At 33.6% G+C, this 144,179-nt stretch overlaps 11 protein-coding genes and 2 pseudogenes across 22 annotated transcripts; 6 read left to right on the forward strand and 7 right to left on the reverse strand.

Annotated features, from left to right (window-relative positions):
* Positions 1-521: 521 nt before the first annotated feature.
* LOC123910163 (TMV resistance protein N-like) lies at positions 522-7,662 on the reverse strand. Of its 4 annotated transcripts, XM_045961225.1 has the most exons (6): positions 7,343-7,660; positions 4,945-5,119; positions 3,641-4,751; positions 2,938-3,228; positions 2,026-2,820; positions 958-1,940 (listed from the first exon to the last, which is right to left on the reverse strand). In XM_045961225.1, exons 1-6 carry the CDS (start codon positions 7,377-7,379, stop codon positions 1,371-1,373), a joined length of 2,979 nt encoding a protein of 992 aa, XP_045817181.1. In that variant the 5' UTR covers positions 7,380-7,660; the 3' UTR covers positions 958-1,370. The 4 variants fall into 4 exon arrangements, with proteins under 4 accessions (XP_045817179.1, XP_045817180.1, XP_045817178.1 ...); XM_045961223.1 differs by lacking the exon at positions 7,343-7,660 and having other exon boundaries at positions 522-1,940; positions 4,945-5,966; XM_045961224.1 differs by having other exon boundaries at positions 957-1,940; positions 2,026-3,228; positions 7,343-7,662.
* Positions 7,663-9,538: 1,876 nt separating this feature from the next.
* Positions 9,539-14,981, forward strand: LOC123910167 (disease resistance protein Roq1-like). Its single transcript, XM_045961229.1, has 5 exons — positions 9,539-10,174; positions 10,672-11,788; positions 11,975-12,268; positions 12,354-13,136; positions 13,230-14,981. Exons 1-5 carry the CDS (start codon positions 9,678-9,680, stop codon positions 13,746-13,748), a joined length of 3,210 nt encoding a protein of 1,069 aa, XP_045817185.1. The 5' UTR covers positions 9,539-9,677; the 3' UTR covers positions 13,749-14,981.
* LOC123905112 lies at positions 14,288-17,637 on the forward strand (annotated as a pseudogene).
* Positions 17,638-17,831: 194 nt separating this feature from the next.
* Positions 17,832-41,369, reverse strand: LOC123910170 (probable cyclic nucleotide-gated ion channel 20, chloroplastic). 4 transcript variants are annotated; one of them, XM_045961237.1, is made up of 14 exons: positions 27,026-27,287; positions 26,676-26,720; positions 25,070-25,581; positions 24,555-24,746; positions 24,354-24,452; positions 23,420-23,557; positions 22,245-22,493; positions 21,374-21,613; positions 20,229-20,374; positions 19,675-19,752; positions 19,435-19,564; positions 18,900-19,152; positions 18,636-18,798; positions 17,832-18,130 (listed from the first exon to the last, which is right to left on the reverse strand). In XM_045961237.1, exons 3-14 carry the CDS (start codon positions 25,562-25,564, stop codon positions 18,007-18,009), a joined length of 2,307 nt encoding a protein of 768 aa, XP_045817193.1. In that variant the 5' UTR covers positions 25,565-25,581; positions 26,676-26,720; positions 27,026-27,287; the 3' UTR covers positions 17,832-18,006. The 4 variants fall into 4 exon arrangements, with proteins under 4 accessions (XP_045817193.1, XP_045817194.1, XP_045817195.1 ...); XM_045961238.1 differs by lacking the exons at positions 26,676-26,720; positions 27,026-27,287 and adding exons at positions 25,700-25,708; positions 25,745-25,831; XM_045961239.1 differs by lacking the exons at positions 26,676-26,720; positions 27,026-27,287 and adding an exon at positions 41,236-41,369.
* On the reverse strand, positions 27,930-29,838 carry LOC123905113 (annotated as a pseudogene).
* LOC123910172 (probable cyclic nucleotide-gated ion channel 20, chloroplastic) lies at positions 32,279-41,358 on the reverse strand. 2 transcript variants are annotated; one of them, XM_045961240.1, is made up of 14 exons: positions 41,236-41,353; positions 40,483-40,594; positions 39,494-39,993; positions 38,982-39,173; positions 38,781-38,879; positions 37,660-37,797; positions 36,914-37,162; positions 36,091-36,330; positions 34,959-35,104; positions 34,291-34,368; positions 34,087-34,216; positions 33,545-33,797; positions 33,273-33,435; positions 32,327-32,625 (listed from the first exon to the last, which is right to left on the reverse strand). In XM_045961240.1, the coding sequence occupies exons 3-14, from the start codon at positions 39,986-39,988 to the stop codon at positions 32,529-32,531; spliced, it is 2,280 nt and encodes a 759-aa protein (XP_045817196.1). In that variant the 5' UTR covers positions 39,989-39,993; positions 40,483-40,594; positions 41,236-41,353; the 3' UTR covers positions 32,327-32,528. The 2 variants fall into 2 exon arrangements, with proteins under 2 accessions (XP_045817197.1, XP_045817196.1); XM_045961241.1 differs by lacking the exon at positions 40,483-40,594 and having other exon boundaries at positions 32,279-32,625; positions 41,236-41,358.
* Positions 41,370-42,377: 1,008 nt separating the features above from the next.
* Positions 42,378-67,540, reverse strand: LOC123910169 (probable cyclic nucleotide-gated ion channel 20, chloroplastic). 2 transcript variants are annotated; one of them, XM_045961235.1, is made up of 13 exons: positions 67,263-67,540; positions 65,451-65,983; positions 64,948-65,151; positions 64,732-64,830; positions 47,310-47,447; positions 46,840-47,088; positions 45,972-46,220; positions 44,510-44,655; positions 43,840-43,917; positions 43,636-43,765; positions 43,098-43,350; positions 42,827-42,989; positions 42,378-42,703 (listed from the first exon to the last, which is right to left on the reverse strand). In XM_045961235.1, exons 2-13 carry the CDS (start codon positions 65,964-65,966, stop codon positions 42,607-42,609), a joined length of 2,322 nt encoding a protein of 773 aa, XP_045817191.1. In that variant the 5' UTR covers positions 65,967-65,983; positions 67,263-67,540; the 3' UTR covers positions 42,378-42,606. The 2 variants fall into 2 exon arrangements, with proteins under 2 accessions (XP_045817191.1, XP_045817190.1); XM_045961234.1 differs by lacking the exon at positions 67,263-67,540 and adding an exon at positions 66,102-66,238.
* Positions 65,936-77,453, reverse strand: LOC123910168 (probable cyclic nucleotide-gated ion channel 20, chloroplastic). Of its 4 annotated transcripts, XM_045961231.1 has the most exons (15): positions 77,146-77,452; positions 74,708-75,230; positions 73,907-74,092; positions 73,630-73,728; positions 73,045-73,182; positions 72,266-72,508; positions 71,624-71,884; positions 70,966-71,111; positions 70,524-70,601; positions 70,279-70,408; positions 69,935-70,181; positions 69,308-69,473; positions 68,521-68,638; positions 68,307-68,399; positions 65,936-65,983 (listed from the first exon to the last, which is right to left on the reverse strand). In XM_045961231.1, exons 2-14 carry the CDS (start codon positions 75,206-75,208, stop codon positions 68,352-68,354), a joined length of 2,361 nt encoding a protein of 786 aa, XP_045817187.1. In that variant the 5' UTR covers positions 75,209-75,230; positions 77,146-77,452; the 3' UTR covers positions 65,936-65,983; positions 68,307-68,351. The 4 variants fall into 4 exon arrangements, with proteins under 4 accessions (XP_045817187.1, XP_045817189.1, XP_045817188.1 ...); XM_045961233.1 differs by lacking the exon at positions 65,936-65,983 and having other exon boundaries at positions 68,008-68,399; positions 68,521-68,606; positions 77,146-77,453; XM_045961230.1 differs by lacking the exon at positions 65,936-65,983 and having other exon boundaries at positions 68,011-68,399; positions 77,146-77,451.
* Positions 77,454-88,816: 11,363 nt separating this feature from the next.
* On the forward strand, positions 88,817-92,690 carry LOC123907939 (glutamate decarboxylase-like). Its single transcript, XM_045958418.1, has 6 exons — positions 88,817-89,106; positions 89,195-89,399; positions 90,305-90,505; positions 91,008-91,476; positions 91,699-91,751; positions 92,078-92,690. The coding sequence occupies exons 1-6, from the start codon at positions 89,012-89,014 to the stop codon at positions 92,552-92,554; spliced, it is 1,500 nt and encodes a 499-aa protein (XP_045814374.1). The 5' UTR covers positions 88,817-89,011; the 3' UTR covers positions 92,555-92,690.
* Positions 92,691-93,564: 874 nt separating this feature from the next.
* LOC123910311 (pentatricopeptide repeat-containing protein At1g73400, mitochondrial) lies at positions 93,565-96,945 on the forward strand. Its single transcript, XM_045961409.1, has one exon. The coding sequence runs from the start codon at positions 94,504-94,506 to the stop codon at positions 96,349-96,351; it is 1,848 nt and encodes a 615-aa protein (XP_045817365.1). The 5' UTR covers positions 93,565-94,503; the 3' UTR covers positions 96,352-96,945.
* Positions 96,946-101,097: 4,152 nt separating this feature from the next.
* Positions 101,098-106,322, forward strand: LOC123908291 (DNA polymerase epsilon subunit B). Its single transcript, XM_045958881.1, has 13 exons — positions 101,098-101,445; positions 101,543-101,723; positions 102,911-103,064; positions 103,208-103,339; positions 103,768-103,845; positions 104,162-104,266; positions 104,370-104,450; positions 104,550-104,680; positions 104,870-104,964; positions 105,047-105,146; positions 105,273-105,387; positions 105,481-105,591; positions 105,799-106,322. The coding sequence occupies exons 1-13, from the start codon at positions 101,280-101,282 to the stop codon at positions 105,937-105,939; spliced, it is 1,590 nt and encodes a 529-aa protein (XP_045814837.1). The 5' UTR covers positions 101,098-101,279; the 3' UTR covers positions 105,940-106,322.
* Positions 106,323-107,283: 961 nt separating this feature from the next.
* LOC123908479 (protein-S-isoprenylcysteine O-methyltransferase A-like) lies at positions 107,284-108,528 on the reverse strand. The gene is made up of 2 exons (XM_045959132.1): positions 108,345-108,528; positions 107,284-108,121 (listed from the first exon to the last, which is right to left on the reverse strand). Exon 2 carries the CDS (start codon positions 108,030-108,032, stop codon positions 107,439-107,441), a length of 594 nt encoding a protein of 197 aa, XP_045815088.1. The 5' UTR covers positions 108,033-108,121; positions 108,345-108,528; the 3' UTR covers positions 107,284-107,438.
* An 18,694-nt stretch (positions 108,529-127,222) lies between these two features.
* On the forward strand, positions 127,223-132,048 carry LOC123908496 (transcription factor MYB52). Its single transcript, XM_045959149.1, has 3 exons — positions 127,223-127,743; positions 128,550-128,963; positions 131,617-132,048. The coding sequence occupies exons 1-3, from the start codon at positions 127,629-127,631 to the stop codon at positions 131,793-131,795; spliced, it is 708 nt and encodes a 235-aa protein (XP_045815105.1). The 5' UTR covers positions 127,223-127,628; the 3' UTR covers positions 131,796-132,048.
* Positions 132,049-144,179: the final 12,131 nt, after the last annotated feature.

Raw genomic sequence — 144,179 nt, forward strand, 5'->3', positions numbered from 1 at the left:
GTTTAAATCTCAACTTAGTGCGGAATTGTTTGTTTTGATTTATCGTCTTTGTACAATGTTAGATTTGCCGTCTTTGGAACATTTGGTTTTCATTATTACATAATGTATAACATTTAAAATTTGAAATTGAACTTGAATATTGACTAATAGGGCCGGCTAAGTCTAAAAAGCACTATTTATAGACAAAGACATCAAATAATCACATTAATTATTTTCCCTGATTTATGGATGATTTATGGATCAAATTTCGCTATCCCTATTTTTTTAATACGTAAGAGCATCTAGACATCAAAAAGTGATTAGATTCCAATTTTGTCGGTATTCTAACCAATCCTATGAGATAAGGTTTGTTTTGATGGTGGTTGTGAGATGTAGACACGGTGGAAAAATGAAGTACCATCCGTGGATAAATCCACAGGAAATGATACCTTTCGGCAGAAAAAACCACAGCTAATGCCATTTTTTTCTTCCATAAATTGTATTTTTTTTTCTTGTATTTAACGCCAAATGGCATATAAAAATTTTCTTTTGAGGGTTTTTAACGTTGAAAGAAAAGAATGGAGAAGATGAAGAATGAAAAAGACGAGAAATGAGTATTTTTCAATTTGTTGTTGTTTGGTGTTAATTTACATTCTGATCTTTTTTAAATTCATTTTCAATTGTTTTTTAATATTTTAGTATATAAATAAAAAAATTAATTAAACCAATATTGACATGGAATTTCTTTTTTTAATCAATAATACCACTCAAGTGCCACATCATAAAATTGGTGGCGGATTAAAAAATCATGTTGACTTTTTAAATAGAGGATGATGACAGTCAATTATATGATATTTTTATCCATTATTTCTGATACTTTTTAGTAGTTAATTAGCTTTTGAAGACCAAAATCAAGCAAAATAAGTTACTTGGACAAGAAGCAATAAAAGAAGAAATTAAAAGGAGCAAAAAATGAAGAAATCAAGCAGAATCATCGCACCACGATGAAAGCTATCGCAGCACGATGAACACATGATTAAATTGGATCAAATCTGCATACTTGTTAGGCAAGAAACAACCGTATCGCGCCACGATGCACACATCATATCATGATGGCAATTTTCTAAAGCCATCGTGGCGCGATGGGCTGCGATGGAAAAGTCTGTTTAGCAAAAAAAAAAAAAACTATAAATTAAGTTCTCTTCCTTCACAATTATTCATTCAGAATTTCAAATAAGTAAAAGACCATTGATCGTTTGACCCAGCTTTTCCTTAGCAAGTCTCCCCTTATCTGCATTAAAACTGTTGATCGTTGAATGATCATTCACAATATTATCTGTTCAATGCATTGTTGGATCTGGAAGAAATGAAAACCTCACATGACAACTTTCTCAGGCATTACAATGGGTGGTTTTGTGATCATCACCATCAAGAACATCATCAGCATCATAAAAAACATCATCATCATCATCATCATCATCATCATCATCATCATCATCATCTAATTCTCTTTTTTTGTAAGGATCGGAGAATTGAATATCATCCATGCTACTCTCTTGTTTGAATATGTGCATTTGACTTTTCCTAAAGCGTAATGGATTGATCAAAACATCTGCACGATTCCATTCATTTTTCAAAAATGTTTCATCCAATCCTACCATGTCTTGTAGGTTCAAATTAAGTAGATATGTGTGATCTGATTTTATCCATATATAATCGCCTTTCAATGGATCGTCAAAAGTGCATTCACGGCGATTGATGTATAGTTGGGCAACGGGTAAACAAAATCGACCCAAGCAACTCTTCTGAATTATCGATTCAGTAGTGTATAAGAGAGAAATGGAAGGGAGACTGTTACGAATCCAGAAAGAAAATGACCATCCCCTACTTTGGAGCTCAAACCACTCTGGAATCCTTTTTCCTGGCAAACAAAAGATGGTGCCTCCAACTTCATGCAGTTCCTATTAGTTATCATAAATAATTTGTAAGTTTAGAAAGATAAAGTAGGCTACGAAATATTAAGTTGAATACAAGAACTAACAAAACCTGATTCAATAGCATGCTTGTGCATGAGGAACTCAACGATTCACAATTTAATGCAGACAAGAATTTTAAATTTGGCGGAATCCCTCGAATTTCTTGAAGACGCGTGCAATCATCCAGATTGAGGCTGATTAAAGACTGATGTTCTTTGATGCATTCCGGAAGAATTGTAAAATTACTCAATGACAAGTCTAAGTGTGTCAAATTAGCAAACAACTTGAGAATTATCGGAAGATATTCATCTTTTAGTTTGCATTCATCTAGCCGGAGATACTTTACTTTTGAGGACACCATGGAACTTGGTTTATCACTCTGGTTTGGCAATAAATGATAGCCACAAAGACGAAGCTTATTCAATTTTGGCATCATGAGAATGCTACTTGGTATCCTAATCAATAGTTGATGTGCTTCTGCTACTAGTAGCACTAATTGAATAAGCTTAGTGAGATGTTGAAATGAATCAGGCAATTCTTCAATTAAAGTTTCTCTAAAACAAATTGTTTGTATGCTCTCCATCTTTCCCAATATTTCTGGGAAGTTCTTAAGACTTTTACAAAATGAAAGTTCAAGTTTTTGAAGAGAGGGTAATTGAATTGGTGGAAATCTTCTGAGCTTGCTACAACCTTCAGCATTCAAGATTTTTAGTTTATACAAGAACCCAACAGAATCATGAATTGTAAGTAAATTCTCACACCTTTGAAATGAAAATTCTTCTAAATTTTGGAGACCAGATACATCACTTATTTCTGTTAAACATTTAGAATCGTCTAAATGTAAAACTTTCATACACAAGAACATCTGCAACAACATAAAAGCAAAAAAATAAAAATAAAAATAAAAACAAAAAAAGAAGAAAGAGTAGTCAGAATAAAGAGTTAGGTAAATTATCCAAAATGAGGGAGGTGAAATCATTACCCTTTCCTTCAATGAGTTAGCCAAAGTAAATGATGTGAGGTCACTATTGGGTAACTTGCATATGGAAAGATTCTTCGGACGAAAATCAGATGGTATGTGTTGTGAAGGATACCTAGGCCATTCTAGTGCTCTTAAACAATTAGGAAGCTGTACTTGAGGTTTGGAAACAAAACTACTATTTTTAATAGTAAGAGTTTTTAGGTTTTCCATCTTCTTGAATTCATCTCCTTTCCATTCTTCTATTTTTTCAGGCAATGGAAATTCCAAATGTATCATTTCAACTTGACTTCCCTACAAAAAGAATAAATCAACCAAAACACATATGTATGCTTTACAACTTACACACTTCCTCAAAATGTTTCATGTTTTAAGGTAATAAAAAGTTTAACATCATTGGTAAGAGAAATTATAAGGGGATAAAATTAAAAGAAGACTTCTCTAAAGTGAGCAATTAACTTTAATTACAAAACAAAGAGAGTAATATCAACCTTTGATAACCAATCAATGATTATTATGTGCATATGCATAAGAAATCATAGATGGTTACAATATCAATCCTTGATTTTTTTCACATTATTAACTACTCATTTTAGAGAAGGAAAATCCTTAAAAACATGTCACATAGGCATTAGTAGCACTAATATTCAAAAGAGATAAAGAAATGTTAAATATAAAGAGAAAAACAAAATCCCTGTTGTCTTACTGAATTTTTTTCAAAAGCTTGAAATATATCTTCTCGGAACCACAACCTGCTACGTTTTTCAGGATCTTTTGGTGATTCTGTTCTTACGATTTCTTTACCCACGTCTTCTATCAAGTCATGATGTAATCTCACATAGCCCCGTCGACTAATCTTTACAAGAGATTTTTCAACCAAGACTCCAATATGATATTTCATGCATTGACTGTAATGAGCACAAAGTATATCTTCCACCTCTTTTAATTTATACCCTTTAAAGCAACAAGCAATGTCGAGAAAAACACTCTGCTCATCTTCCTCCAAAGCATCAAAACTCACTTTAAGTATCTTTTGAATCCCTTTATTAGGAATCCTTTCATATCGATCCAACAAAGAATTCCATTCTTCTATATGCTTTCCAAATAAGTTGGAACCTAATATTTCCAACGCCAATGGAAGCCCAGAAGCATAATTTACTGCACGTTTTAAAACATGCTCGTAACTTGAATTAACTTGCTTACCTTTAAAAGTTTTCCACCTAAGCAATTCCAAAGCTTCTTTCTTATTTAACTCACGTATTTCATATGTTACGTCAATACCATGACTTGCTAGCAAGTGTTTGTCTCGAGTGGTAATGATCACTCTACTACCAACACTAAACCAATCAAGCCCACCAACCAAAGCCTGCAGTTGCTTCAATTCGTCAACATCATCGAGAATTAATAAAACCTTTTTTCGCTGTAGCCTTTGCTTTATGGTTGAAATTCCCTCACTGCTATTTCTTAACTTAAATTCAAATCCAACTGTTTGGGAAAGCAAATCATTTTGGAGATGTTCTAAACCATGTTTAGATGAATTTTCTCTCACATTGTGAAGAAAACACACACATTCAAATTGATCAGCTATGAAATTATAAACTGCTTTGGCAAGTGTTGTCTTGCCCATTCCTCCAGGCCCATAGATCCCTACCACCTTGACTTCATCATTAGATCTAACATCTAGAAGTGAATATACTTTTAGGACTTGCCGCTGCAAGCCAACAGGGTAATCAACAACATGTAAAGGAACGCGATTTATCTGGTTGGATATAAATCTGACTATTTGCTGAATAAACTCGTATTCATATCCATTATTCCTGCCCAATTCAATAAGTTTGAGTAAATATATGACAATCATATCAATGTATTGATAATTGTAGTATATTTTTATAATATTATTACTACAATCATATTCTTTATTTTCTTTATTTCCTATTTAATCTTTAAGATGAAATTGTAATCCAGATAAAATTACACACACACACACACACACACGAGTGAAGTGGGTACCTAGGATTGAAATGGTAGCCGGACAAGTTAGCTGCATGGTTAAGAGCCATCTTCCATTTATGCAGCCTCTCCATGTTATTATTTTTGTCCTTTTCGCTGTTATTTTGAAACCTCTCCTCATGCTTAGCCAATGCTTCACCATAACTTCCAGTCTGATGTCGCACGTTAGAAGGTTCTACATCATAAAAAATAGGCAAAACCAAACAACCATTTGCCTTGAAACAATGAAGGATGTGGACAAGTTCATCCAAACAAAATGAAGAAGAAGCATAGTTGATAGAGAAAACAAGAATGAAAATTCTAGACTCTTCGATGGCCTTGACAAGTGATGGTGAGATTTCGTCACCTCCATGAAGCTCTCTATCATCAATGAAGGTGCGGACTCCACCATCACATAGAGCTTTATAAAAATTTCCAGTAAAATTATTGCGAGTGTCGGTGCCCCTAAAACTAAGAAACACATCATAGGTGAATTCATGGGAGAAGGAAAAAGATGGTTGGATCATAGCCATGAGAATAGAAAAGAAATGGAAGAAAGAAGAATATGAAAAGTATGAATGTGGATGAATGTATATAGGGTCTCAAAATATATCAAGAATTGAAACGGATAGAAATGGCACTTAAGAAGATCCGTCGACCAAAGACCATAATGAGTGAAACTTCCTTCCCATTTCCTTTTTACAAAATACAAAAGAAAAGACAACCCAATTTTATTACAAATACTATTAAAAACACATTACTTGATATGTTATAGGCTTAATTGCATATTTGGTCCCTTATATTTTATTTTAGATTTCAAGTTGATCCTCTATGTTTTAAAAGTTTTAATTTGGTCCCTTATGTTACTAATGTCAACTTAAGGTTGTCCTTTTGATTAAACTTTGAGTTAATTTCGTCGAACTTCCTGTTAAATTTTGAGTTGATTTCGTCTTAAAATTTCATGTGACACCTTCCTAAGTTGTCCACGCATGCAAATTAGTTAGCTAAATGGACGATTTAAACCGAAATTTGACTAAAAAGACTATGTTAATATATTATTAGATGCCTATATGCATATAAATTAAAAGTCAAAATAGTCTTTTGAATCACATGAAAAGAAAATGGCTTGCTTTAGTATACTACTAGTATATATATATATATATATATATATATATATATATATATATATATATATATATATATATATATATATATATATATATATATTTGACTAAAATGACTATGTTAATATATTATTAGATGCCTTTTTTTTTTTGGTACATACTACTAGTATGTATTTATATATTCTTTTTAGGGTTTTGCTAACGTACACCCCACTTGTTTTTTAGAAGGTGTGTATTAGCAAGTCATAACTAAAAAGTGGTAACATACACCTTGAGATGCATGTTGCTAAAACACTCCTTCTAAAAAATAAGTGGGTGTACGTTAGCAACTCCTATAAGCATTTGCTAGAATACACCCACTAATTTTTTAGAAGGTGTGTTTTAGCAACTAATAACTAAAAAGTAATTAAATACACCCTAAGGTGTATGTTGCTAATGCACACCTTCATAAAAATGGGTGGGTGTGTTATAGCAAATCCCTTCTTTTTATATGCAAAGTATATATTTATATTTATGAAACCAAACAAAATTCCCCTAATTATTATATTTATTTACATGTTATGATTTTCCACCGTTAATTGAAACCGTGTTTTATTGGAAACATATTGACAAGGACAATTCGTCAAAAAAATATTGACAAGGACAAATCCATTTTTTTTTTTGACAAAAGGGACATATCCATTTGGTAAACTATTCTCATAACCAGGTTCTATAATGGAGAGTGCTTAACAATGATATACCTGTTAGGCAAGAGCTGAACCATCGTGGGGTTTTGTGTTTTGATGTTGTTAAAATTATTTACGATTTAAATAAATGATGTTTTTATTTTTAGAAAAAATTGCATTTTTTTATTAGGAATCCATTTTTATTATTTGCCCTTGACTAGAGCTGTAAAAAGGGCCTTAAGGGGCCGGCCCTTTAAGGGGCGGACCCACTTATTCCTGATTATTAATTTTATTTAAATTTTAAACAATTTTTCTAGTGTCGTGAACTTATTCTCGTTTTCTTCAATCAGCACTGTCCACGATCGGCACCCTAAAAAAACTGTGTTTAAAATTTAAATAAAATTAATAATCAGGAATAAGTGGGTCCGCCCCTTAAAGGGCCGGCCCCTTAAGGCCCTTTTTACAGCTCTACCCTTGACCTCCAAAATCTCGGAACCGGACCAAAGTCTCAAGTTCAACAGGGATGTTAACCTTAGTTTCAATGATTGACTAATCTACATGCTCACTCATACTATGGTGTACATTGCAGCTATGCCCGAAATCCAAAAGTTTTTGAGGATAGTAACATACCTGTCAACGCTACGATTGCCGCAGCTGAAGCTTGCATCCAGAGTTTCCAAACAGCAACATCTTAGAAGCTCCGTGTCAGTGCAGAAAACGAGGTGGAACAAGCTCCGTGTCGGGGATGAACACGGCCGCCGTGTTAGCCACTGCAGATTGGAATCGTGCGGGAGCCGATGATTTTAATGCAGCGGAAGCGACAGACTTACTCATGGCGGTGCATCTGGCTTCTGATTTGGGGCTGAGTGATGTGGTTGCCATTGTTACATCTTTAGACTATGTACGATAGTTTTATTTTTCAGCATGCTCCTTTTTCACTTTAACATAATCTTTTCTCTCTTCCATATAATAATTCAAGATAGTGAAGGGTCAAATAGACCCTGAAATTATAAAACGTGAATCAAATTGACTCATGCTCCATTTACTCCGTGTATTTTGAGTTTTCAAAAGCACAGAACTTTCAACCTCCTTGCAACCAAGTGAACAATAAGGAACAAAAACAACAAAACCATCCTCACTGGAATTATCTTCATCGTTATTATCATTGCTTTCAAAATTATAACCAAGAAGTTCTAACCACTCAATAGACCAATCCGAGTCATCAGATTTAGAACCCGACAAGAATCACTAATCACCAACATCAAACTCTTTATCAATTTATTGTCTCATCCACCATTTCCTCTCTTTTTCGCATCAAAATAAACTGAGTAAACGAAGCAGGAGACAATTTAATTAACGTTTTACTTTTTCAGGAGTATATTTGCCTATTTTCAAATTTCAAAAGGTATTTGACAAATTTTGAAATTTCACAGGATATTTGGCATTTCACTCAATTCAACACACATTTAACTTTTATTTACTACAATAGTTTTGTTTAATAAAATTCAACAACTTATCCTATCACTTTTATTTCACATTCTTATTTTCTTTTTTGTTTTAATTTTTTGATTATATATTAATAACAATTATCGATTTAAATTAAAATAAGTAAGAGTTAAATAATTCTTTTTTTCTAATTTAATAATTTATTTGAATTTATTTTTTTAATTTTTATTCTTAATTAATTTTTTTTTCAATAAAGGCGAAATATATGGATAGTCATTATTAAAACAATTAAAATTACAAAAACTTCCGGTAAAAAAAAAATACAAAAACTTAAAATGCAATACAATACATTAAGTACACATAAAATGAAGGCCACATAACTTAAAATGCAGATTTAATTACGAAATATTTCGAACTTTGTCCATATGTGTTTGACTAGATCTGCTTGCATAAGTGTGGAAGTTGTGTTGTGTTGTTGTGAACCTTGTTGATTTCATAAGTATTTGTAAAATCATTTAGTGTGAATCTTCATTGATATATTTTTTTTTGTTTTCACCATAGCCACCAGACCGTCTAATCTGATTCGAAGGTCGGTTCTGGCAACAAGTGGTTTCAGCCTCCTCCCGATCGCAGTTGCGATGATCGAACCGTGAACTTCCCTACTAAGCCCAGCACCAATCACCACTAGATCAACTAACTATCGATATTTTCATTGCTATTTGACCAAACTAAGGAACCTTGCACACAACGTGTTCGATCTTTTTACCAAACTAGTTTTTTTTTTTCTTTTTTCAATTGCACTTAGTTGAAAACTAGTTTATCAAAGTAATTGATTACTCGATTGATTAATTATACCTCAAAATTAATCAATTGAACACTTTAGCTAAACTTTTCATAAATGAAGTCACAATTTCCGATTATCTCACATTACTCTCTTATCCAATATGTTTGGGATAAACGTTTCGATCTATAATCACTTCCGCATACAAACTCTTTTTCGAAAAACTTTCAAAATTGAAACTACAACTTATTCACCCTACTCTAAGTCGTTGGTCACACGTCTAACAGATATCAAATGATCACCTTTTTAATTTTTTTTTATATTAACCATCTGATTTTCCGAAAAAATGATCTAATAATCTAGAATTCGAATAACTTTTAAATTATTTTATCAGTTCGACAACATGACAATATAGACATTTCTATTATTTTATCGATGCTTTATCGAATAACTAATGGGGAAAAGTAGGTGTAATTTTCCCTGTTTTATAGCAAGAAGTGACACGGAACTTTGGAAGAAGGCTTGAGGAAATTGAAAGGAAGTTATACACTCAATGTGTGTAAGGGTTTAAGTAACCGTGTTTCCATTTTTATATTTTCACTTTCTGACATTTGTTATATTATATATATCATAGATTCATAGTCTTCTCATCCATATTCTTACCACATCCATATTATTTTTCATAATCTTAGGCTAGTACCCAATCTTATTCTTACCTTCATTTTCTTCTATATTCTCATGGATTTTGGATCACCTTCTTCATTCACTTACGATGTTTTCATCAGTTTCAGAGGCACTGATACTCGTTTTGGTTTTACCGGCTATCTCCACAAAGCTCTTTCTGATAAAGGAATCCGCACTTTCATTGATGACAAGAACCTTCAAAGAGGTGACGAAATCACACCATCACTTATCAAAGCCATTGAAGAGTCTATGATATTCATTCCTGTGTTCTCTATCAACTATGCTTCTTCTTCGTTTTGCCTTGACGAACTTGTCCACATCATTCATTGCTTCAAGGAAAAGAAGGGTCGCAAAATTTTGCCTGTTTTCTACAATGTTGATCCTTCTCACGTGCGGCATCAGAATGGAAGTTATGGTGAAGCATTGGCTAAGCATGAAGAGTTGATAAAAAATAACAAGGAAACGTCCATATGTTACACAGAGAGGTTGAAGAATTGGAAAATGGCTCTTTACCAAACTGCTAACTTGGCTGGCCACCATTTCAGTCATGGGTATTCTACTCCTATTTTAACTTATGATAATGTCTTTTAGTAAAAACAACTTGTGATAATGTCTTTTTCTAATTTGACAAAATATATCCTGCAACAAATCGGAAGTGTGTTGTTGACATGTGGCTAACCTCATTTTGTCATGTCAACAACAGATATATGTTTTATTCAATGAACCTAGAAATTTGTTTTTTTAATTATATTCAAAACCGGAGGGAGTACTTGTGTATTTTTGTAATAGAATGTGTTAAAAATGTTACAATGTACGACTTACAGGACCTCTCTACAAAAAACTTAACTGACTAATATTGACAATTAAATAACTTAAAGGATCGTAGGATCGATGTATTGTGCCTTTAATTTTTAAATCTTAAAGAGGAAAGATATGTTTGTTATTTATTTTTCTTTTATGATGAACAATTTAGTTTTATAATAGTATAATTAGCAATAACCGGATGTAATTGTAAATAGTGATGCATTTACTCAAACTTATTGGGCAGGAATGGATATGAATATGAATTCATTGGAAAGATAGTTACAGAGGTGTCAAACAGGATCAATCGTGCTCCTTTACATGTTGCAGATCACCCCGTTGGATTGGAGTCTCGAGTATTAAAAGTGAAGTCACTTCTAGATGTTGACTCATCTAACGATGAAGTCCGCATGATAGGAATCTGTGGGATTGGTGGCATAGGTAAAACAACACTTGCTCGAGCCATTTACAATTTGATTTCTTACCAATTTGAAGTTTCGTGTTTTCTTCACAATGTGAAAGAACATTCAGCTAAACATGGCCTAGAACATGTCCAAGAGGAACTTCTTTCAAAAACAGTTGAATTGAATCATAAGTTAGGAGATGTTTCTGAGGGAATTCCTATCATAAAACAAATGCTACAAGATAAGAATGTTCTATTGATTCTCGATGATGTAGACGAACTGAAGCAGCTGCAGGTTCTGGCTGGAGGGCTTGACTGGTTCGGTCCTGACAGCAAAGTCATCATTACCACTCGAGACAAACAATTGCTAACCAGTCATGGGGTTGAAATAACATATGAAGTAGATGAGTTAAATGTGGATGAAGCTCTTGAATTGTTGACGTGGAAGGCATTTAAAAATAACAATGTTGATTCAAGTTACAAGTACATTTTACGACGTGCAGTAAGTTACGCTTCTGGCCTACCATTAGCTTTAGAAGTAGTGGGTTCCAACTTGTTTGGAATGGATATAGGAGAATGGGAATCTATATTAGATCGGTATGAAAGGATCCCGAATAAAGAGATTCAAAAGATACTTAAAGTAAGCTTTGATTCTTTGGAAAAAGATGAGCAGAGTGTCTTTCTCGACATTGCTTGTTGCTTCAATGGGTATAAGATGACAGAGATCAAAGATATACTTCATGCTCATTACGGTCATAACATCAAATATCACATTAGAGTGTTGGTTAACAAATCTCTTATACAGATTAGTTGGCACGGGCAAAGTTATAGTTGGACAGTACATGACTTGATAGAGCACATGTGTAAAGAAATTGTCCGACTAGAATCTCCTGAAGATCCTGGAGAACGCAGTAGGTTGTGGTCGGAAGAAGATATAGTTCAAGTTTTAGAAGAAAATACGGTAAGAGTGACTTATACATATAGATGGTTTGATTTTATCTCTTAACCTTGATTCAGCTCTTTTGGTTTGTAGGGATAGTACTTTTCTTTACAATTTAGTTACATATATATTTCTCCAAATACCTATGTTGAAATCATAACACACATATATTTTTGTTGATTTGTATATTGTTTTTTGTGTTTCAAGGGAACAAGTAGAATTGAAATTATATGTATGGATGACCTGTCGTTAGATGTTAGAGACGTAAGAGTAGCATGGAAGGGAGATGCTTTCAAGAAGACAAAAAACCTCAAAACTTTGATTATTAAAAGTGGCATCTTTTCCAAAGGTCCTAAACATCTTCCAAATAGTTTGAGATTTCTAGAATGGCACAGATATCCTTCACAGGATATACCATCTGATTTTTGTCCGAAGAAACTTTCTGTATGTAAGCTACCTAGAAGTTTGCTTAAATCATTTGAGTCGCCTTCCTCATTGAAGGTATGAGTAATTGTTCTGTTTGTCTCATCTTTGTATGTCGGTACATCACTTTTAGATTATTCAGTTTTTCTGTTTCTTTTTGCAGAGGTTCATAAATATGAAGGAGTTAAATTTGGACTACTGTGGAAGTCTAAAACGGATACTTGATGTATCTGGTCTTCAAAATTTAGAAATATTCTCAATAAAAAAATGTATAAATTTGATTGAAATCCACCATTCTATTGGTTTCCTGAGTAAACTTCAAATCCTAGTTGCTGAAGGTTGCTGCAAGCTTAGGAGTTTTCCGTCCATGAAGTTAACTTCTCTTTATCAACTGGATCTTTCATCTTGTGCGAGTCTCAAGAGTTTTCCAGAAATATTAGAAGAGATGGAAAATATAGCATCACTTGTATTGGTGGGAACTTCAATAGAAGAGTTGCCATTTTCATTTCACAATCTCACTGGGCTTCATAGTTTACAAATAGAGGCACGCGGAATACTTAAGTTGACTAATAGTATTATCATGATGCCAAAATTGTTGTGGATTACTATTAAGGGAGGTCTATTATTGCCAAACCAGAATGTTAAACTGAATTCTATGATGTCTTCAAATGTGCAAAAACTTCAGCTCATAGAATGCAACTTGTCCGAAGAATCTCTTGCAATGCTTCTCATGTGGTTTACTAATGTGAAATATTTAAATCTGTCGGGGAGTAATGTCACAATTCTTCCAGAATGCATCAAAGAGTCTCACTTTTTAAGGCGGCTATATTTGGATGATTGCAAATGGCTTCGAGAAATTAGAGGCGTTCCACCAAATTTGAAACATTTATCTGCATTACGCTGCAAATCATTGACTTCCTCATGCAGGAGCATGCTACTAAATAAGGTTTTGTTTTTTCTTGGATAAGTATTTGACTTAATATTTCGTAGTATAATTTAGTTTATTTTTGTGAACTTATAAATTATTTATGACTACCAGGAACTACATGAGGCTGGAAAAACGAACTTTCGTATGACAGGAAAAGAAAGTATTCCAGAGTGGCTTGAGCACCGAAGCATAGGACAGTCAATTTCTTTCTGGTTTCGGAACAAGCTCCCTGCTGTTGTTGTCTTCTTTGTCATTAAATCGATGCATAAAAAGCACTCACTCAATGAATTTCTTTCATTAAGACCCAACTTTTTCATCAATGGCTATGAATGTCAATGTGGTCTTAGCCATGGGAGTAATATCGGAGTAGAACTGGAAAATACGTATCTATATGATCTTCAACTGGAGGACATGAGATTCAATTCTATACTACACAATGCACTTAAAAAAAATGAATGGATCCATGTGGAGATTATGTGTGTGTCTTCAAAGATGATATCACTCCTTACAGAATTTGGAATCCATGTATTAAATCAGAAAAGTAGCATGGAGGATATTCAATTCAAAAATCCTTGCAAAAAGAGAAAGTTATTATTGGATGATAATGTCGATGATCATTATTCACAATGATCGTGATGTTATTTGACTATGTTGGTTCAAACTGGTACCTTGGTCTACAAGTGAGTGAAAATGTCACTTGAAGCTTGATTTTCAAAATTTGTGATACTTCTTCTCAATAAAATTTCATACATTGCTTTAAATTCTCACCCTGCATAAAAGTTCCCTGCACTGTACAAAATGAAATGAAAAGGAATAAGAAATATTAAATGATTAATTTGAATGATTCTGATTTTCCTGAATGTAATATGAGAATGTGTTACAACTTACAAGAGTTATGTCAACCTTTAATCAACTTCTCTTCTTTTTTTCAAATTTCAACTTTATCCACTTTTTACAATATGAATGGTCTAGATTACACATTATTCTCTCGATTGTTTTTTACAATTGAGAGAATCCATTCTCTGGAAGTTTCAAAAGTCTTTGGTCAATGGATCCTCTTAGGTGTTGCCAATTTTATCAGTTTCACTTCTTGACTTATTTTGAGAGCCGACGAGAGACTCTCATCCACATTTTTATACTTCTCACACCTTCATTTCTTTTCTATCCTCATGGCTATGTTCCAATCATATTCCTCTTTCTCTTCCTTCTCTTATGGATTCACCTATGACGTGTTCCTAAGTTTCAAAGGCACTGACACTCGCTATGGTTTTACCGGAAATCTCTACAATGCTCTATGTGACCGTGGAGTCCACACATTCATTGACAATAGGGAGCTTCATGGAGGTGATGAAATCACACCAACACTTGTCAAGGCCATCGAAGAGACTATAATTTTCATTCCAATATTCTCTATCAATTATGCTTCTTCTTCATTTTGTTTGGACGAACTTGTTCACATCATTCACTGCTTCAAGGCAAAGGGCTGCTTGGTTTTTCCAGTTTTCTATGACATGGAACCTTCTCACGTGCGACATCAGATTGAGAGTTATGGTGAAGCAATAGCTAAGCATGAACATAGGTTCCAAAATAACCAAGAAAAGTACAACGAAAACATGAAAAGGCTGAATAAATGGAAGATAGCTCTTAACCAAGCAGCTAACTTGTCCGGATACCATTTCAATCCTAGGTACCCGGCTTTACTCCTATTATGCCGGGTAGTAATTTCATCTCAAAGATCAACGAGAAAAGAAATGCTTATTTATTATTGAACAAGTTTTAATTATTTGTATGTAAAAAACGAACAAATATGATTTGTAGTAATAATAACAATATATAATTATCAATACATTGATATTAATGTCATATATTTACTTTTTTTGAACAAGCCAAAAAATGTCATATATTTACTAAAACTTATATTATTGGGCAGAAATGGATATGAATGCGAGTTTATTCGGGAAATAGTCAAATATGTGTCCAACAAGACTAATCATGCTCCTCTGCATGTTGCCGATTACCCGGATGGTCTGCAATCTCGAGTCCTAAAGGTAAACTCACTTCTAGAAATTGGATCTAATGATGAAGTCAAGATGCTAGGGATCTATGGACCTGGAGGAATTGGTAAGACAACACTTGCCAGAGAGGTTTATAATTCCATTGCTGATCAATTTGAATGTGTGTGTTTTCTTCACAATGTGAGAGAAAATTCAGCAAAGCGTGGCTTAGAGCATCTCCAAAAGGAGTTTCTTTCCAAAACTATTGGATTGGACATTAAGTTAGGAGATATTAGTGAGGGAATTCCAATCATAAAATGAGTAAGTCTGTACATACATACATACATACATACATACATACATACATACATACATACATACATACATACATACATACATACATACATACATACATACATACATACATACATACATACATACATACATACATACATACATACATACATACATACATACATACATACATACATACATACATACATACATACATACATACATACATACATACATACATACATACATACATACATACATACATACATACATACATACATACATACATACATACATACATACATACATACATACATACATACATACATACATACATACATACATACATACATACATACATACATACATACATACAAATGTGTTTTGGTTGATTTGTGTTTTTTGTAGGGGACAAGTCAAACTGAAATTATACATTTGGATTTTCCATTACTTGAAGAAATAGTACAATGGAAAGGAGACGAATTCATGAAGATGAAAAATCTCAAAACACTTATTGTTAAAACTAGTTTCTTTTCCAAACCTCAAGTACATCTTCCAAACAGTTTATATAGAGTACTGGAATGGCATAGTTATAGTTTGCATGATATACCATCTGATTTTCTTCCAAAGAATCTTTCCATATGCAAATTACCCAACAGTGGCTTTCTATTATTTAAGTTGGCTAACTCACTGAAGGAAAGGGTAATGATCTCATCTTCCTCATTTTGTATAGAAAAACATTACCTTTTGAGTATGAAAGTTTTACGCTTAGATAGGTCTAAATGTTTAACAGAAATAAGTGACGTATCTGGTCTCCAAAATTTAGAAGAATTTTCATTTGAACGGTGTAAGAATTTACTTAGAATTCATGAATCTGTTGGGTTCTTGAATAAACTTAAAATCTTGAACGCCGAAGGTTGTAGCAAGCTCAGGAGTTTTCCACCAATTAATTTGACCTCTCTTCAACAACTTCGACTTTCATTTTGTTACAGGCTTAAGAATTTTCCGGAAATATTAGGAAAGATGGAAAACATTGGAAGGATTTCTTTGAGTGAAACTTCCATTGAAAATTTGCCCGATTCATTTCAAAATCTCACCAGGCTGGCTTCATTATTTACTACTAGAAGGACATGGAACGTTGCTTAGTTTACCAAGTATGATGCAAAAATTGTCTTGCATTTTTGTTGATGGTTATCATCTATTACCAAACGTCCAAACAAGAATGATAAACCAAATTCCATGGAGTCCTCAAATGTACAATCTATTGTGCTAACAGAATGCAACCTAACAGACGAATCTCTTCCAATAGTTCACAAGTGGTTTGCTAATGTGACTTACTTAGACATAAAGGTGGAATGCATCAAAGAACTTCGCTCGTTAACGAGACTCAATCTGGATGACTGCAAGCGTCTTCAAGAAATTAGAGGGATTTCATAATATTTAAAACGCTTGTCTGCATTAAATTGTGAATCGTTGGGTTCCTCGTGTAGAAAAATGCAACTGAATCAGGTTTTATGTTTTCTTGTATTTAACTTCATGTTTCATAGCACACTATCTTTAAAAACTTACAAGTTATTTATGGTTAATAGGAACTGTTCAAAGTTGGAGGCACCATGTTTTGTTTGCCGGAAACTGCAAGGATTCCAGAGTCGTTTGATCATCGTAGTAGTGGTTCATCAATTTCTTTCTGGTTACGTTGCAAGCTCTCTTTCATTCCTCTCTTTTCTACTACTCAATGGATTGATAACAAGAATGCCAGCAGTGCTATTTACTCACCAATGGCTATAACTATGCTGTTGATGATCCATTTAATCATGCTTATATTATATCCAGAAAGAATGAGATCGATCATATCTTTTGTTAACAAGGGTATGATGGTTGAGGTTACAAATGACAATCACAAAATTAAACTACCGGTTCTATAGCATTGATTCAAGGGCATGAACATTGTGGTCATGTACGTTTTTCAATTCTTTCAGCTCCAATCAAACGATGCATTCATTCGATGATATTGAGAACGTTTATTCAATGATCAACAGTATCAACGCAGATAAGGGTAGGAAGGACTAGAATTAATTTTAATTTACCTATTTGTTTTTGGTCTCTTCTGCATAAATTGAACGGTGGAAATCATGTAGCAGAACTATTTTGATTTTTGGTCATGTGATTGAGAGTAATCCTATATTCTGGATTAGCTGATAATTGTTTCTATCCTCCAAAAATTTATGAAACTCTCATTTTTATGTTCATTTTGCTGGCTGGAAATTAATTTCCGAACAATTTTCGCTGTCTGAACTCTGAAATATAACCTGATGTTTGTTTTTAAGAATTGTAAATATTGTTATATACACCATGTACTAATTCTACGCAGGATTAATACAACAGCTGTTTATAATTCTTAAAATTCAGATTTTCCTTTCATTCCTTAAATCAAAATGTTCGTGGTTTTATTTATCATGATGAATTTAAGGATTTATTTACATATACATTATGTTCATTATATGGTATCTACTTCATAACTCCCTATAAGCATATACCACCACAATTCTATTCCAAGGATTCAATGTAGTGAATCAATTAAACATTAAAGTACAGCTAGCCTATGATTTCGATGTTTGATAATCATTCTGTGTGGTATTAGCTCGACTTAGACGCTTCTTCCTGTATCTCCATCCAACCTGAATTTTGTTTGCTGCAAGTGATCTCCAATATGGAGATTCATACCTAACATAATACAATCATCAAATCATTATGTTAGTTAGAGCCGTTGTTTTGATATTTATGCATAAAAATCACACCCTTGTAATATGTGAATGAATTTGCACGTGTGAATGCCATCCTTTTAATTTTATTCACTTTTTAGTAGGAATATGACCGATCTGGATCCTAGGTGTTGTATCATGTTACATGCAAGTTGTGATTAAACACTGTATTTAATATCAAAATCACTTTTTTTTAATAATCTGTAACAAACGGGCCCCATGTCTCGAACAATATAACAAACTAGCATCTAATCACTACTAATTCTCAAATCATCTGTAACATATCACACAAGCAAATGATTATGATTATGAATGGTCTTTATTGAAAAGGAAGCATGGTGCGAGAGACATAATGAAACAAAATTCTTCATGAAAGATAATGCATTTAATCATAAAAGGGTGAAGATATGCTAGTGCTAGGTATAAACCGAAAAACAACAAGGAAATGAAATGAATGAATAAATGACCTTATGACTCCTTGAACACGAGGGCTCCTCAAGAATCTTGCGAAAAGAGTTGTCACTTCTTCAATGTCTTTAGTGCGGAGTGAAAATGCCTCCACATTGGTTAAGCATCTTACTGTTCTGTCACTGGTCAACCCTTGTCCTTGAAGCTTTACTTTTTTACCTTCTGCAAGAGAAACCACATCGATTAAACATGTTCCTCATTTTTTTATTGCTACTTCTTTGAGGCATGTTATCAGTATATCAAGTATGTATAGATGTATGTACCTTTGCTTTCAGATGACTGTTCCAGATACCATCTTAGAAGTTCTTCACCACACGCATCCCCTTCAGATAACGGAACCGAAATCCCATCTTCTCCGATGCTCTCCAATTTTCCACGCACAATAAACACCATCTTCTGTACAAGACCACCCTGACTCAAAATTCTACTTCCTTTGATGTATGTTGTCTGTATTAGTCGTTCACGAATGGCATCTAAGATAGGCTCATCTTCATCCATCAGGGAAAATATTCGAACCTGTAGACAAAACATTTGGACTTGTTTAATATAATTGGCTTTTGATGTGCCATTGTTTAAGAATCACACGATGAATATGCATAAAGTTCTGTCTTCTAAATTCTTTTCTCGTTCAACTTCTATTGGATTCCAGCAAGTAACAGGTAAACAAATAGGGAAAAGAGAATTTTATTTAAAACATCTTAGATGAGATTTTGAAGTTCATATATGATCTGAACCAGATAAATAAAATCCGTTTAAAAAGAGCAATCACGAACTTTTTCTAATTATTGAAATGCATACCTTTTTAACGAATTTGAAGAGATGACGTCGTATGTCTGTCTGGAGATCTTCTGGCAAATTCTCGAGAACCATTTTCTCAGGAACACCCCTTGTTGCAGCCCAACTATACCGTTCAGCCTGCCGTACTCTCCTGCATGACAGACATAGTATCCATCATTTGTACATTATGCGTGACAGACATAGTATCAATCATTTGGCAGTGTTAATGTGATTCATTAAAAGAGTTAGAACATTTCATACCTTTTGAGATCTTCTGGTAAGCGACGATGGCTCATCCATTGCTCAACATCACGGCCTCTAAGTTGCATTTCTAACCTCCTGTAAACAAGGAAAAAAATAGATCAAGTTTGTTACAACCCCAAGGATCAAACACATCGGAATATTACGAACATATATTCCATTATTATTCAAAATTTGTAGCTTTAGATAAACTGTAACTGGACAACAAGAACAATAAAAATATCCTACTAACGAATTACACCGTATAGTTTAAACTTAAGAGGCATACTGATGTTATGAATTACACCATAGAGTTTGATACAGTTACACTTATAGGATGGCTAGACAATCACCCTTCTACATTGTTTTTAGCTTTTCACATGAAAGTAACTTTAAACATAAGTTAATTTAGAATGAAGCAGATGACATGTGCGTTTGATTTCATGGTAAGGAGAGCCAAAAGTGATTCCAATCAAAATCAATTTTTTTTCATCGAAGAACCAAACAGACACAACAAAGGAGCACCATGCCACCAACATTTAAGGTGCACATAAAGTAAGAGAGAAACATTCTACCTCCGTCCAAGAGCCTGAAGAAAGTTCTGTATGTTTCCAATGAGAAGCGCAAAAAGCAAGAGTCCCAATCCTATGATAGACATTGTAAAGAGGACTTCCCACACAAAATAGCTTGGGATTTGATTACCAGCTAGAGTACTGATTTGCTGCATTAGAAATCACAGAGGTATAATTGGCAAGTTATATCAAACCAAGAGGTCTCGGGTTAAATTACGGTTGGTGAGCTAAGGAATATTGAAAGAGTTTGAAGCACGAGGTCCCGGATTCCGGAAACCAACATAATCACTAGGTTACTATCATTTTTCTATCGAAAAATAAAATCATTCATGTGCCTTTTAGTGTTGGTTCGAGTTAGCCCTTGACATGATATTAGAGCACACTTGATCATGTTGTTCTAAGCTCAGCCCTTGTCTTTCCCATTCTTCTAAGATTAAACGTTAAGATGGTTTATGAATGTGATTTTGTAAAACTACATATGAAAATAAAAAGGAGAAAAACAAAATATTTTTTTTAACACGTTCAAATATTTGGTTAATTATTTTCAATGGATGGTTAACGAATATGTTAAGAAGTTCCACATCGGTTGCGATATGGCCTAACTAAGTGTTTATAAACTAGAGGCAACAAGCCGGTTTTGTAAGGATGAGTTAGGCCCAATACTCAATTCTAAGAGAATATAACAAGGTTTCAAATTATGTTAGATAAACATGATATTCCTTATAACCATCCAAATTATGTTCAAACATACATGATTTTCAAGTTCTCAAATAGACATGATATCTATTAACCACAATCTGTGTTCAAATATATTATATATGTACCTGAAAATCATGGTTAATTATGTTTTTTTGCATGGTTAATGAGTTGTGACACCTTGTTATATTCATTAACCATGTATTTGAATTGCATTAGCCAGCCAAATTGTTTTTGAATTTTGTTGTTCCATTTTTGAGAGAAAAAAACACAGGGTACTTTTAAAAGTTTTCAAATCAAATCACATTGTTTATCTTCATAGCTCCCTTTTATTATGTCGTTTCATTAAGAATAAGCCCTTAATCTTTTTTTTTTAAAGCAAATAAGCCCTTAATCTTCAACGGAGGAATATCATATTAAGCCTGTTTGAAAATGAAAGACCAAATGCATACCTGGAATCCCCAAAAAAGTGCATACACGTATTTGTTGATCAGGTTAGTTTCTATAGTAAGTTGTACAGCTTTTTCATAGATTCCATAAGAAAAAGCATTGGATGAGGAATCCAAACAAGCAATGGCACCCTCATCATTGATCCATTTAGTTGATATACTCTCCGCTTTACAGTCAATCAACTTCATGCATTCAGGTAGAAGAGAATGTTTGCAGGCATCTCTCAAACATTGGTTAACCCTCTGGAAGAAGAAAGTGTTAAAAAGAAAGAAGTTAGTAAATTAAAAGTTACCAAACATTCATTTACTGAATTAAATTCCTGATTCTTAAAGAACATTTGTCTATAAAGTATCCATAGAAACATAATAAATCATATCACTATCATACTTAATTTTGACTATAATTCTTGCAATATATTATCATACTATTATGACCCTGCTGGGATAAACAACTTAATTAATTTTTTTATGCATAAACTATTTCTATAGCAAAAGACAAAATAAATAAAGTCAAATTGTTTTCAAATAAGCGTAAGCTATTTTCCTAAGCTAGCTAGGAGAGCTTATGAAAATAAGTTGAAAACAACTTATAGACATGTCGTAAGTTGTTTCCATTCGCTCTCTCAAACAACTTATATTTATGTCAATAAATAAGCTCAAATGAGTCAATCCAAACAGGGAGCTATGTAACAGTATAAATCAGAAGCACTCAAATGAATCAATTAATATTTCTTCTACATTTCCATTCATCATGTGATGATGCAGGATTCTTTCTTCTTTCCATACAAGTGAGAATTTAAAGCACAGTATGAAATTTTATTGAAGAAATTTTATATTTTCTGAAAGTGAAGCTTCAAATGTCATTTTAACTCACCTGTAGACCAAAGAGGTACCAGCATGAACCAACAACATGGCCAGATAGCATAAAAATGAGAAGATTTATAATGAAATTTGCCCAGGCTGACTCAAATATGAATCCAGTTGGAGACTGGCCAATTAGCAGAGGCAAATATCTGAATAATCTGGGAATGTATTGTATAAGGATCGCTAGACGTAGAAGATTCTTAGCATAATTTGCTCCTGAATACCCCAAGGAACTTGGTAGGATAACCAATATCATTATCTACAAGTATTTCGCAACATATTTTGATGAGTTCATCATAAGCAATAGTCGTTTTCACAAATTAAAATTCCTTTCCTTCCACAGACTATTTATTTGTTAGTTTAAAACACAAAAGGGTGCATTGATAGCAGCTCACGTTGAATTTAAACATAATTAATTTGTTTTGAAACGTAAACGTGATTAAATTGAACAATAAGTTGTGTATATAAAGATAGAAATAAGACAACAAATATTTTTGAAGTTCTTAAGCATAACTCTGCCGCAGGCCCACAGCATAAAAGCTATTATAGATAGAAAAACTAACTTACAACAGAAAACAAGTAGCCTATGCTTTTAGGATAATTGGCTTAACAAGGTCTAAGCATCAGAGACTCTGCTACTAATTGTCAAGAAATAGGTTCTCGATGCTGAATTGTCTGTCTCTGTTGAGAATCCTACATCGGATGAGATATGGCCTACAAATGTGTTTATAAGTGGGAGGCATCCATCACCTTATAAGTTGGTTTTGTAGGGTTGAGTTAGGTTCAACCCAAATTTGAAGACGGTATAAGAACCTCTCCAAGATCCTTTGTGCCACTCAGGGGTCATGCACCAGATGTTCACTCTTGAGCGAGAGGGGTGTGTACCAAGAGTCGCACATAGGATGAGATATGGCCTGAAAATGAGTTTATAAGAGGGGAAGCATTCCTCACCTTACAAGCCGGTTTTGTGCGGTTGAGTAAGGCCCTATCCAAATTCTTTGAGACACAATTAATTTTAATTCCCATATAATATAAGGTGACTCTTGCATTTCTATTATTCAGTTAGAGATTTTTTCAGGTAGAAGTTCATGAGATAAAAAGTATTTATGTGCATGAATCTAAGAGCTTAGAGTTTTGAAAACATTTGGCTTTTAACAACAACATGGAGAGTAGCAAGTAATATACCTGAGGAAGAGGTAATACAACAAATAAGTCAACGCAAAGATAACTCCTAAAGTAATTAAGAGCAATTTTCATGGGATGGTCAACTAAATCTCCAGCACCAACCACCCTTGATTCAGGAGAAATATAAGCCAACCTAAACTGCAAAGAAGCAACTTAGTCGAGTTATTTAATCTTTAAAATATGAAAACACATTAAACTAGACTTAAAACTCATCAACCATGTAAAACATTCAGAACACGTGCACACTTTTCTTCCTATAGGTAAAGAGAGACTAAGGAAAATTATAAGACAAACCATTAGAGACATTTATATTTAAATGTTCTTTCGTTACACTTGGTCTATCATTCTAAGAATAGATGCATTAGTACAAGAAAGATGCTATATGTCGCGACAAATATTGCTCACGAATTCACAAACCCGTTTTTTTTTTTTTCTCATATTTCTTTCTTAAGAAAGTAAAGAAAAATAAAATAGAACCACTACCAGTCACCCGATTCACTTCAATCCAACCTTCATTCAATCGCTGTTACATAAGTAGATGTGATGGTGGGTGATGCTTACTGTGTGACCGAACAAGAACCTAACATATTTCACACTTTGTTTACAGAAACAATGTTGCTAAGACATAGTTTCGAAGGAGGCCACGCTTCTTGCACAAGACTGAGGCAAATTCAGGTCCGTTACAAGCCAAGCGCTCCAGTGCATTTTGCAGAAATCAACTCAGATAGGTGTGCCGCCGGAGACAAGGACGAAAACACTGGGGGTTAACTTAAATGATCGATTCGAGAGAAAAATATGGGAGATAAGAAACAGAAATAAAATGTGCAAGCTGGTACCATGTCATTTGTGATATTGTGGCAATGCTCATTCTCATGACATTCAGCATTTCTCTTAGTACAAATTAAATCAAAAAAGGTGATTACTGAAAAATTACCTGGAGAAGAATGTTCAAGAAATACACAAAATCAGTTATGCTTCGAAGTACAACAAGTATTTTTGCCATATCCCAGTTGATAAGAATACATTTATCACGCTGCAGAAAATGAATGCGGAAAACTGATTTTATTTTTAAGCAAGGAAAAAAGTAAATGATGTGGGAAGATTTTACAATTAAGTAAAAGGAAAAGAATTGTACCTTGTTCACATATATTAAGAAGAAAAATAATGGATCAACAAAAATTGAGAGTATGCAAGATATGGCCAAAAACCGGTTCCAGTGTTGTACAACTTTAGTATGAGGGTTCATAACTCCAGGAATGCATGAAGAGCAGAAAGAAATAAGTTTTCTTCCAAAACCTTTGGCGTCGCCATAAAGAGAATTGTGGAACTGTAAACATTCACAACATGAACAAACCTATTAGTTATGTGAAATAAATAGCAAACAAGAACAAAACGTGTACAACGAAAAAGGTGCATTCATCATTATAATTGGCATTGATAACAAAAAATAAGTAGAGCTATATATAAATAAAAAAATTATTGGCTACTTAAGAAACGCACAAGTACAGTCTAATTCAATCAACTATCTATAAACTATATTTTTAAAAGAAGAGAAAATCATCATTGTAGTAAAGTCAAATTCAAAACACAGAAGTCATTTTTTTCTTAAATTTCCGAAGAAATAATAGTCTATATTAGGAATAAAGATACCTTGGGGTCAAATATAGTGGAAGCTCTTGGTTTTCTTTGCTGAGAAAGCTTGAAGTAAGTAGGGCAAGTAGTGCAATAAGGATCATTACACATTCCAAGTTGTCCAGACCTCAACAAGTGCTCATTTTTTTTGTCGTAGTCATTATCATTCCAACGATGTTCATCTGTGCCATCAAACTTCTCTGTCTTGTTCTCTCCTACTTTGCTTCCTGCCACTACTATACTATTCTGAAAAGGATTTCCAGTTGCAGGAGTTGCATATAAGGGACCACTCATTTGCCCCAACGGAGTTTTCCTCGCAGTACGAAGCGGACCAGTATGTCCGACAAGATTCGGCTGTCTCTCATATGGATCCAGAGAAGCCATAGGAATAGAGATTGAAGCACTCCGTGTCCTTGATATGTTTCTTCGGAATGTAGAATCCTGAGGTTCATCAGATCGTTGTGTACGTGTATCTGACAGCATCGGAATTTCATCTTTATCAAAACGATTCATGTTTCCTTGTGATGATTCTGAAAACGGAAAACGCATCAATATATTTGTCTATGTACCATCTCAGCAATTTTAAAATGAAGCAATCCAGTTCAGCTCAAAACTTAAAAAGGGAAAATATAAATCATAAAACTGTACATAATCAAGTGTTTTGGCTCAAGTGGTTAATGAGGTTTAGTTAAGGACGGATTATTTGGGAGAGCCGGAGTTCGAATCCTGAAATCCGTATTCTTGTCTTGATTACCTCCCTCACGAATTCTGAATTTCATTAGGAACAGGAGGATTAAGACCAAAAAAACATATCAAAAAGTCAAAGGGCTGTATGCTAGTGACAAAGCCAGATGGAACACAATGCATCATAAGAAATATCTTTGTTCTTATATGGCCGGCTGTCAACTCTAAAATGATGTATTTAACTTTACATAGAAAAATTTCTTATGAATTAGATATATAAATGGAACTTTTATCAATATAGAAGTGTAATGAATACCCTTATCTTAGGTTGGAAGAAAACAGAACATATCAACTACACATTCATTGAACTGAACTAACTATACAATAATTGTTCAAAAGCAAGCACCATGCTGTCGAATTCGAACCTGCCTCTACAAAGCATCACTACTTGGTTAAGACTTTAAAGCTAACACTCAACACATAGTACTTCAATCTCAAATATAAACAAATGACAAGTTCAGTAGTCCAAAATATAAGCAAATATTAACTAACTTCACCTTATTTAACAGTGGTATTATTCCTTCCGAAAAAGAAAATCCTAAATAAATTTCATTAATTTTTTTTTCATTAATTTAATTTATTTTTTTTCATAATCGTGTTTATTTGTACAAACTAACCACTACAATTTAGCATGACTAATCTTTGTGAGATAACTTGTTATACACACAAGTGTCGCAATTCAAACCACTTGCAACTTACCTACCGTTTGGTTCTATGGAAAAAAAAGTGGGAGGAAATAAAATTACGCAAAGCAATGCATGAACTTGGACTAAAGTTATTCTAAATTCATGCATTGGTTTGCGTAATTTTCTTTCCTCCCACTTTCTTTCCAATCGTGTGCTTCACTGAATTAAAAATCATTTAATTACATACAACTTACCCAAACGAAATGTACTTACTACTCAGACCAATCGATCCTGTGTCACTGAATTAAAAATCATTTAATTACATTAAGAAAATTAAATGGGAAAAAAACTTATTGCATGATCTAACAAAAAATATTTTTAATTGTCCTCAGTTACATTCTTTTTTTTATTTTTATTTTTTTTTTTTTTTGCAATAAACCAATATAACAGAACAAGACAAAACATTATAAATTTGTGACCTATGAGGAATTGCAATTGGGTAAGGAACAAGTGGAAAACACGAAATGAATAAGAACAAGCAACAATAATAATAAATAAAAGACAAAAGAGAAAGCAAAATTAAGAAAAAGTGAAGAGTAAAAACCTGATTAAAGAGAAGAAACTCAAGGTGAAAACCCCAGAAGCTATTTTGCAGAAATTCAACTTAAAGAATGCATTTTGAGGAGATTAGACTCAAAAAATGGATAAAGAGAATTTGTAGTGTGGAGTTTATCTCTGTGTGTGAGAGTGTTTGTAAAGGTGAAGACTTTGACAGAGTCAATTTGTATGGAAGCTGATGAAGTCGTTGGCGCGTGACTTTCACTGTGAACAAGTGTGCTTTGCTAATTGCTATGAACATTCGTCGGACAGAAACATTTTTAATATCTATTTACAAGAATTAAGAATATATGTTTTTGTTTTTTTGCTAATTGAATATAATTAAGTTTTGTTTGTAAAAAAAATAAAGGGTTAAATACTTTAGGAACCAAAAGTTGCTGAAAATTTTTATAAAGGGTTAAATACTTTGAGATATTTATAGAAAGCAAAAACACATTTAACCGAAAAATAAAATATGTTTTGTAAAAACATATTTAATGGGAGTGAACTTTGGGTAAACTAGGTTAATTTTTATGGGTCCAAAGTGATTTGCAGGATTTAAGAAATTAATAGTTGATTTGAGAAGTTTTTACTTTAATGATGGTTGTTTATAAAGAACCAAAACTTGACCCCGCATGTTTATTGTACTTTTTTATTTGTAATTAGTTTTAATCCAAAATTAGCATTAATTTAATTATTTTAATTAAAATGCATAAAAATATTAAATATTTGTTTGACAAAAAAATATTACTTATTAAAGTGGTAAAAGATGTATTAAAAATGAAACATGCGAGGAAACAATAATAATATCTATAATATTATAGAATTAAAAATGATACAAATGCACAACAATAATACATAAAAAAATTCTTTTTTTTTACGCAAGTAAACTTATGATTTTTCATTCATAATCAAAGTAGCGATACAATTAGGAATATAATTAAACGTAATGCGAGAAGCATGGATAAAGCTACCCTTACTAAAGCATGAGCGCTACCGTTTGCTTGACGCCTAGTAAAAGCAGCTACATAGTTACTATGAATTGAGAGCATGGATTTACAATCATCAATTAATAATTCATACTCTGAATGGTTGTCGTTGGAGCTATTGATGTCGTCCACCATCGTCTTGCAATCCAGTTCAAAAATCACCCTTTTATAGTCAAGCATAGCTATCAACATAATACCTTGTTGTCGCGCCCAAGCCTCTGCCTCTGCTGGTGTCATGACAACGCTGATATGAGCTGACATTGCTGTGATGAATTGACCTTCGTCGTTGTTCACACAAGCTCTCATGCTAGTTTTCTTTTCCGGCGAAAATATGGCAGCATCAATGTTACATTTCACATAGTCTGCTGGCGGTGGGTACCAAGTACCTTCATCAATGTTACCCATAGAGTTAGGTAGAGTACCTTCATTTAACCAATGCTTGCACGCCGTAACAACTTGTTTTCCACATAGAGACCAAAATCTTTTGTAGAAAGTCGGGTTCAAGCCATTAGGACCAGGTACTTTATCTGAGTGCATATGGAAAGTTGCTTCACATAATTCTTCTTCTTCAAACGGGGCTACTAGTATTTTATTATCATTACTTGTAAGACATGTTGAAATAGCTTGCAAAATTAGCTCTGCATTACACTAAGTAGGCGCAAACAAATTGGTAAAGTAATCCGAGCTCAAGATTTTCAAACCTGCATGCGTGTTAACCTTTATCCCGTCCTCTGTTGACAACTTTGTGAGCTTATTTTTATTCTTTCTAGATGTTGCAGCTGCATGGAAAAATTTGGTGTTCATATCTCCATCTCGCATCCAAAAAGTCTTGGCTCTTTGTTTCCATGAAGTATCCTTTTGGATTAGAAGCTTTTATTTAATTTGTCTTTCATTGCCATAATTTCAATGTCAGTTTCAGCATTGTTATGAGTGTGAAGCTCTTCAATTTTCTTTTTGCAACTGTCGATTTCCTCTTTGTATTTTCTTCTGAGTGTTCTTCCCCACTTGTCCAACTCCTTTGTACATATTGTTAACCGGTAAAGAAGAGTGTCGCCTACTCCTCGACCCCAACCTTCTTCAACAATGAGTTTTCAAAGCGAAATTGTCTCTTGCGATACTCAAATATTCACGGTTCAGTTTCTAATAGGATCGGAAAGTGATCAAAAGCTCCAGATATTAAATTACTTAGCATGCAACGGGGGAACATGTTCATCCAAGCATTAGTGACCAGGGCTCTATCAATCCTTTCTTCCACCACGATGTTAGGCCTCATACTTCTAGACCACGTGTACGCATGCCCTTGGAGAGGGATATCTATCAGTTCACAATTTTCAACTGCTTGTCTAAAACCATTCAACAACCATTGCGAGTGTGGTACTCTACCTCTTTTATCATCATTTGAAAAGATATCATTGAAATCTCCCACAATACACCAAGGGAGGGTGGATTGTTGAGATAAAGTGCGTAAATTATCCCAAGACTCTCTTCGTTGCTCCCTATGAGGAATTCCGTAGAATCCTGTCAACCTCCACTCTTGGTTGTGCTCATTTGCTTTAACTGTAATATTAATAAAATTCCGTGAATAATTTTGAATTTCACATATATTATTGTTCTTCCAAAGCATAGCCAATCCTCTGCTTCTTCTTTCTCTATCCACTGCAAAACACGCTTCATATCCCACAATTCGTCTAACTTCCTCAATCGTATTTGCATGACAAAGAGTTTCACTTATGAATATAATGTTCGGTTTGTGATTCCAGATGAGGTCCCTTAGTGATGGAACTTCCCTCGGGTGACCCAATCTCCGGCAGTTCCAGCTCAGAACAATCATTGGTCCTGGTGGGCCTGTGCGCCAGGACCCACCTCTAAAACATGTTGCATGGATAATATGCTGTTATCTTGATAGTCCATCCTGTCAATGTTGACACGTGTACTACTAACTCCACCTCTCATTGTGCGTTTTCTTTTTTTGTCTAGGACTTCATCATCATCCATTATTTCCTCATTAATGTTGTTGAGCTGTGTATTATTGGTTTCACCTATATTGCCAATCCCATTATTGGAAATAATCTCTTCCTGTAAATGATTGATTCTATTATTGCCAAAAATTTCTCTTCGCATTAAAATTGTTGTCGTTTCCGAATTTAATGCTGTCTAGCACCAGCTGGTTGTCGCGGTGGCGACAGTGTCGTTGTGCTTCCGGACTCCTCTCTGACATCATCATACTCATCACGGAGCCACTGACATGTCGAGCTCCCTACACCATTCCTACGATCAACACGCAATTCCGGTCCCCAACGTCGGACCCCATCATCTTCTTCCAAGGTGAATAACTTTTCCCAGTACTGATCGCCACGACCTAATAACCCACATAGATAGAAGAAAATGGCAAGTCTTTCATATTTGAATTTGACCATGATGTTGCCTCTGATCCCATTGTTGATCTTCCTTTCTCATTTCAAAGGTTTTCGTACGTCAATCTTCACACGTATACGCATATAGGACCTCTAAAAGTTTGACTTCTTGGCATCATATTCTACCAACTCGCCAAGGAAACTGCCAAGTCCTTCTCCTACCTTCTTGGTCATCATACAAGCAAGTAAGTCCCGCACTTGCACCCAAAAAGTGGCGTAAAATAGTGGTATTTGGCTTGGGATTGCACCAGTCTCAATTGCACTCAGAATTAGGAGTAACCCATGAAAGGTCCATGGTCCTCCCTGCATCACTCTTTGCATATCAAGTTTGTGAAAAAATTGGAAAACATAGACGCCCTTGTCGATTTCTTTAATTGCTACCTTCCTTCCCGCTTTCCATAATGTTGTCATTTTTGCCTTCATCACATGATTTTTTATTGGCTTATTTGTGAGGAATCTACCAATCCAACACACCGCTGGATTAGCTTGGACTTCTCTTCTCTGGAATCACTGCCAAAAGTTAAAACTTCTTCTTCCTCGTCACTCAAACTTAGATATTCCATGCTTGCCATTGGAAATAACAGATTCAGGACCTCTCACACCAAAGGAGAGTAAGAACAGACAAACCTACTCACAAATGGAGTAACATAATCTCTAACTCTCTCACAAACGGAGAGTACCAAATTGACAAGAAGAAAATCGCTTGTCATGTTGATTGTGATGTTCATTGTCCATTATGTGAAGATGAGGTAGAAGATGATGTACACACTTTCTTCACCTGCGTTTCTGCTCAATCCAGTTGGCAAGCAGCTGGACTGTCATCTGTCTTGGGCTCCGCAGCTTGTCAGCAAGGTAGTGCAGCAGATAGAGTATTTGCCTTGTGTCGGAATGAGGATTACGCTACTATAGGTAGAGTGGTTGCGCTGTTATGGAGTATATGGCATAACCGGAATGATAAAATTTGGAATGATAATTTTAGAAGCCCAAACCAAATTGGCCGGGCTGCGTTTGATCATTGGAACGAGTGGTTTACAGTCCATAAGTTGCGAAGTAACAATGATCATGATGTTCCGTTTGTCAGCACCAATCGGTGGGAAAAACCTCGTATAGGATGGTTAAAGTGCAATGTAGATGCAACATTTTTTGTCGGTGCAGGTAGGACTGCGATGGGTGCCTGTTTTCGTAATAATTCTGGTGAGTTTATGGCTGGAATTACGCAGTGGCAGCAACTAACTTTATCAACGGAAGAGGGTGAAGCATGGGCATTATTGCAAGCTATGAATGAAGCTAGGAGTAGAGGTTTTGAAAACGTCCAATTTGAAAGTGACTCTCAAGTGTTGGTTGATGCTATTCGTACCAAACGGCGCGGGAACTCAGAGTTTCTTTCAATCGTTAATGATATTATTCTTGTTATGTTATCATGTGTGAACTTTGAAGTTAAGTTTATTAGGAGACAAGTGAATTCGGTTGCTCACACTTTAGCTAGGGCGGCCAATTCTTGGATTAGTTTCCATAGATTTGAGATTATTCCTTCATGTATTGAACTTCTGATAATTAATGAAATGCAGTAAGTTTATTTGGTTAAAAAAAAAAAGTGAATAAAATAAAGTACATACCAAAATTCATAACAAATATATTCTTCTATCTAAAACTCTCATTCAATATTATATTTGCATAATATCTCAATTGTACCAGATTTTATTCCACATCATTAGAATCCCTACTTGAGACCTGAATTTTATGGGTTTCGTCCCTAGAATCCATTTATCCCGTCTCAGTATTAATCTTGAAATACACCATGTACTAATTCTACGTAAGGATTAATATAATAGCTATTTATAATTCATAAAGTGCAGATTTTCTTTTATAAAAATAAAAGAATCAGATTTTCTTTTATTCCTCAAATCAAAATGTTCATGGATATATTTATCATGATGAATTTAAGGATTTATTTACATATACAATGAATTCATTATATGATATCTACTTCATAACTCCCTATAAGCAATATACCACCACTATTCTATTCCAAAGATTCAATGTAGTGAATCAATCAAACATTAAAGTACAGCTAGCTAGCCTATGATTTCAATGTTTGATAATCATTTCATGTGGTAGTTGCTCGATTTAGACGCTTCTTCCTGTATCTCCATGCAACCTGAATTCTGTTTGCTGCAAGTGATTTCCAGTATGGTGATTCATACCTAACATAACACAATCATCAAATCAATATGTCAGACAGAGCCATTTTTTTTTATAATGGATATTTATGCATCAAAATAACACCCTTGTAACATGTGTTTGTATGTGCGCGTGTGTGTGAAGGCCATCCTTTTCATTTTATTCCCACCTTTTGGTAGGAAAATGATGGATTTGGATCCTAGGTGTTGTATCATGTTAGAGATAGTTTCTGATTTGTTAGAATTAGTTGAATTTTATTTAAGGTAGTATGAAATTTAGTTGTGATTAGATGCCAGTTTAATTAGTTGTGGTTTAAACAGACCAAGTATTGAATATCAAAATCTCTTTTTTTTTCATAATCCGTAGCAAACAGGTCATATGTCTCTAACAATATAACTAACTAGCATATAATCAAAATTAGTTTGTTGTTAGTACCTTAAAAATTATTTAACTGATTCTAAGAAAACTCAAACTATCTCTGACAACTGACATATCACATATGCAAATGATTATGATTATGAATGGTCTTCATTGAAAATGAAGCACGGAGTCATAGACATAATGAAACAAATTTCATAATGAAAAATAATGCAGTTATTAATCATAAAAGGGTGAAGACATGCTGAAGTATCAACAGAAAGACAACAAGGAAATGGAAGGAATAAAGGACCTTATGACTCCTTGAACACGAGGGCTCCGCAAGAATCTTGCGAAAAGAATTGTGACTTCTTCAATGTCTTTAGTGCGGAGTGAAAATGCCTCTACATTGGTTAAGCATCTTACTGTTCTATCACTAGTCAACCCTTGTCCTTGAAGCTTTACTTTTTTACCTTCTGCAAGAGAAACCACAGATTAAATATGTTGTTTCTCGTTTTTTCTATAAAAGCCACGTTGCTGATTATTGCTACTTCTTTTGAGGCGTGTTATCAGGTATAGTAGTACCTTTGCTTTCAGAAGACTGTTCAAGATACCATCTTAGAAGTTCTTCACCACAAGCATCCCCTTCGGTTAACGGAACCGGAATACCATCTTCTCCGATGCTCTCCAATTTTCCACGCACAATAAACACCATCTTCTGTACAAGACCTCCCTGACTCAAAATTTTACTTCCTTTAATGTATGTCGTCTGAATTAGTCTCTCACGAATGGCGTCTAAGATAGGCTCATCCTCATCCATCAGGGAAAAAATTCGAACCTGTAGAAATGTTAGATCATCATACAAAATTAATTAAATCATCATTATAAATAGCAATCAGACTTGTTTAATATAATTTGCTTTTGACGTGTCTTGTTTTAGTTTCATTATGAATGTGCATAAAGCTTTGTCTTGGAAATTGTTTTCTGATTCAACTTCTATTGGAAAAAAGAATTTTATTTAAAACATTATAGGCGAGATTTTGAAGTTCACATAATATCTGAATCAGATAAATAAAATTCACTTAAAGAGTATATCACGAACTATTTTTAAATGTTTGAATGCATACACTTTTAACAAATTTGAAGAGGTGGCGTCTTATGTCTGTCTGGAGATCTTCTGGCAAATTCTCGAGAACCATTTTCTCAGGAACACCCCTTGTTGCAGCCCAACTATACCGTTCAGCCTGCCGTACTCTCCTGCATGACAGACATAGTATCCATCATTTGGCAATATTGATATGAATCATTAAAAGAGTTAGAACATTTTATACCTTTTAAGATCTTCTGGTAAGCGACGATGGTTCATCCATTGCTCAACATCACGGCCTCTAAGTTGCATTTCTAACCTCCTGTAAGCAAGAAGGAACAAAATATATCAAGTTTGTCGCAACCCTAAGGATCTAACACAACGGAATATTACTAACATATAGTTCCATTTCTTTCAAACAAAAAAAAACATATAGTTCCATTATTATTTAAAATTTGTAGCTTTAGCTACTTTAACCGGCCGACAAGAACAAGAGTAATATGCTACAAAAAATTAGCATGATACAATATTTAGAGGACACTTTTTACTAGCCTTGCATAAGTATCTCATTCCAAAATAACGATAATACGAATTACATAGTAGGTAAGTTCAAACTGAAGAGGCATGCTGATGTTATGAATAAACCTTATAGTTTGATACAATTACACTTATAGCATGGCTAGACAATCATCCTTCTACATTGTTTTTAGCTTTTCAAATGAAAGTAACTTTAAAAATAAGGTAATTTAGAAGGAAGCAAATGACATTTGTGTTTGATTTCATGGTAAGGAGAGCCAAAAGTGATTACAATCGAAATCAATTTTTTTCATTGAAGAACCAAACAGACACAACAAAGGCGCACCACATCACCAACATTTAATGTGCACATAAAGTAAGAGAAAAACATTTTACCTCCGTCCAAGAGACTGAAGAAAGTTTTGTATGTTTCCAATGAGAAGCGCAAAAAGCAAGAGTCCCAATCCTATGATAGACATTGTAAACAGGACTTCCCACACAAAATAGCTTGGGGTTTGATTACCAGCTAGAGTACTGATTTGCTGTATTGGAGATCACAGAGGTAAGTAATATCAAACCAAGAGGTCTCGGGTTAAATTATGGTTGGTAAGCTTAAGGAACATTGAAAGCGTTTGAAGCAGGAGGTCCCGGATTCCGGAAACCAACATAATCACTAACTTACTAACATTTTTCTATTGAAAAATAAAATCATTCATGTGCTCTTTCATGTTGGTTCGAGTTAGCCCTTGAATGATATTAGAGTACATTTGATCATGTTGTTCAAAGCTCAGCCCTTGTCTTTCCGATTCTTCTAAAATTAAATGTTAAGATGGTGTATGAATGTGATTTTGTAAAACTACATATGACAATAAAAAGGAGAAAAACAAAATAGTTTTGTTTATTACCTATTTACTTTTACATAAATGATATTTTGAAACACAACTTTGAAAACAAAAATCAACAGCAATTTGCATAGTTAACACGTTCAAATATTTGGTTAATTATTTTCAATGGATGGTTAACGAATATAACAAGGTTTCAAATTATGTTAGATATACTTGATATTCCTTATAACCATCCAAATTATGTTCAAACATACATGATTTTCAGGTTCTCAAATAGCCATGATATCTATTAACCACAATGTGTTAAAACATATATGTACCTCAAAATCATGGTTAATTATGTTTTTTTGCATGGTTAATGAGTTGCGACACCTTGTCATATTCATTAACCATGTATTTGAATTGCATTAGCCAACCATTTTTGTGACAAAAAAACACAGGTCGTACTTTTAAAACCTAATTTATCTATCATCTATAATTGGTCATGAGACATCCATATTAACTTTTGCACAAGTTTTCAAATCAAATCATATTGTTTATCTTCATAGCTCCCTTTTATTATGTTGTTTCACTAAGAATAAGCCCTTAATCTTTTGTTTTTTTTTGGAAGCAAATAAGCCCTTAATCTTCAACGGAGGAACATCATATTAAGCCTGTTTGAAAATGAAAGGCCAAATGCATACCTGGAATCCCCAAAAAAGTGCATACACGTATTTCTTGATCAGGTTAGTTTCTATAGTAAGGTGTACAGCTTTATCATAGATTCCATAAGCAAAAGCATCGGATGAAGAATTCAAACAAGCACTGGCACCCTCATCATTGATCCATTTAGTTGATATACTCTCCGCTTTACAGTCAATCAACTTCATGCAATCAGGTAGAAGAGAATGTTTGCAGGCATCTCTCAAACATTGGTTAACCCTCTGGAAGAAGAAAGTGTTAAAAAGAAAGAAGTTAGTAAATTAAAAGTTACCAAACATTCATTTACTGAATTCAATTCCTGATTCTTAAAGAACATTTATCTTTAAAGCATCCATAGAAACATAATAACTCATATCACTATCATACTTAATTTTGACTATAATTCTTGCAATATATTATCATACCATGACCCTGCTTGGATAAACAACTTAATTAATTTTTTATATGTAAACTATTTCTATAACAAAGACAAAATAATGTCAAATTGTTTTCAGATAAGCATAAGCTATTTTCATAAACTAGCTAAGAGAGCTTATGAAAATAAGTAGAAAACAACTTATAAACATGTCGTAAGTTGTTTCCATTCGCTCTCCCACACAACTTATATTTATGTCAATATCTAAGCTCAAATAAGTCAATCCAAACAGGGACCTATTATAAATCAAAAGCACTCAAGTGAATCAATTAATATTTCTTTCTTCCTTTTTCATTACAAGTGAGAATTTAAAGCACGGTATGAAATTTTATTGAGGAAGAAATTTTATATTTTCTGAAAGTGAAGCTTCAAAGGTTATTTTAACTCACCTGTAGACCAAAGAGGTACCAGCATGAACCAACAACATGGCCAGATAGCATAAAAATGAGAAGATTTATAATGAAATTTGCCCAAGCTGACTCAAATATGAATCCAGTTGGAGACTGGCCAATTAGCAGAGGCAAATATCTGAATAATCTGGGAATATATTGTATAAGGATCGCTAGACGTAGAAGATTCTTAGCATAATTTGCTCCTGAATTCCCCAAGGAACTTGGTAGGACAACCAATATCATTATCTACAAGTATTTCACAACATATTTTGATGAGTTAGGCTTTATCCAAATTCTGAGACTCAATAAATTTTAATTCCCATATAATATAAGGTGACTCTTGCATTTCTATTATTCAGTGAGAAATTTTTTCAGGTAGAAGTTCATTAGATAAAAAGTATTTATGTGCATGCATCTAAGAGCTTAGGGTTTTGAAAACATTTGGCTTTTAACAACAACATGGAGAGTAGTGTTAGGATATAGAATGAAGGGATATTAAAGTAGTTAAGAGTTGGTATAGAAGTTAGTTAGTTAGTTAGTTAGTTAGTTATCTTAGTTAGTTGGGTTTGTTTGTTAGTTGCCTGTCAGTTAGTTTTCTGTTTTAGGCCAGTTGTCATTGATCTTTGCCCTCTCCTTGTGTACGGAGAGTATCTTCTCTGGTGTATCTTTATCTTTTTCTTATCAATATTGGTACGTTTTTGGAATCCGATTATTGGGCTCCTAACAAGTAGCAAGTAATATACCTGAGGAAGAGGTACTACAACAAATAAGTCAACGCCAAGATAACTCTTAAAGTAATTACGAGCAATTTTCATCGGATGGTCGACTAAATCTCCAGCACCAACCACCCTTGACTCAGGAGAAATATAAGCCAACCTAAACTGCAAAGACGCGACTTAATCGAGTTATTTAATCTTTAAATTATGAAAACACATTAAACTAGACTTAAAACTCATCAACTGTGTATAAGATTCAGAACACGTGCACACTATAAGACAAACCACTAGAGACATTTATATTTAGAGTAGTGTTATTTGTACAACAAATTTTGGGACAACATTTTTTTCCCTTCATCTTTCGGTACAAAAATAATAAAGAGAGGAGGAGAGAGACTAAAAACACAATGAGAGTATGAGAGAGAAACTTGTCTCCAAAGTTGTCCAAAAGTGGTTGTACAAATATCATTTCTCTATATTTAAATTATCTATCATTAAACTTGGTCTATCATTCTATGAATAGATGCATTAGTACAACAAAGGTGCTATATGTCGCGACTAAAATTGCTCACGAATTCACAAACCCCTTTTTTTTTTTCATATTTCTTTCTTAAGAAAGTAAAGAAAAATAAAATAGAACCACTACCAGTCACCCGATTCACTTCACTCCAACCTCCATCCCTTCTCGGAGAAGGCGTCTCCAATCACAGTCATTTTTTTCCCTTCATTCGCACACCATTCAATCCCTGTTAAATAATTTCATAATTTTCAATTTTTCTAATAAGTAGATCTGATGGTGGGTGATGTTTACTGTGTGACCGAACCAGAACCTAACAAATTTCACACTTGATTACAGAAACGATGTTGCTAACACATAGTTTCGAAGGAGGCCACGCGTCTTGCACAAGACCGAAGACAAGGACGGTAATGGACATGAACAGTGAAGTGGTCATGGACGAAAACACTGGGAGTTAACTTAAATGTTCGATTCGAGAGAGAGAAATATGGGAGATAAGAAACAGAAATAAAATGCACAAGTTGGTCTCACGTCGTTTATGATATTGTCGCGATGCTCCTTCTCACGACATTCATTTCAGGGATTCTCTTAGCACAAATTACATCAAAAAAGGTGATTACAGAAAAATTACCTGGAGAAGAATGTTCAAGAAATACACAAAATCAGTTATGCTTCTAAGTACAATAAGTATTTTTGCCATATCCCAGTTGATAAGAATACATTTATCACGCTGCAGAAAATGAATGCGAAAAACTGATTTTATTTTTAAGCAAGGAAAAAAGTAAATGATGTGGGAAGAATTTACAATTAAATAAAAGGAAAAGAATGATACCTTGTTCACATATATTAAGAAGAAAAATAATGGATCAACAAAAATTGAGAGTATGCAAGATATGGCCAAAAACTGGTTCCAATGTTGTACAACTTTAGTATGAGGGTTCATAACTCCAGGAATGCATGAAGAGCAAAAAGATAAAAGTTTTCTTCCAAAACCTTTGGCGTCGCCATAAAGAGAATTGTGGAACTGTAAACATTCACAACATGAACAAACATATTGGTTATGTGAAATAAATAGCAAACACGAATAAAACATGCACAATGAAAAAGGTGCATTCATCATTATGATTGGCATTGATAACAAAAAATAAGTAGAGCTATATATAAATACGAAAATTATTGGTTACTTAAGAAACGCACAAGTACAGTCTAATTCAATCAACTATCTATAAACTATATTTTTAAAAGAGAAAATCATCATCGTAGTAAAGTTAACTTCAAAACACATAAGTCAATTTTTTCTTAAATTTACGAAGAAATAATAGTCTATATTAGGAATAAAGATACCTCGGGGTCAAATATAGTGGAAGATCTTGGTTTTCTTTCCTGAGAAAACTTGAAGTAAGTAGGGCAAGTAGTGCAATAAGGATCATTACACATTCCGAGTTGTCCAGACCTCAACAAGCGCTTGTTTTTTTTGTCGTAGTCATTATCATTCCAACGATGTTCATCTGTGCCATCAAACTTATCTGTCTTGTTCTCTCCTACTTTGCTTCCTGCCACTACTATACTATTCTGAAAAGGATTTCCAGTTGCAGGAGTTGCATATAAGGGACAACTCATTTGCCCCAACAGTGTTTTCCTCGCAGTACGAAGCGGACCAGTATGTCCGACAAGATTCGGCTGTCTCTCATATGGATCCAGAGAATCCATAGGAATAGAGATTGAAGCACTTTGTATCCTCGATATGTTTCTTCGGAATGTAGAATCCTGAGGCTCATCAGATCGTTGTGTACGTGTTTCTGACAGCATCGGACTTTCATCTTTATCAACATGATTCATGTTTCCTTGTGATGATTCAGAAAACAGGAAAAAATCAATATATTTGTCTATGTACCATCTCAGTAATTTTAAAATGAAGCAATCCAATTCAGTTCAAAACTTAAAAAGGGAAAATATAAATCATAAAACTGTACATAATCAAGTGTGTTGGCTCAAGTGGTTAATGAGATCAGTTAAGGATGGATTATTTGGGAGAGCCCGAGTTCGAATCCTGACCGGTACAATCCGTATTCTTGTCTTGATTACCTCCCGCCCGAGTTCCGAATTTCCCCAGGAACCGGAGGATTAAGACCAAAAAAACATATAAAAATGTCTAAGGGCCGTAGGCTAGTCACAAAGCCAGATGACTCAATGCATCATAAGAAATATCTTTGTTCTTATATGGCCACCTGTCAACTCTAAAATGATGTATTTGACTTTACATAGAAAAATATCTTATGAATTAAAAAGATATATAAATGGAACTTTTATCAATATAGAAGTGTAATGAATACCCTTATCTTAGGTTGGAAGAAAACAGAACATATCAACTAGACATTCATTGAACTAAACTAACTATACAATTGTTGAAATGCAAGCACCATGCCGTCAAATTCGAACCTGCCTCTACAACACTACTTGGTTAAGACTTCAAAGCTAACACTCAACACAACTTCAATCTCAAATCTCAAATATAAACAAAGAACAAGTTCAGTAGTCCAAAATATAAGAAAATGATAACTAACTTCACCTTATTTACCATTGATATTATTTCTTCTGAAAAAGAAAAAGAAAATCCTAAATAATTTTCATTAATTTAAATTTTATTTTTTCAGAATCGTGTTTATTTGTACAAAATAACCACTTCAGTTTAGCACCGACTAATCTTCGTCAGATAACTTGTTATACACACAAATGTCACAATTCAAACCTCTTACAACTTACCTAAATGTAAGTGTCCCTTACTACTCAGACCAATCGCGTGTGTCACTGAATTAAAAATCATTTAATTACATTAAGAAAATTAAATGGGAAAAACTAAATTATTGCATGATCTTACAAATAATATTTTTAATTTTCCTCAGTTAGATTTTTTTTTTTAATGTTTTTTTGCAATAAACCAATATAACAGAACAAGGCAAAACATTATAAATTTGTGACCTATGAGGAATTGCAATTGGGTAAGGAACAAGTGGAAAACACAAAAAGAATAAGAACAAGCAACAATAACAATGAATAAAGACAAAAGAGAAAGCTGAGAGTAAAACCTGATTAAAGAGGAAGTTAAGAATGAAAACCCCAAAAGCTATTTTGCAGCATTTCAACTTAAAGAATGCATTTTGAGGAGAATAATGATTATGGTGAGAATTTGTAGTGTTGAGTCTATCTCTGTGTGTGACAGTGTTTGTAAAGGTTAAGACTTTGACGAGTGAATTTGTATGGCGCGTGAATTTCACTGTGAATAGGTGCGCTTTGTTATGACCATGGAGACATTTATTTTCAGTTATACGAATAAGTGCGCGTAACAAGATAAAGAATAAAATGGAAGAAGATTACTTTTTTTCAGTTATGAATAATATGTAATGAAGGTGAATTATTGTGTTGCTTTTCTTGTCCACCCTTATAAATAGCACTCTTATTTCCATGTAAACGCACAAGAAAGATTAGGGAGTCCGTCAATGAATATTCATAGAAGCAGATAGTATGATATACATGTCCACTTCATTAGATAAATATGATATTCGTATTTGCTCCATATTCGTGCTGATATCCACTAAGCAGATTAATTTTTTTTTCTAGTTACCTAAATTTGTTTGTCATGCTCTTAAAGTTTTAACCAACTTGAAGAATTGCCTTCCAAAGCATGGATTTCGTAAGCTTGCTGCTAAAGTTGATCTTTTTCCGGCTATTCTACATAGAAAAATGATTGAAAGGGAAAGTGTTCATGTTACTATAGTTCTGTTCAATGGAAGAATTTACCTCCAAATACGGTAGTTTAAATATTAGATTAGTTTTAGTTAGTTTCTATTTTTCCTATTGTCCTTAGTTAAATCAATGATTTTATTTTCTTATTATCTTTTTTCTTTTTGGTACAAATTTTCTTATTATCTTAGTTAAATTAGTTATTGTTTTCCTATTTTTATGCGATGATTGTTAGACTTTGTTACCAACTTGCCTTTATATAGCCATCTAAGTGAATAGAATAAAGTACATACCAAAATTCATAAAAAATATATTCTTCTATCTAAAACTCTCATTCAACATTATATTCGCATAATATCTTAATTGTACCAGATTCTATTCCAAATCATTAGAATGCCTACTTAAGACCTGGATTTTATGGGTTTCGTCCCTAGAATCCCTAGGTAAGGATTAATATAATAGGTATTTATAATTCATAAAGTGCAGATTTTCTTTTATAAAAATAAAAGAATCAGATTTTCTTTTCATACCTTAAATCAAAATGTTCGTGGATATATTTATTTACATATACAATAAATTCATTATATGGTATCTACTTCATAACTCCCTATAAGCAATATACCACCACTATTCTATTCCAAGGATTCAATGTAGTGAATCAATCAAACATTAAAGTACAGCTAGCTAGCCTATGATTTCAATGTTTGATAATCATTTTATGTGGTAGTTGCTCGATTTAGACGCTTCTTCCTGTATCTCCATGCAACCTGAATTCTGTTTGCTGCAAGTGATTTCCAGTATGGTGATTCATACCTAACATAACACAATCATCAAATCAATATGTCAGACAGAGACTTATTTTTTTAATCATAAAAGGGTGAAGACATGCTGAAGTATCAACAGAAAGAGAACAAGGAAATGGAATGAATAAATGACCTTATGACTCCTTGAACACGAGGGCTCCGCAAGAATCTTGCAAAAAGAGTTGTGACTTCTTCAATGTCTTTAGTGCGGAGTGAAAATGCCTCTACATTGGTTAAGCATCTTACTGTTCTATCACTAGTCAACCCTTGTCCTTGAAGCTTTACTTTTTTACATTCTGCAAGAGAAACCACAGATTAAATACGTTGTTTCTCGTTTTTTTATAAAGGCCACATTGCTGATTATTGCTACTTCTTTTGAGGCGTGTTATCAGGTATAGTAGTACCTTTGCTTTCAGAAGACTGTTCAAGATACCATCTTAGAAGTTCTTCACCACAAGCATCCCCTTCGGTTAACGGAACTGGAATACCATCTTCTCCGATGCTCTCCAATTTTCCACGCACAATAAATACCATCTTCTGTACGAGACCTCCCTGACTCAAAATTTTACTTCCTTTAATGTATGTCGTCTGAATTAGTCTCTCACGAATGGCGTCTAAGATAGGCTCATCCTCATCCATCAGGGAAAAAATTCGAACCTGTAGAAATGTTAGATCATCATACAAAATTAAATCATCATTATAAATAGCAATCAGACTTGTTTAATATAATTTGCTTTTGATGTGTCTTGTTTTAGTTTCATTATGAATGTGCATAAAGCTTTGTCTTGGAAATTGTTTTCTGATTCAATTTCTATTGGAAAAAAGAATTTTATTAAAAACATTATAGGCGAGATTTTGAAGTTCACATAATATCTGAATCAAATAAATAAAATTCACTTAAAGAGTATATCATGAACTATTATTAAATGTTTGAATGCATACACTTTTAACAAATTTGAAGAGGTGGCGTCTTATGTCTGTCTGGAGATCTTCTGGCAAATTATTGAGAACCATTTTCTCAGGAACACCCTTTGTTGCAGCCCAACTATACCGTTCAGCCTGCCGTACTCTCCTGCATGACAGACATAGTATCCATCATTTGGCAGTATTGATGTGATTCATTAAAAGAGTTAGAACATTTTATACCTTTTAAGATCTTCTGGTAAGCGATGATGGCTCATCCATTGCTCAACATCACGGCCTCTAAGTTGCATTTCTAACCTCCTGTATGCAAGAAGGAACAAAATATATCAAGTTTGTTGCAACCCTAAGGATCTAACACAACGGAATATTACTAACATATAGTTCCATTTCTTTCAAACAAAAAAAAAAACATATAGTTCCATTATTATTCAAAATTTGTAGCTTTATCTACTTTAACTGGCCGACATGAACAAGAATAATATCCTACAAAAAATAAGCATGATACAATATTTTGAGGACACTTTTTACTAGCCTTGCATAAGTATCTCATTCCAAAATAACGATAATACGAATTACATAGTAGGTAAGTTCAAACTGAAGAGGCATGCTGATGTTATGAATAAACCATATAGTTTGATACAATTACACTTATAGGATGGCTAGACAATCATCCTTCTACATTGTTTTTAGCTTTTCAAATGAAAGTAACTTTAAACATAAGTTAATTTAGAAGGAAGCAAATGACATTTGTGTTTGATTTCATGGTAAGGAGAGCCTAAAGTGATTACAATCGAAATCAATTTTTTTCATCGAAGAACCAAACAGACACAACAAAGGCGCACCACATCACCAACATTTAATGTGCACATAAAGTAAGAGAAAAACATTTTACCTCCGTCCAAGAGACTGAAGAAAGTTCTGTATGTTTCCAATGAGAAGCGCAAAAAGCAAGAGTCCCAATCCTATGATAGACATTGTAAAGAGGACTTCCCACACAAAATAGCTCGGGGTTTGATTACCAGCTAGAGTACTGATTTGCTGTATTGGAGATCACAGAGCTAAGTAATATCAAACCAAGAGGTCTCGGGTTAAATTATGGTTGGTAAGCTTAAGAACATTGAAAGCGTTTGAAGCAGGAGGTCGGGGATTCCGGAAACCAACATAATCACTAACTTACTAACATTTTTCTATCGAAAAATAAAATCATTCATGTGCTCTTTATTGTTGGTTCAAGTTAGCCCTTGAATGCTATTAGAGTACATTTGATCATGTTGTTCAAAGCTCAGCCCTTGTCTTTCCAATTCTTCTATAATTAAATGTTAAGATGGTGTATGAATGTGATTTTGTAAAACTACATATGAAAATAAAAAGGAGAAAAACCAAATAGTTTTGTTATTTGGTTCATTATTTTCAATGGATGGTTAACGAATATAACAAGGTTTCAAATTATGTTAGATATACTTGATATTTCTTATAATCATCCAAATTATGTTCAAACATACACGATTTTCAGGTTCTCAAATAGCCATGATATCTATTAACCACAATCTGTGATAAAATATATTATATATTAGAGAAACATTTGATCATGTTTTCCAAAGTTCAACCCTTGTCTTCCCCATTTTTCTAATATTAACTGTTAAAATGGTAGAGATGTGATTTTGCAGAACTGCATATGAAAATTAAAAGGACAAAAACAATATAGTTTTGTTACTTTTATATATGCATGTAATTACGTTCAGTGGATGGATAATAAATTTAGGAGGTGTCACAACTCACTGTCGACTAAATGTTATTAACTACTATTTTGAATGTCATTAACCATGATTTTCAGATGTTCAAATATACACGATATCTATTAACCACGATTTTGGTTCAAATATACATCTGAAAATTGTGGTTAATAACATTCAAAAACGTGGTTAATTGTATTATATTGATGCTTAATGAGTTGCAACACCTTGTTATATCCATTAACCATCTACTAAATGTAATTAACCAAGTATTTGAACTGCATTATCTTACCAAACTGTTTGAATTTTGTTGCTCAATTTTGTGTCAAAATAACACATCTTACTTTTAAAACCTTGTTTTTTCTATCGTCAACTATAACTGGTTATGAGACATCCATATAAGTTTTGCACAAGAGTTTTCATGTCAGATTACATTGTTTATCTTCATAGCCCCCTTTTATTGTGTTGTTCCGTTAAAAAGGGGGCTATGAAGATAAACAATGTAATTATGCCGTTTATCTTCAAAGGAGGCACATTATATCAATCCTATTCCAATCTTCACAGTTCAATATTCGAGGAAAAATGTGTAGAAGGAAGAAAATAAAAGAACAAAATGCATACCTGGAATCCCCAAAACAAGGCATACACATATTTGTTAATCACCCTAGTTTCTATAGTAAGTTGTACGGCAGAGCCATAGATTCCATAAGCAAAAACACCAGATGTGGGATTCAAACAATCATTAGCGCGAGTATTGTTTCTCCACTGCGGAGCTGTTTCATTAGGCGCATTAGCATCACAATCAATCAATTCCTTGCATCCCACTAGTTCAGAAAGATGACAGGCATCTCGCAAACATTGGTTAACCCTCTTGAAGAAAAGAGATAAATGGAGAGAAGTTAGTAAAATGAAAGTTACCAAACATTCATTTACTTAATATAAAGTCCTGATTCTTAACGAAGAATTCATCTTTAAAGTATCCATAAAAACATAATAACTCATATTACTATCATGCTTAATTTTGACTATATCTATGACCCTGTTTCGATAAACAACTAAATTAAGTGTTTATGTATAAACTTTTTATATAAAAAATTAAAAATTAAAAATATAAAATCAAACTGTTTTAATATAAGCTATAAACTGTTTTAGAAATCTTGAAGAGCAGATGAAAATAAGTTGACAACAGCTTATAGAAATGTTGTAGGTTATTTCCATTAGCTCTCCCAAACAGCCTCACAGATGTTTATGCCATATGATAAACTCAAATAAATCGGTCCAAACAGGGCTTAAATAACATTATAAATCAGAAGCATTCAAGTGAATCAATTAATATTTCTTCTCTACTTTTTCCTTTCATTATGTGAAGATGCAGGGTTCTTTTTTTCCTTTTTTAATGAAACGTGACAATTTAAAGCAAAGTATGAAATTTATTGAGAAAGAAGTTCACATTTTTTAAAATGAAACATCAAATGTCAATTTAACTCACCTGTAGACCAAAGAGGTACCAACATGAACCAACGACATGGCCAGATAGCATAAAAATGAGAAGATTTATAATGAAATTTGCCCAAGCTGACTCAAATATGAATCCTGTTGGAGACTGGCCAATTAGCAGAGGCAAAAATCTGAATAATCTGGGAATATATTGTACAAGGATCGCTAGACGTAGAATATTCTTCGTATAATTTGCTCCTAATAACCCCAAGGATATTGGTAGGATAAAAAATATCATTATCTGCAAGTATTTCAAAACATATATCATAAACTCGGTCTTTTTCACAGATTAAATCCATTTCCTTCCGTGTCAAATACATGGTGTCAAGCACTTGTTCAATTCTACATACTATTTATTAAGACATCAACACGACACCGAGGTAATGTGCACAGAAGGTACTGAAAATGTAATAATATGTATCGGTGTCGACCAACAACGTGGAGAGATAGGAAGAAATATACCTCAGGAAGAGGTGCTACAACAAACAAGTCAAAGAAAAAATAGCTCTTAATGTAATTAAGAGCAATCTTCTTGGGATGGTCAACTAAATCACCAGCACCAACCACCCTTGAATCGGGAGAAACATATGCCAACCTAAACTGCAAAGAAGCAACTTAGTAGCGTTATTTAATCTTTAAACTTTGAAGACTCAATAAACTAGACTTAAAACTCAACAACCATGTTTAAGGCACATGCACTTTTTTCTTCCTATAAGTAAAGAGAGACTGCAGAAAATTATTATTAATCAGTGGATTCCATGGTTCTAAGATCATATGCATATGAAAGATAGAGAGCATAAAATTGTTGAGTTATCCTATTTATAGACCCAATTGAGCTAACTAACTTTCTAACTCCCTAACCAACTTATTATTAACCTAACTAACTAACACTAACTGAATATTGTATATCTGTAACAGTCCCCCTCAAACTCTCAAGATAGGGAAATTAACCAATCTGAGTTTGAAATACAAGTTGAAAATAAAATTTGTAAAACAACAAAATCAAACAATGTACTAGTAGAGGATTAAACACCTAAACAAATCAAAACACTGACATTGTTGGCACAATGTGATCATAACAGCCCAATAGGAGTCCAGCCCAAACAATTTTAATGCAATAATGGCCTTCAGTTCAAACACCGCTTCTTCTTTCTTCTTTGTTGAAACTTTGTCACAACACACTATGTGGTTCTAATGACAGAGGTGAAGACAAAACTATAGCAGAAATTCACTGTGCCAAAACAAGAGAGAAAGTGACAAATGAAACGAAGCCATACGGCGGAACATGGCGAAGTCTTTCTCTGTCCCAAGGCATCCACCACAATCAAACAATCGAGCGTTACAACAAATTTTGCAAGAAACAAATGACAAAATTGAACTAGCTCTTCAGCCGGGATCAAAATCGATGATGCACTGCTCATGTAGTTCGATAGGCCAAATCTTGTTGTTGGCGGTGCTACTGATCTGTTGTTGCTGTTTTCCGACGTAAAACCAAGAAGCGAAAGGCCTTATGGCGGCAACGCCGTAAACAGATCCATAGCATAATGCATAACGGAACCATACCTGTGATGAGATTATCCGATTCTTGATTTCATTAGAAACGCCGAACTCAGATTTCCGGTCGTTCAAATCCTTGGTTGCTTCAGAAACCACAACTTCAGAATCAAGATTCTTCGATTTCTCGTCGTCTTCCAAAGTGGCAAATGCAGATTCGATGCTGCAACAAGAATACATGCAATTTCCCCAATCTTGATGGTGAATCCATCAATTATTGGCTTGATTGGAGTGATCGAAGCATAATGAACGGTAGTAAGATCTGAAATCCCGGAACTGCCAAAAACAATGTGATTGTAGAAGCTTGAAGATTGAACTTCTGATGCAGATTGAAGCTTGAAGATTGAAGATTGAACTTCAGTACCATAGGACTCCTCTTCTTCATCATCATCTGACTTGAAACTAGAATCGAAAGCGTTATCGATAGGGTATCGCTCTAATACCATATTAGTAATCAGAGGATTCCATGGTTCTAAATCATATGCATATGAAAGATAGAGAGCATAAGACTCTTGAGGTGTCAATGTAATTGATAAAATTGTGAAATTATACAATGAGTTATCCTATTTATAGAGCCAATTGAGCTAGCTAACTTTCTAACTCCCTATTTATAGACCCAATTGAGCAAACTAACTAACACTAACTGAATATTGTATATTTGTAACATGGTCCATTATGGATTAGTACTTAAAATATACTCCCTCCGTTCCAAAATGTAAGACGTTTTGACCATATTACACAAATTAAGAAATTTGATTAATGTTGTATGGAAAAGAGAAATTATGAGTTAGTTTACAAAATTGTCCTTCATTAATGGTATGGGAAAAATAAATTGAAGAATTGAAAAAAGAAAGAGAAATAAATAGTTAAGGGTATGATAGGAAAAAGAGCATTAAATGCTTTATTGGTAATGTAAAGTGACTTATAATTTGGTACAATTATTTTTTTCAAAGTGACTTACATTTTGGAACGGAGGGAGTAGTATTTAAATTTCAACGATGACATACATTGTTGTTTGGGAGTATAAATTAATGGTCATTCTCATTTTTAGAACTGAAATAATGACTTAATAGATACCGGTTTGACTAAAATAACGGAAAATAAAAATGTAACTCGTTTTGAACTGACGTCAATTATGTCATTGTTTTAGCCATAAAGATTAAGAGAATCGATGTCGCCAACCGATTTACATGGAGGAGGCTGCCATTCTGTTTGATATAGAGTTGCATGGGGAAGTTGAAGACATTGTGGTTGGTGGAAGTCCCTTCTTTGTAGATCTTCAATGGAGGTTAGCTTCCTTACCTATTAAGGTTGGAGATCTGCAGTAGAGACTGGGTTTTGTGGCTTAAAGAGCGCAATCTTGGGTGTTACAAGATCATATATTGAGAAATGGTGAGGCATTTCGTATGAACTCTGATTTTGGAAGTGCTTTGAATGGTCTTCATGAAACGATTCCTAGTTTTGACTTGAGCAGTTTTACTAGGAAGGACACCATCCCCCTTAAAGCCCAATATTTTTTTGCGCGTGTTTTGTTTGGTAAAATTGTTCAGGGCATGGAAGTTAAGTTTAATATGACCACAAGATTTAGCAGCACATGCTCAGGATTTTCTTCTTGCTATTTCTATTGATGGATTAGGCCAGCATATGTCACTAGGTGAGTATCGTACTGGTGACCTCGCGTCATTACTTGTCAATTCGAGCTAATTTGAGTGATATTAGAACACTATTGGAAGCTTTTGAGCCCAAAAATGAGGAAAAATACCAGCAAGCTAAGATTACTTGTGAGGCAAGGAATTAGAAGTAAAAAAGGAGTCAAAACTAGTTTTTGCGCATCAGGCTCAGAAAGTGCCGCACCAGGAGTAGAAAGGTGAAAAAGCAAAGTGGCTCTCTGCCATTTGCGCATGATGCGCAGCCATTTGGCGCATGGTGCGCAGGAATGAAAGGATTTGGTGGAAGCTGTTGGAGATGGCGCACGGTGCACAGGTGGATTGCGCATGATGAGCAGGATTGATAGAGGGAGATGATGCTGTGGGATGTTGCGCATGATGCGCAGGAAGTGGCGCACGATGCGCCAATTGGACAAATCAGGAGATGCCACGTCAGCTGGCACATGGAGCGCAGATCTGGGGCGCATGAGGAGCAGATCGAAAATGATTACCTATAAAAAGATTGTTTGTGCGTCTGTGAAAAAGGTCGAAAATGATTACGAATTTTGATCCAAGACTGGTTTTGAAGACTGAAGAGATTCAAGTCTTTGAGCTTTCCAATTGAAGATTCATGATTGAAGATCATGAATTCATCCTCATCCTATGATTCCTCTCCAATTGTAGCCATGTATCACTAAACTCGTTGGAATTGGATCTCTATGATGATCCAATTTCCATAAACATTGTTATGTAGTGAATTTGCAATTTGAATGGATTTGAATGCTTTTTAATCAATTTATACTTGTACTTAATGCTTCATGTATCTTGATCACATATTTGATGATTTGTTAGTTCAATTTGCTATGAGAATAGGAAATTGATTCTTGATCTAGATTAATTGAGCACTTGATAATTCTTAGAGATTTGAAATTGTTTGAGTGTGATTAAAGGATTTGAGTGCTTAAACCTTAATTGATAATGAATTTTACTAAGAGATTAGGAGTTCATAATCAATTGAGAGGATGAAATGCCAAGAGATTGGATTTCATATTTGTCAAATCTATCTTAACAAATGTGCTATATCCATGAGAATTCGATTTCACTACTAAATGCTATGGAAGTTGGGGATTCTATGAGGTCCATTCCACCTTTTACTTGGAAAATCTAAACCAATTCATAAACAATTGTTTTAATCTTGTGACTATGAAAAATTCCCCCAATCATTTACTTTCTTTGTTAATGTTAAGCATTAGATTCGATCGATTTTGTTGAATAACGTCAATCCCTTAGGAACGATATTTTTACTACTTGACGACGCATTGTGCACTTGCAATTTGTCAATCACGTACTATCCTTAAATATCGCCTCATGATTCCTTTATTTCCTATTGATGAGGTTTGCCCTGTTTGCTGTAAGGCATGCCTGGATAACTTTGGGGAGCACGCAGTACATTGTAGAGAGCTTCCAGGTTTCAAATATAGGCACGACTTTGTCCTAGATGTCCTTTTTTATATTTTTAGGCGTGCAGGAATATCTGTGAAGAAATAGGCACCTGTGAACTTTTAGACCGACCCACAGGAAGGATGATCGACTCTCAGACCGGCAGATGTTATGGTGTATGGGCGGGTAACCGGAAAGCATGCATGTGTGGATTTGACTCTGAGACTTTTACTGTGGGACTGACAGTGTCATACCCTAATTTTGTCCTACCCTTTTCATAAATTATTTTTCATCATATTTTCACATATTCTCTCATTTTCTTTTTATATTTAATATTCAAAATCTAAAAAAAATGTTTTTATATAAAAATAAATAAAAACAACACAACAACAGCTTGCTGTTGCTGCTGCGTGCGTCCATCCCCCTTAGCACTTCTTGTTTACTTTTTATTTTTATTATTATTATTATTAAAAAAATGAAACAAGAAGGACAGCACAGTGCACGTTCCCTTTCCTCCATGAACAGTGCTGCGCCTCTCCCTACTCTGCTGTTAGCCTTACTCTCTTTTTCAACTTTTCATCAAAACCATGCTGAATCTTCACCAAATTCACAAGCAAGCATGAAGGACCAATCACTTCATTTCTTCTTTTATCTTTGCAAAACCAAATTTTCAGCCAAAGCACACTTTAATCAACACTCAAAATTATCCAATGGTCATAGGCATTGATCAATTGATCCTATAAATTGATCCAAACGAATCAGAACAAGAGGAGGCGATTTTGGAGGAACAGAGAGAAGAGAAAAACCAAAAAAATCTCATTTTTTCATCACTTTTCCAAAATCCGAAATTGACTCAAACAACTTCCAAACTTCAATCTTCTTCACCCAAAAGCCTCTAAACACTTCCAGTAGCTTGAAACAACAATAAAAACGAAGGAAAACCGTTGAGAGAAGCTTACTCAAACTCCAAAATTGCAAAGAAAAGAGTGAGCTCTAACTCATCTAAGCAAGCTTCAAAACAAGTTAGTTTCTAAACGTTTTTTACTCATGAACCTTCACTGAAGCTTTTCAAACCATTTGTTTTGCTTAATTTGTTCAAATACGAGTTTTCATTTTTTGGGGGATTTAAAGTTTGATTTGTTTTCTTAAAATCCTTGCATCTTTTGTAAATTCTGAGTTTATATTCATGATCAGTGAGGAAAATCGAGTGAAACCGGATTTTATTTCGTAAATTTTGATGAAGTTTTGATTGTGTTGTTGTTGGCCGAGCTTCATGAAGCTCTCCCATGGCCGTTCTGTTTCTGTTCTTCACGAAGAAGAAGGTGAAGGTTAGGGATGGCCACGTGTCATCCCGTGATTGGTTCATTCTTATTTTAAAACACAACTGTTGGATCTATTGTAAGGCCGAGATCTGTTAGAGGATTTTTTTAAATCCAAGCCATTTGATCAAATCAAAGGGCCCAGATCCAGGAAGCCTACCGTGCACCTATTTCCTCGCGCTGCACCATGTTCATTTTTGTTCTGTTTGCCATTTTTTTTGGACGAACTGGGCTGGGCTTTGGTGTTGCAGATTGCTATTGCTTCACCCCCAGACCCAGTTTGCGCCCCCAGTTTGTTTGTTTATTTTTAAGTGCTTATTCACTTAAGTGCTTATTTAAATAAGTGCTTATTCACATAAGGGCTTATTTAAATAAGTACTTTTTCTTTTGAAAATATTTTTTTGAGTTAGTAGATAATTATTTGATTAATGAAAACACTTTTTTTTAAGTAAGTGATTATTTAAGTTGTTTTGTAGAAAAAGTGCTTATTTGAACAGATGTTTATCTAAGCTTTTGAGTCAAGTGTTTGCACTAACAAATAAATGATCTTTTTAGATCACAGATTTTTGTTGGCTTATTGTTATAAGTCATTTTATTTGCTTATTTGCTTTTTAGCTTATAGAAAAAGTACTTATTTGAACAAATGCTTATTTAAGCTTTTGAGTCAAATTTTTGCACTAACATAAGAGACCTTCTTAGGTTATTTGTTTTATTTTGGTTGCTTTATTTTGATGAGAATTTTATTTGATTATTTTTCAAAAACATTTCGTTACTTTAAAAACCCCAAAATTCAACTTTTCTCCTTTGAAATGAATACGATTAAGCAAAGTCGATAAGATTAGCAAAAGCTTCAGTTACTGTATATATTGTCTATACTTTGTTTGCTTGTTTCGTTTCTCTTTTATCTTGCTCGAATTTGAAAGCACTCAATAAAATAGAATGAAAAAGGAAGGGACTGACGTATGACTTTCTCTACCCGAATGGTTCCGAGACCCTGACGTATGACTCGTGTCTTGGACCATTCTCATTCCCAAACCTTAAAACACCTAAAAAAGTATCTCTTAATCTTTTCTTTTGATTTTGTTAAATCAAATTAAAACGACTTAAGATTAAAAGGATGAAAAAGGAAGGGACTGACGAATGACTTTCTCTACCCGGATGGTTCCGAGGCCCTGACGTATGACTCGCGTCTCGGACCATCCTCATTCTCAAACATTTTCACAAAAACTCATAAAATCAACTCAACACACTCAAACCTTTTTCACTGCCCTCGCGCGCAGTAAAAGTAAAACCCTCTTCACAAAACGGGTGACGTTTTCGTCCATTCTCCGTAATACAAACCACGCTTAAGCCTCCGAAGTGCGAGCATACAAGCAGCGTTTAATACGAGAATGCGACTTAGACGTCATGCGTCTAAAAGCAACCAACCCACAAACATTTTTTACCCTGAACTACGAAACCCTGATTTTCCCATTGCACCTGGGAATACGTAGGAGCGAGATTCAACATCTTGTCGGGCACAATAATAAAAAACAAAACTTTTTCTCTTGTATCCATAATCATAATAATAATAATAAAAAACAAACTTTTTCTCGATGAAGCAAGAAACGAGTAATCAAGCAAATATTAAAAAACACGTTAAAGCAAACAAACATTTCCCTCTAAAAGGTTCCCGTTGAGTACAACGGATGTGAGGGGTGCTAATACCTTCCCCTCGCATAACCAACTCCCGAACCCATTTCTCTACCCCTCAAGGTTTTCTCGATATTTTCCTTTCCCTTCTTTGGGATAAATAAAATTCGGTGGCGACTCTGTTACTTTTCGAGTGTTCACACTCGAGGTTTATTTTTCGCGCCGCGACAGCTGGCGACTCTGCTGGGGAAAACAAACCTTTTGAGAGTTAAGCCTAATTTAGGGGGTTTTCGCTTGTTTGCTTTAACATGCGTTATTTATGCTTTAGCTTTATTGCTTTGGATATTATATTGCATATTTGTTTGAATATTATCTGTCTCTTCTGCTTCGTCTCCTTTCTTTTTCCTTTTTACCACTTGGGCCGGTTACTTGGTTACTGAGTGAAAAGTCCTATACCCGGACTTGAGGAAAACTTAAGACACATCGGGGGTTGATTGCTAGCTCGCCTGACGTATGACTCGAGGGTTGGCATGATACTCCCACTTGGGGTAGATTCGTCTTAGGGATATCGGTTCGCCTGACGTATGACTCGAGGACCGAAACGTTCCCTGGATGGATCCGTGACCTTGGGGACCTTTTTAAAAACCTATGACCTTGAACCTCTGTTTAAGAACCGAGTCGATGGTTGCGTTATGTTGACCTTCCCGGTTGATGTACCGACCTCACCTAGAGGAGGTTTATCTTTAGTAGATGTTTGTTATGAGCTGTTGCAACACGAACATCGTCTCCTAAAGATTTACCTATGAATTTAGGAACCGTGTCAAACCTAGAAAAAAACATGTGAGATTGGGATGGGTTGCAGGTAACTCTGAGCCGCTGGCCTTCAAAATTTACACCTAATCTGTTACGGTTCGCTTGATCTGCTGCATGGAATACTACTTGCATTCATGCATTCGTAACAATAATCATGCATGTGCATTTTGGTTTTCAAGGAACTAAACAAACACTAGTTACATAAGCATAAAGTTTTTCAATCATGGGAAGTAAAAGTTTGAATTTTTCTTATATCCCGGAATGCTTATGATAACAATTTGTCTACGGTTCACTTAAACCAAAATGACTAAAAAAAGGAATTAAAAATTTTGCATGCATTTTCATTCATAAATTGCATCTCATTCCATTCGTTCATATAACCAGTCATATTCCTGACGCCGGTATTTGACAAGAAACGTCTCAAGACTAGTCATGGAGAATTGGCAAGACCAGCACGATGCTTTGAAGGGCGAGGTAGCACAATTGACTGAAAAATTGGACAAGGCTCTTGAGTTGTTGATTAATCTGAACAAACCAGCGCATCTAGTTGTGGTTGAAACTGCGGTTCCCGCACTCCAAGGAGGAACTTCAGCAGTGAACACAGTTTGGCCAACTTTTGGTTTACCCGTTGGGTATACTCCACAGAATCAGGTTGAAGTTCAACAGTCTCCTCAGAATACCCAGACTAGGATCCCTCTGGTCCAACAAGGTTTTGTTTCACAACAAGAGAATCTGGATGATCCTAGAAATGCTTATCAGAGTCCAGGGTTATTTGATGATGTGCCAAAGGTTAATTCTAATGTTCCTCAACTGGAGGAAGCTCGTCAGGAATTCAAGGCTATTGAAGACCGTCTAAGTATGATGGAAGGAGCTGATCCCTTAGACCTTGCCAATATGTGCCTAGTTCCAGACTTGGTGCTCCCGCCAAAATTCAAGGTCCCTGACTTCGAGAAATATAAAGGCCTCAGCTGTCCAAAGAATCATTTGATTATGTATAGTCAGAAGATGGCCTCTTTTGCTAAAGATGACAAACTCATGATGCATTGCTTCCGAGATAGCCTCACTGGGGCATCACTCAACTGGTACATGCAACTGGAGGGGAACCGAATCCAATCATGGAGAGATTTGGCAAATGCTTTCATTAAGCAGTACCAATATAACATTGACATGGCTCCAGATCGTACTCAGTTACAAAACATGTCTCAAAAGGAGGGTGAGTCATTCAGGGTCTATGCTCAACGTTGGAGAGAGTTAGCTGCACAAGTTCGTCCTCCACTCTTAGAAGCCGAACTAGTGGACATATTCACTAACACTCTGCAAGGGGCATATTTTGAAAGAATGGTCGGCAGTGTTTCAACTGGTTTTTCTGATATGGTGAAGATAGGTGAGAGGATTGAAATGGGGATCAAGAGTGGTAAGATTCAAGCTACTATGGGCAATCAATGTACCTCAAAAGAGCCTGCAAACAGTTTCACCAAAATGAAGGAGGAGGAAATTAATGCTGCCACTCCCAAAAGAAAGGTCTTTGATCTGATTCCTATGTCATATGGTCAACTTCTTCCATATCTAGTGCACAATGGAATGGTAATTCCCAGGGCTCTAAAACCCATGACACCACCGTTTCCGGCTTGGTATGATGATAAAGCTAAATGTGAGTTTCATATGGGTGCTGAAGGTCATTCCATTGATAATTGCATAGCATTCAAACATCTAGTGCAAGAGCTCATCGACGGGAAGGTCTTGACTTTCAAGGATGGCAAGCCAAATGTGAAAGATAGTCCGCTGCTAGAGGCCGTCTAAAAGTTTAAAGGTTGCCAACCGGTCAAAAGGGAATCAAGCTCAAGGATTGATTATCATTAGACTGTTTTCATTTTTGTAATTTTCCTATTTGCAAGAGTTTGATTTGTGTTTAAACTTGTTTATTCGCAATAGTAATCATAATGGAATAATAATGCATGTTTTGAATTAATCTTTTCATGTCCATTCACTTTTCTCTTCTTCTCCACAAAAGCAAAAATATATATTTCACTCATTTCATTCATTATCGAATCTGTTTGAACAAAGATTGGAGGGAGGATGACGAAAAACGAAATAACCAAAATTGTTATAGTATGCTTTCGGATAAAACTTTGCTGATGATGTAAGGCATTGTTTCAAATCCCCGAACACCGGAGAAATAAGGAAGATAATCCGTAGTCACCCCTGTTGAGCCTAGAAGTTGGTGTTTCTTTCTATTCGAAATAACCCGCATTTTTAACCCGGGGCAGGGTAGTGTTCAGTTAATTCGGCCATGCGTTCGAGTTTCAAGAGAACAACATCTCATTCGAGGATCAATCACATTTTCTTCCTTGAACACATCACAAGACGTCAGGGGAATAAAAGAGAGTCAAAAAGAGAATTTGTTTTCCTCAACCATTGTCGAGGCAGTCACAATTTCCAAATAAAAAGAAAAAGAAAAGAAAGCCCGCTAAGTCAAAACTCAAAAGGACTTAGGCAAAAATTAGGGATTACAAACAAAAAAAGCGTCACCAATGAAGTCAAAATCATGTGACCAAAACAAAAAGTAAGTGACTGTCACGTCAAAGAGCATCATTGACCTATAAGCCATCGTATCATCACCATCGCGTTTCCAAAATCTCTTGGAACATGAGAGCATAGTTTGAATTAACTGAACGTAGGACTGAAGAACATCATGGAGAATGGGTTGGGTCTAAAATAAAATTTTGAGCCTTATATCCTTTTATTCAAAAACCGTGAACCAGGCCACGTTACAACCCTCAAAAGACCTAATTGAAGTAAGGTTTATTTTGAAAGCATGCGGTAGCAAGGTTGTGTTAACCTGACTCCCAAGATCTTTTGTAAATCATCAGTGTTGATATCATATTTTCACACCCTCTTTCGCAACATTCATCCACTATACATCAATTACATCTCAATCTTAATTTCAAAACTAGCATGCACATTGCATTAGAATTACTATTTTGAATAAACAGGTTTATCTGCAAATCAGCACTTAACAATAATGAAGTTTCAGCTATGAACGGTCACCAAGTGATCAGCAAGAAGTTATGTCCAATCTGGGGCAACTATCTTGAAACTTCAATCAACCAAGAGGCACATTCCCTAGAAAGGTCATTCAGTATGAGGAAAATGATCCAAGATCATATCTTGGCAAGCTGCATCAAAACCCAGGTGTTCAAAACCTAACGAACTGGTTCAAGATGTTCCTAATTAGGGGCAAACCACCTTGGGATCCTGACAATCAAGAGTGAACCCTTGTGACTAGGGGCACCTGAAGATCTCGTTGGTCCGGCCAAAACATTTCAAAAATGGGGCAATCAGGGTTGCACCTCCAAAATGCCAGTTTGATCAAAGAACATACCTCCTAGAAAAGGGGCACCAACATCAGTGAGTTGGCTAATCACTTCAAAGACGCAATTGACTGGGGCAAGACAGGTTACACAGGGGCAACTCCTCCTCATACCTTCAAGGCGGCCAAGCCAAATCTAGCATACATCCGCAACTGTTGAGTCCGGAATGGGCGTCGGGATTATGTTGACACAACATCAGGCCACATTTCTACAAAAAGCCTTGAACATTCACCGGTTCTAAACCAATCCTCACCCACTGCAGGGGCATTCATAGTAACATGCAAATCATCGCATTAATCATCTTCATGCATTAATCATGTCATTTCATTCTAGCAAATCGACATCACGCATTAATCATGTCATTTCATTCATATGGTATGCCCCATACCACAAACTCAATAACCTCGAGACTAAACAGCAAATCAAATATCCTCAAGCAAAAGTCCAATTGTTATTGGCACCCATTCAAAAATCCAATTGTCATTGGTATCCCATCAAAAGTCCAATCGTTATTGGCACACTTCAAAAATCCAATTGTTATTGGTACCAACCCAAAAGTCCAATCGTTATTGGCACCAACTCAAAAATCCAATCGTTATTGGTACCAACTCAAAAATCCAATCGTTATTGGTACCCAGCAAAAAGTCCAATCGTTATTGGCATCCACAAAAAATCCAATTGTCATTGATATCCCATTAAAAGTCCAATTGTTATTGGCACCAACTCAAAAATCCAATTGTTATTGGTACCAACTCAAAAATCCGATCGTTATTGGTACCCAGCAAAAAGTCCAATCGTTATTGGCATCCACAAAAAATCCAATTGTCATTGATATCCCATTAAAAGTCCAATCGTTATTGGCACACCTCAAAAATCCAATTGTTATTGGTACCAACTCAAAAGTCCAATCATTATTGGCACCCTGAAAGTCCAATCGTTATTGGCACCAACTCAAAATCCAATCGTTATTGGTACCCTTAAAAGCCCAACCTCGTTTGGCACCACCCGCAGCCTAATCACTGTTGGCAATGTTTAAGCCCAATTGTCATTAGCACCTACTCCGCAGCCTAATCACCATTGGCACCTGTTTAAGCCCAATTGTCATTAGCACTCACTTTGCAGCCTAATCACCATTGGCACCTGTTTAAGCCCAATTGTCATTAGCACCCACTCTGCAGCCTAATGCCATTGACACCTGTTTAAGCCCAATTGTCATTAGCATCAGTTCGTAAAAATTCAATTTCTACGCATCCCAATAATCATCACATGCACTAGTCATGCATTCCACTTCATGCATTTCATTACATGCACCAACAATGTGCCCAACAAACAAAGACATATCATGCATATCATGAGTCAACAAATTCATCTGCGTTAACTTTGCATCTTTAGGCATTAAAACATGCATAAACATTCATTGCATCATCCAAAGCATGCATGCATAAAAGCAGATTCGAAAGGTTTCTCCCCGCAGAGTACAACCTTCAGTTTTCAACCACAAGCAAGTTGAAGTCACCTTTTCCCCAGCAAGTCTGAATTGAAAGATGTTCAGCTTTCTCCCAGCGAATCTTTTGAAGAATCCTTAGACAGGACATCTTAAAAGCACATCCCCAGCAGAATCTCCTGGAAGAGCATCACCTCATCAGAAAGGATCAACCTTCGGCAAAAATGGCTGAACAAGATTATCTTACCCCCGGTGGGATCTCAAGATCACCTTATTTGCAAAGCTCTCGAAGTGGAGTATCCAGTATTTCAAAAGCTTTCAAAGGAAAGTGGAGAACAAGTGTTAGGTTTCGAAACTTACCAAGTGAAGTGGCGAACAAATTCAAAAGTTGGTTGACCTTCAGCATGGGCGGCTGAATAAAATCAAGCAAATAGATTGACCTTCAGTGTGGGCGGCTGAATAAAATCAAGCAAATAGATTGACCTTCAGTGTGGGCGGCTGGATAAAATCAAAAGAAGATTGACCTTCAGCGTGGGCGGCTGAATAAGATCAAAAGGGATTGACCTTCAGTGTGGGCGGCTGAATAAGATCAAAAGTTGGTTGACCTTCAGCATGGGCGGCTGAATAAAATCAAGCAAATAGATTGACCTTCAGTGTGGGCGGCTGAATAAAATCAAGCAAATAGATTGACCTTCAGTGTGGGCGGCTGGATAAAATCAAAAGAAGATTGACCTTCAGCGTGGGCGGCTGAATAAGATCAAAAGGGATTGACCTTCAGTGTGGGCGGCTGGATAAGATCATTTTCAAAGATTGACCTTCAGTGTGGGCGGCTGAATAAGATCAGAAGAAGATTGACCTTCAGCGTGGGCGGCTGGATAAAATCATTTCCAAAGATTGACCTTCAGTGTGGGCGGCTGAATAAGATCAAAAGGGATTGACCTTCAGTGTAGGCGGCTGAATAAGATCAAAAAGGATTGACCTTCAGTGCAGGCGGCTGAATGAGATCAAAAGAGGATTGACCTTCAGTGTGGGCGGTTGAATAAGATCACTTACTTTCAAAGATTGACCTTCAGTGTGGGCGGCTGAATAAAATCAGGATAATCTCTACCTTTGGTATCCAGCTTTCAAGGGAGGTAGATCTCATTCTCTATCATCTTTGAACTCATTTTTTTCCTTGGAGCAAAATTAGGGCATTTGTATTTAATTACCTCGCACCACAAGAATATGAAGACAATGATGTCATTCATACTCATGGGTCCAAGATAATTAAATAGGGGCAGCTGTCATACCCTAATTTTGTCCTACCCTTTTCATAAATTATTTTTCATCATATTTTCACATATTCTCTCATTTTCTTTTTATATTTAATATTCAAAATCTAAAAAAAATGTTTTTATATAAAAATAAATAAAAACAACACAACAACAGCTTGCTGTTGCTGCTGCGTGCGTCCATCCCCCTTAGCACTTCTTGTTTACTTTTTATTTTTATTATTATTATTATTAAAAAAATGAAACAAGAAGGACAGCACAGTGCACGTTCCCTTTCCTCCATGAACAGTGCTGCGCCTCTCCCTACTCTGCTGTTAGCCTTACTCTCTTTTTCAACTTTTCATCAAAACCATGCTGAATCTTCACCAAATTCACAAGCAAGCATGAAGGACCAATCACTTCATTTCTTCTTTTATCTTTGCAAAACCAAATTTTCAGCCAAAGCACACTTTAATCAACACTCAAAATTATCCAATGGTCATAGGCATTGATCAATTGATCCTATAAATTGATCCAAACGAATCAGAACAAGAGGAGGCGATTTTGGAGGAACAGAGAGAAGAGAAAAACCAAAAAAATCTCATTTTTTCATCACTTTTCCAAAATCCGAAATTGACTCAAACAACTTCCAAACTTCAATCTTCTTCACCCAAAAGCCTCTAAACACTTCCAGTAGCTTGAAACAACAATAAAAACGAAGGAAAACCGTTGAGAGAAGCTTACTCAAACTCCAAAATTGCAAAGAAAAGAGTGAGCTCTAACTCATCTAAGCAAGCTTCAAAACAAGTTAGTTTCTAAACGTTTTTTACTCATGAACCTTCACTGAAGCTTTTCAAACCATTTGTTTTGCTTAATTTGTTCAAATACGAGTTTTCATTTTTTGGGGGATTTAAAGTTTGATTTGTTTTCTTAAAATCCTTGCATCTTTTGTAAATTCTGAGTTTATATTCATGATCAGTGAGGAAAATCGAGTGAAACCGGATTTTATTTCGTAAATTTTGATGAAGTTTTGATTGTGTTGTTGTTGGCCGAGCTTCATGAAGCTCTCCCATGGCCGTTCTGTTTCTGTTCTTCACGAAGAAGAAGGTGAAGGTTAGGGATGGCCACGTGTCATCCCGTGATTGGTTCATTCTTATTTTAAAACACAACTGTTGGATCTATTGTAAGGCCGAGATCTGTTAGAGGATTTTTTTAAATCCAAGCCATTTGATCAAATCAAAGGGCCCAGATCCAGGAAGCCTACCGTGCACCTATTTCCTCGCGCTGCACCATGTTCATTTTTGTTCTGTTTGCCATTTTTTTTGGACGAACTGGGCTGGGCTTTGGTGTTGCAGATTGCTATTGCTTCACCCCCAGACCCAGTTTGCGCCCCCAGTTTGTTTGTTTATTTTTAAGTGCTTATTCACTTAAGTGCTTATTTAAATAAGTGCTTATTCACATAAGGGCTTATTTAAATAAGTACTTTTTCTTTTGAAAATATTTTTTTGAGTTAGTAGATAATTATTTGATTAATGAAAACACTTTTTTTTAAGTAAGTGATTATTTAAGTTGTTTTGTAGAAAAAGTGCTTATTTGAACAGATGTTTATCTAAGCTTTTGAGTCAAGTGTTTGCACTAACAAATAAATGATCTTTTTAGATCACAGATTTTTGTTGGCTTATTGTTATAAGTCATTTTATTTGCTTATTTGCTTTTTAGCTTATAGAAAAAGTACTTATTTGAACAAATGCTTATTTAAGCTTTTGAGTCAAATTTTTGCACTAACATAAGAGACCTTCTTAGGTTATTTGTTTTATTTTGGTTGCTTTATTTTGATGAGAATTTTATTTGATTATTTTTCAAAAACATTTCGTTACTTTAAAAACCCCAAAATTCAACTTTTCTCCTTTGAAATGAATACGATTAAGCAAAGTCGATAAGATTAGCAAAAGCTTCAGTTACTGTATATATTGTCTATACTTTGTTTGCTTGTTTCGTTTCTCTTTTATCTTGCTCGAATTTGAAAGCACTCAATAAAATAGAATGAAAAAGGAAGGGACTGACGTATGACTTTCTCTACCCGAATGGTTCCGAGACCCTGACGTATGACTCGTGTCTTGGACCATTCTCATTCCCAAACCTTAAAACACCTAAAAAAGTATCTCTTAATCTTTTCTTTTGATTTTGTTAAATCAAATTAAAACGACTTAAGATTAAAAGGATGAAAAAGGAAGGGACTGACGAATGACTTTCTCTACCCGGATGGTTCCGAGGCCCTGACGTATGACTCGCGTCTCGGACCATCCTCATTCTCAAACATTTTCACAAAAACTCATAAAATCAACTCAACACACTCAAACCTTTTTCACTGCCCTCGCGCGCAGTAAAAGTAAAACCCTCTTCACAAAACGGGTGACGTTTTCGTCCATTCTCCGTAATACAAACCACGCTTAAGCCTCCGAAGTGCGAGCATACAAGCAGCGTTTAATACGAGAATGCGACTTAGACGTCATGCGTCTAAAAGCAACCAACCCACAAACATTTTTTACCCTGAACTACGAAACCCTGATTTTCCCATTGCACCTGGGAATACGTAGGAGCGAGATTCAACATCTTGTCGGGCACAATAATAAAAAACAAAACTTTTTCTCTTGTATCCATAATCATAATAATAATAATAAAAAACAAACTTTTTCTCGATGAAGCAAGAAACGAGTAATCAAGCAAATATTAAAAAACACGTTAAAGCAAACAAACATTTCCCTCTAAAAGGTTCCCGTTGAGTACAACGGATGTGAGGGGTGCTAATACCTTCCCCTCGCATAACCAACTCCCGAACCCATTTCTCTACCCCTCAAGGTTTTCTCGATATTTTCCTTTCCCTTCTTTGGGATAAATAAAATTCGGTGGCGACTCTGTTACTTTTCGAGTGTTCACACTCGAGGTTTATTTTTCGCGCCGCGACAGACAGCCCTCAAAGTTGCTTCAAGTAAAGTAGACAAACATTAAACATGTTCTAACAATCAACATGCTTTCATACCATTTGAATTTGACACTTTTGGCTTACTAGCACCAGACATTGTGAGTCTTGAGTTCAAAAGGTTATGAATAGCAATGTTGTGTCCCCTAGAGCTATGAATGATGTTTATAAGAGAATTGGTTTTGCCATTCAAAAAGGATTAGCGGTGCAGCTTGTTGTCCGTTTGCCTTTCATTCATATGTAATTTGGCAATAGTTTATATGCGATTTAATAAGTTTAATTTTTAATAATTTTAAATACTAGTCCGCGGTGGATCACTTATAATTTTAGAAACATTTAGTATTTACATGGCCTATCATTAGACTTGGTCTATCATTCTATGAATGGATGGATTAGCACAAATTAAATTTGTAAGGGTGATTATTGAGAAATTACCTGGAGAAGAATATTCAAGAAATACACAATATCAGTTATGCTTCTAATTGAAACAAGCGTGTTTGCCATTGTCCAGTTGATACATATACATTTCTCATCCTGTAGAAAAAGAATGAGAAAAAGTGAAGCTTTTAAATATTTTTTTTAAGCAAGTTAAAAGATAAAGTAAATGATGTTGTAAGATTTTTCAATTAAATATAAGGAAAAGAATCATACCTTGTTCACATAAATTAAGAAGAAAAATAATGGATCAACAAAAATTGCGACCAAGCAAAATATGGCCAAAAACTTGTTCCAATGTTGTACAACTTTATTATGAGGGTTCATAACTCCAGGAATACATGAAGAACAGAAAGAATAAAGTTTTCTCCCATAACCTTTGGTATCTCCTTTGGCGTCGCCATAAAGAGAATTGTGGAACTGTAAACATTCAAAACATCAACAACAAACATATTGGTTATGTGAACTTAACAGAAAACATCAACAAAACGTGCACAACAATATGACAAAAAAGGTGCATTCATCATAATGGTTGGCAATGATAACAACATAAAAGTATAGTTAAATATAAATACCTAAGTACAGTCTAATTCAATTAACTATCTTTAAATTATATTTTTTAAAGAAGAGAAAATCATCGTCGTGAAGTCAACTTCAAAACACAAACGTCAATTTATCTTAAATTTACAAAGAAATAATAGTTGATATTAGGAAGATACCTTGGGATCAAGTATAACGGAAGCTCTTTGATTTGTTTGCTGAGAAACCTTGAAGTAAGTAGGGCAAGTAGTGCAATAAGGATCACTACACATTCCGAGTTGTCCAGACCTCAACAAGTGCTCATTTTTTTTGTCGTAGTCATTATCATTCCAACGATGTTCATCTGTGCCATCAAACTTCTCTGTCTTGTTCTCTCCTACTTTCTTTCCTGCCACTACTATACTATTCTGAAAAGGATTTCCAGTTGCAGGAGTTGCATATAAGGGACCACTCATTTGCCCCAACGGAGTTTTCCTCGCAGTACGAAGTGGACCAGTATGTCTGACAAGATTCGGCTGTCTCTCATATTGATCCAGAGAAGCCATTGGAATAGAGATTGAAGCACTTCGTGTACTTGATGAAGCACTTCGTGTACTTGATATGTTTCTTCGGAATGTAGAATCCTGAGGTTCATCAGATCGTTGAGTAGGTGATTCTGACAGCATCGGAATTTCATCTTTATCAAAATGATTCATGTTTCCTTGTGATGATTCTAAAAACAGAAAAAACATCAATATATTTGTCTATGTACCATCTCAGCAATTTTAAAATGAAGCAATCCAATTCAGCTCAAAACTTAAAAAGGGAAAATATAAATCATAAAACTGTACATAATCAAGTGTTTTGGCTCAAGTGGTTAATGAGTTTCAGTTAAGGACGGATTATTTGGGAGAGCCCTGGTTCGAATCCTGACCGGTACAATCCGTATTCTTGTCTTGATTACCTCTCGCCCAAATTCCGAATTTCCCTAGGAACCGGAGGATTAAGACCAAAACAACATATCAAAAAGTCAAAGGGCCGTAGGCTAGTCACAAATCCAGATGACTCAATGCATCATAAGAAATACTCCCTCCGATCCTTAATATAAGAAGAGATTCACTTTTTAGATATATTAGAAAATTGATGTATCTAGACTATATTATAGACTAGATACTTTTTTTTTGAACGGCAAAATATATTATTAATAATAACCGGTCTCTGCACAAAACGAGCAAAGACCGGGAAAAGCAGAACTACAAAACAATGGTGCCGTATATAAGCGGGTCACCAATCAATAAAGCTAAAAACATACACGCCTAATAGAGGTTCTTCTAATCCCATTCTTAGAAGATACTCCGCAAGTCTCCAAACCGCCAAAGAAACCATCAACCCGACCCATAAAGATACCTCTAGACTCTAACTATAGACTAGATACATTCATTTTTTAATGTATCTAAAAAGTCAATTTCTTCTTATATTAAGGACTAGAGGAGTATCTTTGTTCTTATTTATATGGCCGGCTGTCAAATCTAAAATGATGTATTTGACTTTACATAGAAAAATATCTTATGAATTAAAAAGATATATAAATGGAACTTTTATCAATATAGAAGTGTAATGAATACCCTTATCTTAGCTTGGAAGAAAACAAAACATATCAACTACACATTCATTGAACAAAACTAACTATACAATTGTTGAAATGCAAGCACCATGCCGTCAAATTCAAACCTGCCTCTACAAAATTCGCGTGTGTCACTGAATTAAAAATCATTTAATTACATTAAGAATTAAGAAAATTAAATGGGAAAAACTAAATTATTGTATGATCTTACAAATAATATTTTTAAGCAAGACCCTAAACCAAATATAACAGAACAAGACAAAACATTATAAATTTGTGACCTATGAGGAATTGCAATTGGGTAAGGAACAAATGGAAAACACAAAAAGATTAAGAACAAGCAACAATAATAATGAATAAAGACAAAAGAGAAAGCTGAGAGTAAAACCTGATTAAAGAGGAAGTTAAGAATGAAAACCCCAAAAGCTATTTTGCAGCATTTCAACTTAAAGAATGCATTTTGAGGAGAATAATGATTATGGGGAGAATTTGTAGTGTGGAGTCTATCTCTGTGTGTGACAGTGTGAGACTTTGACAGTGTGAGAGTCTATCTCTGTATGGAAGCTGATGAAGTCGTTGACGCGTGAGTTTGATAGAGACATTTATTTTATTTTATTTTATTTTATGTTTTTCAGTTACATAGAGACATTTATTTTATTTTATTTTATGTTTTTCGGTTACATAGAGACATTTATTTTATTGTCATAAAAAAATAAAGAATATATGTTCTCATATGTTCTGGAAAAAGAATACCTTTTTTCATATTTTATTAAAATATAAAATAAATTACAAGATTATTAACTTTATGAGGTCCATCTTCAACCTAGCTAGCAGCATTAGTCCATGCATGTGCAGGGGGTTGGTTCCCACCATCTTTACACTTGAACATTAAAATTAAACTTATTTAAATGTATTTTCACCGCCAGTTTAATTTGGTTCGGAGACATCAAGATTAATTTTTTTATACAATGTTCACACTCATGTATCACATATAATAGAAGGTTTTTTTTAAATAAAATAAAATAAAAAATCAAACCAAATACAAAATTGATAGGTACATCCAAATTTCAATAAAAAAATAAAAAAGAAACATAACAAAAACAAATAAAAGAGGAAAATTCACACACCACCAAAAATAGATACTGGAACCACTTGATGTCAAAACTGACTCCCGAATCAGATTAAACCGGTGGTTAAAGCTTAAAAAAAAGTCATTATACAACATCACAACTAATAAAAATTTAAACATTTTTTTTATGAATAGTTGATGATATAATTTAGCCATTTAATATATGTGACTAGTTAGGATATTACTGCTTTACTTTTCTCAAGATTGTGCTTCAAAAAATTTGATAAAAATTAGACATTGTCGACAGAAATGCTGAAATTGTTAAGCCAAATGCTGTGATTGGAGTTCGAGTCTCAGTCCTACCACTTTGTGTGTGAGAGTTATCGGCGACGATGATTTCTTTTGATCTCAGTCCCTCCACTTTGTGTGTGATACTTTGATATCACAGAAATGATACTTTGATATCACAGATTTGAGGTCAAATAAAGGCCTGAGTTATCGGCAAAAATCAAAAGGCCTTTATTTGACCTCAAATCTGTGATATTAAAGTATCATTTCTCTTACACAGATGTTACAACTTTGATGCTTCATTATTTGATTGTGAAGTGTTAGCGCGACAAAGGCGTTTCTTTTTGTATCTCCATGCAACCTGAATCCGCGTCGCTGCAAGACATCTCCAGTAAGGTGATTCATACCTAAGATGAATTATGCATGTCATATCAGTTATTAATAGTTTGAGAACAAAGTTAGACACAAATTTGATAATTAATGGACTAAGAAAATGTAATGTGAGTGGTGAAGTGAAAACTCAATTTTTTATACATTACTAGATGTTCGACGTGTGCTGTTGCACGAGCATTGTTGCATATTTTTAGAGATACCATATTTTTAGATCGGATATCTAAAGATTGATTGATTCGAGGACACCAGTTTTACCATCCACTAGCGGGGTTAATGCTTGGCCGTGACAGTGATTAGGCTGTGATTGAAAACTTTAGAATGGCCTAAATTTTAGAGAATACACCAATAGAGATCACTTCTATGAAGCACGAACACTCATCAGATTAGGTGTGTGCCGGTGTCTGACACATGTCAGCGTTCAACACAGACACGACACCGCCACTTATGATTACATTGAACTATGTTATTTTCTCAAATTATTATCAATGTCAACGTGTCGGTGTCTATGTTCTGTCCACTGTCTATATCCGTGTGCTTTGTAGGTTCACGTATAAAAATGTTAGATTAAATTTATTATCTTAACAAAATGTAAACAGGTTCTAAAATCTAATACTAAGTAGTAAAACATATATGGGTAAACATAATACCAGAATCACAATTTATATATGCAAGATAAAGAATACCTTATGGCTCCTTGAACACCAGGATTCCTCAAGAATCTTGCAAAAATACTTGTAACTTCTTCAAGGTCTGCTGCTCTAATTGAAAATGCCTCCACATTTGTTAGGCACAATACTGTCCTATTGCTAATTACCAACCTTTGTCTTGGAATTCTTGTTTTTCCACAACCTTCAAGGAAAACCAAGTTAAAGTTGTTAACTATTGCAAGGTAAAATAATATTGTTTGACAAAAATATCCTTATTATTAGGTACAATGACTATTTAGGGTCTGTTTGTTACAACTTTATTTTTAACCAATCATAATTTATTTATTTTTCAAATTTATCATTTTTTAGCTCTTTTTAAAAAAATAATAAATCAGACTCTAAAAAAGAAACATTTTAGTGATTATAAACATTATAATCATAAGCTAATTTGATTAGCTAGCTTCTAAAAAGGACAGATAAAATGAGACAGGGTGAAGTATGTGTATAAGGTGTCGTCTCCTTCATAACAGAAAAGTCAAATCCCATTGACACCGTTCGTAAAATAGTTACCAGTGTTACTTTAACTAACAATATCCCTACCAACTGAGCTATGCTTACAGGGTCCAAACTCTGGTACTCCCATGTAAGGAAATGATATCTAACCTTTGTTTCCTGAAGCATGCTCAAGACACCATGTCAGAAGTTCTTCACCACAAACATTGCCCTCCGATAAAGGAACTCTAATTCCATCTTCACCAATACTTTCCAATTTTCCGCGAACAATAAAAACCACTTTCTCTACCAAGCCACCATCATACAAAATTTTGCTTCCTTTGATATATATTTTTTGTCTTAGTCTCTCACAAATGGCATCCAATATCGGCTCATCCATCAAGGAAAAAATTCGAACCTGTAACATATAAATGACAAGTTGATGGAACATGAACTCCGTTTCTTAAGATTAAAAGCAGCTGACACCATATCGCCAAAAATACCAATATACACACCTTCTTAACAAATTTAAAGAGATGACGTCTGATGTCCCTCTGAAGATCTTCTGGTAAATTCTCCATGAGTATTTCTTCATTCACTCCTCTCGTTGCAGCCCAATTATAACGTTCTGCTTGTCGCACTCTCCTGCATCACCGACCAATCATGAGTGGGCAAAAACGTCTAACACTATAACATAGACACATTCTTATGATTAATTACAATGCTTGTATTAGAAACAAAGAGAGGAATAATTAGATACCTTCTCAGGTCTTGTGCTAAGCGCCTATGGCTCATCCATTGCTCAACATCGCGTTGTCTAAGTGACATTTCTAGCCTCCTTCAAGAGAATTTGAGAATATGAAATATACAATCATCATCAAGCATGTTATTAAGGACTAAAATGCTAAACATATACTCCCTCTGTAACAAAATATACGCAAAATTCACCTTTTTAGATTTATTGCAAAATTAATGTATCTGATCTATAATATAGGCCAGATACATTAATTAAACAATGAATTTAAAAAGGTGAATTTTGCTTATATTTTGTCACGGAGTGAGTATATAATACGTAGCAAACTTATTAACCATAAATAGCGAGAAATATGATTATCAAAAAACAAATATTAACTAGCAGCGTTGGATAAATTTCAAGTGGCATTGCATAATTTGCATATATGAAGCAAATTAAAACACTCTACCTTCTTCCAAGAGCCTGAAGAAAGTTTTGTATGTTACCAATGAGAAGAGCAAAAAGCAAGAGTCCTAATCCAATAATTCCCATAGTAAAAAGAACTTCCCAAATAAAATAGCTTGGTGACAAATTTCCAGCTAGAGTGCTAATTTGCTGCACAGAATATCCAAATTATAGCATTAGTAGAATTTCATGTATTGATAAAAAAAAAATGAATAAAAAAGCATACCATTGCAAAATTGAATATATTATTTCGAAGAAAATTTACATATTGTGTTCTAGTTTGATTAGAATCATTTTGGAATTGCCGGTTATAAATGATTTCCCTTATGGTTTATGGAAAAGAAACATTTCATCAACTTTTGAACTTATATTTCCCTTATGGTTTACTAGAAGGCCGTCCTAACTGTCTACTTTATCCCGGGCCAGCCATCTAACGCTCCATTGTGTCTCGTGGATGGAGGCGTTACATAATTACACATGTATTCCTTTATATATATTTGTCGGATTTAGGTTGTGCACAGTAACGTAATCAGCTACAAGATGGGCCAGTCCAAATTTCATTGCAGATTTTGATTATTTATAAATCTAAAATATCCGCTTCAAATAATTTTGCCTCAGGTTTATGTCATAAAAGTTTTAATAAAAAGAAATTAAAGAAATACCTGAAATCCCCAAAATGATGAATATACATATCTTGTGAGCACATTATGTTTTGTAGTAAGGTTAACAGCTTTAAGATAAATCCCATATTCAAAATAATCTTCTGTAAAACAAGCGCTCGCATTCTCATTTTTCCTCCAATTAAACAAATTTGTTTCATTTTGATGATGGTACTCACTGCCTCCATGTCCACAATCAATGAATTTTGAGCATTCATGAAAATATGTTTTCTTGCACGCACTTCGTAGACATTGATTAACCCTCTGAGACAAGAAAGAGGAATAATGTTGAAGATGATTTGGGAAAGTAATAAAACAAAAGAATAATTTTGATGCATTGTTGATGTAAAACATTTCACACTGTCAATCAATCACAACTCATATTTGTATGATTTTTAAGATATATATAATCAAAGTCAACTATTTTAAATGATGAGAACGGTTATGATTGATTGACAGTGTAAAAAATCTTTACACTTTTAGTGCATGAGAATTAAATAATATAACAAAGTGACATCATGATTAGATGCATGTGATTGAATGTATGTTTAAAATTTCTTTAAACTATCATGCGATGCTGTTAAACTCAAATGATAATCGCGGAAATAAGAAATAACAGGTAGATAAATGAAAAGCCTAACCTACCTGCAAACCGAAGAGATACCACCATGACCCAACAACATGGCCAGATAGCATGAACGTAAAAAGATTTATGAAGAAACTTGCCCATGCTGACTCAAATATGAACCCTGACGGAGAAATTAGCATAGGAAGAAATCTACACAATCTGGGCATGTACTGAGCAAGGACGGCGCCGCGCAAAAGATTCTTCGCATGATTTGCGCCCGATGTTCCCAAGTGTTTTGGTAGGAAAAACAATATCATTATCTGCAAATATTTCACTGCATTATACCATGGTATGGAATTTGACATGTATTATGGTTAAAATACAAAGTTTAATGATTAAAATATACATTGTTCTTAAGACCAAAAAAAAAAAATATACCTTGTTCTTCAATTTAATGATCACAAATAAAATTAACAAAGACAATGTACAATACTTTGTATTGCAGATTGTATACTTGACCATCAAGAAATTCACATTTGATTGTCCATTTAGATTAGTTTATTTGAGTTTGTCTACTGACATAAGCACCTGTGAGACTGTTTGGAGAGCTTATGAAAACATCATATGACATGTTCATAAGCTGTTTTCAGCTTATTTCCAAAAGCTCTTCAAGATAACTTACGAAAATATCTAATAGCTTATGTACAGTTTGACTTTATTTTTTATCTTGTTATAGAAATAGCTTATACATAAACAGTTATATGATAAACATTTATCCTATAAGCAATTAATTAATTTGTTTATCCAATAGAACCTTATGAAATACTGAATATGAAACAAAGGGAAATGGAGTTACCTGAGGAAGTGGAAGTACAACAAACAAGTCAAAAAGAAAATATGTCTGGAGATAATGACGAGCAATTTTCTTAGGATGGTCAACCAACTCCCCGGCACCAACCACCCTAGACTCAGGAGCTACATAAGCCAACCTAAACTGCAAAGAATGAACTTGGAAGAATCAGTTGAGCCTTGCTGCATCATCGAAGAGTAGCAGCCTAGACTTATCATTCCTCTCTACTACCAAAAAAGAAACTACTATAGTTTAGGGACCGATTTAGAGACAGAAGAAAATATCAAATCGGTCACTAAATCAGCACTGACATTAGCAACAAGTTGTTTAACGACTTTCCACAAATCAGTCACAAACTCATTTAGCGCCCAATTTAGAAACCGATTAAGCACCAATTTGAAATATTGGTCGCTCCAATGACCGAAATATTACGGTCACTATACAGAGAATTTTTAGTGTATAATAGGCCCACTACAGCTTCAAACTCCACATTGATTTATTAATCATAATAATGTATGGAATTATTCGTACTTCTAAGTAAAATAAGTTAAATAAGTACTTATACAATTAAAAGGAATATATAAAAGTTACCTGAAGAATAATATTTAGGAAATGTATGAAATCATTCGTACTTCTAAGTAAAATAAGCACTGTTGTGATAGTCGAGTCAATAACAATACATTTACGTTCCTGCATACAAAAGCAAGAAAATTTTGAGTAAAATTGCAAATAGACAACACAGTGAATTGAAGTTGAATTATATGAAGTCTGAAGAAGTGAAACAAAGACTAGAAATTTACTTGAGACAATTTGCAAAATTTGAATATAAATAAAAAGGTGAAATAAATAAATAAATAAAAAAACATACCTTATTCACAGACAGCAAGAAGAAAAATAATGGATCCACAAAAATTGCCACCAAGCAACAAATTGCAAAAAATTTATTCCATTGTTGTACAAGTTTATTATGTGGATTCATAACTCTAGGTACATTCGGAATCAAGAAAGCAAAAATTCTTCTTGCCCAATCCTTTGCATCACCGTAGAAGGCATTCTGAAATTGAACAAATTTTTACAGTGAAAGAATCTAAAATTGTCAAAAATTTGTTCATGATATAAAAAATCTACAGATTGATAGAAAAGAATAACATTAAACCAATATGGCCTATAATGATAATGACAATAACTTGTACAACAAGTTACATATAATTACGAAAATCATTGACTGTTTGAGACATTTTCTTAAAATATAAATGCTTAAATGCTGTTTTGGTCAATTTTTAAAATGCCATACTTCTGACGATCTTCTGAGTTAGATCTTAATGCGACAACTCAATTGATGATACACTGTCTAGGTGCATTCTCATCACTTAACAACTTATTTTGATTTCATCAAAATATACACTGATCTATATCACAAAGGCATCAAAATTTGATACAAGACACTGTCTAGGAGGATTCTCACTTAACAAATTATTTTCATGTCATCAACTTAGTTGTCACGTAAATATATCTCTGGCTCAAAAATAAGCCCTAAATACATAGGTGGAAAAAATGTCGGACAGTTTGTATATTGGGAAACCAAAACCGTAACTGAAGCAAGATATGAGGAACAAAACTGCATCTAATCCCAAAATGAAAGAATAAATAGTGTTTTTTAAGGACATACCTTAGGATTGAACAAACCCGAATTTTTCGAATCCATTTGTTGAGTAGCCTTAAAGTAAGTTGGACAAGTTGTACAGTATGGATCATTACACATTCCCAATGGACCAGACCTTACTAAATGTTCATTTTTACCAGCATAGTTATTCTGCAAATCATGTCCACTCATAATGTTACATAAAGGAAACTTTTCTGTCTTACTTTCCACTGCATTGCTCCTCTGCGCGACCATATTCTGCCAGAAAAGATTTTCGGGTCTATGAGTAACATATAATGGACCACTCATTGGACTAAATGGTGTTTTTCTTTTACTCCTTAGAGGACCAGTGTGTCCTCTAAGATTAGTATCTCTTTCATATGGATCCATAGGTATCATTGGAATGGAAATCGAAACACTTCGCGTCCTAGGTACAAGACTCGGGAATTTGGAATCATCAGGTTCATTTGATTGTTTTGGAATAGTATCTGAGAGAATTGGCACTTCATCTTTCCCAAACTCAGCCATGTTTGTTCACAATTCTGCAATACTGTCAAAGTTAACAAAAAAAATACTCAGTTTCTACATTTATATACCAATACAGTAATTCTAAAGTTAAAATCGGTCAAATCTATACTCTAAATAATGAATACTTCAATGGAAAAAAAAAATTAGAGCAACAATTGGTCGGTTTAGTTGGCCTAGTAGACTTTTTTGTATGTCTAAGTTTATTCTATTTAATGCTCAAGCGACTCGAACAATTGAACTAACTGTTCTTAGTGATTGAAAGTTTGAGGTTCATTAAACTAAGATATAACATATAGTGGTGGCTCAAAGTGATGAAAAAGAGCATACAAGATTTATTTGTGTGATGTGCTGATTATGCAGCACTAACACACCCGATTGAAGGTGTGTTCGGTGTTCAACATGTGTCGACACTGACACATGTGGTTATATTCAATCACTTCCATTTTATTAAATATTCATCGGTGTCAGTGTCGAAACTATTGTCAATGTATGTGTCGACACTGACACGTGTGTATATTCAATTAGTTCAACTGAGGTTTATTTCCTTTTAATTAACTTTGGAGGGTCCCTTTCTGCACTATGTGCTGTTTATTTTCCTTCTGTAACAAAGTTCCACACTTCATATAAAAATAAAAGAAATCCAAGTGCTTTTGTAACTTCCTGAGATATGAAAATGAAAAGCAAAAGCATAAGTATGAACTTTAACTACTCTCAATATAAAACAATTTCTCTTGATATTATGGTAGAATATTTTCGCGTATCTGCTTCCAGGACCAGTTTTCAATCTTAGCTTATCTTTGACTATGGCTTAGAAATATGGATTAGTATTAAGTCTTTTGTATATAAATAACATTCAAAGTTCTTATTATTTTCTCTCATTCTTGAATCCAAAATCTCACAACTTCAACACAAACTTGTTCCTTACACCAGTTGAACAAAGTATATAAGATCTTTACTGAATAATTTTTCAGCGATCAATACTATCCATGCAGACATGTCAACCAATTTCAGCCATTAAAAATATTGACAGCATCATATTTGAGCTTTCTCCAATTAAGAACCAACTACCAAAGATAAATTTCGCATTACGTACATGAAGTACGGTCCTATTTCGATAAACAACTTAATTAACCATTTACCATGTAAATGTTTGTGTATAAGATAAACACTTCTGTAACCCACTTGGGTTAGTCCGGTAGTATTGGCTTGGGACCTAGGAGTGTGCTCCTCCTTAAGGTCTCAGGTTCGATTCTCTCTGGTGCCAACTTGGGTAAGCTAATTTAGCTTCTTCAAAAAAAGATAAACACTTATGTATAAGTTTTGTTTATAAAAAGATAAAATGAAATCTAACTGTTTTCATATAAGCTATAAGTTGTTTTCATACTCTATCCTAGAGAGATGTATCTTAAAAAGAACTTATGAACATATCATAAGCTCTCCAAAAGAGTCTCACAAGTACTTATTGTTGGGCCGTGAGGGGGGAGCCTCACTGGGTTGGATTATCATATTGGGCATTGAACAACCTTACAGATGGCTTTTGACAACATACTTTCATCCAAAATCTTAAGGCATTAAGTTTATGGGTCTTCTCGGTTATAAAGTGTTCAACCTCAACTCTTCCAACCAATGTGAGACTTAACTCATACTTAATAGATCTCAACACTTATTCCTGTAGTTAAGCTCAAGTAAATCCAAACAACAGGTAAAATGAAGTCAAACGGTTTTCATATAAGCTATTAGTTGTTTTCATAAGCTATCATGGAAATCTTATTATGAAAATATTTTGAAAACAGTACATCAACATGTCATTAGCAATTTTCATAAACTCTCTAAAACAGTCTCACAAGTACTTATTTTAGTAGTTAAACTCAAGTAAGTAAATCCAAACAGCCCCTAAATTAAGCCAAGTTAACACAAAGAGCTAAAAGGGTAAATACCTGTTTGAAGCTGACAAGTGACACCAGCTATTTGAAGCTAAAGCATGAATTTTTATTGTGGAAACTTAGTCATTGTGCCAGAGAAGGAGGGATTCTCACATATATATGTAGAAAGAAAAGGATTCAAAAGGGTGAGTGGGGTCAGTGTTGAAAAAATGCAGATGGGTCAGAAATAGACTTCGAAGAAGTAGTGGTGTGAACAAATGAGAAGAAAGAAAGACAAGAGTCATGAGAAGCATGTTTGTGTTTTCTTGTTTGGCTCGTTCAACATTATATGAAAACCCTTGCATCCAATCCAACCACCTTGCCATTGTTTTGTTCAATAAATATTCTCACACGCTACTTGGTACTATGTTTTATTGATTCAGTAAGCATCCAAAATCGAGCTCCTCAAAATTGAGTACGGGCTCCACGTGTACACATCACTCATTTATTATTTTTTAATAATAGTACATAATAAGTATTTGATCCCTCCAACCTCGCATCTCTTAAAAAGTTCTAAATTTGTCTCACTAATAACTCTATATCTCATCAATAACACTACATTTTTATAAGTAGGTCCCACAAAAATATATTATAGTGAGGAAAGAGTGTACTTATTTGAGAAGCCGTACGTACTCAATGGGTTTTGCTTCAATGGTAGTACCTAATAAGTACCTATATAAGTATCTAATAGGTACTACCATTGGAGATGGTCTAACTAATACTCCATGTACTTTTTATAAGGAACACTTTGAAAAAATTACACATACCAAGAAAGCACATCTTACATACTGCCTCCGTCCCAAAATAATTGTCACAATTTTACCGTGTGCACTATTCATATAAGCTACTTTGATCATATTTTTTTACTAATGTATAAAGATAAATATTAGCATATGAGATCTTGTTAGATTTGTCCCGATGAGTATTATCAAAATATCAATTTTTCATCATTTTTAGTAATACACAACAAAAGATATTCACGATCAAAATTGTGCAGTGATAAAATGTGACAATTATGTTGAGACGGAGGAGTAGTTATTTTCATTTAAATATATTTCATGCATATCTTTATTCAATTACTCTTAATTCAACTAACTTACTTATTTTTAATATTCTCTTTCATAATAAATAAGGGTATAAATAAAATTAAACATTTAAAAGAATTGAAAAAAAATTTATAAGAAGGGAAATGTGGAGGACATGCAAAACGTCAAAGGGTTACTTTCTCAGGCAATTTCATATGCCCCTTTTATCAAGTTACGTTGAAACCTTTGCATACGTTGATGTTTTTCTTTCACTAAGATATATTATTCTTTTATCAATTTGAATATTTTAACTTGGCCTGCGTTCATCCGTCAAAAAAGAAATATTGACCTGCTTCCATTTGTTTCTATTACGGTTTCTTTGCTGTAATGTCGAAAGAACAAAATTAGAAATTAATATAAGCTTTGACTTTTCATGTTTGCTTTTGAGAAAATTTCTGTTCAATAAGTCCAATGACTATTTCTCTCTCAATTTTTATATAACTAATTTGAGGGTATTTATTTGTTTTTTATCATTTATAACACTAATTTTATATAACTAGCTTTCTAATTAATTCTCACAAAAAATGGTCTTGCTAAGAATCCAAAATTAGAAACATTTTCTTAAATTTTGTGTAACTAATTTGTGATCAAGTTTAAAAATTGAATTATATGCATGAATTATGATAAAAGTATAAAACATTTCTTTTTTTGAATCACTAGCATGTGCCCTTGGGGCACATTTTAGCTTTTCCCTTTTTTTTTTAAATGATGGGGTACATTTTCTAATAATTACAAGTATAAAATTTTTATCAAAAAAAAAAGTATAAATTCAATGTGTTCTAGACTAGGATTAGAAGCTCGGATACCAAAGGACCACGAGCAACGACTTCCAAGCAAGCTCTAACACAAGGACGCTCGACAAACACTTTCGACCCACCAACGGTCACAATACCATTGCGTATTGTAACGGGCCGTTACCAGAATGATGAGCATTAACTGCTCATCATAGCTCTCCAGCCATTTTCCGGCAGCCACTTGATGGCCATTAAATGTCATCAAGAGTCTTGGCCCTGCACTGTGGGCTATATATACTTAACCTATCATCATTCACAAGGTACGTATCATTTAGCACACGAAAACCTTCACTCCACTCTTACTAACTTGAGCGTCGGAACACCTGCAGGTACACAACCCCCCTCCGCTTCAACAGGGGCTTTCTAGAGCTAAACGTCGACGTGGTCGCACGTTCTGATCAGGTACGATCACAATGGCCAAACAATAAATAATTTTGTAAGTACTGTAGTTATTTTTGTCGAAAAAATCAATATCTTGGTATCAGGTCTCGAACTAAGTACCTCTCAATTAAATAACAAATCTACATCTATTATCTACTAATGATATATTACTATATTCGTTCCTTTTTAAGTGTCTTTTGACGTTGGATTTAGCGTTCTTATTTAACTGTCGTTTTGGTATTTTAAGGGTACGATTTGTCAATTATACCATTTGTCAATTAATATCATCTTTTCAATAAAACTAATTAATGTTATATATTTGAAAAACTAAAGTTGTTTTTTTTGGTACATAGCATAACATATTAATTTTTTTTGTACATAATATATTAAATTTATTTGAAAGATAAAGTGTTTTAAAAAAAATTAGGAATTTATTGATGGATTAAAATGAGGGTATAATTGGAAGAAAATGTGCAAAAATACACTTTGTTAATTTAATGTTATTATTCTAAAAAAAAACACTTAAAAAAGAACGGATGGAGTAAATAATTACCACTGACGTACCTAATTTTTCCTCATCAATTTTAATAATATTTCAAATATTCTACATTTGAATGTATTTTTACTTCTAAAGATATGAAAGATGATTCTGTCAAAAAAAAAAAATATGAAAGATGACATATAATCAAGGTTATCAAAACCGGACCGGCCGGTCGGACTGTGAACCGGTCATGAAAATGGTTCGGTTATGAGCAAAAACCGGGTAGGAAACCAAACGGCAAAAAAACACGTGAACCAGTTTCGAACCGGGTTGAACCGATGAACCGGCCGGCACGGTCCAAGCGGTTCTGCAGATTTTTTTTATTTTTTTTTAAAAACAGGGCAAAACGACGTCGTTTTAACTTTTTTATTTTTTAAAAAAAAAATATGAAACAAAACAACACGTCGTAGGAATAGGAAATGTTTGTTTTTCATCGTAGGAATTGATTTTTTTGAAGGCAGTATGTTGTCAATTGATGTTATGGTGCTATTTTGTGTTATTTAATTTATCTTATTATATAATTTCTAATTTGGTTTGAATTATAATTTTTTTTTTATTTTGACTTGTGATATTTTATCTTTTTAATGTGTGAAATTGTGAAATATTGAGCAATTATTCATATATTATTATTTATATATTAATTAAAATATATATTTAATTAAAAACGGTTCGACCTCGGTTGAACCCGATCCGACCAATTGAACCTTGAACCGGTGAGCTCGCCGGTCCGGTTTCTGACAACCTTGCATATAACAAAAGAATTTAAAAAAATAATAAAAAATCAAAGAAGATTATGCCAACAATCAAAGATTAATACGATAAAAATATATTAATATGTTGAACAGAAGCAAGTCAAGCAACGATAAAAGATGGGGTTATGCTAACCGGTGCTCCCGGGGCACTGGTTAAGGAAACCAAAAAAGGAAATTTTTAAATTGAAAATAATACTTTTTAAATTTTCGAGGCGTTGACTGCACAAAATTCAATGTCATATTACTATATTTGCTTCCTTAAACAGTGTCCCGCGAACACTGTTTAGCATTTTCCTAAAAATATGCCTAAGAGTAGGGCCAATCTAACATCTACTAACAATATATTAAAAGTATTAAAGTACTCTCTCCATTTATTTTTATAAGTGTTTAGTTTCAGGCCAAGTCTAACATGCACAAGTGACTTATGTGGTGCATGGTGCACCAGTCTCGAATAACATTATAACGAATACAAATTTTACAAAATTGATCATTGGATTGAAAAATTATATCATATAGATCATCCATAGATTTTTTTAGAAAAATTGAAAATCATTTCATATGTTATTGAGACCCATCAAAATTAACGGTATTTAATAAAAACTCATAAACCGTTAATTTTGATGGGTCTCATTAACATATCAAATGATTTTCGATTTTTCTAAAAAATTATATGGATGATCTATATTAATCTTTCAATCCAACGGTCGATTTTGTAAAATTCGTATTCATTATAATGTTATTCGAAACTTGTGCATCATACACCACATGAGTTGCTTGTGCATGTTAGAAAAAGCCTTAGTTTCATTAGATCTAACGTTTCTAATTAACTGTTCAGTTTGTATTTTAAGGATATCATTTATTAATTATACCCTTTGTCAATTATTCTTATCTTTTTCAATAATTTTTTTATATATATATATTTGAAAAACTAAAGTTTTTTCTTTTAAAAAAATAAAGTTTGTTCCTTTTTTTGTATGATAGGAAAGTTTGTTCCTTTTTTTTTACGATAGGAAAGTTTGTTCCTTCCTTGTTATTATATTCACATTTATACAGAATTTGTTACCATTTTTTTTTGTATAACAATAAATTTATTTGAAATAGTGCAAAAAAATAGGAATTTATTGGTGAATTAAGATGAGAGTGTAATAGGAAAATAAGGTGCAACAATTTACTTTCTTAATTTGGTATTACTATCATTTTAACTGGACACTTATAAAAAAACGGAGGGAGTAATTACTACGATGTTACCTAATTTGTCCAAGTAATTACTATCAAGTTACTATTGAGGCAAAATCTTTTTTTTTTTTTTGCACGAGGCAAAATCTTTTTTTATATTTTAAAGATGACAAACATATTTAATTACATCTTAATGATTCTGATCATTTTGTTATCTAACAAGTATTTTTGAGTGATTTAAGTTAAAACAAATTCAAAGAAGTAATTTATTAAAATTAGCCTACTGCACTTCCAATCAAGATCAATCTAAAATCATTCTTTTAGACACAAGACTAAAACCTTGTCATAAAGGTACACTTACACCATACTTTATCACATAAGTACAACCCCATATGTTACTCTCTCCATTTTTATATAAGTGTTCAGTTAGAATGATAACACCAAATTAAAAAAGTGAATTGTTGCAATTCCTAGTTTCCCTTATGTTTTCACGTAAGCTCCCTTTTCTTTGTTAATTATGACTAATCCTATTTTTCTTTAATCCTCTCTATTTATAATGAATAATCAGGTTTTATTAATCATAAAAGTGATGGCTATCTTCAGCTAATATGTTTCCAAATTCAATTTCCTAAAAGTTTGTTATTTTATCTCTTTCTGAAACTAATTAGATATATTTCTAATTCACACCTCCACCTTTTCACTAATAGCTACAGTCCATCACACTAACTGAAGGCCCATTCTTCACTTTTCCTATACTGTTTTGCTAGTTCATACCCACCTTTTTCTGCGCTAATAATAATTCGCACCCCACACTTCAATTTCTTCTAATTTCCTTTTTCTCTATTTTTATTTTCCTATTTAATTTACTAAAATATTCTAAATTATAACTAATTATTTTTCCTCCTCATTCACTACTACTACCCCATATCAATAAATTAATTATCAAATAAACACACCAAAACTACTCAATAATGCAAAAAACACCTAAAACAATTAAATTCTGATAAACTTACTATTTCTAAAATTTGGGGTGCTACAATGAAATGCAAAAGGGGAAAATGCAGGGGGTTAAATTTGTACATTTGAAAGTAGGAGGGCCTTATATCGTCATTTGATTTTTATTTTTTCTGGGGGTGTGAAATCTTATACCGTTCTAACATTTGATTTTTTTTCATTCGCTACTTATGTAATAGATTTGGTTCTTTAAATAACTAGCGGACAAGTGTATTTTGATGATCTAGCAGGGTGCTTGAGAAAACAAGGGGCACTAAAAGAAATTCTCTAAAAACATCAGGAAACATGAAAGAAAAAATTGACAAATAGTCTAATGACCATAATTTCTCAATAAGTAAAAAATCTCATAATTAAACCGCAACTCCTGCGTATTACAATATTCTTACCAAATTAATTATGCTCACAGCGAGCAATGTGAGCTATGAAGCACGGACTCCGACACGACACGAACAAGGCGACATCGATAATGTAAAAAATATAGGACACCGACACCGCTACATATTTATAAAAAATATAAATTGAGAGTCAAAATATATACATGTAAATTTAAGTTGAACAAGTTTTTTCTTGAAAAAAGTTTTAAAACAATATATGATAATATTTTACCTTTATTTATCCATTTATTATCGAAAAAACTAAAAATATTGTAACCAAAATGTAATGTCTTCAATCTCTCATTGATCAATATTGTTGTTTCGACACATCTTTAACACTTGAAGATATGTCTAGAAAGCAAAGAAAAAACTTTTTTTTTGGGACACTTGTCTGACACGTGTTGTACGAGTGATTTCCGGGTGTCAGACACTGATCAAAGGAGTGTCAAAGTAAAGGAAAAATTGATTTTTTTTGACACCGGTCTGAGCTTTTCAACACGTGACGTACAAGTGTCATACGAGTGTCGGACACTGCGACACGCCTAATCATAGAGGTATCAGTGCTTCATAGAATGTGAGTATACTATTTACGTGACTCTTGTAAAGAAAAAAAATTAACCACAAAAAATGGAAGTGTTTATATTTATTGAAATAGATTAACTATGTTCCCGTGAACATATCTTAATTGATATAAACATTATATTATATATATATATATATATATATGGGGAGGGATCAAATTACACTGGTGTAACATTTGAGTAATGTTACACCGCTCAATAACGCTTTAACGAATACAAATTTTATAAAATCCACCGTTAGATTAAAAGTTTATATCGTATAGATCATTTATGTTAAGTTTTATAAAAATCTAAAATCGTTTGATATGCTATTGTGATGGATCAAGATTAACGGTATTCAATAAAAACACATAAACCATTAATCTTGATCGGTGTCAATAACATATCAAACGATTTTAGAACTTTGTAAAACTTAACATGGATGATCTATACGATATAAACTTTCAATCCAACGGTGGATTTTATAAAATTTGTATTCGTTAAAGCGTTATTGAGCGGTGTAACATTACTCAAATATTACACCAGTGTAATTTGATCCCTCCCCTATATATATATATATATATATATATATGTTAAGTTTATATTGTATATATCTAGATGTTAGAATATTAACTTAAAATTTTTCACTTATTTACTTTTAAGCGATAAATTTCTGATTACTAAATTGAAGAAAAAAATTACAGCTCTATCTAAAAGAGTGATAAAAGACTGATGAGTTGAGATTTTATAAGAGAAAAAAAGTGATGAGAGGAGAGGAGTATCGAACTTGGGAGAAACTTTGTAAAAAAAAAAGGACAAACTCAAAGTTCAACTTAGACAGGAAATTGTAACCAAAAATACTTTAGACATGAACTTGTTCTGCAGCTATGTTGCGGTTCAAAGAAATGTCCCCAGATGTAGGACCTAAATTGGGTGGCCCCAGCAGATATTTGTTAACAACAGACTTTGCTTTATAAATCAAAAATAAATAAAGCACTTATTCATGTCGGCATTGCATATTTTAGTAATTTTGAGATCTGGGTTTTGCCAAATAGGCACATCTTAAAACTTCGAATAAGACTTGCTGCCTAACGACTGATTGTGATTGGCATGACAATTGGAAAATTGGAGAACTAATAAAAAGGTGAGTAATTCTTGTCTCTAGAAACAAAAAATATATATTACATGAAAAAATAATTAAATAATATATTTTTAAAATGGAGCTTAATATTTTTTTTTGTATGTGTTTAATTTGTTAAATATGTTTGGATCTCATCCCCAAAAGCTAGCTCAAAGGGTGAGGTTGCCCTCACATATTTATACACTTCACATCCCGGGAACCTAAGCAATGTGGGATTTCAAACAAACTCCAACATCACAACTAACACATTCAACACCCACCCTCACACCTAGCGTGGTCCTGGGTCAAATGCCCACATTGCAGTGCTTAACCCGGCTCTGATACCATGTTAAATATGTTTGGATCTCATCCCCAAAAGCTAGCTCAAAGGGTGAGGTTGCCCTCACATATTTATACACTTCACATCCCGGGAACCTAAGCAATGTGGGATTTCAAACAAACTCCAACATCACAACTAACACATTCAACATAATTAAATGTATCTAAATTCTTTGGTCACACATGAATTACTCAAAAAGAGAGTATAGTGAAATTATAAAAAAAAAAAAAATTACGAATATTAAAAGAATACCATTTGTATTAAATATTAAAAAATAATCAGAGTTTGATTTCATGACTCATGCGTATGGAGAAAATTCAATTGAGAGGAGAGAAAATTCATAATTAAGAAACTTGTAATTATTATTTTTTTACTTGATTAAGACATTTTTTTACTAAACATATGATATTTTATTAACAATTGTAATATATAACTATTATTATAAAGTCTCAAAATTAATCTATTGAGTACATTTGATATTTTATAAACACTAACAACATATACATATTATTATAGGCTTTGTCTAACATGCACCACTTGATTAAGTGGTGCATGGTGCACAAGTCTTCCATATTTTTATAACGAATACGAATTTTACAAAATTCACCGTTAGATAGAAAGTTTATATCGTTTAGATCATTCATAAATTTTTTTAATTTTTTTGAAAATCATTTGATATGTTATTGAGACTCATGAAGATTAACGGTATTCAATAAAAATCCATAAACCGTTAATTTTGACGGGTCTCAATAACATATCAAATGATTTTCAATTTTTTTAAAATTTTTTATGGATGATCTATACGATATAAACTTTCAATCCAACGATGGATTTTGTAAAATTTGTATTCGTTATAGCGTTTTTGATGACTTGTGCATGGTGCACAACTTGAGTCACTTGTGCACCATAGACTTTGCCATTATTATAGGACTTAAATTTTTTGAGTTGAGATCCCCAAAATTTTGAGGTCTGATGTCGTCGCTCACGCTGCACCCTTATAGGGGTCGGGCCTGATTGTGGTATGTATAAGGTGAGTTAAGTCTCACATTACTTAAACAAAAGTGAAGGTTGAAAACTTTATAAGTAAGAAGACTCATAAATCCAATGTCTTATGGTTGTTCTTAGCCTAATGTGGATGATCCCACGACTGCCTCTCGTGACCTAACATCGATATCAGAGTCGATGGTTCAATGAAGGGTCTGGTCGGCTCCTTGTATCGAATGTCTTCCTGATAAAAGGGTGGCAGGCGGCATGTTCCATTGAGTGCAACCAATGGCGGTGCAAGTGTATGAAGCTTCCGCTTGAATGAGAGCATAAAGAATTGAATGACTCACACTTGAGGAAAAAATTGTTGTGGCAAGTGTGAGGTGAATTAAGTCTCACATTCCTTAAAAAAAGTGGAGGTTGATGACTTTATATGTAAGAAGACTCGTAAACTTAATGTCTTAAGATTTTGGGTTACTATATACTTCCCCCTCGTAATCTAAATGATCAGCCGACTGCCCTCTCGTAACCCGATGATTACTATATACTTCAATAATCTCAATAATCATACAAATTTATAATACGAGTAGACAGTTTTGTTGGAACATGTAGTTGTGTTGTCGGAGTTTGTTTGAAGTCTCACATTGCTTAGGTTCCCGAGATGTGAAATGTATAAATATGTTAGGGCAACCTCACCCTTTGAACTAGTTTTTGGGGTTAAGATCCAATCATATTTAACATGGTATCAGAGTCGGGTTAAGAATTGCAATGTGTACATTTGACCCAAGACATGATAGGCGGGAAGATGAGTATTGAATATGTAGTTGTGTTGTTGGAGTTTGATTGAAGTTCCACATTACTTAGGTTCCCGGACTGTTACATTGCTTAAGTTCTCGGAATGTGAAGTATATAAATATGTTAGGACAACCTCACCCTTTAAGCTAACTTTTGAGGTTGAGATCCAAACATATTTAACAAGTTTCGATAGGAAGCACCGAGACTCCTCAGATTAGGCGTGTCCGTGTTGGACATGTGTCGGTGTCCGTGTCCGACACCGACACTTATGATTACACTAAATTATGTCATTTTTCCAAATTTTTATCAGTATCGACGTGTCAGTGTCCGGTGTCCGTGCTTATAGAAATTTAATCCAGAAAAACAATTATTGTAGTAAATAGTAATGTCTTAGTAATTATAGCTCTTTTTTTATGTAAAATAAAGATCATTAAACATTAAGATCATCACCTGAAAAACCAATCAGGTTGCTGTACCTAACTTATATTTTTTGGTTTGGACTGATGGTTGGATGAAGAAGAAGAATGGTGGTTGGTAGCAGCAGCTAGTAAATGCCAAAATCAAGAAGTATAGTATAAATAATAAATAAATAGACAACAACATGCTTCATTCACAAGCCACACAAGGGTCCTCAGATGTTGGCTTGTGTGACGTGTCCTCTCTTTTTCTACGTGTTGTGTTGAGCAAGAGTCAATAGATACTCGAACGAACGAACCACTTTTAATCACATTTTTCAATATATACACATTATAAGTAGTTAATAACCATTTTGATTTACTATAAAATAAAAAATTGGATATGATAAATTTTACTTATACTATATTTTATTTTAAAACTATTTTTAAGATTGGGTAAATTGGGGTCATGAGATCGGATAAAAACAGAAATGTGAACTATAGTATTATTTTTTGTTTTCTACGCAATTTTTTTAAAATATCAAAATAATATTTTGTCTATCAATCATTATAAAAGATAAAAATTGTTCGATACCTTAATTTTTTTTTTGAAGCATTCAATACATTAATCTTGACCCTATGTTATTCTGTCATATATTATTATGTTTCGTACTTACATTTTACAAGATAAGAAGAATAAAAAATTTTAATTGTAGAAAATATCATTCGCTGTCATTAAAATTTATGATATAGTAATTTTTACAACTCTTTCAATCAATGTTAGACTCAATTCACACATGTCCAATTTTAAAGCGACTCTCAATTCCTTGTAGATACAATGTGATTGAAACAAAGAGACAATTCCGAGTTTAGTGTAATTGTGCTCAAGGTTGTTGGGCTACGAAGAGGGATCTCACTAGATTGGAAAAACACAATGGGCATTAAACAATCACATAAGTGACTTTGATATCACACTTTCACTCTAAATCTTAAGGCATTAAGTTTAAAGGTTTTCTCACTTATAAAGTGTTCAACCTCAACTCTTCCAACCAATGTGAGACTCAACTCACACATGATACATCTCAACCGAGGTTTTATACATGTTCAAATTTAAAGCGACTCTCAATTGCTGATAGATGCGATGTGATTGAAGCAAAGAGACAATTCCGAATTTATATTTTAATTGTTGCTAATATTATGTCTTCATTTATAAACTTTGAGGAAACATTTGTCAAGAGAAAAATAAATTTGGCTGCCGATACTCTTATTAAAGCCTGTCAATTTTTTAGCAAATTTTTATATATTTGAGTTTATTCCTTTGAATATTTATGGATTAATGATTAAATTTATTTTGGTAAAAAAGATCCATACTTTTATCCATAAAAAAAAAGGTTGATACTTTTATCTTTTTTCTTGTTCAAAAAAATAATTAATATAAGGAAGAAAATATGCCATTCTAAAGTAGTGGTCCTCTATCTTCACAAAATCACAAAGATCAGTTTATCACACTGTTGTTGTGTTTCTCTTCTCTTCTCTCACAGTTAGCTCAGAAGAACTCATCCAAACCAACATGGTGATCTCATCAACTGTCACACACCCAGATGAACAAAGACAGAGCATAACATGTACTTTTGCTTCAAGATACATGCGTGACCCTGTTCCAAAGTAAGTCCCTTTTTTCACCTTAAAAAACATTTAGTTCTTTGTTTGGTAATTGAAAAGAGGTTTAGAATTCTCTGTTTGTTGATAACAGGTTCAAGTTACCAGAGAGTTCTATACCAAAAGATGCAGCATATCAGATAATAAATGATGAGTTAATGTTAGATGGAAAACCAAGGCTTAATTTGGCTTCATTTGTGACTACTTGGATGGAACCTGAGTGTGATAAGCTTATCATGGATTCACTTAATAAGAACTATGTTGATATGGATGAGTACCCTGTCACTACTGAGCTTCAGGTCTGTTTGAAATGACATCTTTTGAATTGCGGTGTGATCATTGATATTACAGAGAATTGCAGTCAAATAAGACTAATTTGATTATTTTGATGCACGTCGTGTTGCAACCTGTTGCGGTTGCAGAGACATCAAAAACTAAAACTATAAGTTGAAGTATCGTGTTGCAGCTGTATAAACCTTTAGATTTAGAGAGATCAAGTTTCTCTCTAAATTTAAGGTCATCTACGGCTGCAACACAATACTGCAGCCGTAGAGATCCAATTTCAAACTATAATGGTGTAGCCTGAATCGCAGTTGCAGACATTTTATTTATTTATTTAAGGTTTGATTTTGAAGAATTGGGTGTCTTTAAATGATCATAAAGTTTTGATCTTTGAATTGAAGATTTGTTTGGTAAGACTAGATATATAAGTACACTTTTTGAAGTGTGTTTAATGTTTAAAAAATTATTATTACATAATAGTAGTGATTACTGTGAAAGGGTTTCATATCTTGATTATTCATTTTTTAATTATCATGGATTGAGTTTGTTGATTCAAAAATATTTCTCTTTCCTTTACCCCTAAAATTATCATTTTCTGCTCAAGTTGCCTTAAAAAAATAGATTCAGTTTTCAAAGAAAGGGTACATATATGTTCTAGCAGAAAAGAAGAAAAACAACTTAACTCAAATTAATGATGATTTTTAATGGCATTTTACCCTCAAAATTTGATACTTACCACAAATTCTTTTATTTTTTTTATGTTTTGTGGCTAGATGACAATTTTGGAGTAGATTATTGTGATTAAAAAATTCTGCGACTGAAGTACACTAGTAGAATTGAATATTTTGGTATTGTATGTGATACATTTTATGATCAATTTCCATTAAAAATTGGAACTTGATTCATTTGTTCTATTCTGCAGAACCGATGTGTGAATATAATAGCACATCTATTCCATGCTCCGATTGGTGAAGAGGAAACTGCCGTAGGTGTTGGAACCGTAGGGTCATCCGAGGCAATAATGTTAGCTGGTTTAGCTTTTAAAAGAAAATGGCAGACAAAAAGAAAAGCAGAAGGCAAACCTTATGATAAACCCAACATAGTTACTGGGGCTAATGTGCAGGTTGGTTTTGGATTATGTTACTTCTAAGATGTGTTAATTGCATGCTTACATTAAGGGTTTAGGCCTCCATCCTAGCGCATCATCCACTAATTTTATTGCCTCATCTTCCTATTTGATTACTACTTGCATAACTATTTGTGAGACTGTTCGGGAGAGCTTATGATAAAAGCTTGTGGCACGTCCCTTTGCGAGACTATTTTTGTAACAGCTTATGAAATAAAAGGTTTGAGACTTTGGAGTGTGTTCCTCTCATGATCTGAGGTTCGATTCTCTCTAGGGTCAATTTCGGTGGACTAGTCCATACAAAACTTTGTTCTGGCTTTAAATGGAGCTCCCGCAAGTGGACGGTGGGATGAGACCCCTCGGATATATTTTGTTACAACAATTATTATATATAAATAAGCACTTTGCACTTGTATGTTAAGGGTTATGCTATAAGTTGTTTTTTCAAACAAGGCATTTGGCCTATCTATGCTTAATGTTGTTTAAATATGCTACACAGGTTTGTTGGGAAAAATTTGCTAGGTACTTTGAGGTTGAGCTAAAGGAAGTGAAACTCACAGAAGATTACTATGTGATGGATCCATTGAAAGCAGTTGAAATGGTAGATGAGAACACCATCTGTGTTGCCGCCATTTTGGGTTCAACTCTGACCGGAGAGTTTGAGGACGTGAAGCTTCTTAACGAACTTCTTACTATAAAGAACAAGGAAACAGGATGGGATACACCAATTCATGTAGATGCTGCCAGTGGAGGGTTTGTTGCTCCATTTCTCTACCCTGATCTCCAATGGGATTTTCGTTTACAGTGGGTGAAGAGTATCAATGTTAGCGGTCATAAGTACGGTCTTGTTTACCCTGGTATCGGTTGGGTTGTCTGGAGGAATAAAGATGACTTGCCGGATGATCTTGTTTTTCATATCAATTATCTTGGATCTGATCAGCCAACTTTCACATTGAATTTCTCCAAAGGTAACTAGTTGACACATACATTTGAATTTTGTCATACATTGATAATACGTGGTTGAGTGAATCGATCAAACTTTTAAGTATGCGTACTAGAAACATTCATAGATGTAATATTCATTGACAAATCAACACATGAGAATTTCCTAACAATAAATACACTCATAAATCATTGTGGTGGTCGTTGTTTTTTCTCTGCTTAATGTTGCTTTGTATTTCTTTCGATAGGATCGAGTCAAATCATTGCTCAATACTACCAATTTATTCGACTTGGTTTTGAGGTAATTATATTATCATGTGTATGTTGAATCTTTCGTTTTTTTACTCACATCAAATTGGATTTAATCAATATACACTGTTAGTGAAACTTTTTTACACTGTCAATCAATCATAATCTTCAAATCATTACAAATATTTGACTTTAATCGTAACTACTTCTAAAGTCACACATATGATTGACTGTAATTTGTTGACAGTTTTAAACTGACAGTGTATCAAAATTGAATTGTATGGAATTTACTTAATAATATAGGTAAAATATTTCAATTTTGTGCAATACTTGTTTTCTTATACATCCTGTAATTTTTCTTGCACTTGTGAACATAAGGGATACAAAAATGTGATGGAAAATTGCTTGGAGAACACAAGAGTTTTGAAGGAAGGAATTGAGAAAACAGGAAGGTTTAAAATCGTCTCCAAAGATATAGGTGTACCACTTGTAGCCTTCTCTTTGAAAGACAGTAGCCAACACACAGTCTTCGAAATAGCCGACCATTTGAGAAAATACGGGTGGATAGTTCCGGCCTATACAATGCCAGCGGACGCACAACACATCGCGGTCCTCCGAGTGGTGATTAGGGAGGATTTCAGCTGTAGCCTGGCTGAGAGACTTGTTTCTGACATTGTCAAAGTTGTGAATCACTTGGATACACTTCCAAGTGCTCTCTCCTCGAAAAGTGCTCATGTGGCGGTTATCGCGAGTGAGACAAGTAAGGAAGTTAAGAAAGATATTACAGAGACTCAAGCTGAGATTGCTAGGTATTGGAAGAAGCTTGTGGATGGCAAGAGAGTTGGAGCATGCTAGGCTTATTGAATGTTTGTTGTGTGATATTTTGTTTATGTGCGTCCACTTTGATGTGTGTAAGGATTGTTGTTGCATTGTTTATGCATCTTTGAACCATATATTTATTTATGAATGAAAATAATTCTTGTTTTCTTTACCCTTTTGAGTGATGGTTTCGAGAACTAGACCTAGTTTTTTCTTGTTTATTTTCTTACTGATCAAAAAAAAAAAATACTTGTTTCCTTTGCATACATATAATAGTAAATTATATATTTTTTTAACAAAACTAATGAATTATATTTGTGAGCTTAGTTGGTAAGAATATTGTATTTTATATGCAGGGTTCGGGTTTGAATTTCGTACACTCCACTTGTTCACCAGGTTAAAATTCAGGTTAAAATTTTAACCATTAGGATACTTTATATCTTTGTCTTAATTGCATTTTAGTAATTCCAATTAAATTATGTGAAATTTTAGATCTCTTTTGAACTAATTCAGTCTCTCCATCTTTAAATTTGAGCAAGCAAATTTGGTCTCAATGACAATTTATTCTAAAATATCAAATTTGAGATAAAATGATTTAATTTATATTTTTATTTCAAAAACCAATTTGTGACAAATATTAGCACAATTTTTGTTCAATTTAATGTAAAAATTAATAATTTAACTAAATATAGCTTTCAGAATTCAATCTGATGAACACTAACTATTTAAGTCTGATCTCTAGTTGTAACAAACATTTTTGTTCAACTTTTTTTTTGTTACAATCATTTGTTCGACTTTACTATCTTCTAATCGAATTTTGAACTATCAAGTTTTATTTTCGAATATAAAAATATTATCGTCTTATCTCTCTCAAATACAGTTTTATTCTGTGATGTATTATCTTGTTCTGTCTTGTACTGTCATGTTCAGTCTTTTCTATTTTACGAATCAAACGCACCAATAGTTATACCTCATTTTTTTATCCCGTATAGTTATACCTCATTTATTAAAAGGTAATTGTGTCATTTTTCATGTGTTACTTTCGCTCAATGAAATTAGAGGAAGACTTTGATTCGCTGGTGATTGGCGCTGAACTTTGTAGGGAGGACCACGGTTCGATTCCCGCAACTGCGATCGGAGGGGCTGGAAGCACTTGATGCTAAAATTAACCCCCAAATCAGATTAAACTAGTGGTGAAAGCAAAAAAAAATTAGAGGAAGACTAACAAATAAGTGGGTTCAGGTAGTTAACGAGCTTCGCTAAAATGAATCATTCGGGAGAATATGAATTTTGCTGAGATGAGATCCATTTTGTGTCGGACTTTATAACCTATGCCCGAACTTTGGATTACCAAAATCTTCTACCCTTAAAATAAGAGGAATACATCTTTCATAGATTATTTGTAAATTATAAGTGAGTTTAACTCAGTTGGTAGGAACTCTCTACTTATCTTTAAAATGAATTTTTTAGCTACTAAGCAACTTGAGAAGCCTTATGTATAAGTATAAAGGCTAGAATTTCAATTTTTAAAGTTAAATAGTGACAACACCAAAGTTCGAACTTCAATCCTTTATTATATGCATTGTCTCTACCAATTAAGTTACGCTCACGTGACAATAATCTATTTCATAAATTAAAAAGAGCATATAAAAAAATATCACAACTTATTTTTATAAGTTATTTCAAATGGTCGCACAACACTTGTACAAGTTCATATGCTCAAATAAGCCGATCCAAATAAGCCTATTTGCTTTCACTTTGTTTTTTTGTTTGATTTTGTGCTTTCACTTTCTTTTCTGAATCAAACAGAGGTAAAACCCGTTACACAGTCCCAAAAATCATCCACCACCACAGTAAGCTCTTCCTTATCCTTCTCTCCATTCCTTATCATTTCCCCGAAAAAATCCACACACACCCATATTTCAAAACTGCATCTTTTTCCACCCACCAACTGTTTGTTGTTTTGTTTCTGAAATTTTTCCTCAATGCCTTCAATTCCAAAACGCAAAATCATGTTAATGGGCATGTTTGATAGGTACATAAATTCTCTCAAAAACCCTTTCTTTTCATCACTAACCCATCATCATAATCATTATCACACTTATCTTTTCAGAAACAAAGCTTTGTCACAAGTTGAAACCACACTTCAATCATCAATGTTTTCTGTATTTAAATACTCCACTTATTGTAAATTACCATTATCAAATGCTCATCGTATTCAATTGATTCAATCTTCATTGCAAATGAACTCTTTTCCTGCATGTCATTTATCCGTTCGCCGGTATTGTTCAGAAACTGTTTCCATTAATCAAGATTTTGGTTGTAATGTGAGTGATGATGTTGTGGAGGTTAATGGTGTTGTGGAGGTTAATGGTATTGTGGAGGGTAATGGTTTTGAGAGTGATATTGATAAGGTGCATATCACTGTAATGGATAATTTACTAGGTTTTCACAATATGGAGAAAGCTCTTGAAAATTTGGGTATCCCATTGTCCACACCTTTGGTTACTGGTATGTTGCATAGGCTTCGATATGATGAGAAGATTGCGTTTCGGTTTTTTACATGGGCTGGTCATCAAGATAATTACTCACATGAGCCTTGTGCTTATAATGATATGATGGATATCTTGTCTAGTACAAAGTATAAAGTAAAACAGTTTCGGATTGTTTGCGATGTGTTGGATTATATGAAGAGGAACAACAAGAGTAAAGTTCCGGCGGAAGTTCTGTTGGATATTTTGAGGAAATATACCGAGAGGTATCTGACTCACGTGCAGAAGTTTGCGAAGAGGAAGAGGATAAGAGTTAAGACACAACCAGAAATAAATGCATTTAACTTTCTGTTGGATGCTTTGTGCAAGTGTTGCTTGGTTGAGGAAGCTGAAGGATTATATAAGAGAATGAGGAAAATGATAAATCCTAATGGGGATACGTATAATATATTGGTTTTTGGGTGGTGTCGGGTTAGAAACCCGAGTAGAGGGATGAAACTGTTGGAAGAAATGATTCAACTAGGTCATAAGCCTGACAATTTCACGTACAACACTGCCCTCGATACTTACTGCAAAGCAGGCATGATAAAAGACGCGGTAGAGCTTTTCGAGTTCATGAGGACAAAAGGTTCAACCATTTCTTCTCCCACTGCCAAGAGTTATTCAATTCTAATTGTGGCTCTCGCCCAATATGATAGAATGGAGGAATGTTTTAAACTTATGGGGCATATGATTAGCAGTGGTTGTCTTCCTGACGTCACAACTTACAAAGATATAATCGAAGGTATGTGTTTGTGCGGTAAGATAGATGAAGCTTACAAGTTCTTGGAAGAGATGGGAAACAAAGGTTACCCACCTGATATTGTTACTTATAATTGTTTCCTCAGGGTTCTCTGTGACAATAAGAAATCTGAGGAAGCCCTTAAACTGTATGGAAGAATGATTGAATTGAGTTGTATTCCTAGCGTGCAGACTTACACTATGCTGATTTCGATGTTTTATAAGATGGATGATCCTGACGGAGCATTTGAGACTTGGCAAGAAATGGAGAAGAGGGGTTGCAGACCAGACACTGATACATACTGTGTCATGATTGAGGGGCTATTCAACTGCAATAAAGCAGAAGATGCTTGTATTCTTTTGGAAGAAGTGATAAACAAGGGAATAAAATTGCCGTATAGGAATTTTGATTCCCTGTTGATGCAACTTTCAGTGATTGGTGATCTTCAGGCTATTCATAAGCTCTCCGATCATATGAGGAAATTCTATAATAATCCTATGGCAAGACGTTATGCTCTAAGCCAGAAGCGCAAGAGCATGAGTTTGAGAGGGAAGTCATAGTAAGAAATATATTTTCTTAGTTGAGTTTGTGTTACCTTTTGCAAAAACTTGGAAGAGTTACAGTCAGGAGCATTCTTCTAATGTTTGGTTAGACGAATATTTTCTGAAAGCATGGCAGGTTATAGTATTTACCATTTCAGACGCTGCCTTCAAGCTTGTCCCTGCACTGCATATTGGATCTCATCTATTCTCGTTTGAAGTTGTCAAGAGAAATTTTGTAAGCTGTTAATAATTACGATAGTTTAATGAGAAATGTTGGTTAGTTAACATCACCATCGTCGGAAGGACAGAGAGGGTGGCGGCGTCGGACAGAGAGGCCATGACATGAAAGAAGAAGATGGAACGCGCAGGACAAAGAAGAAGGCGACTGAGTTTATTTCTTTTATTTTATTTTAATTAAATAAATAGTTAATTTGAACTTTTTTGATCACAGCCTTTGAAATCTTTTTATCCACATGTCACACATGTAACAATTGGACTGGGTTAAATGGAAGTAGGCTAAATGGAGCATACCTGAACTCGAAGTGTTTTACTTATTTAAATCATGAAGTTGTTATAATCAATACCTGGATTACCGCACTTTACCCATCCTAATCCAAATAATTAAGGAGAATGTTAACTTGTGCCCTTAAGGGCACATGTTAAGAAGATAAATGTGGAAAAAATTTATTGAACTTGTGGTGTATTCAATTATCTAAACATTAAATTCTTTGTATCATTAAATGCTATATTTCTATTTTTAGGTAGCTTAACATGTGCCCTTAGGGCACAAGTTAACATGACCCATAAATTAAATTTAGATAATTGTTCCGCACTTTAGGGAGTGAAACGGGCTCATTGCCACATTGGTGAATTGTATAAAACGGGGATTCATAGCACCCGATTCCTTCAATTTTCCCGCTGTTTCCTTCAAAAAGATGAATTTTCCATCGTTTTCCCGCTTTTTCTTTCATATCAGTTCACCACCGAGATTCAAACGCAAAAGAGAGAGAAAGCAAGATGAATGCTCCAACAAAGAAGAAAATTCAGAAGAAGTGCAAAATCAGAGGCTACAATATCAAAATCGAAGCTCTCGGCGAGATTCTCTCCTTCATTACACGCTTTGAACCTGATGTACATGACGAAGCCATCGATCTCGTCCTTGATCTGCTTGAAAACGAATCTCGTAATCTCTCACTCTCTCTATCTAATTCTTTTCTTAGGTTTTTGATTCAATTTTGTAATGTTGAAACAATTTTTCCCCTCTCTTTGCAAAATTGCAGTGAAATCTACTATAATTGATATGGAACCGGTGCAATGAGTGGTGAATTTGTTACTGGAAGCCGATGCAGAGGAAGAAGCTACTGATAACTTTCTTCCTCTTGTTCTTCCTCCATTGCCGTGATTAATGTGTTCGATGTTCCTAGATATAGATATGATTCTATCAGTAGGGTTTTGGTTCGTTGATTATTATTATTTTTTTGGTTTGATTTTTTGTTTTTGGCGATGAATATTACTGAAATTGATTTGTGAATGTTATTGAATTTTGAATCAGACTTGTTTTGTAACCTTAGGGCAAGTGAAATTAAAAAAAAAAAAAAAAAGAAAGAAGTAGTATGATAGAGTTTTCTGGAAATTGAATTTTATTTAGGGCAAATTACCTTTTGAAAGGAACTAAGGAAATCATGATAAAATATTTACCATGAATAATGTTTTGTCCTTCATTGTTCATATAATTTTCTACGTTGAATACAGTGATTTATAATTTTCGTAAGTTTTTATATCACTGGCTTTGATGGTTTTAGGTTTAATTGTAATTTAATGGTAGAGATTGACACAAGGTTCATGATAATGACCAATATTTGTTGCATGAAGTTTTTTGCAAGTCTTTGGATATTATCTTTTTTGTCAAGTAGTCTAATGACTAGAAATTTACCTCTTGAGGTGAATAAGTGGAAGATCTTGGATTCGAACCTCAGCCCTGCATATAAAATCCAATATTCCTACCAATTGAGCTATGTTCACGGGGACGTCTTTGGATCTTATATATTTTCTCGTTTTTAGTTGTCAAGAGAAATTTGAAAACTGATAATAATTGCGATAGTTTAATGAGAGATGTTGCTTAGTTAACATAACCTAAAAGTGGAAAGATCCATGTTTCCCCATTTGTTGAAAGGGTGGAGTTTCTTGTAAATCACATCATTTTCTTTGAATGTTTTTGATGTTTTAAAAAGCATATGAAGCCATATACAGAGAGATGTTTTCCATGTTAATATTTGTTATCTCGTGTTGTAGCCTTACTTGAAAGCTGTTGTTTTTCCTGGTGATTTCTTTTTCCTTGACATTCAATATTTGTCAATGCATCTACACACTTATTTGCTTCACGATAAGAATAACACATCTTAATATCCCACTCTAAATCAAGTACGCGACGAATTTTTTGAACTAATCTCCACCCCATTACTCGGTCTAGAAACCTCCTACCATGGCTGAGTGGGCAAGACAAACACACTATCATGATCCTCACCATTCTTCCATTTCCATAGCATGTAGCAGCTAGTAGAAAGTTAAAATGTGTATGTATAAATGTAAGTTAATAGACTTAATTAATTTTGTCCACTTATTTTCTTTAAAAAGTGAAACTTTAGCCGGTAGTTTTTTTTTAATATCAATTTGTTAGTATTTTAATTGTTATTTTAGTTTTTTTATATCTTATCAGGACTTGAATACTAAACTTTCAACTTCTTTAACCCTTAGTTTAACTATAGTTCATGTCAGTTAAACTACTTACCTCACCCTACTCAAGCTACTATACTACTTAACCAAAAAATAAGAAAAGACTTACTTAATTTTTATGGGGGCTCAAATAAATATACAATAAAAAATTTCTTACAATAAACATTTATCATAGTATTATCATAAAAAAATTTCCTTTTCTTGTGGGGCTTGAGCCTGCAATTAATGCAACATGTGTGCATCCGCCCCTGCTAAGGATTCCCCTAAATTCATCTTGTTCTTACCGTAATTGGTAAGGATTCGATAATGCTTAACTAGCCAGATAAAACTTTGAATTTTCTCCGGCACTTCAATTCTCCAAATTTTTTTCCACATGGGATCATTAGTCTCAATATTAAAAGCACACAGCGAATAACCATTGAAAATTACATTTAATTTTTTTTCTCTCTCATACATCTTTCTATGGAAAACACAAAAAATATATTTTAAATTATCATGTTTTGGTTTTTCTTAATAAATGTAATTTTTGTTTTTTCCCTTGTAAATTGGAACGAAGGGAGTATTATGCAACAACGGAGGCATGATGGTTTGTGTGCGGCCAGAAAAGCGTGATTGCATTGTAGTGAGTTATATTTGAACTATTTAATCTTAGTCAAACAATTTAGATTTTAAGTTCAAATTTGAAATTTGAAATTTAAAATCAATTAAAATTGACTACATGCAATAAATATGCACTAAACCAAAACCCGAAGATCATACACTAAAAAACATTGTGGTGAGTGGGATGAGTAACTCAACATCTTAAGTTAGTCGAGTTAAAAGTTAAGGAGTTAGAGGTCCAGAGCTCAAGTCATGACAAGAAGAAACTAACATAACATATACTAACAACTAACAATTTGCCATTAAAAAAATAAAATAAACAATAAAAAACACGGTGGTGAAAATAGAATGTTCGAAATTTTTTAATTATTTCATTTATGTGATTATTGAATTATAATTTTTTATTGATTTGACTAAATTAATATAAAAAATTGTATTTTTCTTTTTTCTAATCGGAGTAGTTTGAATTTGACTTAAAATGAGTAATTAACTTTAAATATATAAAATAAATAATATCACTATTAATTTGGAAAGATAAAGGACCAAATGGAACAAAAATTAGATAAAAGACCAATATATTATAATTAAATTAGATAAAGGATATCCGGTGTAATTTTGTTTAAATTAAAAACAGATATTAAAATACATAGATAACAAATTAATCATGGGTTGTTACAAAGTTTTTTCACTTCACAAACTTTATATTCATCCTGATGTCAAAGAGACGGGGAATGTGCGGAGGAAACTTTCCAGTTCCCCACTTTGAAGTGTCTGCGGGGAGTTTTTGCCTTCATCCCCATCCCTAGGGAGGAATATTTGTCCCCATCCCCACGGTACCCGCGGAGATCCACGGATATCGAATATTAACAAAATTTCTATATTTTTCAGTCAAAATTATGACAATAGGATGACATTATTTTTTCTGTTTTATTTAAAAAAACAAGTATTTTGCATATTTCTTTTTTAAAAATTAAAAATAACACATAATGCATTTATAACCAAAAAACATTGCAAAAACATTTGATTACTAATAATCATACAAAACCTAATAGCCAAAATATTCCATAATGTATAGCAAAGTATGCATAATCATACAAAAATTCATAACTAAAATATCTCAAAACTATCGGAGAAAATAATAGACAGACTCATCAATTACTTTTTTTTTGTAACGATGATAATAATAATATAATTAAGTATATATGGACGAATTCGGGGAATTCGCGAGGACGGATGCATCTTCTTCAATTCCCACCATATAGTGGCCACATGAGAGTTTTTACCTTCATTCTCATCCCCACGAAAAAAATCCTTGTTGCGGGGCAATCCCCGCGCGGATTCGCTCTAACGGATGCATATTTGACATCCATAATCCTGATCCTTTTTAAGCAGTCATCCTATTTGGTCCAAAAAAAAAAACAGTCCTATTCCTAATCCCTTAAAACGTGCTCATCATTGCCACATCGGTGAATTGTATAAAACGGGTTTCATAGCACCCGAATCCTAAATTTTCCCGCTGTTTCCTTCAAAAAGAGGAATTTTCCATCATTTTCCCGCTTTTTCCTTCATATCAGTTCACCACCGAGACCCAAACGCAAGAGAGAGAAAGAAAAATGAATGCTCCAACGAAGAAAAAAATTCAGAAAAAATGCAAAATCAGAGGCTACAATATCAAAGTCGAAGCTCTCGACGAGATTCTTTCCTTCGTTACTCGCTTTGAACCCGCCGAACAAGACGAAGCCATCGATCTCGTCCTCGATCAACTAGAAAGCGAATCTCGTAATTCCTCACTCTCTCTATGTAATTTTTTCTTAGGGTTTTCGATTCAATTTTGTGATGCTGACACAATTTTTCACCTCTCTTTGTGAAATTGCAGAGAAGTCTACTATAATCGATGTGGAGCCGGTGCAACGAGTAGTGAATTTGTTACTGGAAGCCGATGCAGCGGAGGAAACTCCTATCTTTGCTTCCTCTTCTTCTTCTTCCGCCATTGCTGTGATTAATGTGTTCAACGTTCCTAGATATAAATATGATGCTATTAGAAGGAATTTCTACCAGTAGGTTTTTGGTTCCTTGAGTTTTTGTTTTTTTTTTGGTGATTAATATTCCTGCAATTGATTTGTGAATGTTATTGAATTTTGAACCCTACTTTTTTTTTCTACAGTAAAAAAAAGGGTTAAAAATTCAATGATACAAATCATTAAATTACAATAAAATGTTTAACTTTAGGGAAATTATAATAAAATGTTTGGTTTGTATTTTGGTGATGATTATTACTGAAATTGATTTGTGAATGTTATTGAATTTTGAATCTGATTTGTTTTTTTAACCTTAGGGCAAAGTAATTTTTTCTTAAATAAAGTATGAGAGTTTTCTGGAAATTGAAATTTATTTAGGGCAAATTACCTTTTCAATGGAACTAAGGAAATCATGATAAAACATTTACCAAGAAAAAAAGAAAGAAAGAAAAATAGTAATGTTTTGTTCTTCATTGTTCATATAATTTTCTATCTTGAGTGCAGTGATTTGTAATTTTCCTAAGTTGTTATACCACTAGATTTGATGGTTTTAGGTTTAATTATAATTTACTGGTTTTAGGTTCGATGAGCATTAGAGTTTCATGAAACCCCAAATAGAGTTGTGTTATGTATTAGAGATGAATTAATTTTGTCAACCAATAACAAACCATCATTTGTATGACTTAAAATGTTTTAATGATGGTAATTAGTTGACTGTATACAATCTTTACAGTGTCGGTGCATATCAATTAAATCATATGTATCATCAATTATGCTACTTCACTTACGGATCAATAAAAGTATAAAGAATGACAAGTTACTATTACTATCATTGTACATTTTGTGAGAAAACATGTCTATTGTTAAGCTATTTGTTGGAAATTTGTGTTGGCTATTCATACATGGATTGGTTTATGGCGTCAACTTAGGACCATCTTTGGTGGTCTTCTCTGGTTGCATCTCTATAGGTCGGGTTGTTGTCTTCTCTGGTGGTCTGAAAGCTAATGAGTGTCTTTCTAAGAATGAGATTAGAAGTAGACCTCTTTTAGGTGGTGTCTGTTTTGGTATTTTCATTGTGTTCCGCTTATATACGGCGCCTTTGTTTTGTAGCCCCTCTCTTACGGGTCTCTGTTCGTCTTGTGCAGAGACCTAGTTATTTATAATAATATATTTGCCGTTCAAAAAAAAAAACTTAGGACCATCTTTATACTGTGGTTTTATTCCAGATACACAGGAAGCTCACCTATACATGGGGATGCACAAGCAAAATCCGCTCTGTACAGGGATAGGTTTTTGTTATTGTCTCAGAGACTTTCTCGTCACCAGGATTTTTCGAGGCCGGCTTTTGAGTCCGAACTTTCACAATTCCGGAGTTGTGAGGTACTACTTCTGGATTATCCAACTGCCTTTGAACTACGAGTGATGTTGCCAAATGTTTAGAACTGCGTGTTCTATGTGTAGATTCAGTTTAGTATTTTTGAGGAGGATTAGTATGTAATATTATGCTATGCTGTTTTTGTCAGATATCTCCTATTCAATCTCTGGTTGGGCAAAAAGGTAGAAGATGGGTAATGGGAGTAATTTCTCAGCTGGAGGATGGCCATTTTTATTTGGAAGACCTTACCGCTTCAGTTGAAATCAATTTATCTGATGCTATATCCTTTTGTTCTTTGACAACAATTATTTTATTTTGTAGCAAGAACTCCATAATCTTGTTAAATGATTTATTACTTAGTTTTCGTTGGGAATAAAACAATAATAAACGAGTGTTAAAATAATGCCCACTTCAGCCAATTAAATGTACTCCTTTATATGTCATTATAATTACCTCTTTTAGCATATCTTTTTTTACCTGAAAGTTATGTAGGCAGGGATGGGTATGATTAGCTTTCATCTTGTTAGTTCATGTCATGTTATGTTAGTACGACAATCTAGTTGATCAAAGGATTTTGTACAAAGTGATTAATACATTTGTTCTGTCTTTTCATAATTTTTTATTAATGTGTATGATATAACTTATATAACAGTTCAAGTTTTTTGTAAGCATGAATCTATGGTCATTAGTTTCTTTGACTATCCATACAAGATTACTACAGGATTCTTCTTAGAGAACACCATAGTTGTGGCTGAAGGCGAGATGCTCGTAGAGGGTATTTTTAAGGTACTTGTTAGCATTTCCTTTGTGATATCTGCTCCATGCTCTCTTACATAAATCTGATATTTGATTTCTATGCTTTTATTCATAAAACCAGTTTATCCATGATGAATTTCACTACAATTGCAAGTTGTATGACTTCTAATTTTTATCAAACAAAATTATGACTTCTTTTTTTGCATCAAACCTGAAAAATTATAGTTTTTGTACTTCAAAGTTCAAAGCTTTGTTATTTTGGACGTATTTTTGCATGTGGGTCATTTTACTGGCTTTATGCATTTTAACTTCAATATGTGGATAATTGGTGTATCTTTTCCTGTAGATTTTTACATGTGGGTTTCCACCATTAGAGGATAGAGATAAATCACTTCAAGTGCTTGCAGGGCATGACTTTTTTGGTGGTGGTACTTTTACAAAAGAAGAAACGGTATCATTATTACTCCTCTCCTCGAATTTACTATCTAATAGTCACAAATATGTTTATTGTGCCGTACTCCATGAAAATTAAATATCCTTTATATATGCAATAGATTAGGCTGGAAGAAATGGAGAAAAGAGCAGTCAATGACATGTTTGTCATATTATCTGATATTTGGATAGACAAAGAAGAGGTAATTTCAAATGCCAATCTGTTTTTTTCTTTATTTTTCTTTATTTTTCTTTCCCTTTGTTGTAACTTGATACATTGATGTTGTTTCTCCGTAGAGAAGGCTATAGGAAAGATAGAGACTGTTCTTGATGGTTTTGAGAGTGTGGAAGTGGTTCCTTCCTTATTTGTTTTTATGGGAGACTTCTGTTCTCAACCATGTAGCCTTGCATTTAACTCTTATTCGAGCCTAAGGTGAGTTCCACTTGTGCTATCTTACTAATCATTCCTTCTAATCATTTAGAAATATGAAACTTGGAAAGCACTGTTGCACACTAAATCACATTAGGTGATGGTTCAAACAAACATTTAGTTTTTTTATTGCGTAGGAAGAATAGTTTATTGTTGTGTAGGATAACAATTATTAGAGACTTTGATATGCAGGTCCCAATTTGGCAAGCTAGGGCAAATTATTGCTGCCCGTCCACGGTTAAAAGAGAACAGCCGATTTCTTTTTATTCCAGGTCCTGGTGATGCAGGTATTTGATTAAATTGATAAGTTCTTACACTTCCCACTTTCATCCATTTGCGTGATATATCACTTTCCATGTGTATTTTCAGTTCCTTCGACAGGTCTTCCTAAGTGTGCTCTACCTAAATATTTAGTTGAAGAACTCCAAAAGTATATTCCCAATGCCATATTCTCAAGCAATCCTTGCAGGTTAACATTAGATTTAAATAGGATTGCATGGAACATCTTTATCGACTATACATTTGTGTTTTGTAGTTGTTATAGAAACTGACTGTTTCTGATTGTTCTTACAAACTCATACTTGTTTGGCTACAGGGTAAAATTCTATACCCAAGAAATTGTATTTTTCCGCCAGGATCAGCTGTATACAATGCGCCGTTCTTGTTTATTGCCACCTTCTGAGACAGAAACTGTTGATCCTTTTCAGCATGTAATTCGTCTCTTATCTGTGTTTTCTGCTTTGATAATTGTTTACCTTTTGGTTTAGAAAAATAAAAATTAATTGGTTGTGTTTAAATTGCAGCTTGTTGCCACCATAACCCATCAGAGTCATCTCTGTCCATTCCCTCTAACTAAAGAACCCATTGCATGGAATTTTGACCACTCCCTTCATTTATATCCAACTCCGCACACGGTACTGTTAATACTTGAATTGTTTCTTTTTCCTTTTTTTATCTTCATTTTCTATTCTACAGTATCTGTTTATGTCACATCTCAATATCTCGAAAAACCGTTTATGATCTGATGACAGTAACAGATCTTGTAAATATCACTCATTATTCTTCTTGACTCAGACCCTGGAAAGAATGTTCTGATGCTGATTCTACTGTTGTGATTGCAGATAGTTTTAGGAGACAGAAGTCCGCAGAAGGCTTTTAAGTACACAGGAATCACTTGTTTTAATACTGGTTCCTTCTCGATGGATAGCACATTTGTAGTATACCGTCCTTGCAATCAGGAAGTTGAACTGTCATCATTGTGAACTGAATATGATTCTTTTTGGTTGTCATCCTCTAATTATCAGCATGTCAAATATACCGAGTTCACTGTTATTTTATTATCGGATCAGATATAAAAGCAAGGCAATGAATGGAGCAGGAAATCTAGTTTTGCTGCCTTTTCCTCCACGGAGTGTTGAAGTCATAACTATTCTTGTTTTATGTAACTTAATGACCTTGTCAAGATGTGAAAATTGTTAGTATAGTAGGAATGTTCTAGTCTAGTTGAGGCAGTTTATTTTTTATTTTGATAGTTATTGTAAGTTCATTTATATAACTTTATATTACAGAAAATGTGTTTTTTTTTAGAGTATTATAGTACAATTATTATTGAAATATCAACAAAGGTTTTCCTGATTTACTAAAAGATGTTAAATAGCAAAGATGGCCAATTTAACAGATTCATCTATTTTCATGACCACCATATAGCACAGTATTAGCTTTCTCAATCTAACCTACAATCCTGCATTTTTTATTTGCAGATTGAAAGTTATGGCCATTTCAATATCAGTGATACTGGTGGTACAAAAGTTCAGCATAGAGTTCCCATTCTAGAATGCGAACGTTTCTTTACATAAAAATTTATTCATGGGGCGCAGATGTTGGATTTGAGTCAAATGAAATTGCCACGTGCAAAATAGGGTGTGAGCTGAAACATGTACAGTTCTATTTAGAGTGCGAACTCTAAATGCACTTAAGTAGCGAACCTTATAAAAATGTGGCCACTATCTAATACCATATTTTAATTTGCCACTGGAGCGGTTGTTACATTATCAACTAATTACACATTGTAAAGATAGGTATACTGAATTGTTACTTTATTTGATATGACCAAATTTACATTTATACTTACAATAGACAACATGTATCAAGGCTACGAGAGTTGATAAGGCTACAATTATTATTTTAACTTGCGAACTGTGTTTCATTCAAAATTGTTTAATGGGAGATGGGAAGGTGAAGAGGACAAAATAATTTGATTTTTATAAGGTTCACATCCTAGGATTCAAACTCAGTTCACAGTTTGCATCCTACAATGCGAACTCTTTTTTCTTCAATTTTTGCTATTTACACACTCGCGTAGCGATGTAAATTGGGAATATGAAGGGGTGCACAAGTGTAACGGGAGGCGCGGAAAGAAATTCTCTTAATCTATTATCCCTTGTAGTTTTGAGAAATATTTAGTGAAATTACTTGTTTAGTAATGTCTGAAAAAAAATGTTTAGTTAATGTCAGGCAATAATGATACGGTCTCCAAACATTAATATCATTAGTAATAACTTGCACATCATGATAATTCATTTAAAATTATGTTTGACAAACACTCATCCAAACAAATTTATAATATTTATATCCAATGGAATGGCACTGAACATTAATATGACCTTTTATTAGTCATGATTTTAACATTTTTCTTCCTGAATAAGTTATCAAAGATTACAACAGTACCCAGAATAAGTCATCTCACAGAACTGACTGGTTTTCAATTTATAAATGGCACCCCAGACACAACTTGTTGGGCATATTCAACATACTGCATTCCGAAAAACTGTCTCAAAAAGTATTCCTCGTAAGGTATTCGGGTAGAAAAGAACTTCCAGACAACAACTGCAAATCCAATAGTCGATAAAGGATTGCAGAGCATTATTTGAGTTCCAACAGCCCAAATGAAGAAACCACAATACCCTGGATGACGAATAAATTTATATATACCATATGTAACCAATTGGTGATGTTCATCAGGACGAACTCTTATAATATGAGTAAATGATTGGCCTGCTGTTATTATTGCTATCTTCCTTATAATTTCCCCTATAACGACCAATACCAACCCGAAATCACTGATAACCCAATGTTCCTTTAAATCAGGGAATAAAGCAATCTCGATTAAATATTCTAGCAATGAAAATATCATTGCAAAAAGATAGTGTTTGCTAATCAAAAGGGACTTCAAAGTTACACTTGATTTCCCATGAATGACGGCAGCTAGAAAATATTCTGAAACATGAAAGAAAATAACTGCAAGGAACATCTGAGATAACTGCCTGTAAGCAGTGTAGCTAAAGATTTCTGTCATTTTTGCCAAATAAAGACAGTAATAAACCTCTCGTGTTTTATGCCACACAAAGACTTGGTTGATTAAACTATCTTTGATATACGCCAGACCTGAAAAAGATGGAAAATTACTACTGGAAATAGTATTGTGTCCTCTCATAGGGATGAAAGTTAGCAAATCGGAAAGGGGAAGTAAAATCGAAAGACTAATCATAAAATTATACAAAATTCATAAAACTCAGATATATACACATAAAATTGCAATCCAGAGTTTCAATTTCTACGAACTGCTGCTATATAAACTTAAATCAGGAAAATTGGGAAAAAGAAAAACCTGTATATAGTGAAATCTGTTTCTGGCAAAGACCAACCCCGGTTGCGTTTTTCGACCAAGTTTTGCTTTTTAAGGAAAGTTCAGTTAAGTTCGATTCAAACTTTGTTAATTTAGGGTTTTTAATTAAATCGTTACTATTTATTATCAAGTGAATGATGGGTCTATTTTCAAAAACAAGTGAAATGGGCTTGAGATTACAGTCCTATCTACCCCTACATTTATCACTTGATGTTTTCTCTTCCCACCTCCCAGGAATCTTTTATACCCCCAATATTCCAATTTTGCCCTTGCAGAAAAATTCGGTTCGCAGAAACTGAATTTTTTCTAGTGCAAATTCAGAGTAAATTTCGGTTTTTAGAAACCGAAATTTGTTTTCAAGGCAAAAACAAACTTCGGTTTCTACGAACCGAAGTTTTTTCAAGGGCAAAATTGGAAATTCAAGGGGATAAAAGATTCAAGGGGGTGGGAAGAGAAAACATCTTATCACTTTACCCAAACAATTAGAGTTGATATATTTAAGTTTAAATTTGATGGTTAACAATTGTTTAAGTCTTGTTATTGGGCCTAATTTCCCTTTTTAAACAATAACATTTGGTGAGTGAGTGAATAACTTGCTGAATATATTGAACATTTAAGTATGCAAAAGAATTGGGATAAACCATCATTTTAGTTATCAAGCATATAATTCGTCACCACATTAGTCTCTGGATGTATCAATAAATTACAAATGTTTTTTTTTTTAGTCATTTTGGTCTTTGAATCTATTTTTTCTTAGTCCGTAAGGGCCCGTTTGGTGCGCATGATAGGATAATGACAGGATAGAATATAAAGCAGAATAAGAATAAGAATAGGACAGGATATAAGCAGAATAACAGTTATCCTGAATTATCCTATCATTCGTTTGATGTACACATGATAACAAACATGATAACTATCATATCATGTTGTTAATACATACTCTCTCATAATAATATGATAAAATATATAACATACTTAAATGATAAAATTACCTTTGTAAAACAACTATTATTTTTATAAATTATTTTGTAATACTTTAAATTTTATAAATAAAAAATATAAATAAGTAATCAAATAACTTTATATAATTTTAAATAAACATCATGAGAAAATAAACAGTTTTTTTTTATATGAATCATAATCAAATAACTCAATGCTTATAAAAAAAATAAAAATAAATCACTCAATTATATATGTTAGATAAGCTAAATAAATATATGATATATCTCATATATGTAATAATAAAACTACCATTGCAAAAGTATTATATTTAATTTGTTATAAAATTTAAATTAATATAACTTTTTTGCAATTTTTTAATAATTATTTTACTTTAAAATATTGTAATTTTAGTAGAATTTTGATTTTTTTGATTATATAAATTACAAAATTACCCTTACGAGAAAATTGTTTTTATATTTAAAAATTAATTATTATATTTTAAATTTAATATCAAATTATTTTATTATTTATATTTTATTATCATTTAATATTTAATTATTTAATTATTTATATAATTTATATTTCATTAATTTATATATTTTTATTTTATATTTTATTAAAAAAATTATCAATAAATTATTTTCTTATCCTATCCTGCTGGTAACCCAGCTCAAATTCAGGATAAGAATTTTAATTAGAAAGACAAAATATGATAAATTTCAGGATTAACTTATCATATCCTGCTGTCGCACCAAACGCTGGATTGAGACGTGATATGATATAGTTATCTTATCTTGTCTTTGAAGGTGGAAAAACACAAGAAGGGGGGGAGGGGGTGAATTGTGTTTTAGTATTTTAAAAACTTTTTTGAGATGCGGTGGATAAAACTAAAACACAAGGTAAAGAGATAGAGAGGAAAGAAGAACACAAAAGGTTTTATAATGGTTACTCTCACAAATTGAGAGTAGTCAAGTCCTCTTACACTTCAAAGAGAGTTTCACTAAAAATAATCACAAAGATTACAACCACTTGCTCAAGTTATCACTAACAAGAGACTTCCTACTCAAATGCTCAAGTTACCTAAACAAGAGACTTTTTACAACACAAAGTTTCCAAATGAAAGTATAAAAGACACTTAAGACTAAAACAAACACAAGTATGATAAGTTACAAAGTGTTTGAGCAATATTCAGAATATGACAGAGTCAGAGCTTCAGAGCTTTAAGTCTTTTTGCAGAGTTCTTTCAATTCGTATGCATGCGAATTATATGCAGAGATGCAATTCGTCTTGTATATATAGGCGAATGAAATAGAAACGTTGCATTTGACCGTTGATGAAGATAAGCTTGTCAGCTTGGTTTGAGCTAAATTGTCTCGACATGAATTTGAATTACCATCCAATTTTGAACAAAAGTTTCCATAACTTTGCCTTGACGCAGAGAAAGTTTCCTTTCTCAGTAAAGAAAACCAGACACATCACGTTACTTCCTTAAGACTAGGGATTATGTAAGATAGCTATCCTGAACCATTGGTATAGTCGCTTTCGTCTTTGATAAACGTGTTGACCATATGATTCAAACAAATAAACAAAGTCTTTGAAAAGATCAAAGATCTGTGCAGAGGTTCATGATCTTCCGAGCTTTCAACTTCTGAAGCTTACATCTTCTAAATGTTGATAACCTCTGAGCCTTCAGAACTTTTGAATGGTCATCTTCTGGCATGTCTTCAGAGCTTATCTTCAAAATAATTCTGCATTCTTGAAATCAAATTTTAGTACCTCCAATTGTACATTTAATACTTTTTATCATCAAAACCTTTAATAGTAATTGAAAATTTTACAAAACTCAATTTTGTTCCAATAGTCTCTTATTCAGCGCATCAAACGGGTCCTAAAATTACTACTAAATGAGATATTGAAATATCTACAATTTCAAGTTACACTTTTAAAAGATCAAAACAATGGTTCTCCCAAAATAATTTCGAATATTTTTTTCAGCAAACATACTTTATTACAATATATAGAGTCTAATTATGTATTGGATAAAATGTTACAATCATTGCATCTCACTTCACACTTCTTAAGCCGAAAGATAAGTTCATGGTGGAATTCATTTTCTACGTTCTATTTGATAAGTTTCATTACTTGAAAAACAAAAGGAATTGTGGAGCTCCATATATGTGTATGGAAGTGTATCTTGCTGATGATTGCATTACATATCATTATAGTTATATAGATAGAGATATCTTATTTCATGCCACTTTATTTGAAAAAGTGGTTTGAGCATAAATTAAATGTCAGCAAATTCTATTTTTCTAATTAAATGGAAAAATACACATACACGATCAATACCTAAATGATTATATAGTACACACAACCAAACTTTTTTAAAATATCGTGCATATAACTTCACATAACTTTGAAAATGCATTCTTTCCTCCTACCACTCTTCATGTGCTTGTTCTCGGTCTTTTTTTATACAGTTCCTGACAGGTGCTGGCTCTTCACTCCAGCCCTGAAGTATTCTGCGAGGCCAGGCCGCCAGCCTGCTTCATCCAACGACTAATAGTTCATAAAAAGTAAATAAATAAATAAATAAATAAAAAAACAATTTTGAAGAAAAAAAATGCAGATGGACGACTGAAATAATAGCAGAATGGATGAGAGATAATGCGCACGAGATAATTATTGGGGAGTTCGGAGGAGCTCGGGAGAAAAATTGGGTCAAATTGTTCAGGACTACAAGAGAGAGGGAGATGTCACATCTCCACCAAAAACCTTAAGACATTAGGTTAATGAGTCACCTTTGTCAGACTTAACCACTCACACTTGAAATCCACCATCCAATACCAGGAAACACTCACGCTCCCCACCAAGCCGAACCACGGCTATCATACCACTTGTTGGGGGAGTCCGTGAGAACTCGGGAGAAACAGTGAGATCAATGCTCCAGGACCATAAGAGAGGGAGACGTCACATCTACGCCCAAAACCTTAAGACATAAGATTAATGAGTCATCTCTCTTATAAATTCAACTTTTTTCCTATACATAATCGATGTGTGACTTAACCACTACACTTAAAATCTAAAAAACAAAAATTCAGATCCCATAACTTTTAGACTAATGTTTGGGTCATATGTACTTACTAATGTGAGTTTTAAAGATGTTATATTACTGTCACGGTCAATAGACCTATTAAATTTAAACATGCTCAACAAAGACATTTATATATCTCTGTCCTTACCTAATATTCATAACCTTATAATAAGTAAGTTGCACTCAATGTAGTGCATTTAATCTCAATTATACTCCTAAACTATAGTCTGAAATAACTCCACCTGTAATTAAATTTTTAAATGCATCAATATAGTATTAATGAAAGAGATGGCTGTGACTTTGTTGGATTATGTGATCCTAAAAATGGAATTAGTAATGTAGGAAGTTGTAATATTAAGTGTTTATTAGTTATATAAGATATAAGATAGGTAGGTACACCATTCTTGGGGGAAATATACATCAAAAAGCAATTCCTTGGAACATTAGAAAAGTTAGTTTTCATTGTCATTAAAAAAAAAATGTGGTTTTCACATTTTAGTAGTTTGTATAGTTGACAGGTAGTTATGACCTCCTAAAACAGAACCTTTTCCAAATATAGGTGACCGCTTAAAATCAGAATATGTAAAGCCAGCAAGGCTGCAAGGGAAAATTAAACTTCAAATTTCATGAAAATATTTCCTTGTCCTACTTTTTTTTTTTCTTTCTTTTATTTTATTTTTTATCCCGTATTTTAGTGACTAGACTCACACACTATAAGTGTGGAGAAGTTCTCTAGTAGCTACCAACTAAGCTAAACTTATGAGACATTTTGTGTTTTTTTTTTGTAAATAAACGAAATGACAAGTCATTGAAAACTCAACACACATAAAGTGGAAGGACCGGAGTTCGAACCTCGATCATATCATCCGACCTAGTAATTTTGACATTTCTATCAGTTGAATTAAGATTTGTGAATACTTTTTGTTTTGTTTTAATATTAAATATAAAATATTAATTATTTTTTCACGGATTAAATGTATTTTTGGTCCACATATAATTTTTTTCTTTCAAATTTTGGTCCCTCGTCGCATTTCTTGATATTTTTTTTATGATTTGACCTATTCATTTATGACGTGACAACTGTATATTTTTATTACTGCAGCATATGATAAATCATATGTGAGGTCATAAATTAATAGATCAAATCATAAACAATCACCCCAAATGGAATAGTGGTTTAGTGCAGTCAGGAATTCACTGACTGCAGTGCAGTTGGTCACATGTAGACCGTTTGATCAAGATCAAACGGTTTAGATTTAAAAATCAGATTTTATAATTACAATCTTATCTTAAAATCTGAGCCGTCTGATCTTAATCAGACGGTTCAGATTTACTGACTGCATGCAGTCAACCGCACATAATCCAAATCCCCCAAAATGAGATGAGGACCAAAATTCGAAGGATTTTATTTTTTATTTAAATTGGGGACCAACAAACAATTTTAAAAATTAAGGGACCAAAATATTATTTTTTTTGAAAATAATGTAATTAAAAGTGCATTTAAGCCTTTAATTATATTTTCAAAAATAGTAATAATAAACAACACCTTTTTGTTGCGATTCAAAACTATTCATCCTTATTGTAAAAAAATAAAATAAATTAAACCTTGTGTTTCAATGAAATATTCAATATATATATATTATATATAAAGATAATTTCACATAAACAAAAGGTAGACGAACAACAAACTGCTCCACTAAACTTTTATATATAGTAAAACTCAATTTTAAGAAAACTATATTCACATTTTGTTTCAATTAGATTGTTCGGGTCTCTTTCTGTTTAATAGAGATCTGAAATTCGAATTTAACATTGAAAGTACAACAAATTTAAAATTGAGTGTGGTCCTACCAGACTCTAGAGATTACTCTGTCCTTGAGTGTGGTGAAAACCTGGTTTAAACAAAATATAAAAAAACTAATCATATTTTATTCTTGTTCAATGTTTAGATTATCATGTCAAAACGTTTAGGGGTTGAAGGAAGTTGGTATTTTCTCCTGGTAGGTGATGTCAATGCTCATTAGAAGTACAAGAAATTATTCTCTTCTAACAATTCACCAAAGAATGACCATAAATAGAGAGTATTTAGTTGATCAACCAGCATGAATATTTCAGGGGAATTAGCTTTACCATATAAGCATTGCATTAACCTGAAATTGAAGTTTGTTAATTGGTTGGAATGAAAGATAAGCCAAAATTAATTAAGAGGAGGGGTTTTTCTATCAAATTTGGTAGTTATGTTTGTTGATGAGTTATCTTCCTTGGTAGGAGAGAATATCACAAGAAACAAACTATACAATAATGTAATATATTTCTTAAACATGTAAGTACAAGAGAATTGATGTTCTGGTACTACCAAAACTAATTCTAGTAGTAAAATTGCTATCATTCACAAGAAAAGTAGGTAAAAATAGGTGAACATTCAATTATGTACTCTGTTCATGAAAGTTGAGACTTTCATGTCTATGATACATGTGCTTCATGTCGGTCTCTCTCGTCATGCATTGTTGGGGAGTTCGGAGGAGCTCGGGAGAAATAATGGGTCAAATGCTCCAGGATCATAAGAGAGGGAGACGTCTCCACCCAAACCTTTAAACACTAGGTTAATTAGTCACTTTTCATATAAATCTAATATTCTTCCTATTCATAGTCGATGTGAGATTTATCCACTCACATTGAAATCCAACATGCATTGACATTGTTGTGAATAGAGACAGTTTAATCTTGATCCAACGGTCATCCAAACTTTGTGTTTTGAATCTATCATGCAAAATTGAAATATTGGTCCCGTTTAATTTGTCTTACTTTTTTTAAAAAATGATTTTTATAGTGTATTGTTTTTTTTTGAAGTTTTTTAACAAAATTTTTTTTTATAAAAGTTTCAAACAAAAAATAGGTTTATTTTAAAATGTCATTTTAAGTATTTCATCATTTTGTTATAAATTTTTTGAATTATAAAATTTCAAATAAAAATTGTTTTTAAGAGATATATTTTTTAAAAAATTATAAATTTTATTAAGTTAAAATCTTTAACATGAATATTTAAGTTATTTGAATGCTAGCTACGGTAAAAAAAAAAGAAGTTATTTGAATGTTAAAACATCTAGCATTCTCCTAGAGCATCATTATTTGAGTCTGAACTACTAGTTTATTGTAAATATCTAGCATTCAATTAATCTAACATCTATACCCCTTGTAGTCCTATTTGAATTCTTTGTCTTTAGCCTTTCAGAAAATTAATCCACCATCTTATCCTCCACCATAATAATACTATAGTTCTGTCAACTATATTAGAGTTTATCTAAGATTCGTTGAGTCAACTGTTAATAGGTTAGGTACCAATACCAATCCATTTAAGTGACATTTCAGATTGAATAAGGTCTGAAGATACATTTATGTTAAAACAATCCTTACTTTACACGCTGGTTGAGTAAAATCCTATCCAAAATTTTTAATATATAACTCATTAATTTTTTTTTATTATTATTATGTTTTCTACCACCTGTATCCTGTTCATGGACCGCCTAATTTAGTTCAGGGTCAATTCTGATATCAAGTGATTTCAGCTCTCTTTCGATCGTAGTTGCGAGAGATCAAACTGTAATAATTCCTACTGAATTAAGCGTCAATCATTAATGAACCAACTAACAATTGATATAACTCATTATTTTTATGTTGTCTGTCCGTGCGTCTTGAATGAGGAAGGTGGGGAGATTTTGTTCACAATTGAAGAAAACGGCAGAGTTAGCAATGACACTTACCAATATTTGAGATAGATAGATGGTAGTTGAAAGATTTCGCTCACTTTTTAAACAAGTAATAAATATGCAACTAGCTAGAAAGAGGTTAGGCCAAGGCCAACAATGATTTTGCTCTCATTAAATATAACAGAATTAATGTTTTTCTTACTGCTACTAACATAGGTTACATAGCCATGACTGGCCTATATTTGGCAAAATAAAATTTAGAGTACATTTTTTTTTTTTTTTTGTGGGAGTATGATGAATAGGGCTGATAATGAATCGAACCAATTCGAAAATAGTTCGAGATTCAATTCGATAATTAACTCGTTGAACTTGGTTCATGAACCAAATTAGTCGAACTTGAGTTGAAAATTAAGCTCGTTAAATAAATGAGTTGAATTTGTGCTATATATAATTCGACTCGTTTGGTTCATAAGTAACTCGAACCAATAAAAAGCTCTTATAAAAGATAGTGATATACACAATGTATTTGTTACTTTCATGGTGATTAGTGAGTATCATATGTGTTAATACTCATTCCGTCCCATTTTATAAGAATTATTTTGATTAAATACACTATTTATATGTCTTGTTTGACTATATTTTTCTAAATATATATAAATATAAATATTATCATATAAGATCTTGTTTGATTTGTTCCGATGAGTATTTTTAAAATATCAAATTTTTATAATTTTTACCAATATACAATTAAAGATATTCTAAATCAAAATTATGTATTGACATACGTGCAATGATCAATGAGTTCTTATATTATGGAACGAAGGGAGTATATGTGGACAATTCAAGCCCACATTCCAATATTATCTGGATGAAACATAATATAACACTACAACTTTATCATACAAAATGAAAGTATTGGTTACAACTTGGTTGATCTAAGTATCAAACCACTATTTCATATATGATAGTAAGTTTATATTAGGGCTGACTTCCGAGACTCGATTTGATTCGATAATTAACTCGTTGAATTTGGTTAATGAACCAAATGAGTCGAACTTGAGTTGAAAATTAAGCTCGTCAAATAAATGAGTCGAGTCGAGCTTAAGTGAGGTCGACTCGACTCATTTCCAGCCCTAGTGAAGAAGATATGAAACCGAAAACCCTAAATTTAGAGTACATCTAATTAATGATGTTTTTTTTTTAAAAAAATTAATTAAAAAAGAATAACAATTTTACGACTATCGCTAAAGACTAGGGGTGTTAACGTGACCGAGATTGAACTAAAGATATTTTTTCTATCATTTAAAATATTTTTCATCTTCATCCTTATTCCTTGCTTTGAAGAGTATTTTTTTCTCCATCCTTATCCATGCGGATCTCCATCCTTATCCATCTTTAAGAAAATTGTTATTTTAAACTGTGTCTTTGGGACACTTGTTAACCATATAAAAAATAAAATTAATGTTAAAAATATAGCTTTTTATTTTAAGATGTTGATAAATGCACAAATTTGGAGATGAAAACTAGTACAATCGACATCCCTGCTAAAAACCAAAGAACAGACTACTTAACTAGCATATCTCATGGACAATTAACAATGGTTATTTTACTCTCATTATATATTTTGTAAAACTTGAACTCACATTTCTTTCTTTTTTTTTTTTGGTACAAATGAACTCACATTTCTTATTGGGTAGAGTATTTGTACTTTTTCTATGTTGTTATTTATATAAACTAGCGGTCACACAAACACACCTGTATGTGTAATCCATATTTTTTATTATGCAAATTTATGTAAAAAAAATGATATGTCTTATGTTATGGTGAGTTTGTTAATTAATAAAAGATTTTTGTTGCTAAAAAAGACATACCTTATATTATGGTGAGTTTGTTAATAAAAAATTTTATTGCTCAAAAAATAAATCAAAGACCAAAACCAAAAAAACATTTATACCTACATGTTAATTCTTTTTCTTTAAAAAACAAAAAAATATATCTATACCTACATGTTAATACGATGTGGCAAATGAAAGACCAAAACCAAAAAAACAAAATCCCTAAAATAAAATAATATTTTTTTTAACGTTTTTTACTTTTAAAAAACAAAAAAACAATTTTTTTTCAAAACAAAAATAAAATTAAAATCCATATATATATATATATATATATATATATATATATATATATATATATATATATATATATATATATATATGAGTCAGGATCCGTTGACACCAACTAGTTTGACACCAAATGTTACACCTCTCAATAACGTTTTAACCGATATAAATTTTATAAAATCCACCGTTGGATTGAAAGTTTACATCATATAGATCATTTGTGTAAAATTTCAGACAAATCCAAAATCATTTGATATGCTATTGAGACACATAAAGATTAACGGCATTTAAAAAACTACAAAAACCGTTAATTTTGATGTATCTCAATAACATATCAAATGATTTTGGATTTATTTGAAATTTTACACAAATGATCTATATGATGTAAACTTTCAATCCAACGGTGGATTTTATAAAATTTATATCGGTTAAAACATTATTGAGAGGTGTAACATTTGGTGTCAAACTAGTTGGTGTCAACGGATCCTGACTCTATATATATATATATATATATATATATATATATATATAGAGTGTGCTAAAATTTAAAATTCATAAACTTATTTATGTAAAAATTTGTTCACGTTATGCTAAAATTGGGGCAGATATTTTGTTCCCACCTATCAATCTTTTGTCTTAAAGTTGCATTTCTATTCATCAAGTATTTTCTTAACCATTCACACATGGTTAAAATTGGTTTCTCTCTAGCAACTAAAATTGTGCTATTAAAAGCTTCAGACAGATTATTCATAAGTACATCACACCTAGGAAAGAAAGAAAATGCATGCTTACACCACAAACACGGTGATACACGTTTATCCCACGCAAAGTTCTCAACTGTTGATGAATTTCTATTTCTTAATCGTCGTCGTCGATTCGTTTTTCTTCCATAACCTCAAGACCGTCGATCGCCGCTCTGCTTGCTTTTGGGAGGAAAGCTGCGCTGCTCTTGCTTTGCGTAACTTTGGTTTCTATTTGAACCCTAAACGATAGGGAATAGTAAGTAAAAAAGCAATTTTGTTTTATTTTTGTTAATTAAAAGAAAACTAAAAAACTGCCTGAAAAAAAGAAAACTAAAAAACGTGAATGTGGATTTAAAATTTTCTTTTCTTAAAAAAAAAAAATGGTTCTTTTTTTTTTAATTAAAAAACGGTAAAGTAAAAAAAAAATTATTTTAGGGATTTTAAACTTATTTTTTTGGTTTTGATCCTTCATTAATAATTATTTGTTTGTTTTGGTCCTTCATTTGCCATGTGTCACGCTATTAGCCACATCAGCATTTTTGAGACGACAAATGATGGGAGGGACAAAAACCAAAAGAAATTGGACATGCGGGGAGTGTTTTTTTTTTAAAAAAACAATACAGAGACTAAAACATAAAAAACGCGAACATACAGGAACTAATGTAATATTTAAGCCTAATTAAATTTAATAAGGCCGAGTCGAGTGTTCTAACCTCTTTCTCACCATAATGTATTACTACTAACAATTATTATTATTGTCTCCATCTCATAAAATGTCATATCTGTAGTATTTCTCTATTTTAAAACAATTGTCGTTAATATTAGATAAATTATTAATTTTTTTCCATTATTTAATCAATGGCCCAAATGACGCCTCAAAATTACAGCTACACGCATCAGTGAACACATAAGAACAAGTTGGGACACAGAGTTTGGAGCACTTAAAAGGTCTTTTCATTCAAATCAAAATTAACGTCAAAACACCCTAAGTAAAACAGTTACAAAACTTGAAATTCACTGTATTAATATACAACAGATCTTATGCACAACGAATCATATGCATAATAGACTATTACTTATGCGGATCCAATATACAATGAATCCTAAGTCAACTATCCAATCAAATGCACACAATTAGTAGCACCCAAGAAGAACGAATCCTTAAAGAGATATCTCTGTGGTTCCGGCCCATAACAAGACTCAAATCCTTACTATATTCATAGCAAGGACTTGAGGGGAAACTGTTCCCGACAGGACTAAAGACAAATGGATTGGCCCAACTCGGTGGGCCAGACTATATATATGGGCTAGGCTGGCCCAGCCTGATTATTATTGGGCTACACATTTATGAGTCGACTCAGCCCGTATGGGCCATGTGAGCTAATGGGCCAACTCGGCCCATTTCATTTTATTTTTTTCCATTTATTTGATTTTTTTACATGACTTTGATGTATTAGTTTCTCATAATTTTCAACTTTATTGAGATATAATTCTATGCAAGTATAAATAATTTTTACATCAGCACTAAATATCAATTAAACTCAAGTTTGATTGTTATAAAGAAATTAAATTAATCAAATTAATAAATTATAAACTTATTTTTTAAAAACATTTAGGTAAATATGACCATTTTTATTATGCTAACATTTAACTATATTTTTTTATAATAACTTTTCAATGAGATGATAATTTTTTATGTTTTCGAATGATATTAGTTTTACAAAAATGACATATTTTTTCGATAATGGGCGGGCCCGAAGCCCAATGGACTAGCCCAATTTTCATTTGGGCTACATGGACTTAGGCAAAAAAGGTCCGTTTCATTTGGTTAGGTTTTTTGAGGTCCGATCCGTCCAAACCCGTCGGCTAATAGGCCAACCCATTAGCACGATCCATTTTTTAAGCTCTATATATGGTACATACATTTTATCCAATTCATACACATTCAAATTGAGTTGTTACTCACTTGAGCGTTGAACTACTTATATTTTTGTAGGCATCATTTCCCCTCTGTATGCCTGCAGCTCACAGCCACCGTTAAGACAAATTTTATCTCACCGAGTTAATAAAGTATATTTTTTCTAAAACAAAATTAAACCCGGGACTACTTTTATCACTCTATTAAAAAAATAGAGACAAATTAACATACTAATATTGACAATTAAAAAAAAAAAATCAGTTTTAAACGGATTCAAACTGTAAATTATTTAGGATGAGAATATAGCTTAATGTGATGACATGCTTTTTTGTTTTATAGCACCAGCACACAAGTTGTCAATGAAAAAGACAGCCATAAAATGATTAAAATGTGAGATAAATGCAATGCTAAAAAGAATAACACTACTCGTTAGAAACCAATTAAGTATAACAATACTCTCTTTTTTCTTTTTTTTTTAACACTTGTCGATTTTTTGTTTGAGCAAACACCTGTCGTTTTCTGTTATTGTTAGTTCACTAATTTGCTTGAATTTTTCTTCAACTGCTCCAACAACATGCTAAGTAATTAGTTATTAACTAATTAATTGTTCTGTACTTGACTAAAATTAGTCCAGCATTATAATCTCTAGGCTCAATATGGCTTGTCCCACCACATCCATGTATGCAGAACATGGTGGAACCTCTCCACTAGGATAGGAGCAGATTACTGTTTCACCCACTGTCTAAGGGTAATATCTTGGCGGTCTGTCTTATTGAGCCCAAACAGATCCAACCCAATAAGATGACTTTGGCTCAGCGCTGGGGGCTATATAAGCTCTCATATTCAGGAGAGCAAGTTAACATTATTCATTCACTCATCTACTTTCTCTCTCTAGTATCTCAGTGCTTTGTTTCCCTCTCTGAATTGAAACAAGTGAAACAAGGTGATTGTGCTCAATTAAGTTGTAAATAAACTCCTCTTTGGAGGAATTTTAGTTTGATTTATAAGAGAATAAATCTTTTGTAAACTTTTATTTATCTCACAGTCAAATTCAAAAGTATTAAACTTTTTTTTTTTGGAAAACAAAATTGTTATAATATAAAAAAAAATCATGTGACAAGTCAAATTAATTGTATGTCGCATACAAAATGGAGGTACATATGGTGATTATTTTTTTTTTTTTGACAGAGTATATATGGTTCTTTCTACTTCTTTTGATCGATACTTATATGAAATTCATTGTCCTATAAGAAATTCACTCTTTAGCCGTGGTCAAAACCATAGCAAAATGAAGATTTACCTGTGGTTAATAATATTTGCCACGTAAATGTTGAATGTGGCTTATCCGGGTGTTGCAAAATTTAGCTACAATTAAATAAGATTTTTGTCACATCTATTTAAACTGGGTTAACATTTTGATAGCCATATTAATGTCTCCTTTAGTCACGGTTAAACCATGGCTAACAATGTTGTGGACCTTTCCAAAAATTGTATTTATAACATACAAAATACTTGAATATGCAAGTACTCCCTCCGTCCTAATTTGATTGACACAGTCGACTGTTTCACGCATGTCGATGTATAACTTTGACGATTAATATTTTTAATTGTATAATAGTAAAAATTATAAAAAATTGATATTTTGACAATATTCATCGAGACGAATCAAACAACATCTTATATGTTAATATTTATTTTTGTTTGTGAATAGTGCACAACAGTCAACTGTGTCAATTAAATTGGGACAGAGGAAGTATGAAAATTATTTTAATGAAGTGCTCGATGACTAAAATCCTTGTAAGAAGGACGTAAGATATCATCCTCATCCATGCACAGATAAATTTTTTGCCTTCAGGCCCACAAACAGAAAAGTTCTCACAAGAATTCCGAGTACTACATATTGACGGAAATGGATTTGGTGCTGTAAAAAAGCACACAGTTTATTCTCAACCATTGGATCTGTTTATGTTATTAGATGATAATTTGACACTTATAATATATACCATTCAATTAAATATCTAAGGACTAACACAAAACAGTACGAAACTATGTTGTTTCACAACTGCAGCTAATCCAAATCCCATATTCACATCCCTACCTTATACATAGCTCAAATATCCTTGAAGATTATTATTAGTATCATGGTTTCACTTTAATTAATTAATTAGTAAGAATTTCTACTTCAATATTTAAAATCAAATGAGCTTATAGGAAATGATCTAGGTGTTATATTAATTTCATTAATAAATGGCGGGGGGATGCAAGTTTTGTTGGGGATGCTACTTTTGTTGTTCCCTCCTCATATTAGAAACAAAATTTTACATTTTCCTTTTAAAATGTAGACTATTTTTTCCCCAATAGTAATTACATAATTTTTCATATCCACTTTTTTTATAATTGAACTAAGATACATGTATTGAAGTTATATTTACAGTTTCACATATGTGGTTGAACATTTTCACTTATATATGAACTAAAAAGAGATTTAAATTCATTTAATATGATATCAGAGTTAAATTATATATGACAATGGCTATTAAAGTTAAATTAGAGTTCGACATTGACGAGGTTCTCGAGCTATTGAATTTATATCAATTGTTTAAACACTTTCATTTTATGAACTATAATCATCTTTTTACTAGTTAACTTTTTAGAATTGAATTGGACTCAACTCAAAATTTTAAAATAGTATCATAATCTGTTCATCCACATATACCATCAAATTCTCATAAATGAAAATAACCATCACTATTTTTTTTAGTCAAGAAATAACCATCACTTTATAAACCGATTCTAATTTATAAAATTAAGCTAGAGTCAGTTCAAAATTTAAAGAGTGTGATATCTAAACTCATTTAACAATACCCATTTAACAATACATAAATAACCCCAAAAATTTGAAAATGAAAAAAAATTGACGTGAGGAAAACATCATTGTGCCATGGCTACACATTTTGTTGACCAAATAAAAAGAAGGGCGTAAACATTTGACATACTTCAAAAGCTTGAGGAGTACTATGCATAATATTCTTTATTTATTTTTAAAACTCTAACTATTTCGAACATTTTCGTTCTTCTGACATAAGTTTTAACTTATATTTCCTCTCTATTTCACTTACTTTTTTGTCTCATTCGTAATCACACGTTCGCACCTCCTATCTGTTGCTTTCTCTCTTCTATGATTTTTCTTCTTTTTTATTTATTTAAATATTAATTAATATCTTTACAAGCATAAATATAAAATAGTATTTAGGAAAACTTCCTAAGATAAGATCTTGTATTATATTTTTTCACTAGCAAGGACGACATCGTCCCCCTATAGCCAAACATGTTTTGACGAGTGCCCTATTTAGTAAAATTGTTAAGGATATGAAAGTTAACTTTCAATTGACTACCAGACAGAAAATAGTTTTGGATGTTTGCAGGCGGCTCATGCTCAGGATTTTCTTCTAACTATCTCAATCGAGGGATCAGGTCAACATATGTCCCCGGTAGAATATCGCACTATCCTCAAATATCGTCTGATGATTCCTCTATTTCCTACCGATGAGGTATGCCCTGTTTGTCGTAAGGCATGTCTGGATAGATTTGGGGACAGACATACAGTTAATTGTCGAGAGCTTCTAGGCTTCAAATACAAACATAACTTTATTCAGGATGTCCTTTTTGTGAAATTGACGGCTGAAGATTTTACTGTAGGACAAGCGGCCCTCAAAGCTGCTTTAATAAAGTGGCCAAACATGAGAGAGTGTGTTATAACAATCAACATGCGTTTATACCATTTGCGTTTGACACATTTGGTTTTCTAGCACCAGATGCTGTGAATATTTTGAAAAGAGTTCAAAGATCATGCATAGCAATGTGGTGTCTCCTAGGTCTCTAGATGTAATATTTAAAAGGATTGGTTTTGCCATTCAAAAAGAGTTAGCGGCGCAGCTTGTTGCCCGTTTGTCTTTCATTCAAGTGTAATTATCCTACGTGTATATATAAAGGAATGTGTTCTAGATTATATTTTCTTATTCTTCAGTTAATATTTGGTTTCATTTTGGCCCTTTAAGTTATGAAGATGTTAAACATTTGGTTTTTCAAATTAAAAATATTAAGATATTTTGGTCTTTACTTGCTAAAATTTGTAATTAAAAGGATAAAGTGTCTAACATTCATAACTTAATGACCAAAATAATTCAGAGGTGGTGATTGTTGGCCATTTGATTCTATGAGTTTTTGTTTTGGGGTGGTTGCAGCCGTTTGTTGGCAACACTCTGTTGCTGTTTTGTTGCGGTTCATGCTTTCTCTCTGTCAAAATTCTTTCTTCCATAATGTCGAGTCTTTCGGTCGCCACACAATCAGTTTGCATAGATCTGTATGAAGTGTGTTTGGTTGTCGGTGTTATCTCATTGCCCGGAAGGGTTTGATCATAAAAATATTGTATTTATTCTTTATTTTTATTATTATCAAATTTATCATATTAAAAATGATAAAAATCCACCTTTAGATAATTATTTAAATATTCATATTAAATTAAATACACACTTAAATTCAATTTTGGTCTCACTTTATTAGCAAAAATAAAAATTTGGTCTCACTTTTACTTGTCTTATTTTTAAATCTACGATATTAGTCCTTCAAATTTTAAAATAATTGTTTTTTTTTTCTTCTTTTGTCCAATACACTAAATGCCCAATAAAATGGATAAACCTTCCTTGTAAGCGCTAAACCACTACGGAAAGCACATTTGACCACATAACAAGGGTCCAACGTATCAATATATGATAAACAACACTTGATATATAAATGACATTCCAAAGAATATTTGTGGCTGATCATATTTACATGGAGGGCTCGCCTAATATTTAACCATAATATTCCACTATTTAACCATTCAAGCACTCACTTTCAAGGTACACACAATTTACTCGTATTTAGGACATTTTCTGATCTCAATCATATACTAACTTGAGCGTTGCAGTACTAACATTATTGCAGATATATTTTTCTCCATTAATACTAGAAATTAACACCAATCACCATCAAACGGAGATCTGACGGTTTTACCTTCACCATCAACATATTCTCATCTAAATGCATAGTTCAATATCATTTGATGACGTGTATTTATCATATTCTTACTTTAGTAACTAATTTATATTATCAAAATAATTTGAATTAATCACTATCACAAAATACACACCTTTGTTGTAAAATATATTGTCAAAGAGCATTCTCACTATAAACTCATTTTTATATCATCAATTTAGATGACACATAAGTTTCTTATCACTTGTACATATCATAATTCAGCCTCAAATCTCAATATATAATAGATGGGAAAAATAATTGTTTTTTAAATTTTATTTACTAAATCAATTACTTTTAAAATAAGGACTAATTAAAATTGCAAATTTTAATCATTTATATAAATACAATATATTTATCGTATTCTTAATTTTTGTCATTATTCATTAAGGTAGTTGAGAGACATACAGAGGGTAGACCAGATGTTTGACTCAAAAGGCACAATAATTATTAAATGAAAAGGGATATAAATGGAAAATAGTATGAAGTCCACGTCCACTTGTAAGAATTCTAAGCTAAGTAATGTAGTTAGTTATGCCTGAAAGCTTATCAAATCAAAACCTAAAACATATCTATTTCCTCTGCGTACAACTTCGAAATGTTTAGTCTCTAACAAGAATACCAAACTCTTTCCCCAAAACATTTAATGTTTTTTTAATTATCGTGTTATTGGTAAGAAGTTTTCACTGTGTTAGTAATGATTAATCTCCATCGAAAAACCTGTGAGAAATGCAAGATAATTTTTTTCCTTCCAACCGAATTTTTTCCATGCACATGACCCATAAATCGAATCCCTAAATACACACTTAAAGAATTTATTGTTTTTGACAAAACAAGAATTTTTTTATTTCATTCCTTGAATTTATGTCATTTTGCATTCACATGCAAAAATGACTCTTAGTAAATATTATGTGTCATGTGTGTTGAATTTTTTGTTACAACAATTAGAAAATATATGTATACATCAATAATTAAAACATTTGATCATGTCAATTGGATGATTGTTTATTTATATATGCTAGCAAAGTGTCTTACGTAATTCATGGTTGATTTTACATATAATCATCATATATAGTTTAATGTAAATTTTCATTGGTAAATATATAAAATATGGAAAATATGCATGCTTGGTGGGTTATAAGTAGAAGTTGTAGGTTAGAAACTTTGGAAAGACATTGAAAGCATAACCAAATTGGCTTCTCTAAGCAACCTCTTTTTTTTCTTTCCCTCACATCCCATATGTATAAATAAGTATTATTGATTTATTTATATTATATTAATATATCTAAATATCTATATCTATGTTTGTTAGCCAAAACGTTTGCATCAATCTTCCCACTCTCTAACGAAAAACTTCCCATCTTCCCCCACCATATATTCTTCCCATGTCTCTTTCTACTTCTTGTCTTCAATATTGTTAGTTTGTTACCCTCACCCTCCTCTTATATATACACCCCTTTTCATCTTCCACTTTGCTTTGATATGTATTCATAATTTTTCCTTAGCTTTGAGTTGATCTTATAGATCAAAGCCAAAGGGAGAGGACTATAGTTGGAAAATAATAGGGAAATTAATTATAATTTTCATATTCTTGAATTAGGGTTTTCTCTTCTTACTTTTATTAATTTGTTATATTTTTCTCTTCTTAGATATAGGAAGATATAACATGTGTAGTAGAGGTCATTGGAGACCATCTGAGGATGAGAAGCTTAGAGAGTTGGTGGTAAGCTATGGACCTCATAATTGGAACGCCATAGCTGAAAATCTACGAGGAAGATCAGGTAAAACTAACAATCATATATACTCAAATTTATTTATAATTATTCGTTGAACTAATAATTGATAAGAAAATTCATAAGAAAATTATGTCAACAACCATCTATCTATCTATCTATCTATCTATCTATCTATCTATCTATCTATCTATCTATCTATCTATCTATCTATCTATCTATCTATCTATCTATCTATATATATATATATATATATATATATATATATATATATATATATATATATATATATATCTATCTATCTATATATATATATATATATATATATATATATATATATATATATATATAGAGAGAGAGAGAGAGAGAGAGAGAGAGATGGTTTTGTACCCACTTAATTCTTAGGTATATAATAACTTCATAGTGTAAAAATTCTTTAGTAATTTTTCAAAATAAAAAATAAAAAATTGAATTATACACATGGAAAATATCAACTGTAACTAATACTCTCCTCTTTATAATTGATTGATTAAATATTTTTTTTCTAAGGTTTGATTAACAGATCAATATAAGTATTATTTATAGAGAGCATATAACAAGTGCAAGTGTAAAATGCATTAATTTTTCCATAAGTGCACTTACCCCTACATTCATGCACACAATTTGAGTTCTCCCTTCTACCTCTTTTTTTTTATACATAAAAGAAATGTTGTATTGGGACAGAAATACAAAGATTAATACTTCAACCTATATGCATAGAAATAACCAAAGATTTAGAAACATAATTTGTGATTTTATAAGTTTGTAGATATTAATTATAACATATGCTAATTTTTTTATCTTAATTTTATTAGGGAAAAGTTGTAGGTTGAGATGGTTCAATCAATTGGACCCAAGGATAAACAGAAGTCCTTTCACGGAGGAAGAAGAAGAACGTCTTATAACTTCTCATCGGATTCATGGTAATAGATGGGCTGTAATCGCAAGACACTTCCCCGGACGTACCGATAACGCGGTAAAGAATCATTGGCATGTAATGATGGCGAGAATGCGCCGAGAAAGGTATAAGATCTATGCAAAAGGTCCTCTTGATCATCACATAATTTTCTCTCCAAATGGTCATCAACCAAACTTTGAGAGAACAAATCTCAATTCTTTTGTTGAGAAGTATCACGAAAAGCCTACTTACCCTTGTGTCTCACTTAGCCCTTTCAAATTTCCCAAGTTTCACTTTCAAGATCCAAGTTCTTGTTCCACAATGCTTCAAGGTATATCCATTTTCATGCTTCCTATAACTTCAATATGATATAACTTAGGGTTAAATATTTTTTCCCTATAAAATTACAAACTTTTTTGGTCCCTATTAAAAAAAGTGTTATGGTTTGGTCCCTATAAAATTATTACGCACGACTTTTAGTCCATATTGTTAAACAAATGTGTATATTTGAATGATTATTTTGCATACATCCTTAGAATTAATATTATAAAAAGTTCTTCGAAAAAAAAAAAAAATTCAAAATTTGATTTCTATCTCAAGCATTTTGTTACTTTTTTCTTCATCTTTTGAAATTTAAAAAATTCATATTTAATTCTTCTCATTTAAAAAAATTCTAAATTTTTGTAAGTATCTCTTTTTTTATAGTTTTCTAAACATGTCTAAAATAATTATTAAAAATTTAAAATTTTAATGATAATTAAAGAATTTTTAAAATTTTGAAAAAGAATAGGTGCTTCAATTTTTTTAGGGATCAAAACATGTCACTTTTCTTATAAGGACAAAAACAAAATTTAGTAATTTATAAGGACAAAAACATATTAATACTAACCCTATAATTTATATACAATTACTATTTTCCATCATGATTGTTTTAAATTGTGGTACAAATTAACTTAAATTAAACCAATACTATAAGTTTAGAGAATTTTTTACAATCCAAATTAAATTAAAAAAAAAAAAGAGATACTCCAACTCCTTAAATCCATGATTAAAATATACATTCTAACCATTCTACCTTCTTACTTATGAACTATCACCGGGTGGAATGGACGGCTCAACTAGTTAAATTAATTCAGCTAAAGATTATGGAGTTTCAAGTCTAGGCAAGGAGAAAAAACTAACATAACATTGTAATATACTATCAACTAACACTGCATTAAAAAAAAAACTTATGAACTACTCCACCGTTCCTTTTTACTTGTCGCTTTAGGGAAGAAAAAAATTAACAAATTAACAAAGTGTATTTTTGCACATTATCCTATTATACTTTTTTTTTAACCAAAATTATACTCTTATTTTAATTCACCAATAATTTTATTTTTTTGCACTCACTTTCTCTTTCCAATATATTTAATATATTATATACCAAAAAAAAATTAATATGTTATGTACTAAAAAAATAAAAAATAAATTAGTTTTCCAAATATATATTAAATTTTTGGGTAGAATATGTTTTCATTCCCTACTTTTATATTGAGTTTTGGTTTTCGTCCCTATACTTAAAATCACTTGTTTTCGTCCTCAATTAATTATCAGTTTTGATTTTAGTCCTAAATGTTAAGTCAACTAATAGTTGACTAACTAACAGAAGTCCACGTGAAGCTTCCATGTTGGATTTCATTGACACGTGACATCCTACGTGGATTGTCATGTCAGATTTTTTATTTTTAAATTTTCTTTTTTTACAATTTTTTTAAAAAATTATTTAATATTTATCTTCAACTATTCGATGAAGTTGATTTTAGGACTCATGTATCATGCATCTCTCCCCATTCTATATCATGCATCTCTCCCCATTCTATTTCCTTCTTTTTTTATTAGTTTCAAAATAAAAACTTGAAAAATGAACTATCAATTTAGTCTTTTTAAACATTCATTCTTTCACCGATTTCCTTTCACAGATTTTTTTTAAAAAAAAACAATTTAAAACAAACGTTGGTTTTTTTTTCTATTATCAATTTCATGTTATTACAAACTACATTAACAAGTTTATCAAAGATAAAAGAAATTACAACCATGACGAAAATTCACCGTATTATAATTTTCTGCTCCATTGTAAACGAAATTACCATTCTCTTAAAAAAAGTATTAAATATTTTATTTTAAAAAAAAAATTGTAACTTTTTTTTTTATAAAAAAATATGATGTGGCAGTCCATATGGCACGCCACATGTCAACGGAATCCAACATGGCACGCCACGTAGACTTCCGTTAGTCAACTGTTAGTTAACTTATCATTTGAGACTAAAACCAAAACTGACAATTAATTGAGGACGGAAATCAAAATTCAATATAAAAATAGGGACTGAAAATATAATTTTAAATTATCAAAATGACAAATAATTTGAAATAGTTTTATTTTTTAAAAGGAAAAGTAAAAAGTAACGGAGGAGTATCACTACACACCTCCCTGAAAATGGTTATATCTATTTCAAGGTCAGAGCAAGCCACATATTACTTAATGACAAGATTACACTATATCAAATATTATCAAATCAAATTTCTTTACAATCACATTTACATCCATTAAAACAATATTATAAAATATTATCATTATTATTATTTAGCAAAAGAAGGTATGTTAACGGGGTTGTGGAGTACAAAGAAAATTATAATTCAAATAAAATGAAATATTTCATCAACTTTAAAGAGATCAAAGCAAAAAAGAAATTAAAAAACACTTATATAAAGGTCATTATTTTTTTAATCAGAAAAAATTATTATACAATTAGTACCAACACATCATGGTCATTGTAAAGTTATTTTACACATGCATCCAATAATATACCAACACATCATGTATTGTGTTTAAAAATACATGACTTATCACATTCATTAAATGATATGACAACACTGACCGACAATGCATACACGGTTGGGAGAGGGAGAAATTGAAAATGTTAATTATGTTTGTTTGATTGTAGATAAAACTCAAACTCAATCAGTTGAGTTCTATGATTTTCTTCAAGTGGATTCCAATAAAAGTGAAGTAACCGATAATGCTAGAAAAGATGATGAAGAAGTCAATCAAGATGTTGTGAAACTGCAGAACAACGAAAACAATGTTCCATTCATTGATTTTTTGTCTACTGGAAAGTGCTAACATAGTTGCAAAATTAAGAGATGATTAAATATCCAACCATTTGTATGAATTGAGCTTGATTAATTAGAACTATATCTCGACCTAGGCCTACTCATGTAAGTTGTAACTATATTTCACTAATCACACACACATAATGTATTTAAGGACATATATGTCCACTTGTAACATGTAAAAAAAAATAAATGAAAACTTCTTTGTATTGCAAAAATTGTAAAAAAATATTTTATATAATTATCAGATATAATATGTTGGTTTAGTTAGGATTTGGTCTGGATTCGCTGCGGTCAGATTTAAAAGTTCCTCACATCTAAGTTGGAACAATTTAAATTGCATTGAAAACCAAAAACATAGGTAAGAAAATTTGGATTTCTATATACTCTTCGTATTATTTTTTTGGTGTCATGCTATAACTGTGCTCAAATGATAAATGTTAAGGATTTCACGAATAATAATCTTGTGTTGTAAGAGTAATGTTTAAACTTTTTAATTTGAATGCACAATTTTGAAGATAACATTTCCACATTTGAATCTTTATTATGTTTTTTTAGGGCATAGGTTAGCATTTTCCTATTTTGTATTCTATAGGTTATTTGCACTAGCAATAATTTTGTGAGTCTTTCTTGTATCTCATTGATTCAAGCTTAGGACCTGTGTTTTATTGAGTTGTAATCGTGAACTTCTCCTGAGCTTTGAAGTACGGAGTTAGTTCTAGCGTTGTGTGTGATTTGCTCGTAAGCTTTTAAGCAAGAGTGAATCTTAGTTTTAGAGTAGAGTGTCTCCACCATTGGTTCTCATTGTGTTGATAATTAACAACGTTGTCTGTGTTGTTAGAAGGAATTGGGACGGGGTCTCATATCTATGAGTTCCTAGGTAGAATTAGCACGGGTAGTGTCTAGGTGATAAGTCGTAAACCGGGGTATTTGCTGAGGGCTTTGAACTAGAACTATTATAGTGGATTCATTCCTGGATTGGTATCCCCTAGAGTAGGTGACATTGCATTGAACTGGGTTAACAACTCTCTTGTGTTATTTATTTTACTGTCTTTGTTATTTGTATTCTGTGACAGACAAGTGTTGACACACTTTGCTCAACATCTATCTACTGTGTGGCAGTAATTTCAAAAGCGATGCGTAGCAGAGCTCAGAAGAGCTCTGATACCATCATGAAGTTATGGATGGTAAAGAGAAACACACTCAACATTGTGAGGAAAAGAGAGAATAGAGAAAGATGATCTTTGATTATTGAATCAATGAATGAAGAATTCAGTTACAAGCAAGCTGATATACTAGTAACTAAGCTCGAACAAACTAACAGAATCTCTATCAAACTATGACAGCTAGGCATTAGGCTAAGCTAATCTACATAAAGCACACTATAGTTACAATACACCAGTTACTTCATGCACAAGTAACTTCATTAGTAACTTAGTGTTCGGCAGTTCTACTCATAGATCTTGTTCTATAAACTATCATTTTGTTCTTTAAAAATGTAACGCGCTGTCATTTCAGTCACTAATTCAAACAAAATTACAAATTAGTCTTTCACTCTACAATCTATTAGTATTTTTGCCCCTACCGTTAAATTGAAACGTAAAGCCATTCAAGATTGTTGATGTGGCAAGTTGAAGGTCAAATAACATATACTCCCTCCGGTCCCTATTATAAGGAACACTTTGAAAAAATCACACAGACCAATGAAGCACATTTAACATAATTATTTTCATTTAATACTCTTATAAATTTTAATTTATTCCATGTATACCCTTATTTAATTACTCTTTATTCAACCAACTTACTTATTTTTAAATTCTCTCTCATAATAAATAAGGGCATAAGTGAAATTGAACATTTAAAACATTTGAAAATTGGTCAAAGTTTCTTATAAAAAGGACCAAATTTTTTGCCCTAAGTGTTCCTTATAAAAAGGACTGGAGGGAGTATATGGATGTGTATTCAAGGACCAATTTGTATTGAAAAGTGGTTTCTGTGAATATTCAAAAGAACACCATTACTCCTTTTAGAGCTGTCAAAATGGGTTAGCCCGAATGGGCCGGCCCGCCAAGCCCGATTTTTTCCCGGGCTTGGGCTTTGAAAATCCTAGCCCGAATTATTTCCGGGCTTTTTAGCCCGGCCCGACAAAGCCCGATTAAAATATGGGCTAGCCCGAATGGGTCGCGGGCGGCCCGCAAGCCCGAAAAAATTAAAATAAAAAAAAAATATATATAAAAAAAAATAATTTGTTTTGGATGATTTGAAATTAGTTTGTAATATAAATTATAAAACACCGTCCGCTACTTAAGTAGCAGATGAGTAAAAATAGGACGCGCGAGAAACTCGTATGTAGTGAATGAATAAAAATAGGGCGCGCGAGAAACTCGTACGTAGCGGATGAGTAAAAATAGGGCGCGCGAGAAAGTCGTAGCTAGCGGATGAGTAAAAATATGACGCACGAGAAACTCGTAAGTAGCGGATGCATAAAAATAGGCCGCTAGAAACTCGTAGGTAGTGGATGAGTAAAAATATGGCGCACGAGAAACTCGTACGTCGTGGATGAATAAAAATAGGGCGCGCGAGAAACTCGTACGTAGCGGATGAGTAAAAATAGGGCGCGCGAGAAAGTCGTAGGTAGCGGATGAGTAAAAGTATGACGCACGAGAAACTCGTAGGTAATGGATGAGTAAAAATAGGGCGCGCGAGAAACTCGTAGATAGGGATGAGTAAAAATACAGCGCGCGAGAATTATTATATATATATATATAGCGGATGAGTAAAAAATAGGACGCGCGAGAATTATTAATGCTATTTACATGGTTGAGTTTGAGCACTAGAAGTAAAAAAAAATTAAAAAAAATAAACCGGGCCGCCCGAAAGCCCAACTACCCGTACCAGGCCGGGCTCGGGCACTAATTTTGGTAGCCCGTTTTTTATCCGGGCTTTTTAGCCCAGTCCGACGAAGCCCGAAGCCCGACCGGGCCGGCCCGAAATTGGCCGGGCCGCCCATTTTGACAGCTATAACTCCTTTAATGATTCACATGGTATTAAGATTAATTTACCAAAGCAAAACTAAGACCAAGTCAAAAACTACTTTAATCATATATATTTTTTGGTATCATTTTTTCAGTGTATTCATTGATATCAATTTTTCAAATTATCATACTTTCATACAAATTACTATTACCTCCGTCACTAATTATAAGACCATGTTTGACTACTGCACGTACGCCAATACACAATTTTGATCACTAATATTTTTAATTGTCTATTATTAAAAATTATAAAAATTAAATATTTTGAAAATACTCATCAAAACAAATTGAACAAGATCTTATATGCTAATATTTACATTTATATATTATTAATAAAATATGGTCAAAACAAGGTAAATGAATACTATATTTTTGTCAAACAAGGTCTTATAATTAGGGACGGAGGTAGTATATTTTATGCTCTATTTTCGAACCAACTACTTCGAATTAATAAATTTATAGAACTGAATATAAAATCCACTCTCGTTCTAGTATTGGGGTTTTTTTTAGCGTTGCCCTCTTCCCTTCCCTTTTAGTACAACCTCTTCACCAAACATGTAGCCACGGCGGCGGGTGGTGTGACGGTCGGAATTTGCAATTTGCATTGTAGGCAGTAAAAACATAGTCTCCCCTACACTCAAACTCAGGTGACACGCGGCCAAATGTGATTGACACGACGGAAGTGACATGGTTTCAGCCAATTAGAATTCATGGTGAATTCTATAGATCATGACAGAAGTCGGGTTTGCATTATATAGGAAAAGAGTTTGCTTTTTATAATGCGAACTGGTGAAGGGCGTTCATTTCCTAGATAGCGAACAATATAGACATTGGGGTTGAATAAAAAAAGTCACTCGCTACATATATAGTGAACTGTTAAAACTGATGGTGATTCAACATTGTTGAAGAACAAACACAAAGTAAGCAAGAAGATGCGGAAATGGCTTAGGAACAATGTGAGCCTAAAAACCAAAGTGTTATATTATTACTCACAAAACTGAATTACACACTAGTTGCTCCTCTTATTTATACACTATGAGGAACTAGATCTAACCAAGCTAATGAAGTAGTTACATAAAGCAACAATCTCTAACTGTTAGATAAACTAATCCAAATAGACTCAATGACAGTTATGTTGGAGCAAAATTTGCTTCTCATTCATTATTGATAACAGTACTTGCCTTATATAGGTCAGACAACAATACAAAGCACACACACGAGCCAAGCACGCAGGCAAGGCCTTGACACACGCGCGCTAGGCATTACTTTAGGCCCACGCAACACAAGTCACAACACTATATACACAAGAGAACACTACAACACTTATACAATAAAGACTCCTAACACACGTTCCCCTAAATTGAACACCATTTGTAGATCAATTTACCAGCTCTAGAGTGCACAGGCCCAACTTTTCTCTATTCCTGCTAAAATTCTCAAAGCTCAATGCCTTGGTCATTATATCTGCAACTTGCTCAAAGGATGAGCAGTGAACCAGTTGAATTGTTCCATCTTTAGTTAAATCTCTTAAGAAATGGAACCTCGCATCTATATGTTTACTCCTGCCATGCATTACAGGGTTCTTGGACAACTTTATTGATGAGCTGTTGTCACAGTAAATGGTAATGCAGCCTTTCCCTTTTGTGTTAATTTGAGGCAAAATCCTGGATAGCCATATTCCTTGACAAGCATTGCTAGCCGCAACAATAAATTCTGCCTCAGTGGTGGACTATGTTACAATTGGTTGCTTCTTAGATGACCATGAAACTGCCTTAGTGCCAATCATGAACACATAATCAGATGTGCTCCTTCTGTCATCAATGTCTCCAACATAATCAGAGTCAGACCAGCCAAATAACTCTTCTCCCTTGACTCTTTTATACTAGAGACCATAGCTAGCAGTTCCTTTCAAATATCTGAGTATTCTTTTCACAACAGTCATATGAATCTCAGTAGGCCTTTTCATGTATCTAGCTAATAAGCATAAAGAGAAGGCAAGATCAGGCCTGGTGGGAAGCAAATACATCGAGCAGCCCACCATTTGTTTATACATTGTTGCATTGCTAGCTTGTCCTGTTTCATCTTTCTGCAGTCTACTTCCAGGCACAATGGGATTACTTACACTGTTATAATCATACATTCCAAATCTTTGCAAGATTTCAATTGCATATTTTTGTTGATGCAAAAAGATTCCATTACTATACTGCTTCACTTCTACACCAAGGAAGTATCTCATTTTTCCTAGATCAGTCATTGCAAAATTTCTTTCCATGGAGCTCTTGAATTCATCAAATAATTTTTGATCATTGCCTGTAAAGATCAAATCATCAACATATAAACTCACCATTATGATCCTTCCATCGGTTTCATGCTTGATAAATAGAGTGTGTTCATGAGGACATTTTTCAAATCCTTCTTGACTGAAGTAAGTTTATATCTTGCTCTACCAAGCTTTTGGAGCTTGTCTTAAACCATACAGTGACTTCTTCAATTTGTACACCAGTTCCTTGTTTTTCTTTTGATAGCTCAGAGGCTGGTCTACATATACTTCCTCATTGAGTTCACCATGTAGAAAGACACTTTTCACATCAAGTTGAAACACATATCAGCCTTTTAGAGCAGCTACAGCCAATATAGTTCTTATAGTATCCCACTTTGCAACAGGTGCAAACACTTCATTGTAATCTATGCCCTGTTGCTGTGAGTACCCTTTTGCCACCAATCTTGCTTTTTATTTTTCAATTTTTCCCTGTTCATTGTACTTGGTTTTGTATATCTATTTTACTCCAATTTTCTTTGCACCAGCAGGCAATGCATTCAGTTCCCAAGTGTTGTTGCTTTCAATAGCTGCAATTTCAGTATCCATGGCCTTTCTCCATATGTCATGTTTACATGCATCTTCATAAGTAATGGGATCAGTACTAGGGGCGAAGATGGCAAGATTGTGCATTTCTACTTCATCAGTTACAAAATCATCAAGGTATCCTGGTCTTTTTGAAACTCTCTTATCCAGTGGTTGGATATCTCCTTCATCACTGTCTTCAGAGTCAAGCACTATTTGATCAGCCACATCATCATTATGTGCCTCATTTTCATCAGATTCATTCATTGATTCACTATGTTCATCTTCATTTTCTTCATCACTATGTTTACTCTTTAAGCAAACATCCGAGTCAAGTATCAATTCACTACCTTTGGATATATCTATTTCTTTATTCTCCTAATTCCACTGTTTAGTTTCATCAAATTTCACATCTTTGCTAACAACTATCTTTCTTTTTATAGGGTCATACAGTTTGTAAGCCTTGGATTCATCACTAATTCCCAAGTAGATACATACAATGCTTTTCTCATCAAGCTTTTTTCTCAGATTGTCAGGGACATGAACATAAGCAATGGATCCAAAAACTTTGAAATGACTTACTGATGGTTTACTTCCACTCTAGGCCTCCTCTGGTGTGATGTCTTTTAATGCAAAAGTAGGGAATCTATTGAGTATATGAACTGACCAGTTGACTGCTTCAGTCAAAAAGCTCTTTGGTACATTCTTATCTTTCAACATGCATCTCACCATGTTCATAATGGTTCTATTCTTCCTTTCTGAGACCCCATTTTACTGAGGTGTATAGGAAGTTGTAAGTTGTCTTTTAATGCCTTGAATGTCACAATATTCATTGAATGCAGTTGAAGTATATTCACCTCCTCTGTCATTTTTCAAGCATTGAATCTTAAGCTTGGTTTAATTTTCAACAATAGCTTTGAATTTTTGGAAGATGGTTAGAACTTCTTATTTCTCACTTAAGAAGTATATCCATGTTTTTCTGCTTAGATCATCAATGAATGTAATGAAGTATCTCTGATGGATAATTTTCGCAAGTGAACGAATTACCACGTAGTAATAAAAATATCGATCCACAGAGATTGTGTGATTAAACTAGTCGAATAGTGCTCATAAACATTATGCAAGAAATACACATAAATTGGGGGTATGTTGAGTGATGAATTGTTAGAAAACGTGCTTTGATATAATGGAAAAGCGAGGTAGAATCATCGGAATCGCCTAGTCTATAGCTAAACCACATGCAATCTACTATATCATAGGAATCTACTCAAGTGTTCACAACTAGATCGACAAATTAGTGAATCACAATCTCTTGTCAAAATCCACTCTATTCGTTGTCGATACTCCCCCGATCTCTCGGGCGGAAGCTACCTACAACGAATGATATTAACGCGCGTCAATCGTTCGCTACACTCTATGTCTCAATCTCTCGACCGGAAACACTCGAGCGCTCAATACAATTCAGTTCAGAAATTAAATCAATACTCTCGCACGTGACCTAACTCGAAATCATTACAACACTAATGAAGGATTATAAAGCATTAAGCATCGAATTGCATTAAATCAACACTATGAACAGAGTAGATTCTTACACATATAGCAGATTACAACTGATCCATCTACATCCTAGACTATCCTAGATCCTACCTCCAAAGAAGCTTAGCTCCTCATCTCCCTTCGTTCGCGTCCTAGCTTCAACGTCATGGCTTGTGAATCCATGCTATCGATGTGCTTGGAGCTATCCTCTGGAGTCTTGAATCCCAATCTTGAAGTTTCCAAACCCAGAATGTAGATCAAATTTGCAGAATTTTCCAACCCTCCAACAGAATTATGCAGAAACCATATATACTGAACGCAACCACGCCGCGCGCCAGATCTATCACGCCGTGCGTGGTTGCAGATCCATCAACTACGCCGCGCGTGATAACGGTATCACGCGGCGCGTGATCAAGTCAGAGAGCAATCTTCTTCTTGAACAAGGCTTCACGCCGCGCGTGGTCAGGTATCCCGCCGCGCGTGATCAGAGTGAAAATCTTGGCTCCCTGTGAGCTCCATCACGCGGCGCGTGATGGGCTACGCCCCCAGCGTAGTGAAAAACATCCATTTCCTGCAATTTTTCCTGTTTTCTTGCAAAACAAGTAATCAAGCTTATGGTTAGATTTCTCTTATATTTATTGCTAAAAACCTACTAAAATGCATCCAATGTTGCTAAAATAGGCCTGGATTAGAGAGTGTGACGATTCGTCATCACAACCCCAAACTTAAACCTTTCCTTGTCCTCAAGGAAACAACTTTTACCTCAAGCTTTTGTGTCAAGACCTTGGCATTTTCCTTAAATTCACTCGAATCATACATACGTGAGAATCACCTGATGATCAATGATCCACCTGCAAACAATGCTCAATTGCACAATCGTTCCCGCAAGACATTTTCAAGTAGTTCACACTTTTCGACCAAGGCTCTATGATTTCATCACACTACTCACATGCACTCTTCAGTTTTTGGTAATTCACTCAAATCAACACATCAATGCAAGTCAACAATAATTTTGCAAGTAATCTAAGAATTCATTCGGTTCACTTTGTGCACACACATTAGAGGTCTTTTAGGGTTATAACGTGGCTTGGCTAGGGTGGATGGTGACATTTTGGATAAGTAGTAGAAAAACTTGGAGTTAGATCCCCCTATTAGTCAAAGAACATTTTCATAAACCAAACCCCTTTTGAAATATAGTGGACTAGAGAAATTTTTTTCAAATCATCAAACAAAGTTTTTCAATTCTTTTGAATTCAAGGCTATCACTTCTTTTCCATATTTTTTTCACATTCATTCATCTTGTTTGTTTTTTTCTTTTTCATTTTCTTTTTTGCCTTGCAATTTTTGAAATTTTTCAATCAAAACTTTTATAAGATCTCTAGTACCCTCACCCCAAACTTTATTTGTTGCTAATTCCAAAGAGCAACCCCAAACTTAGCGGTGAGCAATGCGCATCAACCACTAATTAGGTGCCTAACCTCCAAGAAAGTCATTCCTTTTTCTTTTTTTTATTCAAAATGTTCTTAAGGTTGTGCAAAATAACATTTTCTTTTTCAGCTCAAATTGGTTAAGCAAAGGATAATTATATGTAAGGGTGGATAGAAAGGCTCAAAGGTACCAAGGAACATGCCTCGTGTGTGCTACAAAAATACCAATCAAATAAAAAGACGACAAGCAAAATCGAGAGACAATACATGAGTGGATATCACACATAGAAGGAAAAGGAGTGTTTGGCTCAATACCTCTCGGTTGGGTCGAATCAAAGAACCGGTCAAAAAGTGTGCGTTCCCTTCCTTTGCCTCTTGATCACATGAGTGCAACAAGCTATTGCACTGCAGGTTTCACAAATCACACACGGAGAAAATCATGCAATTGATACTCAAGTAACTAGAAGGAACATGCCAAAGTATTGAAACAAACTCTAAAAGTAAACGCCATTCCACAATAAAAGAAGACAAAATTCAAATTCAAAGGTTAAAATAATACAATCCAGCCAAATCCAAGCAACATCAAAATATTATTACAAACCAACGAAAGTAAAGTAAACGAAAGTAAAAGGTAGAGAAAGAGTAGTAAAGTAGCAGCAGCAGAGAATCAGAACCAAAACCGTCAAACGGTGTCATCCGGCTGGCCGGTGAAGTAGTTTGTGAAGGGGCTATTCAAGTTCAGATTCAGCCCGTCCACATCCAGCATCTCCCTTTCCATAGCAGCTGCCTCATCCTGCTCAACCCGGCGTCGCCTCTCGATCTCAGCCAACTCAGAAGTTCTCAAACCAGAATTGTAAGCTTGTCTGGCCTGGAATGATGTCAGCTCCCTCGCCTGATGTGCCTCCCAATCAGTATCAACGGGGTACAAAGTCCCAAAAGTAGGAGGAGGGAAAGTAGACCGGTAAGCCATCGCCTCGGTGTACATGGAAGAGGCGGTATCAAAGTAGAGATTCGGCAGCCCCGAATATTGAGAAATCTCCATCTGATGCAACATAGAAGCAAGCTGATTCATATCATGAGAGTAACGAGGAGGGTCCTGAGCTGGTATATCGTGATACTCATGTACCGGATCCCCCTGTTGATCCGGATGATTACCTTCTTCAAACCGATTAATCTCTTCTTCTTCCCTCAAAGCTTCCTCCCTTGCAGCATTCCCCTCACCTCGGGGCACAATCGGTCCTCTCTCAAACTTTTTGATGAAGTAAGATAATGACAAAGGACGAACAGGATGAAGATCACCTTCTTGCACATTCATTGGAACATTATTCGCCCTACACAAAGCAGCGATGAGATTGCAATGTCCCAAAGTAAAAGTAGGATTCGGATGATTGGCTATTTCATGAAGATCTTTTTGTAACCAATACCCCAGATTAATATACTTCCCTTCAACCAACAACCGGACCGCGTAAGCATTATCAAGCTGAATCTCTGAATTGTTACCAACAACCCTCACATTCTTCAACCAAAATTCACCCCAAGCTCGGTGAACGGGATTAAAACTTGTTAAGCTCAACCTTCTAGGGAGAGAAGCTGCTGAGTGGGCTAGCCACATTGCTCCCGGACGACACACTATACTCTTCAGTTCCTCCCTAACTTCGATCCCACTCTTGTCGATCCTCTCTCTATCACGCAAGAGTTCACACACGCCTCCCGCAGCACAACCAAGCAGATTGTTTATAGTTTCAAAAGAATAACTCACCTTAACACCCCTAACCACAGAAATATATTCCGGAAACATTGGTTGATCAGGTAAATAGGCATTTGCAAAGAACTCCCTAGCCCACATCTGGTTGCCAGGATTAACCTCATCTTTAATCATCAACTTATTAAATTTCTCCCATCCCCTAGACTTGACCTCATTTCCTATCTCAGCCACACCATTCAGCAAATCCTCACCAAAACCCTTCTCTTGATTAATAGTAAAGGTTCGAATTTGTGTGTACCTTTTCTCATGAACTTCACTAATGAAGTGAGGATGAACTTGTGGCCGGGTAACACTGCTCCGGCGAGGAGGAGATGCTTGAGCGGACCGAGAAGATTGGCCCTTGCTTGCACTCATCTTTGTTCTTGCTTTCTTTGGTGGCTCTTGTGTTGGATTAGCATCACTCTTCTTCTTTCCCTTCCCGGTTAGCCGTGTCAACATGGTGATAGTAGGGAGGTTGAAATGGGTCAATTTGGGAAAGTGGTGAAATGAGGAATTTGGAGTGAATTTGAAATGATTGAAATGGGTTGTATGTGAATGTGAAGGAATGGGATGATTAGAAGTGATTAAAGATGAAATTGGAGAGGTTTGGAGGACGAAAATGGGTTAACAATGGAGTTTACCGTGTGAGAGGGCGTGTGGATTGATGATGGGATTGATGGATTGGTTGGGAAGATGAAGAAATTCAAATTTTACACGCTTTCCTGTGTAACCACGCCGCGCGTGACCCCTGCTACGCCGCGCGTAGTACCAATTGTAACGGTCAAGAACTTCTTTCAAACAGGCCACGCTGCGCGTAATAACCATCACGCGGCGCGTATTCACTAGTCAGAGACTCCATATTTCTCCAGGCTTCACGCAGCGCGTGATGCATCCCCACGCCGCGCGTGATACATTCTGAAAACTCCTTCCTCTGTGTTGAAGGATCACGCCGCGCGTGATTGTACTGCGCCCCCGGCGTAGTAGAACTCTGTTTTGCCCTGTTCTGCTTCCGTCCTTGCTTCTGCTGCACACCTACCTACAATCTTCAAAACAAAACAAACTAAAACATTAGAAACCGTTGGGTTGCCTCCCAACCAGCGCTTGTTTAACGTCCCGACGCTTGACGTTCCATGCCCCTAAGGGTCATGGAAAAGTAGTGCCACCATGTGGCAAGTAGTGTGCATTCCAAGGTAACTTAAGGGCATCTTTAACCATGTGATCATAAACCTGAATTCTAAAACACTGTGGGTCTCCATCATCACATGTCATCTTATCAAAGACATTGAATGTAACCTGCTGATCATCGGTCCTTAGCATGAGTTCCCCCATCTCTACATCGATTAGGGCACGGCTAGTTGCTAGGAAGGGTCTACCTAGTAGCAAAGGTTCCCACTCCCTAGTTTCTTCTATGTCCAGAACCACAAAGTCTGCGGGAAACACAAATTCACCCACTCTAACCAACACATCGTGGAGAATACCTTCCGGATGCACTATCGATCTATCCGCCAAAGAGAGACTCATCTTTGTCGGCTTTGCTACCGCTCCCGGTATCTTCTTCATCATTGATAACGGCATCAGATTAATGCTCGCACCCAAATCACACAAAGCCTTTTCAATAGTGAGATTTCCAATAGAGCATGTAATTGTAAAGCTCCCCGGATCTTTCTTTTTCTGAGGTAGCTTCCGTTGAATGAGGGCGCTGCATTCTTCCGTCATACTTACCATTTCATCATCGAGCGGTTTTCTTTTCTTTGTGAGCAGCTCCTTCAAAAACTTTGCATAACTCGGCATTTGCTCCAATGCCTCAACC

Source organism: Trifolium pratense, linkage group LG2, assembly GCF_020283565.1.
Source record: "Trifolium pratense cultivar HEN17-A07 linkage group LG2, ARS_RC_1.1, whole genome shotgun sequence".
Taxonomy (NCBI): Eukaryota; Viridiplantae; Streptophyta; class Magnoliopsida; order Fabales; family Fabaceae; genus Trifolium; species Trifolium pratense.

What these genes read in the sequence shown, in the direction of transcription:
- LOC123910311 (XM_045961409.1), top strand. Translation starts at nt 94,504, where the DNA reads ATGCCTTCAATTCCAAAACGCAAAATCATGTTAATGGGCATGTTTGAT.
- LOC123910170 (XM_045961239.1), bottom strand. Translation starts at nt 25,564, where the DNA reads ATGAATCGTTTTGATAAAGATGAAATTCCGATGCTGTCAGATACACGT. An exon ending in CCACTATATTTGACCCCAAG is followed by an intron (nt 24,747 to 25,069) that starts GTATCTTTATTC and finishes GAATGTTTACAG; the next exon opens with TTCCACAATTCTCTTTATGG. An exon ending in TTACCAGAAGATCTCAAAAG is followed by an intron (nt 19,565 to 19,674) that starts GTATGAAATGTT and finishes TCTGTCATGCAG; the next exon opens with GAGAGTACGGCAGGCTGAAC.
- LOC123908291 (XM_045958881.1), top strand. Translation starts at nt 101,280, where the DNA reads ATGAATGCTCCAACGAAGAAAAAAATTCAGAAAAAATGCAAAATCAGA. An exon ending in CACAATTCCGGAGTTGTGAG is followed by an intron (nt 103,065 to 103,207) that starts GTACTACTTCTG and finishes TGTTTTTGTCAG; the next exon opens with ATATCTCCTATTCAATCTCT. An exon ending in TCGTAGAGGGTATTTTTAAG is followed by an intron (nt 103,846 to 104,161) that starts GTACTTGTTAGC and finishes CTTTTCCTGTAG; the next exon opens with ATTTTTACATGTGGGTTTCC.
- LOC123907939 (XM_045958418.1), top strand. Translation starts at nt 89,012, where the DNA reads ATGGTGATCTCATCAACTGTCACACACCCAGATGAACAAAGACAGAGC. An exon ending in ATGCGTGACCCTGTTCCAAA is followed by an intron (nt 89,107 to 89,194) that starts GTAAGTCCCTTT and finishes TGTTGATAACAG; the next exon opens with GTTCAAGTTACCAGAGAGTT. An exon ending in CTGTCACTACTGAGCTTCAG is followed by an intron (nt 89,400 to 90,304) that starts GTCTGTTTGAAA and finishes TCTATTCTGCAG; the next exon opens with AACCGATGTGTGAATATAAT.
- LOC123910169 (XM_045961235.1), bottom strand. Translation starts at nt 65,966, where the DNA reads ATGAATCATTTTGATAAAGATGAAATTCCGATGCTGTCAGAATCACCT. An exon ending in TCTTGAATATTCTTCTCCAG is followed by an intron (nt 47,448 to 64,731) that starts GTAATTTCTCAA and finishes GCTTCTTTGCAG; the next exon opens with TTTAGGTTGGCATATGTTTC. An exon ending in TTGTAGCACCTCTTCCTGAG is followed by an intron (nt 47,089 to 47,309) that starts GTATATTTCTTC and finishes AAATACTTGCAG; the next exon opens with ATAATGATATTTTTTATCCT.
- LOC123908496 (XM_045959149.1), top strand. Translation starts at nt 127,629, where the DNA reads ATGTGTAGTAGAGGTCATTGGAGACCATCTGAGGATGAGAAGCTTAGA. An exon ending in AAATCTACGAGGAAGATCAG is followed by an intron (nt 127,744 to 128,549) that starts GTAAAACTAACA and finishes TAATTTTATTAG; the next exon opens with GGAAAAGTTGTAGGTTGAGA. An exon ending in TTGTTCCACAATGCTTCAAG is followed by an intron (nt 128,964 to 131,616) that starts GTATATCCATTT and finishes GTTTGATTGTAG; the next exon opens with ATAAAACTCAAACTCAATCA.
- LOC123910163 (XM_045961222.1), bottom strand. Translation starts at nt 5,456, where the DNA reads ATGGCTATGATCCAACCATCTTTTTCCTTCTCCCATGAATTCACCTAT. An exon ending in GGCTACCATTTCAATCCTAG is followed by an intron (nt 4,752 to 4,944) that starts GTACCCACTTCA and finishes TGAATTGGGCAG; the next exon opens with GAATAATGGATATGAATACG. An exon ending in CAAGCATGCTATTGAATCAG is followed by an intron (nt 1,941 to 2,025) that starts GTTTTGTTAGTT and finishes GATAACTAATAG; the next exon opens with GAACTGCATGAAGTTGGAGG.
- LOC123910172 (XM_045961241.1), bottom strand. Translation starts at nt 39,988, where the DNA reads ATGAATCATGTTGATAAAGATGAAAGTCCGATGCTGTCAGAAACACGT. An exon ending in TTACCAGAAGATCTTAAAAG is followed by an intron (nt 34,217 to 34,290) that starts GTATAAAATGTT and finishes TCTGTCATGCAG; the next exon opens with GAGAGTACGGCAGGCTGAAC. An exon ending in ACAGTCTTCTGAAAGCAAAG is followed by an intron (nt 33,436 to 33,544) that starts GTACTACTATAC and finishes TTTCTCTTGCAG; the next exon opens with AAGGTAAAAAAGTAAAGCTT.
- LOC123910168 (XM_045961231.1), bottom strand. Translation starts at nt 75,208, where the DNA reads ATGGCTGAGTTTGGGAAAGATGAAGTGCCAATTCTCTCAGATACTATT. An exon ending in TCTTGCTGTCTGTGAATAAG is followed by an intron (nt 73,729 to 73,906) that starts GTATGTTTTTTT and finishes TTTTGTATGCAG; the next exon opens with GAACGTAAATGTATTGTTAT. An exon ending in CATCATTTTGGGGATTTCAG is followed by an intron (nt 71,112 to 71,623) that starts GTATTTCTTTAA and finishes TATTCTGTGCAG; the next exon opens with CAAATTAGCACTCTAGCTGG.
- LOC123908479 (XM_045959132.1), bottom strand. Translation starts at nt 108,032, where the DNA reads ATGACAGAAATCTTTAGCTACACTGCTTACAGGCAGTTATCTCAGATG.
- LOC123910167 (XM_045961229.1), top strand. Translation starts at nt 9,678, where the DNA reads ATGGATTTTGGATCACCTTCTTCATTCACTTACGATGTTTTCATCAGT. An exon ending in GGCCACCATTTCAGTCATGG is followed by an intron (nt 10,175 to 10,671) that starts GTATTCTACTCC and finishes CTTATTGGGCAG; the next exon opens with GAATGGATATGAATATGAAT. An exon ending in AAGTTTTAGAAGAAAATACG is followed by an intron (nt 11,789 to 11,974) that starts GTAAGAGTGACT and finishes TTGTGTTTCAAG; the next exon opens with GGAACAAGTAGAATTGAAAT.